At 42.0% G+C, this 140,425-nt stretch overlaps 12 protein-coding genes, 1 long non-coding RNA gene and 1 other non-coding gene across 29 annotated transcripts in view; 7 read left to right on the top strand and 7 right to left on the bottom strand.

The window, feature by feature from the left end:
* Positions 1–2,518: 2,518 nt before the first annotated feature.
* On the bottom strand, positions 2,519–10,130 carry LOC147800549 (uncharacterized). Its single transcript, XR_015428180.1, has 2 exons — positions 10,000–10,130; positions 2,519–4,039 (listed from the first exon to the last, which is right to left on the bottom strand). It is a non-coding gene; the product is annotated as an uncharacterized LOC147800549 (long non-coding RNA).
* Positions 10,131–10,981: 851 nt separating this feature from the next.
* LOC110978403 (GRB2-associated-binding protein 4-like) lies at positions 10,982–17,284 on the top strand. 3 transcript variants are annotated; one of them, XM_022233385.2, is made up of 2 exons: positions 10,982–11,253; positions 12,530–17,284. In XM_022233385.2, the coding sequence occupies exons 1-2, from the start codon at positions 11,017–11,019 to the stop codon at positions 12,746–12,748; spliced, it is 456 nt and encodes a 151-aa protein (XP_022089077.2). In that variant the 5' UTR covers positions 10,982–11,016; the 3' UTR covers positions 12,749–17,284. The 3 variants fall into 3 exon arrangements, with proteins under 3 accessions (XP_022089077.2, XP_022089078.2, XP_086999062.1); XM_022233386.2 differs by having other exon boundaries at positions 11,003–11,134; XM_087142936.1 differs by lacking the exon at positions 10,982–11,253 and adding an exon at positions 11,267–12,042.
* mocs3 (molybdenum cofactor synthesis 3) lies at positions 16,274–28,959 on the bottom strand. Of its 3 annotated transcripts, none has more exons than XM_087142911.1 (13): positions 28,806–28,959; positions 27,689–27,808; positions 27,065–27,206; positions 26,374–26,466; positions 25,283–25,403; positions 22,916–22,994; positions 22,459–22,572; positions 21,724–21,832; positions 21,093–21,155; positions 20,565–20,728; positions 20,010–20,163; positions 18,748–18,840; positions 16,274–18,186 (listed from the first exon to the last, which is right to left on the bottom strand). In XM_087142911.1, exons 2-13 carry the CDS (start codon positions 27,794–27,796, stop codon positions 18,035–18,037), a joined length of 1,392 nt encoding a protein of 463 aa, XP_086999037.1. In that variant the 5' UTR covers positions 27,797–27,808; positions 28,806–28,959; the 3' UTR covers positions 16,274–18,034. The 3 variants fall into 3 exon arrangements, with proteins under 3 accessions (XP_086999037.1, XP_086999043.1, XP_086999040.1); XM_087142917.1 differs by having other exon boundaries at positions 28,814–28,948; XM_087142914.1 differs by having other exon boundaries at positions 27,689–27,811; positions 28,806–28,944.
* Positions 28,960–29,014: 55 nt separating this feature from the next.
* LOC110978377 (large ribosomal subunit protein mL48-like) lies at positions 29,015–35,810 on the top strand. Its single transcript, XM_022233327.2, has 6 exons — positions 29,015–29,201; positions 31,385–31,478; positions 32,488–32,654; positions 33,680–33,791; positions 34,457–34,546; positions 35,146–35,810. The coding sequence occupies exons 1-6, from the start codon at positions 29,143–29,145 to the stop codon at positions 35,206–35,208; spliced, it is 585 nt and encodes a 194-aa protein (XP_022089019.1). The 5' UTR covers positions 29,015–29,142; the 3' UTR covers positions 35,209–35,810.
* Positions 35,811–35,812: 2 nt separating this feature from the next.
* LOC110978374 (tubulinyl-Tyr carboxypeptidase 2-like) lies at positions 35,813–45,678 on the bottom strand. Of its 3 annotated transcripts, XM_022233325.2 has the most exons (9): positions 45,089–45,669; positions 44,440–44,528; positions 43,848–43,904; positions 43,229–43,303; positions 41,428–41,599; positions 40,962–41,007; positions 40,382–40,461; positions 39,169–39,252; positions 35,813–38,499 (listed from the first exon to the last, which is right to left on the bottom strand). In XM_022233325.2, exons 1-9 carry the CDS (start codon positions 45,323–45,325, stop codon positions 38,215–38,217), a joined length of 1,125 nt encoding a protein of 374 aa, XP_022089017.2. In that variant the 5' UTR covers positions 45,326–45,669; the 3' UTR covers positions 35,813–38,214. The 3 variants fall into 3 exon arrangements, with proteins under 3 accessions (XP_022089017.2, XP_086999056.1, XP_086999057.1); XM_087142930.1 differs by lacking the exon at positions 43,229–43,303 and having other exon boundaries at positions 45,089–45,676; XM_087142931.1 differs by lacking the exons at positions 43,229–43,303; positions 43,848–43,904 and having other exon boundaries at positions 45,089–45,678.
* Positions 45,679–45,744: 66 nt separating this feature from the next.
* LOC110978373 (dynein axonemal heavy chain 12-like) lies at positions 45,745–52,356 on the top strand. 5 transcript variants are annotated; one of them, XM_022233320.2, is made up of 7 exons: positions 45,745–46,045; positions 47,483–47,751; positions 47,860–48,003; positions 48,481–48,726; positions 49,038–49,215; positions 50,356–51,029; positions 51,767–52,356. In XM_022233320.2, the coding sequence occupies exons 2-7, from the start codon at positions 47,544–47,546 to the stop codon at positions 51,916–51,918; spliced, it is 1,602 nt and encodes a 533-aa protein (XP_022089012.2). In that variant the 5' UTR covers positions 45,745–46,045; positions 47,483–47,543; the 3' UTR covers positions 51,919–52,356. The 5 variants fall into 5 exon arrangements, with proteins under 5 accessions (XP_022089012.2, XP_022089014.2, XP_022089013.2 ...); XM_022233322.2 differs by having other exon boundaries at positions 45,745–45,944; XM_022233321.2 differs by having other exon boundaries at positions 45,745–45,883.
* On the bottom strand, positions 52,246–54,780 carry LOC110978375 (testis-specific serine/threonine-protein kinase 3-like). Its single transcript, XM_022233326.2, has 2 exons — positions 53,929–54,780; positions 52,246–53,639 (listed from the first exon to the last, which is right to left on the bottom strand). Exons 1-2 carry the CDS (start codon positions 54,539–54,541, stop codon positions 53,176–53,178), a joined length of 1,077 nt encoding a protein of 358 aa, XP_022089018.2. The 5' UTR covers positions 54,542–54,780; the 3' UTR covers positions 52,246–53,175.
* Positions 54,781–55,177: 397 nt separating this feature from the next.
* On the top strand, positions 55,178–57,281 carry LOC110978408 (testis-specific serine/threonine-protein kinase 3-like). The gene is made up of 2 exons (XM_022233390.2): positions 55,178–55,409; positions 55,721–57,281. Exons 1-2 carry the CDS (start codon positions 55,296–55,298, stop codon positions 56,597–56,599), a joined length of 993 nt encoding a protein of 330 aa, XP_022089082.2. The 5' UTR covers positions 55,178–55,295; the 3' UTR covers positions 56,600–57,281.
* A 263-nt stretch (positions 57,282–57,544) lies between these two features.
* On the bottom strand, positions 57,545–81,158 carry wdr64 (WD repeat domain 64). Its single transcript, XM_022233393.2, has 26 exons — positions 80,148–81,158; positions 79,026–79,156; positions 78,124–78,229; positions 77,103–77,209; positions 76,481–76,513; positions 76,106–76,216; positions 74,591–74,802; positions 73,713–73,755; positions 73,056–73,153; positions 72,437–72,656; positions 71,756–71,882; positions 70,811–70,959; positions 69,566–69,689; positions 68,341–68,513; positions 67,464–67,649; positions 66,722–66,846; positions 66,039–66,167; positions 65,245–65,441; positions 64,646–64,863; positions 64,229–64,334; positions 63,519–63,580; positions 62,734–62,846; positions 61,759–61,974; positions 60,236–60,413; positions 59,079–59,213; positions 57,545–58,749 (listed from the first exon to the last, which is right to left on the bottom strand). Exons 1-26 carry the CDS (start codon positions 80,335–80,337, stop codon positions 58,663–58,665), a joined length of 3,576 nt encoding a protein of 1,191 aa, XP_022089085.2. The 5' UTR covers positions 80,338–81,158; the 3' UTR covers positions 57,545–58,662.
* An 8,142-nt stretch (positions 81,159–89,300) lies between these two features.
* Positions 89,301–89,408, top strand: LOC147800550 (U6 spliceosomal RNA). Its single transcript, XR_015428191.1, has one exon. It is a non-coding gene; the product is annotated as a U6 spliceosomal RNA (small nuclear RNA).
* A 1,539-nt stretch (positions 89,409–90,947) lies between these two features.
* On the bottom strand, positions 90,948–110,313 carry psen1 (presenilin 1). Of its 4 annotated transcripts, none has more exons than XM_087138145.1 (13): positions 110,157–110,313; positions 106,359–106,619; positions 102,792–102,830; positions 101,389–101,493; positions 99,570–99,811; positions 98,491–98,632; positions 97,714–97,781; positions 96,853–97,073; positions 96,336–96,434; positions 95,589–95,681; positions 94,494–94,697; positions 94,026–94,138; positions 90,948–93,498 (listed from the first exon to the last, which is right to left on the bottom strand). In XM_087138145.1, exons 2-13 carry the CDS (start codon positions 106,473–106,475, stop codon positions 93,343–93,345), a joined length of 1,599 nt encoding a protein of 532 aa, XP_086994271.1. In that variant the 5' UTR covers positions 106,476–106,619; positions 110,157–110,313; the 3' UTR covers positions 90,948–93,342. The 4 variants fall into 4 exon arrangements, with proteins under 4 accessions (XP_086994271.1, XP_086994269.1, XP_022089064.1 ...); XM_087138143.1 differs by having other exon boundaries at positions 94,494–94,703; XM_022233372.2 differs by lacking the exon at positions 101,389–101,493 and having other exon boundaries at positions 94,494–94,703.
* Positions 110,314–114,238: 3,925 nt separating this feature from the next.
* Positions 114,239–127,150, top strand: LOC110978421 (uncharacterized). Its single transcript, XM_022233414.2, has 14 exons — positions 114,239–114,414; positions 115,374–115,436; positions 116,079–116,241; positions 116,364–116,690; positions 117,610–118,669; positions 119,374–119,572; positions 120,229–120,381; positions 120,969–121,130; positions 121,744–121,894; positions 122,514–122,673; positions 123,390–123,497; positions 124,013–124,205; positions 125,112–125,324; positions 125,849–127,150. The coding sequence occupies exons 1-14, from the start codon at positions 114,350–114,352 to the stop codon at positions 126,000–126,002; spliced, it is 3,171 nt and encodes a 1,056-aa protein (XP_022089106.2). The 5' UTR covers positions 114,239–114,349; the 3' UTR covers positions 126,003–127,150.
* Positions 127,151–127,230: 80 nt separating this feature from the next.
* Positions 127,231–133,876, bottom strand: mbip (MAP3K12 binding inhibitory protein 1). Of its 2 annotated transcripts, none has more exons than XM_022233459.2 (7): positions 133,685–133,876; positions 132,264–132,371; positions 131,343–131,492; positions 130,487–130,664; positions 129,764–129,940; positions 129,397–129,497; positions 127,231–128,708 (listed from the first exon to the last, which is right to left on the bottom strand). In XM_022233459.2, the coding sequence occupies exons 1-7, from the start codon at positions 133,856–133,858 to the stop codon at positions 128,535–128,537; spliced, it is 1,062 nt and encodes a 353-aa protein (XP_022089151.2). In that variant the 5' UTR covers positions 133,859–133,876; the 3' UTR covers positions 127,231–128,534. The 2 variants fall into 2 exon arrangements, with proteins under 2 accessions (XP_022089151.2, XP_086990986.1); XM_087134860.1 differs by lacking the exon at positions 133,685–133,876 and adding an exon at positions 133,207–133,662.
* Positions 133,877–134,071: 195 nt separating this feature from the next.
* The window catches only part of LOC110978349 (thyroid receptor-interacting protein 11-like), a 27,034-nt gene continuing 20,680 nt past the window's right edge, over positions 134,072–140,425 (top strand). The window contains exons 1-7 of one of the 2 annotated variants that reach the window (XM_022233286.2): positions 134,072–134,350; positions 135,215–135,291; positions 136,173–136,283; positions 137,367–137,645; positions 138,142–138,225; positions 139,138–139,389; positions 139,887–140,039. In XM_022233286.2, coding sequence (XP_022088978.2) covers positions 134,227–134,350; positions 135,215–135,291; positions 136,173–136,283; positions 137,367–137,645; positions 138,142–138,225; positions 139,138–139,389; positions 139,887–140,039 — 1,080 coding nt within the window. In that variant the 5' untranslated portion in view covers positions 134,072–134,226. The remainder of the gene's footprint in view (positions 134,351–135,214; positions 135,292–136,172; positions 136,284–137,366; positions 137,646–138,141; positions 138,226–139,137; positions 139,390–139,886; positions 140,040–140,425) is intronic. The other variant, XM_022233287.2, reaches the window with a different exon arrangement.

Here is a 140,425-nt window from a genome sequence, read left to right on the forward strand (position 1 = left end):
ACCCGCTGCGCTTTTATTATTTTTAAACCTTTCGCAAAGTAAGTTAAAATCATCGGGGGAACAATTTTTAACCAACCGATCTAGCGAAGCCGCCATAAAATGAAAGGAGTCCAAAAATCTGAGTTGGCCAAAAGAAAACGAAATGTAATTTTCAGTATTTTTAGCGATCAACTTGATTGATTTTCCGTAAAATTCGTGAGCGCCTTGCATAATCAAGTGTGCGTCGTATTTCTCCAGGTTATGTAAGATCACCGGAATAGGTGTTTGATCGACCACTATTCTTAACTTGAGATTACAACTAGCGTGCGCTGGGCCTCGGTACCTCCCCGTCACGTGACAATGATCTCTAACCTTTCTAAAATTGTTGATGGGCTTTTTGCAATCTAAACATTTCCACTCTTTGAACTATTTATCTTTGCCTTCGACTTTAACTATACGACAAAACTTGATTTTTTCTTCTTTTGTCTCTGGTGGTTTTGGAATATCACATTGGCAGTGAGATTCACCCGCTTTCGCCCGATCTATCAACTTTTCGCAGATTCAACATCTATTACATTTTTCGTAAATTTTTTGTAACTCGGGTGACCAGATCAACTTCGCTTTGTTTTTAAACGTTTCGTTGATATTCTCTGTTTCCTGAGAAAGTGACCCTACAAAATCAACAGCCGCGTCTTGACCTCTATATGTTTTTCGGCTAGTACAAACTCCATCGCATCTAACGACAGCGTATGAGTATCCACAGGGCTTGTGAATCTGTGTTTTAACCGTATTTGTGTCTGCTGGCGGTAATTTTTCTAAAACAGACTCAAAATCGGCGTAAATGACAAAAGGCGCGTTTTGCTTATTTTTGTAATTTTTGAACTTGAGTATATTTTCACCCTCGGCTGACATTTCAACTTTACATGTAGGAACGTTTAAGCCTTGGCAATCTTCTTTGTGTCTGATTAACTTTTCTTCCGTTTGGAAATGCGACATGCACTTGAAACACCAGTGTTTCTTATGCTCGTGATGATCGATATCACTCGTCAACCGAGAAAAGTTTTTAATCCAACAGTAGTAATTCTCTTCATCTCGGGTAAAATAAAGTAAATTGATCGGTTCTTCTTGACGCTTGCTTTTGTGGAGAATGTAAATACCGTCTTTTTTGGTGTAACCAAACACATTGATCGCCAAGTTATTTTGCGACTCGATACGAGGGATTTGTGAAATCGGTGTTGGAAATCTTATGTTTGTAAAATTTAAACCATCTGATTCTGACCGGTAAGTCGAAGGCCGCTCCTTATTTATTTTATATTTTGGATTTGTTTCTAGCTGACTTTTGACTCCGTCTGAATACAGCTTTAAAGCTGCTCTCAACGTCCATCGGATACATTCTTGATCTTTATTTTGGACGTTTATGATTGCTTTTTTGTCTAACAGTTCCTTAGGCAACGGAATGTAAGAAGAACCCACTGGATTATATTTAACCACGTTGATGTAAAAAGCGACAACTTTGTCAAAGATCCAACCCGAGCCTTTTTGTGTATGGGCCTCCACCTGTTCGATTTGTTCTTCGCGTTGCTTAGCGAGTGCATTTTTAACGCTTGGTTTATTTGTTACTACGTCTTGATCACTCTGAAATGGAAAAGTGCCGTAGTCAATCGTTCCGTCAAGTTTTTCCAATCTAAACTGCACTTTAAGATGTGTTTGTAATTTGTAACTCCCGATTTCTTTGAGTTCGGCTAACGCTGTTTTCTCTATCAACTGCTTGTAAAAATAAAAAAAAATGTATTAGGTCATCTTCATAGAAGCGAGGAATCAATTCCCAATTACGAAAATTATCTTTAAAACGCCTTATACGTTTAATGTCTACTTCCTCGAGTTCTTTAGGTTGTGTATAAGCTTTAATCGCATTGATAAAGTCCTGTTTGCCGTATCTGTCTTTGTTTGCATAAGGAATATTATATTTTTGTACCGTTTTCAACAGCTGCCGATATGACTGACGCCGGAGATATCTAAATTGTTTTTGATCCTCTTTGATAGCGTTTATTAGTTCAAATCGTGTATGGTGTTTATTTTTAGGTGACGGTAATGGGATGTTATACCGCTTGACAAAATCTTCTAAAAACGCCTTCTTAAATCGAGTAAAATGTTTTAGTATTGGTCTGTGTAGAAGGTTGCTCATGTCTCTATTTATATGTAGATCTCTAAAATTTTTATCATTTTTTCTATCGACTTGACTTGACATGTTTTTTATATATAGGTCATTTATTTAAGGCGGTTTGTTTTGCTTTGAACAGAGCCAAGGTCACTAGTTTAGACCGGAAAAGCAAGGGAAAATCCCTTTTTGTTTGTGAGTGAGTGCTGGTGCAGGCCGGTGCCAGTCACGAGTTGTTTAGACAGCCGGGGTCAAAAGTTCAAGGTCAGTGAAGTGGAAATCCCCAGCGCTAGTCACGGGTTGTTTAGCCAGCGAGAGGGGTCAAAAGGGCGTGTGGAAATCCCCGGTTAGTGTGATGGGTAAAAGGGGGTGAAAAGGGCGTGTGATCCAGAACCGGCTCTTTTATACTACTAAGTGCAATTACGCTTACGTCAGTAAATACATACATGAACGTACTTGTACATGTGACATCTTTGATAAGCAAATTGAATGCCAAGAAAATCACACTAGTTCATAAATGTACAACGTAGAGGCACATGAAAGTCTGGAATACAATACAGGGTGTCCTAGAAAACTGAACCCTGAGGAAAGGGGTTAATATGCCCAAACTATGAGATATGATTATAATGTATAAGGATCTCCGAAAAGTAGAAACAGTATTCTTTATAATGATACCTTGATGGTATCCCTCCTGTCATGCATGACTGAACACCATTGTCTTGAAAATGGGACATCCGAACTCAGTTGTAACACTTTGTGTAAACCAGTGAATGAGATTGTTGACCATCTGGGAAAATGTGCGCAAATACCAAGAACATGGGACAAGCCTTAATTTGAATAAGGGTTATTGTTGTTCGGGAAGGAGACGCACAGTGCGAACTCCTGAAAACGCTAATGCAGTTCGACAGCAACTTGTCGAACAGCCAAGGGGAACTTGTTGCAGCAGGAATGGACTTGGACACGCGGAAGGTGTCTGTGCATAATTAACTGTGAATTCGTAACGTGTAAATAATCGATGTGCCCCTGCTATCTTATCCAGGACAAACATGACAGAGTAGTTCCTGGCAGTCCAGTGGCAATGGTATGAGTAGTTCCTAGTAGTCCAATGGCCATTGTATGGGTAGTTCCTAGTAGTCCAATTGCAATGGTATGGGTAGTTCCTAGTAGTCCAATAACTGCTTGACAGGAGTTTTCATTGACAGACTATACTCACAGATGAATTATGCAAGGTAACGTTGTCGCAATTAGGGTGTACCGGTAACGGAAGTATAATTAAAAAGGTAGATTCCTCGAGCACAGCTGTAAAAGTTCCAAAAGGTCCCGACAGAAGCCTTTAATACATATTGTTAATTTTGTTGGCTCCGTGAAGATAGTGATGATGCAGATCAGCATAGACCTAAGTGTAAGCCGTTGGAACATTGTGTGTTCAGTGATTACACTATTAAACCACCAACTAGATTTACCAAATTTAAAATACAAGAAAATGTTTCATCCTTTAATGAACTTTAACAATAACAACCTTGACAATTAATCAAAGGATATGGCCAGTAGTTTTTTTTGAGATCTCAAATAAAAAAAATACAAGTATGCGCGCAGAAGAAAAAACCTCTTAACCGGTTTAGCTGCTGTTCTGACTCTGATAATAGTCAGTGTCCAAACACTAGGGAGGCTTGAGAATCCACCGTTCAGTTAAGTTCAGTGCTGCTGGTGCACAAGTCCCACTTCAAGGATCCCTGCAATCTGCCTGGTGGTTCGTCGTCTGAACTCAGGTACAGGAATCTAGATCTGGTCCACACTAATGGAACTGCACAGCCTTGTGGGAACTCCACACTATACCATAATATTGTTCTACACCAACGATGTAGGTCAACAACCCTTGCAAACACAATCTGAGGGTGTAAACTGAGAGAAGAAACAGAGCACAATAAACAAAAGCACCCTCCAAACTAGTCAGCACTATATCACTCTGCTGAATCAAATGTATTTCTGTGGAGACATAATACTGCATGACTACACACTTATGATATTAGCCGTGTCTGCATATCATTAATGTAACCCTGGTACCCCCATGCACGTATATATGTAAGTCATAGGTGCAGAGTTCTTACCACCACAGGTTGCTATTCTTTTTGCCGTTTGAGGGCGCTATTATAACCAGCCGCGCTAACCCGGAAGTAACAGCGTTATAAGTTGTATTTTGGCCATCTAAGTTTTACGCCAGTTTATATGATTCGTAAGTTCTAACTTTGATAGTGTTACTGTTACATTGTACCCTATATCATTATTGTTCAATGCTAGGGCCTGTTCACACCTTTATGGCATTGTTTACCTGTTGTTTTGCCCTAAGACTCTATCATCGTTGTTGTAGCAATAAACCTATCAACAAACGAGGAGTCAGTTTCTTCATGATAGAGTCGAAATGGTGATCGTCAAGTGCACGGTGCTAGCCTGCACCTTCAAGACCTCCGATGTGTCAGAGCAACTGGCTATTGCACTGCTATTAAACCATGCACTAGCCCACACCCATCCTGCACCCACACTAAAAGGCCCAAAACTGGAGCGGCCCAAGATTGATGTTTGCGTGTCAGTGGGCGGTGGGAGGTCTTCCGTGCTGGTTCAGGAATAGGTGGCGCATCGGCCGCATCGCATTTATTCCAGTGCGCAGGGACTGTGTTGGGTGACGCCATACTGAAAGCGAACCCCAATGCGGCATCCGACACCCTGCCACAACTCCTTGCCACGATGCGTTCCCTTGCAATCATTTCAGTAGCCACCTGTGTCCTACGTACCGACCTGCTCCAGTTACGCCAGGAACGAGATGAAGCATCCCGGGCCTTCTTGGCCAGAGTGCGTGGAAAAGCCGAGCCTTGCGCTATTGCTGCACAGTGTGAATGTGGCAAGAGCGTTGACTACATGGATTACATAGTCCACGATGTCCTTCTTCACGGATAGTACGATCCCGACATCCGCCGTGAAGTACTTGGGGTATCAGATATCCTCAAGAAACCGGTCAATGATGTGATCGCCCTCGTTGAAACCAAAGAAATGGCCCGCAACGCCCTCCCTTCATCTGCCTTGTCCGCTGTATCGTCATTCCGGCGCCAAAAGACTCCGCCCACAACCACTGCGGCAGCGCCATCCCAAGCCGACCGGAACAAGGAGGCGACATGCCCAGGCTGCAAGGGGGTATTTAAGGTCTTCACTGAGGGGCCACGGGGATGGAATTCCAAGCCCCATCGGGTCTGCATCACCTGCTTCAGGGCTAACTGCCGGAGAAAAAGCAAGCCCCGCCCCCACCAGGACCCACCACCCAATTTCCAGGCCTTTGAATCTGGCCCAATATCCCAGATTGCAGCTTTTCAGAACGGTGGCCCTTAACCCCAGAACAAGAGAGTGCGCCAACACCGCAGACGTACTTCACCCACACACAACACCGTCAACAACCCCCACCCACGAGGCGAGACCATCACATCTTTACCAAGGGCGAGTGGAAGCGAGTCCACCTCCGAGACCTCCCCTGAGTCGCGATAACGGTTTAAGTCGACGGGTCAGCCCTGAATGGACAGACCAGCCCGTGCAGAGCTGCAAACACCCAAGCAGAGGTATCCGCGATCGCAGACAAAGGTGCACAATCGGACTTATGGTCACTGGCAAACTTCTTGGCTTGCGGATTCTCCCGCGACGATTTGAACCCTGTTAGCCTCAGCCTTTCAGCTCCCAATCGCTCCCCAATTCCGATTGAAGAGGCATTCTTCGCCAAGCTCGCAACGCACCCTCACAGTGGTGGGACGGCGACATGCCGCTCTGTCGTCTACGTGAGTAGCTCTGCAGAAGCCATGTATCTGTCGGACGAAACGCTACTCAACCTTGGCCTCCTCTCGAATGACTTCCCGTCAATCGATAACGTTCCCAGTGTCAGTGAGCGAGGCCAGGCCCGTGATCCTAGTGACTCGGGCACATCTTGGGATCCTCCACCCACGAACGCCTTGCAATCTATCAACGACAGATGCCGGGCACCTTATATCCTACCGGTCGCCATGTGCTCCTGCCCCCACGCAAACCTTCCCATCACGCCCAACCGAGCTGCCGTTCCCGTGTACGGTGGAAAACAACATACGAATGAAAGCTTGGCTACTCGAGAGATATGGCTCGTCCACATTCAATACCTGCCCCCACCAAGCATTACCATGTATGGACGGACCCCTGGTAGAGATACACATTGATCCCGCAGCCACACCAAAGGTCTGCCACACCCCGGCTAACATCCCTCTGCACTGGCAACAGCAGGTACTCGATGACCTCCGCCACGAGGAAGCCCTTGGTGTCATAGAACGTGTGCCATACGGAGAACCTGTCACATGGTACCATCGCACGGCGCCCCCCAGTTGGTCTTTCTCCGTTGAACAAGTTCTGTAAATGGGAGACATTCGCCACAGAGTCACCCTTCCAGCTCGCTCGTCGTATCCCGAAGGACACATGGAAGTCCGTCACGGATGCCTGGAACGGCTACCATAGTGTCCCCCTGCGGGAATCCGACCGTCACTTGACTACCGTTATCACACCTTTCGGTCGCTGGCGCTACACGAGGGCACCCCAGGGTTTCTTGTCATCAGGAGACAGGTACAATCGCCGCTTTGACACCATACTATCGACCTTCGAACGCAAGGAACGCTGTGTTGACGACACCATCCACTTCGACACCAAACTGGAACAGCACTGGTGGCGGACCATCGACTTGCTCACACGTGTAGGCCAGGCAAGCATCATGCTAAACCCACACAAGTTCCAGTTCGCCGAAACAAGTGTAGATTTTGCCGGATTTAGGGTGTCCGACTCTACTATCGAACCCCTCCCCAAGTACCTTGACGCCATCCGAGACTTCCCTTCCCCATGTTCCACGACGGATCTCAGAAGTTGGTTTGGTCTCGTCAACCAGGTGGCCAACTGTACCCAGCTTCGCGACACGATGGCCCTATTTAAGCCATTCCTCAGCCCACACTGCAAATTCTCATGGACCCCCGAGTTGGAAGAGACTTTCCTGGCGTCCAAGGTAGTCATTGTGGAAGCCATTCGCCAGGGCGTGGAGATTTTCGACATAAGGAGGCGGAACGTGCCTCCGCCCCGACTAGTCGAAGCGTGGCATCGGATACTTCCTCCGCCAGCAACATTGCAGCTGCACATCCGGCATGCCAGACTGCTGCCCAGGGGGGTGGAGGATCACCCTGGCTGGCCCCCGTTTCTTATCCTCGGCGGAGCAACGCTACGCAGCCATTGAGGGGGAAGCTCTGGCCGTTGCCTGGGGTCTCGAACAGTCGCAGTACTTCACCCAAGGGTGCAACAACCTCATCGTGGTCACCGACCACAAGCCACTTGTGAAGATCTTTGGAAACCGCACGCTGGTTGAGATATCCAATTCGCGACTCTTCCGTCTCAAGCAAGGCATCCTCCCATGGCGCTTCGATATCAAGCATATGTCCGGTAAGAGCAACCATACCGCCGACGCAGCATCAAGGCGCCCCTCCCCGTCCAACTTGGCGACCGACTGCCCATTGGAAATGTCAGGCCGTCCCGACGTTGTAGAGTCAGCCTTGATGGCCTCCATCTGCAATGAAGTCCAAGAGCTCGGCTTGGACTCATGGCCCCTCATCGCATAAGAAACAGCAACAGATGCATCCTTTGGCGCCCAACCCCGATGACCCTAATATTGCCAACCCCGGGCCTATTGCCGAGTCTATCTGCGCACACGAGGGCGTCCTGTTATACCAAGATCGCGTTGTGGTCCCGCCGTCCCTTCGCCGTCGTGTCTTACAGACGCTCCACGCAGCCCACCAGGGTACATCCACAATGGAGCAGCGTGCCCGCGCCACTGTCTATTGGCCGGGGATGTCGAGAGACACTCGCGAAACCCGCGAGCGATGTACTGATTGTAACTGGAACGCCCCCAAAAGCCGCCACACCTCCACTACCATCGCCACCACCGGCGTCACCATTTGAGGCGATATTTGCAGACTTCTTTTATCACGGAGGTGGCCACTACCTCATTGTATGTGATCGTCTGTCAGGTTCAGTGGAAGTATACAGCTCAAAGGCAAGCACCAGCCTTGGTGGATTCGCTGGCCTAGTCCACCCCCTTCGGTCATTCTTCACCACATTCGGTGTACCAGAAGAGATCTCGAGCGATGGCGGCCCGGAGTTTACGGCTAACCATACAGAAGACTACCTCCGTCTATGGAGAGTCAGACACCGCTTGTCCTCAGTCGGCTCTCCTCAATCGAACGGCACAGCAGAGGTCGCGGTGAAGACAGCCAAATGTCTGCTGAGGTCCAACACGGGCCCGACCGGTAGCCTCGATCACAACCGCTTCATGCGTGCAATTTTACAGCTACGTAATACACCTGATCCTGACTGCAACCTCTCACCAGCGGAGATAATATTCGGCCGTCCGTTACGAGACACACTCTCCTTCGTCAACCGACTGGACAAATTCTCCAATCCCCACATCCGCCCCCTGTGGCACCAGGCGTGAGAGGCGAAGGAACAAACTCTGCAAACACGGCTCGCTCGTACCACAGAGTCTCTTAAGGCCCACTCACGTCCCCTCCGGCCGTTGGCAATCGATGAGAAAGTCTTCATCCAGAATCAGCAGGGCACCCACCCGAACAAGTGGGACAGATCAGAGTGGTGGTGGAGTCGCCAGGCCACGATCAGTACCAGGTGAAGGTGCATGGATCTGGACGGCTAACACTCCGCAATCGCCGCTTCTTCCGTGCCTATACACCAGCAACTCTATCCATCCCTTGGAACCTGGCGCCATCACCACAGCTTGCAGGCAGTGCCGAGCGATGCCCCTCGCCGTGCCATCAGTCCCCTGTGGATCCCCAATCCCACCTCTGGGAGCTTTCGCAACCAATGAAAGTTTGGCCTAGGAGCGTACCTACCGATGTGCCACCATCACCAGAAGCGATGAGCCCAACCGCAGCCAATGGGAGCCCCCACGGCCAGGACGTCCAAGATGACCCACCAGTTGCTGTCCCTGCGTCCGGACCGCCAGCTCACTCACCACGGCCTTGCCGCGTACGCCGGCCACCCAAACGCTACGAACCAGAGACAGGCCAGTGGATCGAATAACTATAGTCCGTTGACATATGTTCCTTAGCTCCCCAGACTGGGGGGTGCAGAGTTCTTACCACCACAGGTCGCTATTCTCTTTGCCGCTTGAGGGCGCTATTAATAACCAGCCGTGTTAACCCGGAAGTAACAGCGTTATAAGTTGTATTTTGGCCATCTATAGGTTTTACGCCAGTTTTACATGATTTGCAAGTTCTAACTTTGATAGTGTTACTGTTGCATTGTACCCTACATCATTATTGTTCAGTGCTAGGGCATGTTCACACCTTTATGGCATTGTTTATCTGTTGTTTTGCCCAAGGACTCTATCATCGTTGTTGTAGCAATAAACCTATCAACAAACGAGGAGTCAGCTTCTTCAATAGGGACCGAGCACAAAACTCCATGTCAGGTAATACATGTACATAATAATATAACCCAATTTTAGCCGAAAAATTATGGAGAAATCTTAACATGGAAACCCTTAAATCCCCCGCTATGTCAAACAAATTAAGCATTTAGTTACCCTCAATTCTGTTTATAGTAAATATGGCACAATCAACAATAATACTGATTTATGGAGTGTTACATGAAAAGTACATACATGTAAATGCAACTGGTACGTGAAATACATGTAAACGGTCTGCAACTGCACACGTGACTATAACCTCATTGAAATGCACGGTGAATTATTTTCTATTCCCAAATATGATACGCACGTTTACCCTTATTACTGGGTATGCTTTTAAGCTTACCTGAGAGCCACAGGCTTAATCGGATCCAGAATAATTAGCTTTATATTGGCAAAACTTTGGCGTAACTTAAAAAGATGAAATCACACGAAGAACATGGCATCAAGCAAGTGAATGACCGAACAGGCGCGCTGTCCCACTCATCACAAGAGGGCGCTATATCATTTTGCAGCGGGCTACATCTATATCCATTATGGTATGACATAACGCTACGTGGATAAAAAAAATGATTCGTGCATGTAATTATGTGAGAATTGAAATATCTAAGAGTGGGGCAAATACAATATATGTGATACAAATATCCCTACATTTATCCAAACCCATAAAATAATCTCAGTATACCAAAGACGGACACATTATTTATTACGTCCTTGCATCCTCTACAGCTCTACAGTGCCATTCTCGGTTACGTGTGTGTCAAAAATATTAGAAATCCCATTACTTACATTCTTTTTGGGCCGCTGAAAATGACCCAGGGGTATGTTTCTTTCCATTACGCCATTAATAGCAATCTACTCTTGCGGTAACAGGTCAAATAAAGGTCGGTTACGTGTGTGACATCAGACAGGAACATTTTTTACACTAAACGTTATTTTCTAAAAGGTTCAGTAAAGATTAATATTATTGGCATATTAATGGAAATATATGGGCCATTTTCAGATACATTTCTCCATTTAGGCCTACCTTTGACATGTTTTAATGGTTATTGCTTAAGTTACTCCATGGGGCTTGCGCTAAAAATAAACTCCAAAAGGACAGATGGATGCAATTGCCTCACTGTCGGTTGCCTTGAATCTGGTAGAAACGTCACTTTGTGCGTATCACAAAAATAATACATGTGTATAATATGGAGGTAGGGAAATTCCTAAATAAGCGGCATCATATCAAGGGCTGGCCGCTTGTCCAACCATGGTCCAACACAACCACCTCCTTTTTTTTTAAATTTTCCCGCAAGTTCTGTTAATTCGCGACCGTTGGAAGATTGAGGGCGCTGTTCTTTGAAGATATGGGGCAATCAAAATGGCTACTGACAGGGTAGAGGAAGGTGATGATGGACAAACGAAGGTTGCGTGTATCACCACTGCAGATTCAACTCTAAATACTTTGGAAAGAACAACCCTCAATGGGCCTGAAGCAGGTGTGACAGAGAACTTGAAGTGTGGTTGGTTGACTAAGAGATCAAAGCTGTCTCATAAATGGGAGAAGCGCTGGTTTCTGCTGAAGAGCAGCATGCTGTACTACGGGAATGATGCAGAAGTATGAAACGTGTTGTTGGGTTGTTTTCCAACATGGTCGAGGCCTAAATCCTTATTACGCCTATGTCTTGCAGCAGATTATATCAAGTTTTATTCATCTATCAGAATCCCAAGCGAATTTATTTCCAAGGTATAAAGTCACCATTCACTGCCTGACTAACAGCAGCATTCACACCAAGACCAAACAATTTCATTAGGCCTATATCTGTTATGGTTAGGCCCCTATGCCCCAACGGGAACCTCCCCAAGTTAGCCTAGCCTCTATAGAAAACCTCTCAACCATATCCAAGTTTATTTGACACAGTTCATCTAAGACAAGATATTGTAAACAATATGACTTTGGCACATGCTGGGCTTAAGCAGGTAAGTACATGTACGTATGCACACTGGACCACTGTAGTCGGGAAGGTCCGAACTATACTGTAGTGGGGAATGATGGTATAGTTGGGGGTGTAACAGGCCTAACAGAGGCACAAGCAGGACAAACAGAGACTTATGTGTAATGTACATGTAGGCCTAGGCCCTAATCACATACTGGGCCTAGATTTACCAGGCCTTATTTTTTACATGTGTGCTGTTGCTTTTCATGCAGTGAATGTTTTGGGGGCACTTAAAAATTACCATAAAAATGTGTGATGATGCTTTCAGAATGTCAGATTGTTGACTGGATATCGCTGTGAGGCATCATCATCCAGTGTGACTACGTGCTGGTGCTATGCACTTGAGAAGTTAGTTAGGATGAGAAATATTTTCTTAGCAATGTAACATCTGCAGGAGGTACATGTACAAGGTGAGCTTTCCCTATCCTTAGACATGCACATGTACCTGCAGTCGGAATCTGTGTACAACTGTCGCCCCCCCTCTCCCCACACACACACACAACAGCTTCTGTACAGCATCAGTCCCAAGTATAGTGCTGCAGTTGGGCTAACCCAACTGTAGTGAGCAAATTTCTGTAGAGTTCTCAACCTTCTCCAGGTTTGAGTGACTTGCACCTGACAGAATTAATGGAAAACATGCCAACCTGACCTTGAGCCAAGAAAAAGAATTAGATTCTGCTAGTATGTGTAGCAGATGTGTACATAATGTCCGCACATTGTGGCACACGTGCACAGTGTTGGCTAGCTGCAGCATTATAGTTGGGACCTTTGCGATGGACAGATGTTATACTTGGGGTGTAACACAACTACATGTATTAGACTTCGTCTGTGCTAAAAGAATGCGAAGCTGCTCAGCCGTTCTTTAAGTAAACACTGCCTTTTGCAAATCCTCAACAGAATCTGTACAAGAACATTCCACTGAATGGCACCGAAATAGCCGAGGCCGACGTCGATCGCAAGCAGTTTGTGTTCCGACTGAAGCCCAGTGAGAGCCGGAGGACGTACTACCTGCAGGCGGCTTGTCAGGAGGAACTGCAGGAGTGGATGCAGGCCATCTGCTTTGCCAAAGCAGCCAGTCGTCAAGGTGGTGCCTCCCAAGCCTGCTCCATACAGTGACTCTTTGACCTTGGAGTTAAGGCAACCAAGAATTCAGTACAGTGATGGCACAGCAAAGAAGACTGCAGCATCTCCTTTTTTTCCCGAGTTTCATCTTTGAGCTCTGCCTCATATAGATGCAGGAATTTAACAACTTGGATAGCGGCAGATCACTCTACAAACCTACCCCCAAATGATCTAACGCAGACCTACAGCTGATGATGAATTCCACAAGATGATTTTTTTATTTTTTTTTGCATTTCTACTGTTAAAGTGCTGTCACTTTGGAACCTGTACATACACGTCACTACAACTATCTCAAGGGGGATGCGAGGAGGAAGGTCTGGTTGTCGGACTCAACTGATACGTACATACATGTACATATAGGTCATTCTATGAGTTAGGGGTCCAATATTTTCATATGATGCAAGATATGGGGCAGAGAGCACCCCCCACACACAAACACAAACCACCTTTGTGTTGGTCATTGTTTGATTGGAATCTCAGGAATTCTTTACAGACATCTAGGAGGATGTGTCAGGTAACAGTAGTCTAGAGTGTGTTTAGGGATTGGACATGTGGGGGGGGTAGCCATCGGCCCCATATCGTACACAGTATCAATATTTTAGTTGTCCCTGTCTCATCTGACATGGTTTTGTAAACTCAGAGCACATTCTCTAATTTTCAAGTGTGAAGAACTACTGCAGCTTACCGGCCAAACAAACAGAAGTAGTTTGAATTCAATTTCAGTGATATTTCCATGTCAAATTACACAGGCCAGGTGTAAGGGACACAAAAATGTCACACTTTTGGATCCTGAATTTATATAGGTTTTTCAGGTCAAATATCCACCCTTGTACAGTAATCATCAACATAGATCATGTGTCAAGAATATGACGTGGTGTCCAAATGGGTCATTCAGATTTTCACTAGGTACCACCATAGACAAATAGGTAAATCAAATATCCACTGAATGGGTAAAATATCTACATAGAAAAAACAGATGTCCACTAGGGAAACCAAATCTTACATAGCGATTTCAAATTAGTGGATGTTTGAAATGATCATGATTTGAGAGAATACTTTCACCCAAAAATCATCGTGGATATTTTTAAAACCAATTGTTGCTATTAAAGGCCTATTTTATTTCTTTACATTAGTCTTTGAAATGCCTTCCAGGTGAGGTAATTAATGCCCATTTCAAAACTTATTCCAGAACTTTTTTAAGAGAAATTTTATAAAGACATGTTCGCTTCAAGTTAAGGTTTTGACATGGACAAAGATGCCACTTCAATATAGGCCTCACCATAGTTATAGGCATCGTAAAGTTGCTGCTTGTCAGCGTCGGGAATCTTCTGGTACGGCATATTGTGCTTAATTTCTAGACTCTTCAACACGATAGCTAAATAACATTTCCTTGGGACATTTGAATGACCAATGCTGTATTTGATGTACCCGTCAGTGAAATTATGCACCAGTGGTCACTTGGTAATACTACAATTTTCTTCATATGGGTATTTGATTTCCCTATTGACATTTGAATTATCTACACGTATTGTGATGACATAGCTCGGTAGACTTTTGCTCTTGCTTTAGCCTATTGTGTGGACATTTAGTTGGCCTTTTGACATTTGAAATACATGTACCTAATTTGGCAATCAGCCCAATACTGTGGATATTTGACCTAAAACCCCTAATGGCACGTGTACATGTTGGACCACAGCTGCCGCACAACTGGGCCAACGCTGATTATGGTAGTACTAGAGAGCAGCTAATGGTGTGGTTTTTGTATGCATATTGACATTTTTTGGCATTGCCGACTTACATTTTTCAGCTAGGGGTATGGATCAGATATTTGACTTCCTTTGCTGAATTCAGAACTACCAGGCTTCTTTTAATATCAAGATGTAATCATGGTTGCGAAACATAGCATTGTGCATTTTCAGTGCACACTGTCATTTTTCTGTACAGTAATTCAATGAAGCAGGCTCCCTGTACACACAAGTCAAGGTCGCAAAGCTTTTACTTAATTGGCTGATTATGAGTATGAATATTAATGAGGTTGGTTAGGAATGACTCAAATACATGGAATTTGGCTCCCGACTTTGTCATGCACACGCACCGCTGATCGCAAGCTTCCATTGGATGAGCACTCAAGTTGTGCATTACCTTCTGGTTCCATGTTTCCATGTAACTCTGTGCAGTGGGCGTGATTTGAACTAAAGTGACATCACACTTATGAACCAGAAAGTGTCATTCCATTACCAATCTCATCAACCCTAACCCTCCAGGCTATTTTGGCTAGAAACTTTGTGGCAGACACATCAGTTGTCTAAGTGGCTTGTGTCACATCTGAGCCCATTTTATTGTTTAAAATGACAACTTTTATTTTTCTTGCATGTAGAGTTTTATTGAGTACAAAAAAGATTAACAGGTCAACTATCCCAAAGGTCGAATGGCTGTGGAGTCTGTGGTTGCCAGCTCCCACAGGATCTAAGAGTGGCATTGTTTGATGGGGCCAGCTCCAACCTTCTCATCATGGGCACCTGTTTGGTAGCTATTGGTTGCCCAATGCCACAAAGTGCACCAGCCTCAATAAACTATACTTCATCTGGCAGAATCAGGGTCAACATTCACAATACGGGCGTTTCACAATAGTGTGCCACCAAGAGTTTGCAACGTGTTGACCAATCACAATGCGCATTTGGAAAGGGTCGACAAATTTCCTGCGTTATGATTAGCCAACGTGTTGCAAACTCTTGGTGGCGCACTATTGTAAAACAGCTGTATTAGCCGAGTAAAGGAATTTTTTTATGTAAAATGCAACTTGGAGTTGGTGTCAGAAGTACTGTAGTGCATATACAGCAATGCCTCTTTTTCTGTTTACTTGTTAAAATCTCACACACCCTTTCTGACGTGTCAAAATGCATCAAATCGTCGTGTTGTTACCATGAAATTACATGTACATGTAATTGCCCAAAAGCCCATCCAAATTAAGTACCACCATTCTTATGATAATTCTACATTCCAGAAGCCAACCATGACGCCCATGGGGAAAAGCCATGCCTACAAACTACACCATTTGGAGGGTTTTGTTTGAAGTTTAGGTTTTAAGTTTCTACTGTTTTGTCTAAGGTTGGCCTTCTCATTACTAATATTACTTTGTGATTTCCAGGAAAAAAAATTATACCCACGTACAGTGAGGTTTGATAAGCTCACTCCACTTCTGAAGTGTCTGGAGTATTCAGGTGAATAATTGGGGGCAACAATCACTTTTTCTAGAGGAAATATCAACTCAAAGAGAAGCTGCGTGTAGGTGTGCATTGAACATGTCTACATGTAGACATACATGCATGACATTATACAATTTTGTTTTTAAAATTCTTACACATTGAAGTGTTTTTAAAACACATACACATTGAAGTGGCCTTGTAACATATTGTTGAACAAAATGCCTTTTGAAGACATGTATCAGATATTTGAAACATGTAATGTTTAAAATGCATACAAGCTTGCATTTCTTTCTGGGAGGGGGAGTGTTTTTACTAGAAACAAAGAGCTCTGTCGAAAACACCGCTGTGGAAAACGAACTTGTAGATTTGGTGCCAAGTCAGTTCATGTAATTGGGTTGGTGTTTGTTCTCGGCTGCAATCCACAGGGTGTAGAGGGATTTCAACATTTACATGTACAATCTGTTGGCTGTGTCTTAGCCTTGTCCCCAACTTGCAGATGATTGACCATCCAATTTGAGAAGGCGCGACTCCGCCAATGACCTGACATACATGTACGTTATATTAGAGCTGTACTGATGCATTTCAACAGAATTTCGTGGGCAAAACATGCCCACCTAACAATTGGTCGAGTCTGTTGATAATGCACCTGTTTTGTAATCCAATATTCAGCCTGCCTTCAAGTTGAATTGGAAAGAATGTACTGGTAACTCCCTGCTCTGTACCATTTAACTTTACTTAGTACTTGAAATGGACACAGCGAGACAACGTTGCCCACTGTGTTTTCTATTCAGACAACCTGTGTGCTGTCTGGACATTTTATTCACATACTTCAACCTTCCAACTCTTACATTGAACTGTCATTGGAGAGTTACAAATGTCCAGCTTTTAACTACATACGCATGTAAATGTAGTAAACCCAAGTCTCCACTTAATAACTTTATGACGTGTGTGGCTTACGTAGAGCGTGTCACAAAGCAAACCAACCACAGATGGTGTGTAAGATGTTGATAAATGACCACAGAATGTCACCATGTACAAGTAAGTGCAAGGCAGATATGATGCTGCAGATAACTGACATTGCTTCAAGCTACGACAGTAAAGAAACGATCTTAAATGAAGCTTCACTTTTTTCCCAAACAGAAATGGTACTTAAAATAAGTGTGAAATGAAATAGTGATGTTTGATTTTCATTGTGTATTGATATGCATTTTACACAAGTAAAACACCAACTCAACTACTGTAGGTGATATTATAAAGTGTATTTTATGTGTACGTGCCTCAAAGACGAATATTGAAATAAATTATTACAGTGTGCAATTTTCAAGTACTGTGTGGATATCAGATGAGTGCAGTATTTCCTGGCGTTTTTGTATCTGATTGAAATGAATCCTAACACTGGCACTGTGGTCTGCTCTTCAGTATTTAATGTAATGTTGTATCAAGTCGATCACAAGTCATCCAGTCTCGGGCCAAATCGCAAGTCATTCAAATGAATTGTGATCAAAGCATTCCTTTGTTACTGTTCACCCTGTTACTTGTGACTGGTCTTGTGACAGATCCAGTGACAGGATTCGTAAAGGGACTTCCGATGGACTAGACAGTGATTTAGGTGCTTTACCATTTGTGGTTGGCATGGTCGGAGAGAAATTCTGCTTGAGGTGGCCTGGACTGGACTCGAACCCAGGACTCCCTGTTTATTACTGCAGGCATCTCACTGAATGTCCTCCCAAACAACCAGCATTCATAGCAAGCATGCAAACTGAGAAAAAAGGATTCTGTAGGAGGGTCACTGTATAAAGGACATTCCAACAACAAAATGAATTTCGGTTTTAACATCAAATACCAATGTGGAGCTAAACTAGTGTACTGCCAATATGACTCAAACTATGTGCAGAGTGCAGTTTGGGGTGAAATGGCTTGCTCAAGGACTCAGTACAGTCATGTACTTGGTCAGAAGCAGTGACTTGATGAGCCTCTAACCCCCCTTCCATCCTCAGAGGATGGGGTGCGCTTGATGGCACGGTCCACCTCAATAGATGTCGTCGCGACCATGGCTGTTTGGAATCCTGCCTTCTCAGTACCTGGGGAAGTTGGGATCAATGTGGCAAGTCCATGCAACCAGTCCCCCTACAATGTCCCGGATTACTGCTGAAGAGGAGCCCAGCTTCTCTTGTAATATCTTCACGGCAATCTGCGAGTCGTTGCCCTGCCGGCAAACCACCAACACTACGAAAGAGAAGCATGGGAAGGAAAGATTTCAAAATGATCATCAGGCACAAGCCATTTGCACAGAAATCATAACATGTATGTCACACTTAAGGTCAGATCATACATGGTGCAAAAGCAAACGCCAATGCAAAATTGTGACACAGATCAAATATCTGTGCTGCAAATTCACGAAAGCTGAACACATTTCACATTTCGCTGCAATGTTTGCAATATCAAATTTGCTTCGCTTATGCATTTTCCTAAAATCTACACTGGCCTTTACTCCGAGTATCTTTGATATCAAGCTGTGTCTTAAATGGACACTGCTGTCTATGGCTGTGGCTACTCATCCTGGTTTGCTTATGGCAAAACAGAAGCTGTAGCCCCAAAGAACCACTTTCAGACATGGCCTGAGATCAAGGTGGTAGACTGCACACTGAAAATGCAAATAAAATAATCTGTAACCATTGTTTCAAGACCGCAAGTGAGAAGTTAGCACTTAAAAGCAACGTTCCAACAACATGTATTTCTGATTTACCAAAATAATCAGTTAAGTTTGCTGAAAGGATGCAATCTTACCTTGAGATTTGCTCCCACTATTTGTTCTCTTAGCCACCTCTCTTCTGATGAGAGCTAGAGGCTCCGACTTGCCCACTTCATCAATAGGAATATCTGGGATGAGCTACATTAAGAATTATAAGAAACTTGAGAAAAATTGAAGGACAAAACTTGTGTCGTCACATCATTTGGGCTATCTTGTCCATCCTGAAGTTTGCAATGATAATATACAGGTAACCACAACAATGTGAAACATTAAGAAAGTAGACTCCAACAACATTAATTTCTGGTTTGGGCTTTGAACCGCATCCTTGTTAGAGAGATTTTCCTTCATAACCCTCACAAAGAAATAGTAAACAGGCACCTGTGAGGGTCTCTGTGTTTGTCTGTCCATGCTTGCCCATCTAGAGATCCCAATTTGAGCAATGCCATGCATGCAATTCAGGGTTAGGCCATGCCAAATATTTATTCTCTGACAAAATGCTTGTGGATAGTTTTATTTCTGACAATATTCTAAAATATGTGACCAGCTCCACAAAAATGGGTATTTTTTCCAAAATGAGTTACATACACATCTGAATCGGTTACATTATAAGCTTTAATTTGGTGTAGGTTTGACCCTGTGGCATTTTGCAATTCAGAGATATGCTGATTTTTGCATAATCATATTCAGAAGTGCTTTCAGAGATAGAGCCCTTTAAACACAGGAATTGGAAAAAAGAAATCAGCCAAGAAGAAAGTCTCTTGAATATCCATAGCAACAGTTAGGTTTCTGGTATGAAATGTGAAAGCATTGATATAATATAGAAGTAAAACCAAAAAGTCAAAATCACCCTCTCCACATAGAAAAGCCCTTAGCGTGAAATCGCACGGCGTCCCTTAATACCCTTTTTCACAGAACGGGTCACATATGCAGTCTATCAACTCCAAAAGGATTAACTGTTTCACACAAGCCACTATTTACATTATACTGGTTTTGTTAAGTCATTACATGTTTCTGGCAGAGCAACCAGAACCAGAAGACACTGCTGAGATAAAAAATGTGCAGTTTTGCACATTACTGCAACTACTGGTATTTTTGTTTCTTATTTCCTCCATCATAAATAGTCAATTAGTTGACTGTTCATGAAACTGAAATTCTTATTATCAAAAATTGACTTCTTAGTTGTCCTGGCTTGTCGGTTATAGTACCTAGAACTAAACGTTTTCTAGCCCCAGTCTTTTGAAAAAAAATGTTTGGATAGACAGCTTTCTTGCAACCAATTGTGCACAGTAAAGGATACTGGTGAAATGAGGCAGATGGCAGATCTCGAATTCCACTGCTGGTCTGACGTCGAGGAAGACAGAAGACTTGACTGGCTCGTCCTCTTGGAGTATTGAGGACAGGCTGTGGACACCGATTCTGTCGTCAGGAGGCAGAAGATGGAGACTCATACACTGCCAAACAAGATTGGAAGAACGAAACAACTGAAACAAGCTAGCACCCGGGAGCCCAGGCGAAACAAGCCTGATGTATGCATCATTAGCAAAGTCATCCATTTTTGACAGCTCAAGGCAAGTTTGAGCACAAACTAAACATTGAGGCTGGCGTTTACTTCCTTTACATGTACTCCCCTACAGGTGAAAAACCTGAGGGCCAGTGGACGAGTGTCACCTATCCCCCTAACCAATCCAAAAGATTTTGAAATGAAACAACCTACACTGTATAGACAAGCTACAGGCTGTTGCTTTTAGAGCCCCTTGGAAAATGTGTGCATCCCCAGGCTAGCTTACACGCCACTGGGTCTTCAAGGAAGCGATTCACAAAAATTTCAAATCATTCTGAGTTTTTTTTTTACCTTGTCTGTAGCACTTGCTCCACAGAATGCTTCATAATCAACAAGTCTTGTGACCGAAGGCTGTGTGCCACAAATGTTGCAGCTGGGCTGTCTGGGACGCAACTTGATGGTGCGGAGGCTACCATCCAATGCATCAACGAGGAGAAGCTTCTGGCTGAAGGAAGCTGATGACGAGGGAAACAAGTTAGACAGGTCAATACTTGACAAAATGTCCCAAATCTACATGGAGTATTGAAGAGTGACGTCATTCTGAACCAGGAAGTGAAGTGCAAAGTAACAGAATACATGTAGGCATGCGTGTTGGTTCAAGCACTGGTTCTCATGTTGATGCCTTTTGCATGCATACTTGTGCGGATGGCGTTTCATTTCGGTATACTAGAGGAGTTGATCTTTCCTTGAGAATGCTAAATTACCAAATATCTTGTGCTCTCACCAGGGATGCTTCACCAACTCAAAATTTGGTCTTGAGCTCAGCAGCAATAATTACAGGGAGTGCCCTGTTGGATGAATAACATTGCCATAATATACCTTTTAAACCTACTGCAATTTTCAATGCCTCCAGTGCCTGAAAGCAGCCAATAATCCCAGGAACTGTGTGAAAACAAAAACGAGCATACAGTTGGAGTTAAATTATTACAAGTTTCTAAAAATCATTCTGATCAAACAAGAACTTGACCTCTAACTCCAATAAAACACCACAAACCTAAGAGCTCCGCGTATCAGTGTTCACAAAAATGTGATCACACTTTCAAAAGGATGCAAGATTGAGTGATGTAGATCAAACTTCGAAGCTGAACATTCTTAAAACTTTATCAGTAGCAGGCAAACCACCAGCACACATCCGGAAGACTTTCTTATGGAAAACTCAATCTTATGTTTATTATTTAATTGGGGTTCGAGGTAGGAATCGCTCAATCATTTTAGATCTGTTTGCACAATTCAATGGGGACTTGAACAAGAATATACAGAACAACCACTGTGTCTGAAATTTCAATTAAAACAAAAATCATCTGAATAACTGTCTCAAGGATTTGAAAGCAGGGTGAAGGGAAGGAGGAAATATCAGGCTTGTGGTCTTTTAAACTGCTTTTGAGGACTTAAAGGATCTGGGACTTTTCCAGATTTTGACCACTGAGAACCTGTGAATTATTTTATTTACCGACGCCCAGAACACCTCCAGAGGAGCAGTTTGTGACCGTCTCAGGGGGCGGCGGTTTGGGATACAGACACCTGTAGCACGGCCCACCTTCATAGTTGTACACAGTGAGCTGAAAAAAAAATGACAAATTTTCTGAAGTATCAGTACTTCATTTTCTCCTTTCTACTTTTCTTGCTTACATATTTACACTGTCACAAAATATGACAATAAATCAAAATGCTGTAATGGTAGGGAAAACCTCAATAAACTTTCACTCTAATCTCGTAAGTACCAGACTGTGAGAAGCTACGTGTACATGTACCATTTAATGACAATGAACGATTGCATTTTCACTGTCAGCTGCATTCACTTCTTTGCTTGGGGGAGGGCAGTGAGCCCACCTTAATTACAGAAAACAAGTCCATGAAGTGCCCCTCATTCCCCCCAAGAAATTGGCCAATCCACTTGAGCTTATGACCAAAACAGTTTCAATATTGCTGGAAAAAAATGAATCTGGCATCAAGTTAAAAACAAAAATTGTAAGGCTCAGGTTCAAAAGACATTTCAATTTTCCCAAAGTACTGAACACAGGAAAACTTACCACACTTCCAAGGCAATTACTAGAAACTAGATTCTTTCCATTTAACAAGTCATCAAATATCTTCAAACTCCCTTTAACTCCCAGCCCCCCAAAAAACTAAAAAACTTAGGCTCCCCCCAAATAAACATTCTGGTCCAAACTTCTGTGCACCTTACCTGTCCTTCAAACCTGAGAGCACTACCAGAAACCAGTGGTTTCCCTCCCAAGATGCAGGCATCATTGAGGAGGTATCGAGTTGCAACGTTATCAGTGCAGTCCAGCACTATGTCATATGTGACCACAAAGTATTAAGGATAAACATGTTTTGAATGGCCCTTGCTCTGCGTAAACGTAGCAAAGCATCGGTTCTGTACAAAAAACTAGAACTGGACCAAAAAGCTGAACAGAGAAGTGACTAACTGTCCAAATATTTGAGCTCTAAAAAGCCTGACCAACCTACTAACAAAATAAACCAACCAAACCTATGAAGAAATCCAGCCAGCCGACCCACCAGTCATATCAATCAACCAACCTCTTATAGCACAGCCACACTCCCAATCATGATCAGATAGTACCTAAAAGGTCCAAGGTTTTGCTTTATAAATACATTTATATACTTGCAATCTATAAAGGATATTTGTTAATGACATCCATGGCATTTCTACTGTCCAACTGCATGTGGTAAGGCACACACCAAACCGAGGAATTTAATCTGAAACACAAACACCTTGCTTCAAATGGAAACGAACAAACAAAAATGCACTGGCCTGTATAGATTAAGCAACAAAACAAAATCAAATCCACTTAGAGCAATTTTTGAATGATCATCTACATCAACTGCAATTACAAGTCTGTGTAAACATCTGGTACAACATACATTAATCTATTGCATTATTTCCATGCATAGTTGTAGACTTGAGTCACTTGACTTGGACTGGTGTTACTATTTTTGTGACTCGTGACTTGACTTGTAACTTTCAGTTTTTGACTTGTGACTTAACTTGGACTTGCAAAAAAGACTTGTGACTTGACTTGGACTTGCACATTATGACTTGTTACCAATGCAAGTCAGAAAACAATTCAATCGAACCATTACAATTACATTATGTGACTATGTCTGAATTACTTGGCTGTTGTGATCTAGCACATTCGTTCTTGAGTTCTTACGTTTTTCATTGTTTTTTTCTAACTTTCCAGGACAGCCAATCAAGAGCTTTGTTTGAGCCTTAAATTGAATTATTCATATCAGTTCATGACATCACTCAACCTAGAACTGAAAATATAATGGCGTCCTGATATCTAAAGCCGATGATTTCTATGCTGGTACTTGGCAAAGTCCTCACACTGGGATATCACGCCAAGGACACGCATACACGTAAGACCGATGAATATCTAGTATGTACTGAGGGTGGTATTGAACTGAGAGATTGAAGCAGAGGTGACTGATGCATGAAGGTTATTCAAAGAAGGAATTGTTCTCAGAAACAAGGAGTGTTTGTAAACATTGGTACAAAAAAATATTAGGCGATACTCGAACTCATTATGGCCATGTACTGTTCCAAGGACAGCTGGGGTTAGGATATTATGAGATATTAAGAGATGGTAACTGGCTGTGGGGGGATAGGATAACATACAGTAAAAGTTCCACGTAAAATGCCGCACTTATGTGGTTGTAAGATACCTTCAAGATTCATTAACCCTAACACCCCTCAGTCCTCCAACAGGTGAAGGATTGAGGAGTGTTAGGGTTAATAGATTAATTTATAACAACTACCCATATTAAGATATTTGTTGAGCATTCATCCGGTAAATTTCTAGTCTGGGAGAAATGGGCTAAATTCCCGATATCAAAGCAAACAGAGACATCATACTTCGTGACCATATGTGAAGGCGACAATGTGCAACTCAGAAAAATTAAAAATGGTTAGGTTTTTTTGTGTATCGCAAGTTTTTGGCTACTGCTCTAAACTATAGGAGGATTTTTGTGAGTGCTCAACTCAAAACATCTTTTAAAAAATGTTAAACAATGATCTTGGAGGATGTTTGAATTTGAAATCGTCTTGAAAGTGAAGCATGTTGACAGTTATTTGCATAACTTCCACCAATCGTCACTCAAGTGATATGAATAATGCATATCCTACAATTATTACCATAGTCTGTTGCCGCCCCTCATCAAACAAAATATCCAAAATCTTCCTGTGTGGTTCATGTCACGTATCGTGGAATAACTATTGCAGGTCTTGGAACCAATACTAAGCTGTGGCTTGAAATCACACATCATGCGACTTGACTTGTACTTAGACAAAAAGACCTGTGACTTGCTTGTGCTTGGACCGAATCGACTTGTGACTTGACGTGACCTGTCATCAAGGGACTTGTGACTTGACTTGTGATTTGACTTATGACTGGAGCAAATGACTTGTGACTTGGCTTAGACTTACAAAAGTTGACTTGTTACCAGCTCTGTTTCTATGTGACCCAGAAACCTGTATCTGCAGAAATTTCCTGGATAAAGCCAATCCAGGCTAGTTGACACATGATGTAAGAATGACTGGATTTAACTGCAACTACCCAGCCCTACTGAATTTCTTGTACATCAGTCCAGGCAATATATGTCCACTTCACAAGTCAACTTTGCCCCATTGAACTTGAATGCCTTTTTTTTCAAACGGTTTAAAACCGCCCAATTAGAGTTTGCTGCATCATTAAATACCAAGTCCAAATATTTCAAATAAACAATAAAGCTCATGTTTGTAAATGTAAGTGTACTTCCTTGTTTTAATGTCCAAGTAAATTACCCATAGGGAGAGGAAGGCAAACTACACGTACATGTACAAAGTGTTCCCCAATGACTTTCTATAGGACTTCAGCCTTCTGACATTCTTTGGTATTACAAAGGCAAAAGAAGTGGCCAACGTAACAGCTCAGCTGTGTCATATGTTACCGCTACACACAACAGCAACCAAACACCAGTCATCTGGGAACCTTTCAATCCTTTACCTTGAAACACTGGACGAGACTGAGGCTGACTTGGGTTGTCCTACTCCGGCCTCTGTGTGTAGCACCTGCCGATGAAGATTATTAAGCTCCACTGCATCGTAGTCAACAATGCCTAGCTGGCCTGAAGAAAACAGAGGCAAGAAGACTGATGAACAGGTCTGAAAACTTCTGTGAGTCATGAAAGCTTACCTTCTATAACTTTGATCCCAGATGTGGGGGGGGTAAACAGCATCAAATATAGGGACCTTTAACCTAACTGTATCGAGACTCTGTTGATTTTAACTCTTTGTTGGTACATTAAACCATTCCAACATAACTGAGAATGTAATGTAAATCCTCACATCTATTCCTTTCCTATTTGGGTTGTAATCTTTTTGGGGGGATGGGGGACATGGAGCATTTCAGATTGGTGTCTAATTTCACTGGCACTCTGACTCCTATCAGGTGTTGCTGCAATCCAGACGCCTACTGTGGACATCTCATTTGTAACTAAGCATTGACTTCCACTGTCGTGAGGGAATCAGATTCGTCCATGCCTAAAATGTCAGTGTCCAATATCTTGGGATATATACATTTTCAAAAGTGTACCTGACATCGATGAGAGGGCAGGTTTTACATGTATGTATTGCAAGTGCTCTGTTTGAAAGCAGCCTGGAAATGAGGCTTTTATGGCTTTTACGAAGCACAAACAAAACCAAGGTTTGTCCCGAATTGATGACACCAAATTTATCCAGATTTGTACTGAAGTACCTGTGGGCAATCAATGTAACTGCAGTAATGGTGCCTTCATCAAACTGCCACTAGAAGACTGAAGCATATGCATATTTAGGCGAGTTTTCCCTTCCCTACCCAGTAACCTTCAAAGCTTTGAAAGAGACCCTGTACATTCCATTTAGTTTTAAGGAGCATCAAGTAGTAAAGTAACTTAACAGAGGCTGAGATCTACACACCGGTACCTCCCCAAATCCTGTTAAAAAAATACCTCTCCAAACCTCCTCATAACTTTGAAACATCTGGGAGGCTTGGGATTACGGAGAGCAAAACTGGCTTTTACACTTTGCAGAGAACTTACACCAGGTCTGCATTCCTACCTATCCCTGCAGCTGCTAGATAAATAGCAGCAGGGCATCCGAGTCCACCAGCACCAACTATCAATGCAGAGCTATTGCACAGCCTGAGTTGACCTGCCAAGACAAAGAAACAGTTCCTCTTAAATTTTGTCCCACATGTACAATGTACATGGGGTTTTGTTGTGGTGGGCATCTACACATGTTCATGTAGCTCACATTAAGTTAACATTTTTAGTTCAACTGTCTGGAAAAAAATTGGTTTTTCATCATGTTCATGAGAACTGTAAATTCAATTTTCGTAAGATTATTGTAAAAAGGATTGTAAGGCATTACTGGCAAAACTCCTTTAGCATGTGAATCAAAATAATGCTGCAGGGGTTTCAAATTCCCCCCCCCTCAGCTCTTTTAGGGTGAAAACAGCACTGGGCAGCATCTTACTACTTCTATACATATTCAAGGCAGATTATCTTGCAGGCTGGTTATGTTCATCAAGAAGACGAAAATAAATAGTTGCAGTCCATTGGGTAATTCTCTGCACAAAAAGGCTTCAACCATTTAAAACAGCCTGCAGCACTGTGACTAGAAACTCTCCCCCAACCAGCAAAGAAGATTGAGATAGGCTGCTCTGCCCAGCTGCCCTCTTCTGACAGGGTCATACACATACAATACACACATATATGTCCCAATATCTTAAATGACAAGAAATCTTTACCTTTGACTCCAATTTCGGGTAGAATAAGTTGCCTGCCGTAACGCTCGATGCTTGCATTGTCCAATTTCGTTTTTTTCCTTAATGGAGCAGAGTCCTCACAGCATTCTTTCTTTGAAGAAAATTCATCAATGAGCTTCTCTTCCTGTCAATAAATGAAAAAAATGAAATTGCAAAATTTACATAAATAAGAAGTAGTGATATTTACAATTTAATAAGTCTAAAACATACATGTACATCTAGAGATTTTTCTAAACACAAAATGGGAACATACATGTACAATCACGTCAGTTGATGATGCCCATCAGACATACATATCAAGCATTTGAAAATCACCAAAAATGGCAAGTTTCAAAATTTCAAGAATAACTGCCGTCAGATTTTGCTTGCATTCAAACTGCTCCATTGCCACAACATTCAAAGATACAGTCAGCCTACATGAAGGTTCAAGAATACAGCTATGCAAAGTTCAAACTTGACCATGGTACTGCTGTTCAAAAACTCTGAAAAAATAAAACCATTGCATCAAGACTTACCTGTTTATACCAACATTTACCAGAAACCAATACTTCAAATCTAACCATCCACCTTCTACCTTGGGCTAAAGTTTTATCGGTGAATGCTCACCTTGTCCAAGCGTCTCGTAGCACTGTTGTTTTCTACCAACCTCTTCTTCAAGACCTCAATCTCCTTCCTTGCCTCTTCCAGCTGGGCTTGCAACTTTTCCACATCCATTTAGGCAAAAATCTGCTGAGACAACCAACCACACAGTTAAATTAACATACATGTAGCAAGGAATTGATGGGGAAAACATTATTAGGCAAACTTTTTGGCCTTATATTTCAATCATTATATATACATGTACATGTAGGTAATACACAGTGTACTTCGGAAGCCAACATGGCGAAAAAAGTCACTCACTTAGATCATCTTTCTTTCTGTTGTATTTCTAAAACATCAGAATTTTGAGCGCTATTGTATTAATGTTAAACCAAGTTTTCTTCCTACACATACAATGACAATGACAATGTGAACAAAGCCAGTGAGTGTGTAGTGCAATCAGTTAGGCAGCCAGTCATGAAGGCGTGCGATCGTGATTTAAATTGTAGGTCATATCTGTGCCCCCAGCAGATACCCATGCCCCCCACGTCAGCCCCACGTCAGCGTTCTGGCGATGACATCATCTAATATCAGCCTGGGAGCGCAGACAGCCAAAAGGGGATTTCTTGTGGGTGGGGAAACGCAGGATCTTTTTATTCATTTTGGGGTCACAATTTATCAGTTAATGGGGTAAACATTCAATTTATGATGTTTTTGAAATAGTTACACATTTATTATTTTAAAATACTTCACGTGAACTAAATGTTTTCTATTTCTGTTATAACTTACGGTTTGTGTAAATCTTACAGTTCTGGAAGTACGGGCAATGTAAATTTTTGCGTTTCATGTAATGTGCACTGAATGCACTGCCATCCAACGAATCGCCCATTGTTTGCCCATACTTTTCAAAATCATGGCTATACACACAAGACTAGCATGATTAGTGGTCTATGTGTTCAGGATATGGACTGTGGTCAGGTGGTCGAACCCCACACAATTCTAGGGACTGAGTTCTCTGCGTGACCAGGGGGACACTCTGGCGATGGCATGTCTGGGCCGGTAGGCCAACTTTACTAGTACTTGTTTGTAGGACTAATGATAAAACAGAGAACATTGTCACAAGTGTCAGAGTACTGAGCCCTACCACTGTACCACAGTGTTGATCTGCTCCAGGACACTAATTTCCTCTGATGTCGATTCCTTTAGGCATTGTCAGGTGCGCAAGTCACGCACGCCCCAATGGGAAGCGCCATTTGCAATAGCGCCCTCTTTGTATTTCTCAACTTTGTAACCGTGCCTAAATTACTTGGCTACGGCTTGCGGTATCGCGTAGTTCAATTTAATTAGCCACAACCGCAGTCGTTTCCCATAGGCCAGTTGTTGAGTCGGATGTTAGTAAAACCATGGTAAAACGGTGAATTTGTCACTCAATTTCAGTGTTCAATTTTCCACTTTCCCAGTCTGCTGGTTTGACAGAAATCATGATTAAGCATACAGTATTAAAGAGTCTTTTTTGTAGGAGAGTGAGCAGTAAAATTAGGTAAGCATTTCATCACAAATAGGCCCTACTCTTTACTGTCTTCGTGCATGGCGTCATTGTGTATGGTCGTTGGGTCGTGTCATGTCAATCATGTGTCAATAAACCCTTGGAGTAATTACAGAATACCCCGCCACTCTAAAAAAAAAAAAAAAAAAACTAGGCCTACACCTGGAATGACTGGTTACGTGGGTACAAGATAAAAATCCCTGACGAAGAGTGTGACACTTTGACCTGTACCTTGCTATGAGTAAGGTTGATCATGCGGGGTGGCGGGGTATTCTGCGGGGTGTTCAATCCATATTATGCATAACCCAATGGGAGAAGTGTACCCACAAAACGTTAATTCGCTTCCATTTTATTACATGTTCCAATGCCACCCTCTTCTCACACTGGGTGCTGCATAGATTTGGGATGAACATGGGATGAAGACACATGTATAAACTTCGAAGTTTAAGATCATGAATATTAACGCCTAGTAGTAGGGCCTACATGTAGTACTACTACTAAGCCAATCAAAATCACGACTTGTAGCTCATTCATCCCACATTGACCAATCACATTCTTTTCAGCATACAGGTAGAATGACTAGTGCCCTTAAAAAAAGACAATTAAAGGTGATTTTTCTTTTTACAAACATTTGAAACATTTAAAATCTTCTTTGTATTACTATGCGTGCATCTGTGAGGGGATGAGCAGATACTTGAAAAATATTCTGAATTAAACTGTAAAATTCATTTCTTACTGGGTCACTTCCCTGTAGGTTTATGCATGGCCTGTTTGTCATCCAAGCCCCAAAATGCATTGCGAGCAGCAAAAAGGGTTATGTACATATGTAGCTTACCCTTACAACATACTGTACCTGGCTTTGTATGGTGCTGTGCTGACCAAGCGGGACGGAGGGGATGAACTTAACGTCAAGTCAGTTCGTCATAAGCCTTATCGCTTACACTGCATGGTTGATTTTTCACAATGATAGAAAGGCATCGTGGGAAGGAAAAAGGGGCAAAATCACCCATGCGGTATTTGTAATAAGTCTTAGACCTATGCTCATGGAAGCTAGGATTACATGGGAAAGTTGTATATATATATACGGAAAGCACTAATTTTCCCTTAAAATATTATAACAGCCTTCAGAAAATGATAACATGTCCTAAAAAGTGAAATTTAGCTAAGAAAATTCCAAATTATTTATATAGAAAACACTTTTCAGACAAGTCTCATAGGTTTGTGCACAGGGGCATCAAGTAATGTCCGCATAGAACTATGGAACTCTTTCTGCGACATGAGGTAATCAAATTCACCCACCTAGTCATAGTACATATATATGGGCTTACATGAAACAGTGAGCGGGTGTGTGCGCTGCGCTATCTTTGTTTAACTTTATAACTTATGGATAAATGCCACGTTACTTGTCAGCATATAAAGTCTGTGCCAGATGTAACCAAGCCCCAAAAGCCTAGACTACCAGGTTTGTCATCACACTATGCTCGATTGCAATCCCGTGGTTCTAGGGGTTGAAACTTGAATTTTTTTCTTCAATGGTAGACATGCTGAAGTCAGCTTGGGCCAGCAGTTGGCACCGTCCCAAGTATGTAAGGCTATTTGGGACTGATGCTATAGTTTGGGTGTAACAAGCATGTAAGTGTTGGGTGGGATAAGTCAATCGCGTTGCACCACCACTGCCAGTGTTCTCATACACAATAAACATTGATTGCCCTCCGACCCAAATTGACTAATCAATGGAATTGGGGGTAAGTGGTAAGAGGGACCTCCCCCCCACCACGTCACCTCCCCCACCACGTCCTTTACATCTTTTGCCCCTCCCCTAACTTGCAGATCTCCCGTGATGGATATGTGACCCCTTGCCCCTTTCAGAATTGTCATTGTCACTTGATTAACGAGTGATCAAAGTGTGAAGCCTGAGACTAGAATAACATGAATAAAGCAAGCCAACTCTCTGGAGTCTGAAGGACATTTCCACTTTTCTGCATTCCTCATGGGGAAACTTCTAGAAACAGAGACTTGGTATTAGAAATTCCTTAATCCCGTAACGTCACTTTACTCCAAAATAGCCAAAAGAGCATTGAACTAGTTACTCATTGTCATAATTTTTGATGTGAGTTTAAAAAGAATGGCTGTGAGAATCAATACTGTAGTTAATGCATTTTCTTTACAAATTCTAGTTCTAGATCTGGAGCATCTGAATATGATACCGTCAGAACAGCGGTGGTAAACGTTGCACGGCAGTTTAGTTCCTTTGAAGATGAAATTGAGGAAGTGAGTACATCTGAAGAGTTCTTAATGTCATCTGTCATTTTATTTTTGTGTCATTTCTGAAGGTTGTGGCTCATAAACAGTCTCCCATTATTAATTATAAATCCATGCATGTCTTTTTAGTATTGAAAAGAGTTCAGAACATGGACGCTATCTTTACCCTTCAGCAAGCATAGAACCTGGTTCAGCGTATAACTCTGTTTCTAGTGAAGTGCTAAAAAAGAAATGGCTTAACAATGCACAGTTGTTGCTGCAAAAGATAAGCTTTAGGGGGATGTAGAAGGTACAGAATAAATGAACTCATGGGGATTGGCATATGGTGCCAAAGCTTTCCTGAGGGTATTTTGAAAAGTGAAACTCAGATCAGCAAAATACCCGTAGGACTGAAACTTCATGTACTTTGTTTAAAGTTTATTGCAAGAAGAAAAGACTACTTCATTGGAACAGATGCACCCTTCAGCTCACCCCTCCACAAATTTCCTTACGATATGTACATGGGCTGCCGATGTGCTTCATGTACGGTGCATCTGTACATCCAGCAAAATTGGCTCTTCAGCAAACACATACATGTACAGGGACTGAATACTGCATACCACCATCGGTACATGTGCATGTGTACTTCTGGCATCTTGAGGGAAGTGTACAAACATTCCACTTTCCTTACATGTACTTTTGCATGTTGAAACATGTTTTTATCATGCATACGCTTGCTTCAAGTTTAAGTATCTGTATGATGCAAACTGCACATGTGCCATTACCACAGATATTATGGTTTGCAGAGACCTAGATCTACATTCACATAGAGCTATAACAAAATTTTGGTTTTGCCACCTTGGATCCCTCTGTTTTATGCCAGTGATCACTTTCGGTTCATTTCAGTTCAGCTGGGCTGGGCTGGACAAGGCTAGGCTGTTTGGTTGGGTTGGTTGGATTGGATTGGGGTCCATAATGTTGGGCATGTAGTGGCTTTTCTCCTTTGTCAATCAGCTGTCTTGTTCCTTTTTCTTGCCAGTTGAAAGTGCAGCAGATTCCAGATCAAGACATCCCCGTGCCAAGCGACTCCACAGTTCATGAGGTCATGAGTTTTTTCATCCAGGGCTATGATTGTACAGCCGTAGAGCATTTTGCACAATATGCCCATAACCTGGCAAAAAATATGGATCTAAGGATCTTTGACAGGTAATTAGACCAATTGCCTGGGAACAAAGTTGAATCGATACTTTTCATTGGTTAGTCCAGAGCAGGAACTGTGTAACATAAAGCATTACTGCTAGCCAGAGCCAGTTTGAACCCAGACTCGTCATTGGTTGTACCGGAGGAACTAGCCAGAGCACAATATCCCACTGCACATTACTTCATACATGTCTTTCTCTGTTTTTACATCGTCGGTTTCACCACAAAATGACGTGTAGGATAGTTTTGGCCCACCACAAAGTGACGTACTGTCCATAGACTTTGTGCACACAGTATGTGAGTGCATGGTGCGGCAACTATCCATGATACGTCACTTCGTTGTGCATCCGACATGTGTGTGTGCTTTGAAGTCTTAAATTTAACCATCAAAGAGCTAGGAATCCCCTTCTCAACATATCACTGCACTGTATTTTTTTATGCACCAAACTTTTAGGAGGAGTTTTTTGAGTAACTTCTCGTGGTAGTTTTGACACCAATTTTATGAAAATCAGACATACATGGACCATTCTCGTTCAGTGCCTGTTTTTTCCCTGAAAGGTCAGCCAAAATTCTTCTTCACTGACATGCTGGATGCATGCAGGCTAGCACACCTATGGCCTTGAATTTCAAATAACATTAAAAAACACATGTCAGACTGTGTTGAAAACTCGTTTGTTCTGATGAGAGTCTTTACATGTTTTTGGGGGGCGGGAACTGAACTCCCCCCCCCCCGTGAGATGGTCAAAACTAGCCCAGCTCATATACATGTAGGATTAAGTCCGGTATTTCTCATAATTGCTGCACAGCCTACTAGCTACATACAAAGTGCAGTATTATTACACCTCCACATTCTGTTGTGTTGTGTATCCCTGAGATTCACAAGAGCCCCTGATGAAATAAAATGCATAAACCAATGCTTTTTCATACCATTTTTGGTAGCGTTTTCAAGGTTGTGGTTGTATGGATGAACTCAAAAGGTAAACAGCACTGTTAAACGGACGCATTTGTTGGTGTCTTGGACCTGTTCTTAGTTTTGCAATGCCTACCAAGCAAACGCTGGTGCACACCATCCAAACCCCGGGCACATCCGAGAAGCTCAAGCCAAGGGACTTCACGTTACCCTCACATAGGCGAGTCATACAGGTGAGTGAAATGGTTACTGTTGATGGCAGATGTTTGCATTAGAAGTAAGTGTACAAGGCAAGGTGCTTGTACTCCCCCCGTGGTTTTGCTTCTTATAGCCATCAACGTGTTGAGGGGATATCAAGTTCACACCTTTAACAAGAAATGATTTTGAGTGGCCTTGTTCATAGACTTTGTGAGTAAACGCATTGGACTGGATGGTAAACAGAACTCTTGAAATTCTACATTGACATGATTATAGTTTGTCCCGGTAATTTTCGCAAACGCATAAACTCATGATTATGTGTGACGAGGTGCACAGACATAGCTTATGTGTGTAACTTACATAATCTGTGTGTACTCGCAAGTTGTGTTTGTGGTTAATAGCATCGTAATTTGTGCATGCTCATTCCAAACGTACTGGTGTTCTAAAGCCCATTTACTGAGAGAAATGACAGAGAGGAGATTGATTCATTCTGCCCCAAGTACATCTTTGAACAGTCTCAGTTAAGTGAGAGGAGGTTATTTGAGTATGGGTTTGGTACGACAGTGGCTTGATAGTGTCTGTCATTTACATGTACGTTTAGTATTTTAAATAATCAGTGTTGGGGACATTGCTCTGCATTAGATTCATGATTTTTAGGTCGTTAATCGTAAGATTACTGTGCCATTTTCAACTTGTACAGCTACAAGAATTGCAAGGAACCATGGCCCCAATCTTCTTGGAAATGCTTCAAGTAAATCTACCAGAAGGAGTCTCACTGAATGTTGAACCGGTAACTGAGACATCTTTATAAATAGTGATTTCATGTTGTCTGGTTTGTACAAATACCTGTGTTAAACTGTCTCGAAATAGGCTGTTTGGTTGTTATGTTGAAAAAAATAAGTTTAGGATCAAATATGATTTTTAATGTGGGAGTATTTTGTAGCAACTTTGGTCTTGTGTCCTGATGCTGCTAGTGCTCATGATAAACAGTCACAAACCTCCACGCCGTACCACATATTTTTAATTCTCAGAGGGCATCAGGATATTTTTTTAAGATTGTTAATGGTGAACCTTCACTGGCAGTAACCAAAGATACAGTGTATCAGATTTGAACAAGTAGATAATTTTTGGATTATAAAATATGTAAATATGTCATTTTAAAAAGTTCTCTCGTTCTTCCAGGCATCCACTGTTGCCTTCAACCATGTCAGCATATTAAAATACAGATTTACTGGTAAAAGATGATGAAGTCAGGAAACATGAAAGAGTGTCAGCTGAGATTTACTTCTGTTCGCTTACCTAATCTGTGTACATGAACCCATACAGCCTTTCTGGTCGCAAAGAATGAAAACTTTGGGGTGTTGACAGATTTTTTCTTCTTTTTGACAGCATTCACAGTACCACCACAAAGAGAGATTCATCCAAAAGGAGATTCCCAAGGATCTGCTTTGACGAGATCTCAGCAGCCTTCAGTCTGCGACTTGAGGGAAGCCTCCAGATACTCCCAGTATGAACGTTAATATATTATGATGTTAAGATGTGTCATCATTGAATCCAGTATGCATTTGCAGCACCTGGAACATGTGGAATGAACATAAATCTGCTCAGTAGATAGAGGCACTAAGCAAAAGCAGCCGAGAACAGATTGCGAGAAGTACACAAGGCATGGCATTCTGGCTGGTAACTGACTTCTACAAAGCCAATGCTTAGCAGATTTTTGAACTTAGGAAGCTCTACGAAATCGGCCTGGAATCAGTGGAAAAGTTAAAATGCCAAGTCATGTCCTATTGAAGGACAAACTGCTGGAATGGGTATGATGCAGTTTGTGTTCAGGTTATTTACTGTGGGCAGTGTACTGAGCATCAACATTCTCCCTGCAACCCGTCCCCCCCAAAAAAGCTTTCATACATGTAGATACTGCCAACATCCATAAACTTTCAGGATAGGCTTTGGCCCCTCTGCCCCTTTCCATCAATGACAGTGTCCTTACTTTGAAAGTTCGTACAAGCAAGAATACAGCAAATGTCTCAATAAAACCATAAATTCACACAGTATGTAACTGAGAACTGCTTCAATTTATTTGGAAAGTTCTTAAATATCACACACAGAACTTAATATCACACACAAAACTTATTGCTCAATTAACCCACTGCATTCAGCAAGCCAATACAGCAGGTCAGACACAAGGCACTTTATGGAGGAGACACCACAATGGGTTCAACTTTGAATAGTATTTAGAAGACTTCATGTACCTTCAAATTTAGTCAAGAACCTTTCAATTAAGCACAGGAAGCTCTGTTTAATTTGGTAAAGTGTTTAGCAATCTATCACACACTCTCTAAAAAAGTTTCTTTCATAAAAAAGTAAAACACATCCTGTGCTTTTGTCATGCATAAGAGAGGTACTGAGCAAAATCTTTGCTGGGCACATTGGGCAGCATATAAACATTTTGAAGTGGCAAATGTTAAGCCTAACAAACTACAATTATTATGGTCAAGATCGCGGAAACACGCAAGTGAGCGAGTCAGTGAAAAATACCACACAGCCTCTAAAGCTGATCATCAAGTTCCTGAATGTCTGCTCAGACTCCCTTCAACAGACCATAGCTTTTGCCCCTATGAAATGTTATTCTAAGGGGTAACTATATCCAATAACACACCCCATCCATTATTAAAACAATGCCCATTTAATTTTTTTAACAGTCATTGAATATTTTGGTTTATATCATTACGGCCTGTTTCATCCATGTATGTTCCTCTTTTAAATGGGCAAAAATTGAAAATTATACTTTGTTTCGTCTGTAAATATGAGATACATGTAAGTTCATTTTACTGTACATTTAAACAATAAAAAAGCAGTCCACACAAACATGCAGATGAAAATCAGCAAGTACTCAAGCACATAAGGAAAGATTTTGCCTTTTTTACCTGTGTAACCACCACATTTAAAACTTCTCGAAAATAAATAATGAATATATTTTGCTCCAAGTACATGTATAATTCTAGGTAACACAAACATAAAACTAAAATCTGAATGTACATGATGGTTCACTAATCCTAAAAAAGTTTTCATTTACTATCACGCAAAAGAAAGACTTTCTTTTAAGCATTCTGTTTTCAAACATGGGAATGAATTTGATATCTTGAGTATCAATCCTCTTTCTCTGGCCTGCGACAAAAATAACACTTAATTCCTGCTCCACTTCTCATACAAGTCATCTCCGGATTATAAGCTACATGTAACGAACACGCCAGATCCAGGTGATATTTGAAGTGCATGAATTATTGGGTTTTTCTATCACATTAACTTGTGACAGTTTGCACAGCATTCCCTCCGGTCAAGAAACGGCAAGAGCATTCCATCTTCAGGATGAATGATTTACGCCCAAGTTGTCACTGCAAGAGTTGTGCCTGTTTACTTCTCTTAAATGAGTGTCAGTTACAATGCAAATGTACGTCAGCAGCCCTGGGACGTTACATGTACTGTAGTTAGTTTGGAAGGAAACGAACTCCTGTAGAAGTGTTACTGCCTATACACTCTATGCGTCCTTTGCCTTTACATGATGACAGAGAGAAATCAAGTATTAGAGAATGCAGTTGTTGCTGCAAGTCGGCACCCATGTAAAGACACAGTTATTGTGCATTTTAATAAAGATCAGTCATGCAACTCTACGCAGTGCACTTTATATGCTTTTCAACCAACATGCATAGATACTAGTGTGCCCTACACAGATCTAGCAAACATGGTTAAACAGCACAAGTGACCATTCCATACCAAAACTATCCTTGAGCCTTCTCCTAAATCTCAGTCAGTTTCAAACATTCATTTGCTGCAACCAAATGAAAATACTCCCAGCTTTGGCTTCAAATTCTGTGGCTGCACTGAGCTGGTTGGCCTTTGAGGAAGGTTCATACTTTATGTGAGTGCAAAAGCGAAGGAAATTTCATGTCACGAAAGGCTTGCGATGAAATCCGCTTCAGTAGAAATGTGTTCAACCTGTACAAATTCCCAACAAGAATATTCAATCTGGCATCACAACATTATGTGTGTGTTCACTTATGCACTAAGAACTAACCAGCCTTTACTCCGGGACAATCTGCACAAAATTGAAGCTAAAGGTGAATACACAGACAAAAGGCCAGATATGAAAACCACTTTGGGTTGTTGTTGAGCACTTTTTTGAATGGGCATCAGTTTGTACTTGGACACTAATTAAATGGGGCCGTTTATTACTCGCTTACAGTTCACAGTAAGGTGAACCTATTAATGCCACTGGCTTATGGCTGCAGGTGTTCCTTAAAGGTGTGCATGTCTTAAATGTCTGCCATAGCCAAGTGATCCGAACATAGCCAGATACAGTCAAATCCTTTCCATCAATCCAGAGCAAAACACCAAGTGGCCTTCCATGTTTTTCTTTCCTGTCGCAGAAACACACATAGCCACAAATTACCAGCCCTTTCACACCCTGATCTGGTACGCCCCAGTAGTTCCTCCTTTCTTGGAGGCAGTCTTAGAGGCAGGACTGCACTCCTCAGCTTCCTCGTCGCTACTGTCATAGGCCATCACGGCCCGTGGGGACAGGCTGGCCTCAGTGCTACCTGAGGTCTGCTGGCGGCAATCCCTCTGTTGGGTCCTGGCTGCAACAGACAGCCCCATAGACTTCCTTGGCGAGGTGGACTCGTAGCTGGGCCTGGTGTTTTCCTTGACGAACTGATAGCTGGAGTAGTTTGATGACCACTTGAACTACATAGAATTGAAAGACACACGACACAGTATGTAAGCAATTCCTGAACTTCACACAAGTCACAATGTAAACCTAAAGCACTGGCAAATCAAGTTCATTGAAAATCAAGCATCTTGAAACCAAAATACTGGTAAGCATTTTTATTTTGATCCGATCCCTCAAGAAATGTGAGATGACATGCTTCAACAATGGTCCTTTGGCGGAAACTCATGATGTTTACCCAGGTTTATGCATATTTGGTGAGCAAAACACCAAATTTAGCAGAAATGTTCACTTCTCTCATCTGCATCTTGCACCCAATTCAAACAATTCCTGTCAAGTTGTCTCTTCCAAAGTTTGCTGGTGTGGGTTTCCAGCTCAGGTAGATACAGCCTATTCAAATGATTCTAGGAATTTGCAATTTTGCAAGAGTCATTTTCATTGTTAATGCTTTCATAGTTCTTGGTCGTGCAATGCAGGGATGACTTGAACAGAGCAGTCAGTTTGTCCAAATATTAAAGGACATTTTGCTTCAACTATTAATCTTCTCTCAACGATTTCAAAAATGTTCTCCCCTGCAAACAGTTTTAAAAAGTTTCCCCTTCCTAAAACTATCACCTTTTTCCAGAAAGATTTAAGTGTAAAGTTCACATCCATTTTTTTCAGTTCAGAGGACCTGGAGTACTCACCCTGCTTTTCAAATCTTTTGTGAATTTCTCTATTTCTCGTTGCATTTCAAGCCTCGACTGCTTGCCTGGACTGAGGGACATGGTCTGTATACGCACATTTTCACAGCAAAGAAAAGAAACTGACTTTAAACAAAGACATCAACCAGAAAGGTATTATTTTCATGTTCATCAGCCTCTTCAAGCACCCTAGCTCAATTCTACCCTTGATGAGCTGTCCAATGCTTAAGTGTATTTTCAATGCCCTTAATACATGTATTATGTATGTATTTCATTATATGATAATGATAATATGAAAGATAGAGTTCCTATATACATGTTTCTGTCACAAAGGTTTCTGAGGAAAATTAAAGAAAACAAGTGTTAAAGTCACTGCAAAGAGCCAAGAAAAATTCCCAAACCCCTTGCTTTCTGTTTTAATTCGATCCTCAAATTTCTTGGATAGCCTAACGTTGCAAGCCATTTCTAGAGGCTGAAATATTACAGTTTGGCTATCAGATTTAAAACAATTCACCTTGCTTGACAAAACAAAAAACCAACTCCTCTAAACCGTTCAAAGGACAAAAGAATGATGACATCAAAAATTAAAGAGAGGGCTTGCAGTAACACCATGTGGACAGATCTCTTTTTGGAAGATGTACATGTATGGTTCTGTAGAAAACCATTGAGTGTGAACTAAAAAATCATATCTAATAACCATTCCCGCTTTGTAAATGAAATGCTAGATGTTTAATTCTAATAAGCCATTTGCAAGTTAAATTTGAATAAATTCACGTGAACAGATTAAATTCTCCATACTAAAAACCACTGTTGCTATACCTCATGATTCGGGGCAACCTTTTGCTTAGTTACATAAGAGATGCCTTACAACATTACAGTGTTCTCAATGGATAAGAACGGCACAAAGGAACCAGTCCATTCCAGAGATGGTGGTCGCTATGCAACAGCTTGCCCCGAATCATGACATATAGCAAAAGTGTCTTTAGTCTGGGGAATTCAAATTGTTACGTTTCTGTGCAATCAGATAACACAGTGTACCAGATTTTATTCACATTTAACTCACAAGTGGCTTATTGTGTGGAGCAGAATCATACTCTTACTGCAGCAATTGACACCATCTACTGCTGGCCACATCTCAATATCATGTTATGGCAGTTAAAAAGCTGACGGTGCTAAGCTGTTTTCTGAATTTGAATTCTGAACACAAGCGACTCACCCGCCACTGTATCTGCTCAAAGCTGTGTGGGTCATGTGACACGGGCAGACCAATCTTGACCTTCTTTACCGTGTGGAAATCTGGGAAATTCATAAAAAGGGACCTTGAATGTTCATAAGATACATCGAACAAACGTATACACCATCTCAACTCCTATGCATACTCACCAATTTCCAACTGTGCAGGAGATAACTGTGAACATTTGCAGCATTCGCTGCAGTTTATTAAAAGGAGAAGTATGGAATTCAAATATTTCCAAAGCCGTAAACAAATGTTTTCGTTGATTTCAACCATGCTAAATTACTGATTTTCACAACTTAAAGTTTATAGGAAATACCACACCATAGAGACCCCTGAAAGACAAGTTTTGGGGTTGAATATTGTACCAGTCCATCCCTTTAAGCAAAGGGTGATTGGGCTAATTGGTGCAAATTTCTACAAATGTGGTCATGCAGAAGTTATGCCATCACAGGTATTATTTTCCCATAATTCTTGAGCATGACAATGTCAACAAGACATTTTTTTCCAAAAAGAAATCTCCAGTAGTCTCTTAATTTAAGAGGTTCAAAGCCTTACTTACATTTCTTGTATGCATCTTCAAAGTCAAATATTAGCTCCCAGAGATTCTGAAAGGGAGAAAGTACAAAATACTTCATCGGTGACAGTAAGAATGCACACTGCCTATATTGCTATTTTCAAATTGTGTCTTAATCTGCATACTGGTCTTATTTGGCGTCATTTGTAACTCATGACATATTCTCATCAAACAAGCTCCTTTCTTCCAAGTGAGATAAGTTTCCTTCATTCATCGTTTCGGAATTGGCACTTTGATGAAAGTCGCACTGTCATTTTTGGAGCACTTTCACGTTTAACCTTTAAAATACATATTAAGTAATCTCAGTAAATGTTGTTATCAACATATTTCAGGGCACAAACAAGACAGAACAGTGACTGAAAACAATCACAGAAGACGGGTAGAAAATGTCAAAAGTAAATGAAAAACCAATGGGAAAGAGACTGACTGAGATACATGTAGGTCAACCAACCCTGAACTCCAAGGGTTTGTACATAAGGTCCTCCCTCCGACTCATTCCCAGGGCTCCGTATCGGCCTGAGTAGTACACCCCGAGCACAACGTGTCGGTGGACTGTTCCTGAGAATAAGGTCTTAAAGCTGACAGGAAACCGTTCTAGGCCTGGTGCTCCATTTGTAAGGTATCTTCAGAAGGAGAATGGTTAAGGTTCCCCAGGAAATGACAGTTGGGATCACGGAGTACATTTTTATAGGTCTTGTAAAAAATACATATCCTGTAACAATTTGAGTGCGACACAGCATTACAGCATTACATCTACGTGTACATGTACATGTACACAAGTAAATTTATCAGTGACAAATGTAAAGACAAACTAGGAGTTTGTGGCCATACTCCATACATGCAATTTCTTGCTACATGTTACAGCATTTCTTGCACTCTAAAACTTATACATGTAAGTGATACCATAAGTGATACCATGGTGAATTTAACGAAACAAAATGTACACAGCAACATTTGGCTGGTTTTACAGTAAAATGCAGTGAATGCAGTTGTTTTTCTTCTGAGAGTTGGGCCGTTGTAGCGGCAGCTCAGCAATGTGGCTAAAACTCAGAGTAAGTAGACAAAATTGTACTGTTTTAGCAGATGCAAAGTTTGTCCTATTGGTTTTGCTCTGATGAAGGATATGCATGTAGGTCTCAACATGCGGTGTGGAGGGATTTCTAGTTTAACTATAGAATGCATGTATATGAGCATCTGACATGTAAGTCAGAGAGTATAGGTACCATGTATAGCCTGATTTTAAAAGGGACAGGTGCCTTAAGTGAAACTCAGGTTCAAAACGTGCCACAATGTGAGAATAAACTTTTGTGGTGAATTATGATTAATGAAGAGCTAGAACAGGAATGCTAAACTCCCCTTTACCTGCTGCTATGTTTGTGCTAGCCTTACATAGATACACGTAATGGTGACCTCTGAATAAATGAAGTCCACGTACATGGAAGTTAGGTTTAGATGAAGTGCTCGACTTACAAACCCAGTTTGGGCCTCTTAACAAGACATTCATGTAATGCCAGATCAGTGGACTTGCATAAGTCAACAAAGTCTTTCCCTTGTCCAGAAAGTTTCAAAGACATATTACAGTGGTCAGGGGAATCCATGGCAAAATAGATTAACAGTCTAGGAAATCATCATCAAATCTTCAGCTCAAATGAGTAATCGTAGTGGGAGGAAAATAGCATTTTCCCCAAAGGAATGTGAATACTATATGTACTAGGTATGTGAAATGAGCATGTATGAGTTCTACGGTACTAATACGGTCGCATGTGAAACAATGTTTTCAAAATGCTCCCATTTTAAAATGAATCACTCTCCTGGACTGAAGTTTTGATTGAATGTCCCTTATATGAAACACTTCAATTTGTGAGGGTTTCTTACACATTAAAAATTTCTCTTTCTTGAGCGATTTCCAAATATCAGTTCAGTGAAATCCTTGTGGAGATCTACATGTGTGCACCTTAAGAAATTCCTTGTGGAGACCTATTCAGCCCATTGTCCTGGGTCTCTAACAAGGCACCATATTTCCAAACACACGAACAAATATCTCTCCACAAGGATACAAATTTTAGTATTAATGCATGGGTGTGTGTGGAGGGCGGAAGGGGGGTGCCTATTACTCACAATGACATGCAGCATGCAGGAACTTTGACAGGGAAAAAAGCGATTCACGGTGTTGCCACCACAGTAAGCTTTGAACCTGCCACCGAGCCGTGCATGTGCCATTCGGTACAAGTTTATTTGAATAACAAGGATACAGAGCAAGAATAACAGCCTCTAAACACTTGATAGGAAGGGATTCCCTGATCATCTCTTTGGCAGTATCCATCAACCTGTGAAGATACAGCCAACCAAATAAAGGGGGGGGGGAATAAGCATCCAGTGAAAAGTTCAATCTAGCCACAGAACAACACTTTGCCACAAAAAAAACGAAAACAAAAGAGAACAAATCCTCAAAAATCCACCATTGGGGAGGTAGTGGTACATGGCAATCCAACTAAAACGCACCAATTAGCTCTCCTTAATCCCTCAAACATCCGGTAACAATTTTGAGGAATCTGGAAATCTGGAAGGGGTTTCATAGGACTGAGGGAGGTGAAAAGTGTTAAATGCATAAAAAGTTGTATGGTAGTTTAACCCATAAAAAAATGTAAAACTTTTGCATTGCCATTAACCTTCCAGACCTAGAAAAAATGAAAACTACAAATTTTCTCCTTTAAGGAAAAGACAATTTTTTTTTATTTGAAATGTTTCAAATCTTGATAAGTCATTCACTGTGTCCTCAGAAATAATGGTTTGAGCAAATACATATACATGTACCTTGCAAATTTGCTTGCACCATTTTTTCTGGGACACTAAAAGTTACAAATCTCTCACCCTGATATTGGCCTGTTTTTCTTGATCTCGTAGAATTGAGTCCCTGTGTGGTTGTATCTGTGGTCACCGTTAAGTATCATTCAACGTGCTGCATTTTAGAACATTCAATAAAAAATGAAAATTTATGGACTATTCATGTACCATAAAAATGATTTAATTATCTTGAATTCTGTTTTCATAGTCAGAGTTTTAAATATCTTAAGTACACTTTAATGACACCGTGTTGGAATTTGAAAAAAAATAGAGAAAGTATAATATAACAGACTCTCTCACTAATAAAGGTTTATTTTTCATGTTGGTTTCATTGACATCGACATTTAATTTCAAAAATACCGTACATGTAGCTGACAAATGACAGCAACACAGTATATGCAACTTTACAGTCTTTCAGGAACTGTACTTTCTCTGTGCACCTAAGCAAAACAAATTTCCCAGTTCACTGATATTTTCAACCAGGGAGGGAGTTTCTTATCATGAATGCAAGAGCAAAGAAACAACACCACAAGAATGCTTGAAGCAGTCAAGGACATAACATTGTTCAAGTTTCCTTCCTAAACTGGTATTTGAATAGGCAACAAGCCCTCAAGGATACTGCAGTTCCTTCATGTAATCCTGAACTGCCTCAAGTCTACATGGTACAGCAGTGGTAGGCTGGAATGTTGGAGCTGGTGGAATGTTAACCTGTTTGTGAAAAAGAGAAATAAAGTAATTTTCTCAACCCAAAATCTCATTAGATAGTCAAAGCATGGAAATAGATAAATGAGGGCAAGGAGGAAACTAACTGGAGGACTGATGGCAAATTCTACTAAAATAATATAATACTAGGTTTGAATTCCATCTCCTGAATATGACAATGTCAATGTAAGAACCAGTAAGCATGAAACCACAGAATGATTTGCTACGGTAACATTTCTAAGCAGGCTTACATTATAATGTATATAAAATAAATATTTGAAAAAATAAAAAACACTCATTCACTGTGCCAACAAGAGCAAAAATGGGCCCAGGCGAGGCCTATAACCTATCCAGTATGTGACCTGGGTGGATTCGCTGGGGCATAACGTTATCAGGAATTTTTAGGCTAGCCTGCTCCCTCTCATTCAGAAAGTAGGCCTAGGCTTGGAGCAATGTCAATGCCCTTTTTGGCTGTGCAATCGGCATGAGACGGGGCTGTAGTTAATGCTTTTTCAACCACCAAATTCATCCCAAAAACTCAGTGTTTCGTGACAATTAAAACGAACCTTTGGTAAATCTTTCTGTTCCCTTATTTCAGCCATGGGAACACTCCCCTCAGGATGAACTTTGGCAGCGTGGCTCCACATTCGTTCCCATGTACTCTTTGACACTGGGAAACCATTCTTGTTGACGTAAAACAGTACACCGTTTTCCTCATCGTTACTGTCATCATCGGCGCCACTTTTTGTTGGATTATCCGCTTTGGCTTTTGTAAGTGAAACCTCCAAAGACTTTCCAGTCATTTTTACGTGAACAAACTGGCACTCTCACATTACTGTAATTATCGAATTATATTGTCAATCTTCTTCCGTCATGTCCGTGCCGGCATTCGCTATGTTCGCCATGTTGTTTACTGTCGTTTCCCTGGGTCTAAGTTGTTCTCAGGGCAAGTTGTTCATTTTCTATGATAGCGGTACCTTGCTCAACGTCAAAGTTTGGTTAGAGTGACAAACGAGGTTGCGTAGGAAAATAGTATGGAGCCTTGTCGTAATGCAATGCATTACTAGGTTTCAGTGATTCTCGATGGTGCACCTGCTGGCATACGGTGCATGCACGGTGCATACATGTACACTGTACAGTAGCCTACATGTACACTGTACATCGTTTGTAGCTCTATGATGTACATGTACATCTACATGTACAACTACATGTACCTGTACGTACGTGTACAGTACATGTAAATTATATGCGTGATGATGAGTGCTCACTCCCGGCCCTCGCGATAGAGTGTTTTGCACTGCACTCAGATCGCTTAATGCTTGCGTGGTGGTAACTTTCAGAGGCCTCCCCCACTATTAACGGTAGATCGTGGAGGGAGGAATAGATTGTGTGACCCTGGTTTCTACATACATGTACATACATGTATGTAATCGTTGTCATCGCTGAGTGAAAGCCTCGCCTGCCAGATGCCAGGCCTAAACCTAGTCCGACGCACAGCGAAGCATTGAAACCTTTGGCTCATGGTTGCAGTTTCTCAATACTCCTTAAAGTCCAGACTAGTGGAGTTTTAACTGGAAGTGGTGGAGGGTGGACTTACGACGAATTTTTTTGACAAAGTGCTGTCTTAAATTTAACTAGGGCCTGTGTCTGCAAACTATCAAATTTTATTGCGAAAAGAAGTTACGTAAAACATTTACAATCATAAACAGCATATCATTAATACGTTTACTTTACTGGCCCATTTGCCCCCGGGCCGGTCGTACAGTACTATCGCAAACTGTACTACAAAGTTTGTAATAGAACAGTACAGCTGGAGGCGCTTGGGCTATAATTTTACCAATTCACGAAGAAAAGAAGTCACTGAAATTATTGCATGCCAAAAGCTGCAATTTCAGTTGTGTTTGTTTCCATTTTCTTCATGCTTATACTGCACACTTATATTCAAATTTGTTTTCCATCAACGCTTTCCCGCAACGCTCAACGTCTGCTGCATAGCCCGCTCTGATGTATAGTGTGACAATTGGCATCAAGCCTTCACAGGATCATCTCTAAAAAAAAGAGAAAAACATGGGGACAGCAGTAACAATTCAACAAATGATATTTTTTCATATTCATTATCTTAATTTACTATTCCCAACAATACAAGTCAACAGAGCAGAGAATATGGGAATGCGCCGTCATTCCTCTTTCGTCATTCGCAACCAATAAAAATGCTTCCATTAGTCAGATTCAATGTGGAAATTCATAGGGTACGAGTTAACTTGGGTACGACTTGACTCGGGTATAAGTTAACCTGGGTGCGACTTGACGCAGTATGACTTGACTCGGGTACGACTTAACTTGGGTGTAAATTTTGGGGTACAAGTTGACTCGGGTACGAGTTGACCCGTTACCTATGTCTATTTGTGTAACTAGTGTATCATGAAACTTACATGTATGATGGAGACTAGACCTACTATATTCCTTGCTTTGAATTGTACGGGAAAGAATGAATTGTACTCTTCTAAGTTCTTTTCCTACCTCCATGAGTTGAGTGACCTCATCTGCTCCTAGTCCTAATGGGTTTTGGCCTGGTGTGGGCTTGATATATTGAGTTTTTCGTGTAGCATTTTAGCAAGTCAAGCGATGTGTTTCAGATCTGTCCATTCAAGTGAACTTAGGAGTTTGGTAACATTCACTTCCCTTTTGTTGGTGTTGGTCACAAATGAGGCAGCCTGTCTCTGAACTCTCTCAATGGAATCAATATGTTTAACTGTATGGATCCCATGCAGCAGTGGCGTAATCTAAATGTGGCCTAATGAGGGTGGGATGTTATACAATGCCTCACCTGGATCCCTCTTCCTGGTGACATGCTTGGTTTCACACTTGGAAGGAACAAACAAGGCACATGTTGGGCGGGACTGATGGATGTGCACAAAACTTAGGATTTCCATAGTGTATTTTTTGTTCTTTTTTTCCAGGGTCTTTCTGCTCCTGAGTTCAGAGATCAGACAGGACGATAAAGTCACTGGGAAGTAGCAAATGGATTTCACAGAGGCCTACCCTGACCGCTGCTCGACAGTCGGGGCTGCCGTCCGGATGGGAAATGCAGAGGTGCTGCAAGAGCTGATAGCCAGGGGGGCTAGCATCAACGTCCATGATAACCGTGGCTGGTCCCCACTGCATGAGGCTGCCAGTACCAGAAAGTATGACTGTGTTAGAATCTTGCTGACTAAACTGAGTAAAGAAGGTAGGAATACTCAATGAAAACCTTCTCAAACACCAGTCACAAGTCAATTAACCCCAGGTGAATAAAATATGTATGTTTCTGTGTATGTTTTTTTTTTTTCATCTGTAGATGTGAATGCTAGGACGTGGGAGGGTGAGACGGCCACCTTTTTTGCAGCCAAGACTGGCCACTTGAAGATTTTGAGGCTGCTCGTCAAACATGGCGGTGATCCTAACATCTCCAACAACGAGGACGGGTCACCGATTTTACAAGGTGGGCATACATCCTGCTGCATTTTGCAGGTTCGAATCCGGCCTGGGGTCATGGTGCATGTGCCCTTGGGCAAGGCACTTTGTCACTCCTTGCCTCTCTCCACCCAGGAGTAATTGGGTACCCTGTGAGGGCAGAGATGGTCATTGTGGTTGATTTAGCTGTTGTGCCGAAATGGCAGCATCGAGCTTTATATTCCCGAGGGAGCCGAGATGGTATTAGGAAGGTTTCATGGGCCCAGTGAGCAGGGGTAACAATGGAAAGTGCTTTAATCTAAGTTATAGTTAACTATATAAAAACTGTTATTATTATTATTATTATTACCTTGAAATTTGAGTACAAAGCATTTTTTTATCAGGGACTACATTGCCTAAGGCTCTGCTTCTTGCTTCGTGCCTGTGACAAAAGCATAAGAAATCTTGTGCAATTTGACTCAAGAAATTCCTGTATATATTTCTCCTGCCTTTGTTTACTACTCAGCCGTGTCGGGCAACCACAAGGATTGCGTTGCTTTCCTGCTGAGGCAAGGGGCTAATGTCAACAGCCATCTGTTTGGGGGCTGGTCCCTTCTCCATGAAGCCGCTTGCTGTGGCTTCCCTGACATCCTGAGTCTGCTTCTTCGTGCGGGAGCCAAGATTGATGTGAGGGATGACTTTGGCATCATGCCCGTGTTCACGGCCGCTCAATATGGAAAGCTTGACTGCCTGAAGCTCCTCATTGAACATGGTGAGAGAACGAATTGGGGCCAAAATGATCCATAGTAACAGCAGTTTGGCATAAACAAACGTTGGTTTGTCTTCCCGTTTAAAAAGTTTTCCTAGATGTTGAACTTTGCTGAACTTGTGAAATCAGTATTCTTCGTTCTTCCTTTGGCATTACCAATTGCTGTGTAATTTTGTTATTTTGGTGCCCCTGAGAAACAGAGAGAATTAAACATTTCAAAGATGTAGATGGTCCCTGATGAGTTAATGAACTTTGGTTATATTTGAAATTAACTTAAATTTTTTTGCCACCGCTTGGGCCTTCCCTCACACCAGGAGCTGATCCCAATGCCAGGGCAGAGGACAATGCCACCCCATTGTATCTAGCAGCACAGGAAGGGTATTCACAGTGTGTGGAGTACCTATTGATTCACGGTGCGGTGGTAGATATACCGACAAATACTGCTCAAGGATTCCGGCCCATACACGTCGCAGCTTTCAGAGGCCACTTGAAGTGAGTTTCACTGAACTATCCTCTGTGGAAAATGAGTCTATTGTGACCAAATGGACTCCTTGACTGAACTTGTACAATTTAGATGAACTAATGTTTCATCTGGTGCAGTATGTTCTGTTGCATTGTGAGGCAGGCTTTATTCTGTCCATTTCTAATTAAGGTTGAGGAAGTCTTTTTAGTGCACTCTAATACATCTTATGGCAAGAAAAGTGAGAATCTATCAACTGAGTCATCTTTAACCACTTCTTGCTGGGCGACCCGTTTTCGAGTACATAGGCTTTTTATGCAGAGCCGGGAAGCCCGGAACTGGGACAAAAGAGTTGGGCCTTATAACAAAAGACCGTGCTCAGCACAAAAGACAGAGCTGCTGGGCATTACCGACATTTTTCGCTCTCAATAGTGGAGATAATCCAACCTTGTTTTGAAACAGTATACCATGGTTTGAGGCATTTAGAGCGAGCGGATTACCATCGGGGACAAAAGCGCTCCACCACCGCAGCGATAAGCCACACAGCACCGCTGCACGCTAATCTGGCCCCTATTGAAAAGATGTCAGCAGTGCACTGTGCCGGTTACGGGAACAAAAGAACCGCACAATCTGGGCTCTTTTTCCAAAGCTGCAGGCCTGGCTGAAATGTTCAGGAGTCAATGAATTTTACCTGTCAGCTTTAGAGTAGTACCCAAAGAGTCCTTCATGTGGGTATAAACGGCCATTAAATGAAATGATGAATTTTTGAAGAAATTTGAAAACTGAAAATCTTGAAAAGGACCCAGCATCTTGTCTTGCTCAAGAAAATCCACCCGGCAGCAAGTGGTTAATTAAACAGCATTTATATTTGTGTTTAACTTTTAACTTGAAGTACAATGTAGTAGGTCAGAAATTTATTCCATCTGAAGACTGAATGCTTTTTCAAGGTTTGTAGGGTTGACATAGGTGAGATGAAGCTTTGCAGGAGCACTGCATGAATCCTTTTATGAGTGTGCTCACAGATTCTTTTCAGCTCCTCACTCATTCAGAAAAGAGATTCACATGGTGCTAATAAACCTTTATCGTATGAGTGAATGCCTTATTTAGGAAGTTCTGCAACTACTTTTTGCTATAAACTATTAGCTTGTGTGTTTTTTTTTTACTTTATCTAGGAGTTTAAAGTTGCTGATACCGCCAAGTCTCTCTGTGCTAGAGCAAGTCAAGATTCCAGGGGAGTGGGAAGAGTTACTCACCCCTCTGCAGCTGGCTGCCCGGGGAGGCCACGACGAGGCCATCAAGATGCTGCTGGACGCAGGCTGTGACCCTGACTGCGGGGTCAGGAACCCAACTGAGAACACCAAGGGGAAGCTGCTGCAAATGGCGCAGACACTGGACATCGACCCCCCGCCTTTCTACTGCGCCACCCATATGGGGCACTACACCACAGCAGCACTGCTGCTGGAGTCCGGGGCCAGCGTCTGCCGACCGTCCGACCAGTACTGCTTGCTGACGATGTTCAGGGACGACACCAGGGCCACGGAGCTGCTCCTAGATCATTGCGGGAAGATTGACTGCAAGCACATCCTCTCAGATTTGTTTCACATGCTCTTTCCACTGGATGCCCTCAGGCTTCTTATGGACAGAGGATTGCGGATCCGTTTCAACTGTCAAGCAGCGCACGGTTTATGCCCTAGGATCAATGCTAACATATTAACACTGCATGCCTCAGAAGTTACCTGCGTGATGAAACTGATTTATGGCTATGTTGACAGGCTGTGCCTTTGTGAACACAACATCAAGCGTCTTCAGGAGTTAGGCTGCTACGACAAAGTTGTCTCTCTGACAAGTAAGTTTTTTCAGCAACATCATATACTCTTCTCACATTTGATAGCGGGTTCCTCTTTACCGCCGTCAAAGTGAGGTATCACACTCATCAATATCCGCCCACTCTCATCACATCACTGAATTACCTGGAATATATTCCTAATGAAGTGTGTAATCAGTGTTGTCTTTAGCATGCCAGTTACAGACACAAACAAGAAGGATTTGTTAGTCATACATGCATGTCTGGAGGTTTGGAGCTGAGTGCACACCATGCTAACAAATCTGACACTGCAAATCTTGCTTCACTGTCTGTGCACCATGGGAAATATTAGATACATTTGTATCTACTTGTAGATGTTATTCATTTCGGGTCACAATAACTCAGCAGTCTAGGGTGATGTTAGAAAATTTGCAAATGTTTAGTTTTGCACGATATTGCGAATCCATACTGTTTGGTTTCGGGCACAAGCGTGTCATATTTCTTCGGTATTGTGACTCTTTCATCAACCTGTCAACCAGTGTTGTATTCAAGTCCATCACAAGTCCTGGGTGTCCCCGTAAGTCCATCTCAAGTCATTCAGTCTTAAGCCAATTCACAAGGTATTCAAATGAGCCACTGTGTATTGACCTTGTGAAGGGACTTTTGGCTGGCATTGTGAATAGATTTGTGAAAGGACTTGTGATAGACTCAAAAGAACACTGCTTTCAACCAAATTGGGATCTTATTCAATTCGTTTACTTTCCTCTCATTTCTTCCAGGCAAACCTCACTCTCTCTTGCACCTGTGTCGGGTGGCCATCACGGAGCACCTGGGCACAACACGTGCACCAAAGATCATCCCAACAATAGACTTCCTTCCAGTCCTAATCAAGGACTTTCTTCTTTATAAGGATATGAGACCTGGTTCATGAAATTCCATCAAAAGCCTAGTGGGGGATTTGTTTTCAGTGTGGTCATCTGTATATTGAAAGCAGGTTATAAAAAGTCCTTTAAAGGATTATGAAATTAAAGACGTTTGGGCAGCGGCCAGGTAACAGTATCAAATGGGAGTGCATGAGAATTTCTTGCAAACAACAGAAGCATCACCCTCCTGGTTTTTAAATTACAGAACCAGCCTCCTCTTAGGAAAACAAAGTGAAAGCTCAAAGAAATTGTGTGTATCTTCCATCTCCCCCCCCCTAGAAAATGTATATGGAATTCAAGAGTTCAAATACAAGAAATTAAAAACTAAAGCAGGCTTTTTTGAGTTCTCATGGACTATTTATTTATGCATTTTGTACATCTTCGCTGCAACTTGGATTGTTGTGATATTATTCAATAAAATGGCAGTGTTGAAACTCTTCTCAGTAGTTATATTTTTGTATTTTCTGTTTCATATTTGAGTGAAAAAACTTACTATGTGTATTCCTTTGTGTATTCAAACACAGGTATTTGTCATGAAGGAAATGTCGGGAAGCTTTTTTCACGACCTATTTGTTTGACTGCCTTTGATGAAATAAGTGTTAACAGGGAGAGGTCATTTTAATCATTGTGTGGACATGTTCTTGTAGTTTCGTCAGAGTTCCAATTAGGGACAAAACCCAAGCAGAATCCAAATATTCTTGCAGTTCGTCATCGCTTAGAGTCGGAACTTCATTATGATGCATAAACACAATTGCACGAATTTTTTTTTATCACGATTACAGGAGATCGCGATTACAGGTGATGCATGGCAAGTGCTTGCTTTTATAAACCAGTAAAAACTGGTCATTTTCGCCATTACTGTTTTGTTGGGATCCTGCCTCATGATTATGATGTATAACTTTAAATAAATATGATTGTAGAAACGGAGCTTCGCCTCAAAGGAATATGACTTTTTTTCTTTGAAGAGTTCCTTTGAATACCAAATCCTGTGCCTGTATTTACTGAAACGTGAAATCTTGTGAAGAGTGTGTCTTATTGTTTAACGAACGGGTTTATTGGTCTCTATTAAGTCTCTATATTGGGTCTTGTAAGTTCTTGGGCTTCTACGCTAAATGTGAATGCCTGACAGACGTTTGATCTGTTTTTGAATTTTATTTTTAAAATCTTGTGAAAATGATTTATTTCTCAACTAATGGTGAAATATATTTTCCATGCTCGAAAGTGGGTACAAAAGAAGTTATGGGAAGGTTGGTTGAGCAGGCACTTTAAATAGGGACAAATTTTGGATTGAACGGCATACGCTCCGTACGTGGTGGCTCTTCGTGGTTTGTTGTCTGGATGACTTGCTCGTTGCATCCCGAAGAGGTGTGCCCCGGATCATCAGCTGTGGGTACCGGCGACTGCTTGGGTCTGTTAGGCTGAAGAGGCCCTTCCATGTCATCCTTTGGCACGCAAGGGGAAAGCCCACCAGGTTCCTGCATCCAGGCATGGTGGTGGATGTCGTAGAGGGTGGCTCGCCGTGCCGGTTCCGGGGTCAGCATCCTCAAGACGAGGTCCTTGCAGTCGAGAGTGAGCTGCTTGGAGCGGGAGAAGCCCAACTTCTTTTCCGTCTGATCTCGGACCATGCGCTTTACGTTGGAGTCGTCGTAGGGCATGGAACCGCACACCATGATGTACAAAATCACCCCCATGCTCCAGACGTCGTACAGAAAACCTTGGTATGGTCTCCCTGTAGCACAAACATTTCTCACAGTTAGATTTTTGTAGCATTATCTGTGTCACAAGTATTTTTTTCTCTAAAATAACAAGCTTCCATTAACTTAACAAGAAAGGATTCTACACGTATACGAGATGAAGCATCACGTTTGATAAACGGTTAACTCCACTACAAATGATTGGTACGAAGAATTTTGGAAGTAGGCCTAGGTGAAACATTTCTGCCCGACAAGTTTATTGGTTTGGTCCAAGTTGAAATAAGCCCCCTGACTGCTTTAATTACTGTTACGCGTCCTTATTACCTAGAAGGATTTCTGGCGCTGCGTAGGCAGCACTCCCGCAGAAGGTCTTACTGAGGTCACTCTTGGTGATCCTACGAGAGAAGCCAAAATCAGTGATCTTGATATTGTTGTGGCCGTCTAGGAGAAGATTTTCGCACTTGAGATCCCGGTGCACGATGTTCTTGTTGTGGAGGTACGAGACTCCATCGAGGAGCTGCCGGAAGAAGTTCCTGGCCTTCGCCTCGGGAAGAGCTCCGCGGAGCTTGATGTACTCCAAGAGATCCCCGTGTCCGGCCAACTCCATGGATATGTACACCTTGGTCCCAATCTCCACAATCTCATAGCACCGGATGATATTTGGATGCTTGATGGTCTTCAAAATCTCCAGCTCCCGCGGCAGGAACCTCTGCAGGAAGTCCTTGGGCGCCTTGCGTTTGTTGATGACTTTGATGGCGCATTTCATCCTCTCTTTCTCGAGGAAGCCAGAGTAGACGCAGGCATAGGATCCCTCACCAAGAAGGTCTCCAACGACGATGCCTCGCTTGAGGAGAATGTGTTCCTCGTTGATGGCCTTACGAAGTGAAGTCGGCTGGGTTGGGTTGCCGAAGGTTTGGGCAAGGAAGCCGGTGGCCATGTCATTAAGATCACGCCCCGGTATAGAGACCGGAGCCTAATTGTTCTGTCTCTTCTAGCTGTCTCACTTTGTCAGACGAAACCAAGTAGCCAAATTTCGTTTTTTTTTAAAGCATAGGGCCTATGTTTTCGTAGAGTGTATGAAGGTTGTACAGAGCGCATAGGTTTTGTAGACTCAATGCGCTCACAAATCTCTGTATGAAAGTGACATTCGCAGATTCTTAGCAACGCCACGACCAAGAGCTTTGTGCTTCTATTGGCTGAATGGACAATAGCATGGACGTCATCGAAGATTCCAAGGAGGGCGCGAATGGCGCGCATTTCTCTACTGAACAAATTGCAAATAAATGGATCAATTGCTGTTCCCAGTTATTACATTATTTTAGCATTTTAATCATAAGATAATTTTTGTTCAATAGTACTTTTCATATTAACTGATGTGGACCATTAAGCTCTTTTCCGTTGGACTGTTTTCAGATTATTTTCGGAACAATGACATTGCGCGCGTGAAAAGTTTTCCGCGCGTCTTTCTTCCGGTCCAAATGACGTCATAATGTGATTAGGCGATAACTGCGTGAAATTGATTCTTTCTCATTGTTTGCGCAAGCACAGTGTCTAAATGTATGGTTACTGTAACTAAAAATAACTAACGTCACAACATTATTAAAAAACCTCGCCTAACATTAAAAATCTTCAGTGTCTGAAGGACTGACTCAAAGATTATGTCTTACAAGTTTTGAATTAAGGAGTAAACCATGGCCTCTTCGCATTCAAACAAACCAACTGAATCAAGCAAATCCAAGAGCGACACAGCCATTGGACATGTGCAGAAGGAATCTCCTATAAAGAATGTTCCCTCTGATAAGGAGGTATGTCAATTTCACAAATGCTGATTAAAGAAATTTCACTTCAAGACATTATTCGCTCAAGAAAGATCCACCTACACCGTTTGCAGAAAGTTCGGAATTCTAGCCAACTCAAAACAAAGTTTCACGCCGATCCGGAGCCGCATGTAATGGAAGGCAATCAGGTTATTATTTTCTGAGAATTAATAAACTGCCGTTCAGTGTTCTGGGAAAGCAATTGGAATTGTTTGCTTAATTCATTGCTCCTTGTACTGCGCTGAACGTCTTTTTTACATCGTTTCTGAAGTGAGGTTTTCCAAATGCCCACAATGTAGGTTATGTTGGAGCACGGGTTCTACTTGGGAAGGAAACTTGGCTCAGGCAGCTACTCCAAGGTTCGATTTGCTGTTACCAAAGATACTTTCGACAAATTAGCAGTCAAGATCATTGATCGCCGGCGGGCACCGATGGATTACCAGCAGTGTTTCCTACCGAGGGAACTGAGTGTAGTCAAGTTCCTGAAATGCACCAACATCATCCGCACGTACGACTGGTTCGAGGAAAACCAAAAGATCTACCAGATAATGGAATTTGCCGAGAATGGAGACGTATTGGAGTACGTGAGAACTGTATCCAAGGGTGCGGTTGAGGAGTCTCTGGCGCAGAAGTGGGTCCTGCAGACTGCCCGAGCGATTGCCTTCATGCACACCCGAGCCATCGCCCATCGTGACGTCAAGTGCGAGAACTTGCTCCTCAGTGCCGGCTACCACATCAAGCTGTGCGACTTTGGCTTCGCTCGAATGACGAGTTACAGGGAGCTTAGCCAGACCTTCTGCGGCTCGGCGGCCTACGCAGCGCCGGAGATCATCCGCTCGCAGCCCTATTGCCCCTTCGCTGGCGACGTCTGGGCCCTGGGCGTGGTGGCCTACATCCTAGCCACCGGCTACATGCCATTTGGGGACGATGTCCGGAACGTGGCCAAGATCCTGGAGGCACAGCAACGGGGGGTGCACTTCCCTTCCTCGGCACCGGCGATCAGCGAAGACTGCAAAGACCTGATCCGCAGCATGCTCAACATCGACGCCCGGACCAGGATAGACATCCAGATGGTACTGGCCCACCCTTGGTTCCGTTCGGATGAGTGTTTGAAGAGAGCTACCACACCCCGCCTGCGCAAAATTGCAATCGATGATGATGAAGGCATCAGCTGGTAAACATGTTGCACTTGGGATGGGGACGTCTTGCAGAGTAATAAAGAAGCACTTGGTTATTAATACAACCCAATCTGCCTTTTTCATTTCATGGAATTTTCTGGACTGTTTTCTAGGGGACTGAACTATTGGCAAAAGAATCGAATTACATAATGTCAATTTCAAATTGAGATCTATTTGTGGTATTCTCATTCCAATGTGAACTATGATATCTTAGAAATTAATCCTGTCATTTCTGACAAGGTACATTCAATAATGGGCCTACTTGTACTTAAAATCATGGTCTTATGCAGGAAATGCTATTACGAAGTACCTTTAAATTTCGAAAATCAAGTGCCTAAAAATCAACCAGGATAAAATTCAATGTATGAACTTCGATTATAGAATATCAAACTTTACGGGATTGTCATTTTCAATTTTTTTTCCGCAGAGAAATAGGAACTACTTATTCCCCGCTACTCAACAGCGAAACTCAGAGTAATTTTAAAAAGCCACTGTGCTGAGCAAAACCAATTCAACTTTGCCAGTTCTGGGTTATTTGAAAATAGAGATCATCAAAAACAAGTGTATCTACCGATAAAATTTATGTCTAGTAACCTTATGATTATATTTAAGCACTTCCTGTGTGAATGTTTGATTGGAAAGCACATATATACGCTTCATAAAAAAAACTGGACGTTGCGAATGCTTGTGTACCCGAGTACGCATTTGTATATGGACAGAACACACGTGAACTTACATTTCTTGTCCAGTGATAAAGAAATGTCAGCAGTCAAGTGGGTTACGACTGAAATCGGGATGAGCATATTTTCACAAGAATATAACCTCGAGAAAAGTACATCATCATCCCAAAATCTGTAAAATCAAGAGCACTGCTTGGTTGCACCAACCCTAACACAGATCTCTGTATGTCAAAACAGGACAAAATAACAAGTCAGTGAAAGGATGTCGATTATGTGGCAACTTCTTATTGTTACGCACATTTTATTACATAAAAAGGTTATTTTTACAAGCGCTGAAGGTATGATTGTCTTAGAAAGCTCAAAACAGTAACACCCACCGACAAAAAAGTGTCCAAATCTTTTCTTTATAAAATTGAAAACCTGATCAAGCAAAATGTGCACATATTTGACTTGGTGGTAATATGAATACAAAACAAGTAGAAACTTGGCAGCATAATACAAACCAACAGGTGTAAATCTTATTCTATCTCAAACACTGATCTAACAGACTTCAGCCAAAGGCCAAAATACTTTAGTTTGCATAAATCTCGAGTTGTGTTAATTGTATAAAAATACTATTTACAAATACCTGTACTAGAAATTCACACATTTGTATTAAAAATTCAAGAAAAATGTATAATTGTTTTGTATTCAAAATGTCATCACTCGACACAAACAAAAATGTGTCCGGTAAAAGGAAATATCCACCTGTCTGAATTGGTCACAAATTTTTCACTGACCATTTTTTCTCTCTCTGAACTTCAACTTGTTCTGTTTCTTCAATAATACATGATAGAACAGAGCATAACAAACGCTGAATGGCATGCTCTTGTGGGGTCTGCCTCTTCCTAATACATAGCACTATGGTGTACCTCCTCCTTTGACATGACACAGGGTCTACCCCACCCTTGGAGGTGTCATAGGAACTACCCACTGGGTGGAGATGACATGGGGTCAACCACTTCTTTGGAAGTGGCATGGGCCTTCCTCTTCCTTGGAGGAGGCATTGGGCATGGGGGCTTCTTCTTCCCTGGAGGTGGTGTGGGGGGTCTATCGTCCTTTGAGCAAGCAATGGAGACTATCCTTCCTCAGAGGTGACATGGGTTTATTGTACCTCTTCTTTGGATGTGGCAAGGGCGCAACTGTTCCTTGAGGCTACCATGGGGGCTACCCTTCCTTGGAGGTGGCATGGGAGTCTATCTCATTCTTGGAACTTGCATAGAGAAGAGCTTTCCTTGGAGGTGACATGGGTGAACGTGTACGTCATCTTTAAAATGGCACTTCTTTGAAGATGCAGTCTCCTCGGAGATGATATAACTACCTACTCTTGGAGCTGGCATTGGTCTACCTCTTCCTTGGGGATGGCATGGGGCTACCACTGGGCAGAGTCACGCTGGAATCTTTGGCACTCCTCTTGTTCTGAGATTTCATCTAAACACAACAAAACAAACCTGATAATCTGGCACTGCTTTACAACATACATCCTGCCTGTATCACTGCACCTCAGGAACCGAGAGCTACCTTGCGAGGAGAGATTTGATGCAGCAACAGGGCAGAGGTATCTGTGGGCCCGTGAGGAGGGGTCCTGTGATGCCATGGGAGGTTGTCATAACCACGTGGACTGCACTTCAGCTGTGTAAGGGATGGCAAGCTTTTAGGGGTGGAAGATGGAACTGCTCCTGACTTTAAGTCAAAGTCGTGCCTTTGGTTGTGTCGCCACTACTAAAATAAAGTAAGATTAAGAACTTGAATTGTGATACCTTTCCTGTTTCCTTGGTGGGCGAGGTTGACTTGAGAGGTTTGGAAGGAGGCGGGGCAAAGAGGAAGGAGTCTGTGGTCCAGGAGGCATTACCGTACTCCATGGCTGGTGTCTTCACACGATCTGGAGTACTCACCTACAAGAATCAAAACAGGCTCTCATACTTTAGGGAAACTCTAAAAAAAAATGGAACATAACCACTTGAGATTAGGAGGTCTACCTAAGACAGCTGAGCATGAGGCTTGCATTGGCCTGATGTGTCCCAGTCAAGGTCTGTCCTTGGATGGTGCACATTGCACTCGAACCAAATATCTAACTGAAGTTGCACAAGCTTCTGGGGTCTCCCATAGAAGGAAAACACTTCAATGTTGGCTAAAAACAAAACTACGGACCCACAATGTACCAGTAAGTCTTACATAAGGGCAGCAGTGTTTCCTAATTCAGCAATGATAAAGCTTTCTCTTCTATATACATTTCAAGATCTGTTCAATAGATGACAAGAACAGTTGAGGCTGGCATACGACAAGACGATGTTTGAACCCGGTATGACCCAGAAATGTCTATATCTACTTCTAGAACCAGTGTTTGATCACATGATGCTGTCTGGCAGAAGCACATTCTACTTTTGTTGCGTGTGCAAAGGTTATGCAAGGCTGCAGGCCTAGGTTACAATATTAAAGTGTTCCAGGTCAATATTCCAACAAGGCATGCTTTAAATGAAGAAAACCCAAGGTCCTTTGAGAATACATACACAAGGTCTGCCCTATCAGTGCCCCCATATGCTGCCTCACACTCATGCTTTGTTCTTGCAGAATAACCTTGCCTTTTTTGAAAAACCATACTGGTTAAGTCTTGTACAATCACCAACATGAGTGCAAAGATGAAGCCAAACTGCGACTGTTGGACTTTGAAGGGGCCAATGTAGTGTTGCTAAGGACAGAAATCAGCTCAGCACAGGAAATTTATAATTAACAAGAACAGGTTACCGGCTAAAATGCCATTACAATGTATAATTCTTGCGACTGGTTCTCCGCAAGTTGTTGCTCACTACATAAATTTGTTAAGGAATATATTTTCTGTTTAGCCATTGCACAAAATTGGGCCCAGCTGGGGTAGAGCGACAATGAGCGAGGGGGTGTAACCTGAAGCTAGACGCACCGTGTAGACGGGCAAGGCCCTGAAGACTGCCCCCAAGCTCATCTCCCCTGTCTTGCGACTCTTGAGGTGGTCGTTGTAGAACTGCGGCTTCTGCAGGGCCTCAAAGAACTTCATGTCCTCTGGCTCCTTAGGTCTGAGTCTACTCTGGGCATAGGCTGACCGTCGAAACGGCTTCCACCTGCCAGGGATTGACAGAGAAAAATAGGGGCAAGTTCAATCCAGGACTACTAGTTTACAAGTGGTTAGTTCATCATGTACCTAACACATGTGCAGTAAAGTTGAAGTGTGAATGACCCTAGTCCACCGGCCACTGGAAGGGTAAATAGCAAACATAAAAGTGGAAATGGTGGTTGCTAGTGACACACTGTTTTTCTGACATATCTCTTATAACTGGTTCTCTCTGCACTGTGCTATCAAAAACGTTTAATGGCAACCAACGATGCGACCAACCTCTATAGGCTGGTTGCGAATAGTTGACTAGACTAGTCTAACCATCATTGACTGGTGAGCGTTCGATCAAAGTTAGTCAAACTATGGTTAAGACCTTGATGGAACTTGCCCCAGCATTGCTGACAATAATGAAAATAGATCAAACATTGCACTCAGTGGTTCTCTTCAGAACATCACTCATGAAAGAGATTCACATGGTACCACTGGGGACATTAGTCATTCTGTTAAGTCCACTTGGTAAACCTTCAAATCATGAAATGCAGTCAGAATATCCTGGAAAACCATGGATGCTGCACAATAAAATTAAAGAACTTCTTTGTTTTGGAAGAACACCAGTCACTCAGGATGGTCTCTAGTAAAAACTGTTGGAATATTGATTGAGAGGTTGTGGACTGTATGGTCCAATCATCAAGTAAAGGTCTTTTTCAACCCTAGCTTAGTATTCAGTGTTTTCAAAGAAAGGTTTCTTTCTCACTGAATTGTGAACAATGCCTAGAAAGATATGTCAAGTTGAGCTTCAGAGTGATAAAGACGATTAAAATTAGTCATATCCACCATAACTTGCAATATTATATAAGCTGCACAGGTATTCTGCCAAGACGTTCTGTATTTGTGTTTTGTTTATAATTTCAAACAACGGGACTGATGTCGACCTGATAGACCCAAACTTGTGCTAACCATGTAAAAGCACTTGCCAGAAAAGAGCTCAACAGCTCAAATGTCATGTCATGTACATTGCTAGAGACTGATTCTCTGTAGATTATTGCCAATAGTTGCAATTTTTCTGCTTAACGTGAATACACTTTTTCCTATCAATTTCACAAGTGCATGAAGCGTCATTTTTTTTCTTTTCGGACTCAGTAGTTCCTGCTGGAGCAAATAAAAAGGAAAAGAAAAATGGCATCTGTTGTGGGTGCTACCATCATTTTCAATAATTTTTAGAAGAGCATAACGTAAGGCAACCACCCCCCCTCCCGGCATGACACTTTCTGCACTTGTGAAAATGATGGGGAAGAAGCAACAGATGATCCATTGGCAAATTGGGGGCCTTGGGGCTCACTGCACACTCTTACCTATCGTCGGCAAACACCAACGGGTACTCGTAGCTCTGCTGAGCTGTCTTATTCTTCCTCTCGTTGGTGCTCCTCATGGGCTTGAGGGGCCCCTCCGTGATGTCATAGGGCAGCACAGGGGTGTTGCTCCTCTCCAGACTTGGGAAGTTCCAGGGGCGGTGCTGGCTGAAGAAGCCCATGAAGTGACCCCTGGCTGGGTCCTCCCCGTACCACATCCTGAGAGGGGGTGGGAGGGGACAAGGAAGAAAGAGGAGGGGGGATGCAGGGGTATAGTAGGAGACGACAGAAACAAAAGACTTTATCTTGACCACTGACGAACTCAAATGCCTGGAAAAGTCCAACAGAAATGCCTGGAATGGGGTAGCACATTACAGCGGGAATAACACATGGTGTTCATTAATACTTGTTACTCGGTTGTGGGGACTGCATGTGTTGAAACATAGATGTTATGGGGACCAAGAACAATACAGGAACAAGCTTTTGTCCCCACAAATCAGTCCTAACATTCATAACAAAGAAACTGTCCCCCTAATGCCAGGAAGGCCTACCCAAATTAGGAAGTGCGTATGTTCTTCGTTGGACTCAGCATCTGACACTGTTATAAATGAACAGTCATCTGTTTCCCTGAGATGTACAATTTTTAATTTTTCCAGCTTTTTTAGAATGCCTAGGCCAAGATTAGGCTGGTAACACTCTCATATACAGAGGTGAAGACCAGGGGCCACCATTATTGAGCTTGCTATGAGGTGCGATGTACATCTCTTCACTAAAATCGTGAAGGTGTTGCTTGGCCACATCTGACGGATTCTAACTGAGAATAGCAGATGGCAAAAAGGTTGGACACAGATTTTGCTACTGCATGTAATTTCATGCGCAAGCGTGTAGCATCTTTGAGTAGCACCGCTGAGTGCAAACAGAATGCTGATGCACTTCTTAACATCCGGCGTGACGACTGGTGAAAATGGTGTGCCTTACCTGACTGACCCATCCATGGAGCCAGAGATGATGGACTTCATATGATTGGCATAGACCAAGGTGACAATTCTGCTTAGATGGCCTCTCCAGCTAATCAGCTGTTTGATTAATTCCTATCAGAATAAATCCAAGCAAATTCAAATTAAAATCACAGTAATGTCACAGCAAAGTCGAACTTGACCCAAGACAGCTGTAGTGGCTGGTCCACGGCTGGGCACCTCCTCACCAATATAACCTTGGTTAAACATATCTTTAGAACACCTTCAAGTAGGTCTGGCTGCTGATGTTACTCATGGCTATAAAGACAACCAGCAATGTGATTACTCTTGGCAAAGTTGTAATATAGCCGGTCATGAGTCAATCATACATGCATGTCAGGTTGAAGTGTTCAGTAAAGGAACAGATTGAACAGCGACAATAAAATGCTTTTGCCATAATTGACTTGAACAGCCTGTGCTTGTCTCGAGACCGCGTAACACTGGATGGGTGTGAGATAAACTCATGATGACAACTCTAAACCTTGGTCAGCTGGGACAGTTAAGTGGTAGTCTAGTCCTCCAGCCACTGTTGAAGACTCCACTGTATGATGGCAATGAAACACTCCTTCTGCTGCAGTTAATTTACAGTCCTTGACAGAACTTGCCAAGAGCCAAATGGCGGTAAGTAAAATGAATCAAAGTAAATGAAATCAATCCGCATTTAATTGGCTTGTCAATCAGTATGCCACATGGAACATGTTTAGATGTGTATTTCAATACACCAGGTGGAGGGTCAAAGCTACTCACATTGTCATCTGACTGAGGATTTTCTAGAAACAAGCCCACACTCCACATGGTAATGTAGCCCTCTGTACAAGGAACAAAATGAAGTGGAATCAACCATTCTTTGCAAAAATGGGTAATTCCAGAAATTAGGGGTCCAAAAGAGTGACATTCAAATGTCATTTTAAATAACATTTTCAATTCTGATTGCAGAAATTCAAAAATGGAAAGCCTCAAATACAGTATCGAGTACGTGTGATTAAAATGAACTCTGAACAAGGATGAATTCTTCAGGTAAAGTATTGAGAAATGAATGAAAACACAGCTGTTTAATCCTGTCATTTAAACCATTCAGACTTTACATTTCTACAATGTTACAGTTTAAAAATGTTCAAATGCTCCAAAGCTGGATTACAAAGTAAATGCTTGACTTTGGTCAGAAGAACTTTTCTTAAAACTTTTAAGCAGTAAGTAAAGGAGCAGTGTTCAACCTTTCCGTGCTTGTCCATACCCATGGCGTAAGAATAACATTGAGCAGTGTGTGTGACCACAGGTAGATTCCCAGTGTATAAAAAGTCATCACAGGGTCAAAGCTTGAACTTTATAGAGTCGTGGTTTCTCACAACCTTCAAAGAATTATTTTCCTGTTGCTTGGCAACAGTGAGCAGAGGGTACGCAATGTTATCTTCACAGAGAGCTACTTTTCTCAGGAATAAGGGATAATGTAACCGTACTGTTGTCTCCTGTGACGAGTACATTACAGTCTTCATCTGAGCATGCAGCAGTCACAGGTGAACCTTGTCTCCTTGTCATGGCAGAGATCTCACGAACCATCTCACCCTAAAATGCACACACACATAAAAAAGGGACAAGTCACTTGAGAACTGTATTTTTTGAAATAGTTCCCATCTCGTTTTATCCCGTAAAAGAATTGTAAAACAGAATTGAGGCTGTGATCAACTTTCACGTTATCAAATTACAGCCATGTTTTTGATCGCCATTATTGGCAAATTATGCCAATAAGGAAACTGATTTTCACAACCCATTTTACATATTATATTTAAGAACCACTCTACATACTCCAAAGAGAAACATCATTCCTCAAAAAGCAATTTTCATATGGTTGATTTTCTTTCCTGCAAGGCACACACCTTCATGTCCCAGAAGCGTATGAAGGCGTCCGAATGGCACGACACCAGGACAGGGTCGTAGGTCGTGACAATCATCCTGGCGGTGGGGTCTATGTTATCCAGCTCTTCATCTGTGTCATCAGGATGTACAGCGCCCTCTGGGGTTGGCTGCCTCTCCAGCTCCTCATCTTTCCCGGCCTCGTCTTCCATTGGCTCCTCTGCCTCAATCTCTTCTTCCTCTGCAGAAAAGTGACAGCCAAGACACAGAAGTTACAAAGATGCATGAAGGTGGGCAAAGACTCAAGAGTGACGCACAGTACCAAAACCATCTGTATTTGTGCACATACCAAAGGAAACACTAGTGTTTACAACTCTTAGGCTTAGACTCACAAGGGATGCTCAGGTGTCAAAATTTCACCTGAATATTCATTAAAATGTTGTCTTTTTGTAGGGATAATGCCCTTGACATGGATGCAAGGCAGAAATGGAGCCAAAAATATAATCACATATTTGTTTGCATTTTAATCTCCGAGGACGAGCATGAATGAGAAGACAGTTCCAAAGAACACACGAACATAAAGCCAATCAAAAACAATCTCATGTTTATATCGATGCCGCACCTGGTGCGACCTGCTTGTCTTGGCTGGTGTCCATCTCTTCGGCCACAGGGTCCAGCATCACCGGGGCCAGCCCGGTGCCCATCCTTGATGGGCTAGTCGCAGTTTGGGACCTAGTGTCAGCCACGGAGTCTCCGTCTGTGTCCTTCTCGCCACTGGACGGGGTGAGGAAAGTGGGTGAGACGTGCCCCGTCAACTTCCTGTGAAGGGAAAGGGGAGGGGCAGAGATTAGGAGGCGGAATTGTGATACTAGAAACATGGCTAGTGTGTCACTTATACAGCCAATTGACACAAAGTGTGATAAAAGATATTCCGTGTGGTACAAATCAAACTCAGTCGCTTCTTTCGGACTGTTTACCCAGAGAGCGAACAAATAAATGATAGGCAATGAATCAGAGTATCTACATAAGTGAGCAAATTTTAAAAGATATCATGCAAGGATGGTGCATTCTGGCCAATCAGCGGTCCTCTTAGGTCTGACAAGAAGGACTGACTGGCATAGCTGAGCTCATCCTTTTCATCCTTTCACTTCTTCCTATGGCACTCTTGTTTGTAATCATCACACCGAGTAGTTCTCCACCTTATAAGATTAAATACTGCACAGTATTTGATATTCTGTTACCACATCCAGTCACAACTGAACTGATGAAGGAACTTGATACATGACAGTAAAGGAGACATTTTGTACCCACATTATGTGCTATTTACCTTGGCCCTTGGTAGAGCTGCATTCAATGAGCTTTAATTCTTGGAGCAATGAGAATTAGTCAACTTCCTTTCCGATTATGAAAACTCACTTGATATAAGCCGGGTCTGGTTTCCTTGTCCTGTGTACCATCAGCAGCAGTGAGTTGACTCGTCGTGGGTGTGCCGTCTTCTCGCCGTGTTCATTCCTGCTGTTTGGTAGCATCTCGTACAGTCGGAAACTATGTTTTGGAACGTGTGGACACAAAGGGGTCAGATTTGATTGGAAAACACATTGAAAAACAAATTTACGTTTCGAGCTAGGCTATGAAACTACAGTGCGACGTGGACACTTATTTGAGGAATTTTTTGTGTCATCACCAAATGTGACTGTGACCTATAAAGTATAAATAAATAACTAAATCAAACAATGATGCAGTGCACAACCAGTACCAATCACAGATTTCAAAAGTCCTTTGCAGTGCTAAATTTGTCTGTTTTCCGAAGAAAGTCTATAAAACTGAAGCATTTGATGAGAAACGGAACCAAAAAAGGGAACAAGAGCTTAAAAAACACTTCTTGTACAAATATTTTGGCCAATTTCCTGTTCCATGTTAGAACCTACTGTATGGATCAAGAAACCTTGAACATGTAAGAATACATGTTTGCATTTTTCCCTTGAAAACAAGTCCTAACAAAACTGAGATACGTGCTCGTTCAGTGAAGTTACCAATACGGTTTTCCCTACTGCTCTGAGTCCAACAGTCCCCTCCCATATCATGGACTGATCACTCACACTTGCTGTACTGCTGCTGTGATGGTGTCCCACACAATGATGTTGCCATTACTACAGCCAGTTGCTAGGGAATCGGGTGGGAGGGCGACCATGCACGTCACCTCATGACTCTCCAAGACGTTATCCTGCAGAAAAGAACCAACCAGTTACAGTTGTTAATTGGGATGCAAAGAGGCTGGCCGATGTGCTTGGGCAAAGTCTTGTGACCAAGCTTAAATGTCCAGTGAGATGAGAGCACTTTCCCTCCTCCTTTTTATTTATAATTATTATTATCATTTCTTCCTCTTAAATAAAAGTCAAACACAAAATGTATGCTGAACATGAGAGGAGGTTATCAAAAGGCTAGGTAACTTTAAAAAGTTACATCATTTGCATCACAAATTCTGGGTTACCACTAGTTCAGTAAGATGGTGCTATGAAATGCACCAATGAAAGCCAGTTCAGCAAACATAGCGTTCACAGAGGTGTGAAGGGGATTGAGTGTATGTGACTTATTTTCAACAGAAATGAAAAGACTGTCATGGTTTCCAGTCCCCTTGCAAGTACACCAAGGTTAATTCTACAACTTATGCCTGCACCCACTTATAACCCTGGATGGAGAGGCAAATTGGAGTGAAGTAGTTTGCTTAAGGACACAGAATGTATAGCCAACAGGAGGGTTTGAAACCCTGACTCTCTGATCATAAGTCACAAACCATCAGGCCACATACACTCCCACCACAACATCGGCATTAGTCCTTACTTTTCTGGTGATGTTTGTGACCTGTGCCGAGATGTGGCCGATGCTCGGTAACGGCCGTGTCCGGCTGAAGGGACTCGAGCTGCGACTGCTCATGCTCAGTGGGTGATTGGATGGCGTGTTCAATGGCAGGCAAAACAGGTCCGAGAACTCAGCATAGGGAGTCAAATCACCTGCGTCAAGCGAGTCCTGAAAGGGTTGCAAAAGAGAATGATTACAAAGAATTATAACAGGATTTTGTAACATCCTTTAAAGATCCACTTCTTTAATTGTCAGAAACGTATCTTGACACAGTCAAGTCCTTTGTAGGAACTGCATGCCTGAATTCCGTTTTAGGTTAAAACTGTGGCTTGCATATTAACATGCATAAGGATAATAAAGACACATGCATACAACAGATTTGTTATTAAATTAATCAAGAGGAAGAATGGGCTTAAATCGTCTACGAGGTATTTCCAGAAATACAAAATTCTTGTCAAGTGTGAACCCTATAATGGAGTCAGTTTTTTTCACTGACATGACTCAATAAACTTCTTCCGTTGTGAATTGTTCATGATAAATTTTTGTTTCTCACTGACAAAATTAATGTATTATAACTTGGACCTGGATCTACATGTAAATGATACACTACAGCAAAAAGTTTATTAGAGTACTTCAGTTGTACTTCATGATGTAACTTAACCTTGCTGGCGTGTCTCATTCTGAATGAGTTTTGGTTAAATAAGAAGTTTAGCAAACGACAATTCGGATCAAACTGTAAAAATGCTCCAGACAACAAGGTGATGCCAACCAGTGACCATTTCTGGAAAAAGAAGGGGTGTGGAAAAAAGAGGGGGGGTGTGGAAAAAAGAGGGGGGTTGGTGAGAAGCTTAGCCTTTACCTCAAGCAGTCTCAGCTTGTTGTTCCATCCCGATACCACAATGTAGCGTTTCTCGTTCACCTCGATGTACAGCACGCTGGTGACACCAACGTCTTCATCTTTCTCTGATTCCTGGCTCGGCGTCCAGGACCTGATCTCCTGGCCGCTGCCAAAGTCCCAGACCTTCAGAGACCCTTTGGGCAATGTCGGGATTGAAAGTCATGAGTTAGATCAAGGAGGAATTTATTCCTCCATACATTCAGCAGACATGTAATTTCCACGGGAAGTCTTTGCACAAGTAACTCTAGGTCCCTCACAACTCACACAGAAAGAAATTGGGCCTACACTTAACAACATGCCCTTGTGCCCATGCAAAGAAGGTTAGCCCTCATTAAGATTATGTATGCTTCCTGCTACATGTAAATGAGTTCAAACATGTAGTCGTGTTTTACCATGCCATAGAGAACCAGACATGTGTTTGTTATTGTTCCTACAACATACAGGGGTGTGAGAGGCCAAATAAAAAAAGGCTGAAAACAGCCAGCAAAAAGCTGACTTTTTAAAAAGTCCCATAGTATAGTACAGAGCAGGTGTAAACAAAAAACTTCAGAGCAAAAATTTCACAAAAAAGCTGAATTGATACACCCCTGGACACTCCAGGGGTCTGTCTATAGTCTATGGACTATAAATGCACAGGCACTTAACACTAAGGACAGGAAGGGGTTAAGGTCCGACCACTCGCCTGTGGATAGGACAAATCTTTTTTTTTTCACTTTGAGCATCTCTCCTCTCTCGGTTGTTTTTCTCACACTGGATTAGTGATGGGAGCAGTGTTAAGGTCATGGCTGATTTTTTGAGATTAATCTATGCCTACAAATTTCTGCACAGGAACAGCTTCTCTCCACTGATGACTTTGGGATTTGGCCCTCTGTACAATCTCTTCTCTAAGCCCAACTTGCAAAATGTCCACCCCTGGATGGAGAGATACAATTGCAGTGATGTGTCTTGCCCAAGAACACAAGCAGCAGGACCCAATCGGGGTTTGAACCTATCACCACAGAATCTAGATGGAGAGGCAACTGGACAATGGGCACAATACCTCATGGTTAATGACAGCATGCATGGTCAACAGGGTTCTAAGAAACCTTCATGAAAATGCCTGCCCACAAAGATCAGTGCGAAATCACTACACCACGCGCACATAAAAACAACTCAGTCACTTCAAAGCCAGCTGTTACACCCTTACCATCCAGTGCCCCTGAGGCCAGCCTGTACCCTGTCCTGTCTACGGCAATGGCCGTGACCTCCACATTGGGACCATGTGAGTTGGTCACATGGTAGACCTGCTTGCCAGACTCCAGTTCCCACACCTGCATTGAAATAAAAGGAGAGAAGAAAGCAATTTTACACTTGAAAATGCAGTACACATCAATAGCCTTATAAAATACCTGATCTACTTGCCTTAGCCAATAAGCCCTCTAACCCAGGTGGATCAGAATGGATACTCCAAACTACATGTACCTACAATCTTACGCAGGAAGCAGGGCTGTGCGAGACACTCCATGTGAGCAACAGCGTTGTGATTGAGACCTCGTAAGACCATTACACGACCACACAAGAGCATCACAAGTCCAACGCAAGGCCTCCAGACCAAATTCAAGTCACAAGCTATTCAAATAAACTGCAACAAAAGTATTGCCTTGTCATTGCTCACTTTATTACTTGTGACTGGTCTTGTGACTGGTTTTGCAAATGGTCTTGTGATGGTCTCAACTTCAACACTGGCAAGCAATATCATCCGTCAACAGCTTACATGTAACTCTTCTTGATAAGCAGATAAATGAAGTTCATTTTAACCGATGATCACTGGCACAAATATTATTGGTAGAAATGTTTTTACAAACCATCAGCTTATACCTGCTCATACAAGTATCACCTACCTTTTTTTTTAAGAAGTTTAATTGTGAATCCTCCAGAATTTTTTTCTGATTTAACCTTATTCGTTTTCTTTATTAACCCTATGCTGAAGTCACTCTTTGGGTCATTTGGTAAACACCTCAAAGAAGCACAGCTGTGTTGTGTTGTGCACTGCACTAACTGTCCCTCACAGGAATATCAGATTGCACTTTTGTGCTGCCCAACAACTGTGCTTCACTGTTTCATGTGCATAATTGTGCAGTAAACCAAATGCAGTGAAGAGGACTGCACAAAAGACCCTGGGTCATTTTGTGCTGACAACCTACTGTGTACACACTGAACCTGTGCATCTTTGAGTTCCATATAGAAACTACATGCTCACCAGTGACAGTGGGCACTCGCGCACATTTGTGCTGTAAAACCATAGGAGGATTAAGACATCCTATGAGTGTGACCAACTGCGACAATGAAATTGACCAAACACAGACACAGGTGATGTTAAGGACGGGCACTAATACAATTCCATTGTAAGTCAAGTCTCCAGTTTTGTCCATTTAAACCCCTTGTTCCTCACCTTGATGATAGATTCGGTGCAGACGGTGACCACCTGGTTCAGTTCTTGATTGAAGAGCACCTGGGCCACTGGTCGGTCATGGGTGTGGGGAACTTGCATGGTGTCCTGCACCGTCCTGGTCAGCGGCCACAGATCAAGCACACTGGAGCCTAAGTCCAAATAAGTTAAATTTTAGATGAAAGGTGTGGTCGGCTAGCACAAATTCTTTCAGAACAGTCTCCCACTGGACGTGCATGACAAGATTGCCAGCGTTGGCAGTATTTCTGCCTGGTGGAACCAACTTCTGACAAGACATGCAACATAAACCCACGAGACATAAATATATAGAATCTTGTAACACTTTTTCTTACACGACGCACAAGGGAAGCGTGGCAAACTGGTCCAGGTAGTGGATACCACCACAGAAATACAGACAGCACATTTTACTATCAACAATGAGACTCATTTTCCCTAGTGTCAGGCAAGCATAGGTCTACTGGTTTGTATTTGAAATTGGGCGGTGTTGCAATCGCATTTCTTTGTTGCATGTATGTACGTCATACGTGGATATCCTATATATCTTTGTTATATTTTTATCTATGTGTTTAATCAATAGTTTTTGCTTAATTTTTTAACCTTTTAATATTATAAATTCATATACAGTTTGGCCTTCTGCCAATTGAGAATAATAAAACAATCTAATCTAACATTATCAGACATCATCACAAGTCACAACAAATCAGTCACGACCCATTCATTCAGTGTTGTCATAAGCTCATCAAATGACCTTTTAACCCCTCCAAATTGAATTTACTTAAGACCAAATAAGAGACCCGGTGACTCGTAATTTGAATGGTGACTGAACCCTGTAAACGAGGGGACGTACATGTACAAAATGTCGGAAATTTGCCAAAAAAATTAGACTAAAGGTATTATCTTGGGGTACAAATGGTAGTGGATAATCACCTGTAATAAGTCTTTCATGTCTCTCATCATACACCATACAATGAATTCTCTTTTCCCCGGGTCTCTCTTCATTATCAGTGAAGACCTGTAAGCTGGTCAATGTGTGGATGTCCCACACACGGAATACCTTCAAGCCACAAATAAATAAAAAAAAGGGATGTCAGGTTGATGAAATGGTTCTTTCCTGGCCTTTCACCTCTGTGGCCCGAGTTCAATTCCCAGCTCGTCTAGATGTAAATTGGGTTTCCAGTCCCTACCTGATTCTGTATGTTTTACCCGCAATATTCTTCTGGTGTTTCCCTCCCACCTCTAGAACTGTACATGTTTTTCAATGTCTCCTTTTTACAGGTTTCTTCGGGCTGAAGAGATAAAGTGCCAGGGGCACTTTCGAGGAATCCTTGGTCTCATTACCAGCAGTGCTCAATAATAATAATAACAATCAAACAATCTTCACATTTCAATGCATGCTGTCAGTTCAAGAATGCCGTGGAATCGAATGCCAACTTCGAATCAGAGTCTTGACTCAACTTGTTTGAAAAGTCCAATGTCAGTAGAAGTAAACTCTAGTTTGTCATCTTTTCTGGCACGATCCACAGATGTGAACATGTTCCACATACAGCAAATTTTCTGTACAGCATTGTTTCCACAAATTCAGTCTCTCTGGTGTGGATGTCAACTGACCCGAGCTGTGGATAAGCTGATCACATGTTGATCTTTCTCGTTGACAGCTATATCAATAATTGTGAACAAGTGTCCAATCATTTTCCCAGTAGGACGGGAGAAAATGTGCGGGTGCCAGATGCGGATGATCTTGTCATTGCCACCCGTTGCTATGACGTTGGCATGGGAACAGAAGGCAAAACAGTTGACCCCCTTGGGAATGCTGAGTGACTTGCAAGGTCTAAGAAAGGACAAACAGGGAAGATTTCCGTAAACTACATCGGATTTCAATTTTTTGGCAAAAAAAATTTGTTCTTGTGTCCTTCAGCCGAATACTTTGAAACAAAGATGCCCCTTTGTCAACAGGGAAAAATAAATCAGTTCACATTACCTTTTTTGGACCAGGTAAAAACATTAGAACAGCAGCATTCTGGGCAGATATTAGATACATGAAACTTTCTATAAAAAACTTAAAATTGCTATTTTTAATATAGGTGTTAAAATACATTTATTCGAAACAACGTATTACAATTCCCTCTTCCTTTTGAAACTTAGAACATCTCCTTTCAGGCTGACCCAACATGTGTACATAAAGTACACAGTCAAATGTGGAAATTCTTTTGATCCCATGCAAACTCACATGGTGTCTGTTAATCTGTCCACAGATTCTAAGACAAAGGATGTGGTGCTGCTGGGTGAGCATGAGGCAAAACATCGAAGGTCTGCAAGATACTTGACCTGGTGGGAGGAAAAGAAAGTAATCCACTCCTACTGATTGGGCCCTTCTGCATGGGTTGTAGAGCTTATTGAACTGTAATAAAAGTGTTGCAAATTGTAGCAGAGGAGCAGACATTCATGAACATAGTCAAAGAACTTAAGATGGGTAAGAAAGACTGAGAGGCGCAGGTATCAACCACATCAGAATCTTGATCAGGTGAGGTGAATTACTGGAGGATGCGTGTTACGAACTTTTACATTAAGGGATTAGATATAATCAGGCTGGTCTTTGTTGTTTGTTGAAGACTGGATCAGGAGAACGGATACTGATAATACCTGAGCCAAAAACGAGGGAAAATATGTCCACTCTACGGAGACAGTCTTTCATGAATCAAACAAGTTTTAATACTTATAAATTTCCAATAAGTTTATACATCACTCTCTTTTTGTCAACACCCCTCTAGCCATGTTATGATATGTTCCCCTCATGAGCAGTCATTAACAATCTCCTTAAATGGACATTGGCTCATGAATAGTGATTACATAGAAGTTCATAAAAAATCAAAAGTGAAATTCTTACTTTCAAAACCCAATCATCGTGAAGTTTCCTCTTCTGAATTGGACTGCATGCAAAAAAAGTGTTATTCAAAGTTACGGTTGTTGTGGCTAAAAATCCATTACTGAAACAAACCAATTAACCACATCTTGTCACTATCTGTAAAATGGAACCAGGAGACACAAGCAGATTCCATAGGAAAATTTGTATTGATGGAACGCCATTTATAAGGACAAAATTCTGGTAAAGAAATTGTGACTCTATACAATATACACACTACATGTAGGACTGACAGACAAAGCTAACAGATCATGTCATTGAGCAAATTCACCAGTTTTAAATCATCTTAAAATGTCAAATTAATTTAAAATGTTTGTTTTTTAGCACTAGCAATTTGTATTATTAATCCACTGACACGGAACCTGTCAAACCTAGTTTTTCTGAAGTGATTTTTAAAAAATCTGGAGAGCACATGTGCAACTCTTCAAACCCTCTCAAAAGTGCAACTCCAATCATTCTTATTCACACAAATATGTTATGACATCCTCGAACAGACAGATGTTGTTGTCTCACTGAACTACGCTTTAATAAGACGTATACAGATGCAAGACTGCGAGTGACAGTTCCAACCTTGGTTTCACTTCTATGTGTACCACTTGTGCTGACACACATAAGTGGCTCTGGGTTAAAGGTTGCCTCACAATGCTATCAATCATACGGGAGCTACCAATCTACACACTGAAATATGTAGGCCATGTTCGACAACTGGGCCAATGCACACAAATCTGTAGTCAACAGAAAGATTCATGACGCAAAAAAATGCCTGGAACTAATTTAATGTGCAGAGTTTATCAGCCAATTAAATACTAAAGTAACATGTGCAGTGTGTTTGCGTGACTTACTAGGTAAGGGTGGTAGGCTCGATTACCAAGTTGCCGTTGCGCTTGTCAATTTTAGCATGCTTGGTGTTCAGGTCTTTGGCTGCAATGCGCAGCAGGTTGACGTATCCGAGGTCATCCCCAAACAGGATACAGTCCTCATGGATTGTGGTGTTATAAGGCACGTACGTCATGCACTGTACAGAGTTGTCCATTGGCTTGATGCAAAATATGCTCTAAAAATAGATACATGTAATTCAAGTCCTTTTCAATACTCTGACCACGCAGTCTCAGCTAAAGAAAGTGCAGTCTTAGTAAGGTCATCTCAAGAAAGAAAAATCACCAGGAAGCTAAAACGATCTTACCACTGCTGTTATTGTTATTTTACTGTTATTTATTTCTGACAATGTCAAGGGGTGTGGTAGAGACTGTACAGTCCATCTTAACCCACTTTCCCGGATAAAATAAACAGACCGAATAAATGTTAAAAATATATTTTTAAAAATATACAAAAAAGGATTACTATATTAGAGACAAATCAGAAAGGAACTCAAATTAATGAAGGAAAGAAATGAAACAAGAGTTATAATAAAAATGTGTTAAATTCAGAAGTTAAAATGAAAAACAAAATCAGTAAAACCTACAGTTAGTAAAAACGGGGAAAAGTATTTAAGATATGTCATATTCAAGGATAAACTGTAAAAAAATGAGAAGTTTGCCTCAGAAAAAGGAAAAATATCAAACAACGATAAGATTTTAAGGTAAAAAGCAAGGTAAAAACAAATAAAAATCAATTAACGAATCAAAAATTCAAGGAGAGAGCTTTTGAACATATTCAAGTACGTACAATGGATCACATGTTCAAGTAGACTATTCCACTCATTAATTCACGCCCAATTTTCAGAAAACAACAACAGAATGATCTATTTAACCCTGTCTACTGCATACATGGGCAACATCCTATCAAGACATATACTCCAGCTGAATGCATCAAACATCAGTGTCTAGATGTCAGACTTTTGTCACTGAGATGTCTGGTTGTGCTGCGTGTGGTCAAAGCCACACAGGAGAAAAGCTAAAAGAGTTATCCTACTGGAGATCAATAAGGTGTTACAAGTTGTGAAGTTTCTTGAGACTTTTGCAGCATGGTGTTCATTTTCCCCCAGAGAGTGCAAAGATTTGTTTGCAGAGTTCCCACAGAATTACAGAATTCCCCTGCAAGCTTGACCCTGTTTGTTTCACACAGATCTTGATCTCAATCAGTGATCCCCAAGCTCATTTGCGCTATCCATTGGGCGGGTTCTGGCATCAGTGAATTAATGCCAGATCACTGATCCGTGTCTGCATGAAACATACAGCCCCTATGTTTCACCACACTGAAGAGACTGACACTTTGTAAAACACAGACCAAAGGACCCACATACCTGTAATTGCAATGTCTGATATGAGTAATATGAGAGTGCTACTGCTATGCGGTACAATCGGTTTGTAACCTATTCTACACAACACCTTTTCTTCCAGCAGGATAATGTTACTAACCTGGTTCTTTCCTTTGGCCCGATGATCCCATATGCATATGCTACGTTCAGTGGCAGCCGACACTCTTCTCAGGCTGGGCAAATAGTCAATACCAGTCACCCATGATGTTTCCTACACAGAGAAAAATAAAAAGGCAACTGAAAAGAGACAGCGAACATAGTTTAAAAAAATGGAAAATGTAACCAAAAAATGATAGAATAGTAGGCCTATACTTTAGAAAGAATAACACTATCTAAAAGTGCCAAAAAAGTTTTGGTATAAACACAACTTCACTCTGTGAGAAACACACCAGCTCAGGTTTATGGAATAAAGGAAAATGTGACATTTGACCATTGTTTGGCTTACAATTGTATTAAACACAATAAAGATACTCACATTCAGATCGCAGCATGCTTGAAGCCTCAAACTCTGGGTGAACAGAATAAAATCAAAGATAACAAAAACACCCACTACTACTGTACACACAAAGGCAGAATGCCATACTAAAAGGAAGTTTGATTTGGATTTAAATTTGCAGACTTCCTTCTTGTGTTCTTGAGTAAAAGACTTGTTCAGATGTACTGTTCCAATTATAACATGACAGGTTTTCAGAAGTCTCAAAAATATACAACTGTTTTCTCCAAAGCAGTTTCTTGAAACATTTTTGTTCATGGCCTATTTAAGGACTTTGGAATTCTCTTTTCTTCCCTTTCCAGCCCAGAGTTTGTTTTGGCAGACATTCCAAAATAAGTTCCATTATTTCTTGCTAGTGAATTCCTTTGAGAATTCTACATGGGCAAGAATTATGTGCAATGACAAAAATCCTGAAAAAAATAACCAATTTTGGGTTACGGCTGCCAAAACGCAGCTTAAATACAACCTCACTTCTAAGTGAATGTTTGGGCCACGTCCAAATTAGTGAAAGTTGGATGTGGCTTAAAATTTTGTATGAGAAGTGGTTGCATCCACAGCCATAAACCTTTACAAAATTTCAAGCCAAATTCAGACACAGCCTTACTTTGCTATTCCAGACAGATATGGCCCCTTTCTGTGAGGCAGAGGTGTAGATATCCACATTGGGATTGTAGGTAACAGCGCTGATCACATCACGACGTTTCTTATCCCCTGCAAAGACAAAAATCAGCATTAAGTGGCGCCAGTCTAATCCGTTCAGGTTGTTTCCAATCAAATTCTGGCACAGCATGGTAGAATGTTTATTGCATCCAAAAAGAAAAAAAGAATGGTTCGTTGAAGAATTAGGTCCGAGTCCATAATAATTAGTCAAGATCTGGTCATAAAGTACATTTAACAGGAGAAACACTAAGAACAGTATACCCCCCCCCAAAAAAAGCAGTGGCAAATTATGTAGCATGTGGTCAGGCAGCATGTGAAAATGAAATAAATAAAAAATGTGCACATATTTAATTTTTACGCTGGTCTCAGTTTACGCCGCCATTGATATCTGACTGTCTAGTACCTGTTGAATATTTTCAACATTCAACTCATGGGATTGGGTTGCATTTTTTTAAATGTGGTGAGGATCTGACGGTTCTTTTAAAATAGCCCTAGTCAAATTCAAATTTGTTTCTCCCTCGGTAAACTCAACTCAAGCTGTCCAAGCATGTCAATAGACTGCGAGATACATCACAAATTAAATGCTTGTGACTGGCTCAGTGCTGACAGGTCCTTATGGCAGTCATGCAATTTTGAAAATATTCTTAGGCCCTTATTTTGAGCATGAAAGAAACATTTTATTGAAACAACTTTTTGTTCCAAACTAAATTTATTTTGTTTAGAATACTAGTTTCTTTGGGTAAAAATGTAACCCATTTCATGTTTAAAGCACTTTCTTCAATGACATTTTAGTGCAATTTCTTCACTGAAGACCTTTCAGACCACAGCATTATGTATAAATTTAGAGTCCTTAGTAGAGTTGGTAACTTCTACCTGTTAACTTTGTGTCAAGTTAAAGCACAGGAAGAAAGATCAATTTGGGTCATGTTGGGAGAGAGTTGGGCATGGCCACTTGTGAGAGTTACCTGCCGCCTCGCCAATGCGGTGCTTCTTGGAGACTGTGAAGACGCTGATGTCTTCACTTAGAACCTGGTCTGGTTCCTCATCTTCTGATTGGAAATAGCCAAAGAGCTGCAATGAAAAAATAACACTTAGACATTAAACAGACACTTGACAGTCTAACACGGATATCCTTGCACAAAGGTGAAATAGAAATTTAAGTTTGCACAAGGCTTATTTTAATACAAGGAAAATCTTTCACAGCAAATTTAAACAGTAGAAAAAAAATTCAACAGGTTACTGTTCGGAACAATCTGACCAACTGTAAAAAACAATATCTGCACTATTTAAAACAGACAGTTTGTCATTTTTCTTTATCAATGGAAAAATCTGAGAAGAGACCAAATGCCTAATATAAACATGTTGAAATGAGTACATTCAAGTAACTTTGTAAATTCACGCACTGCATGCATCTGCAGCAGAGAATAAACTTTTTCCAAAGTCCCTACTGACTGACGTGTTCATCGTTTGCTTACACCGTAGTTTCAGAATGCACTCAGTGACAACACTTAGTTGTCTGGGCCAAGAGAAAACATCTTTGCTATTTTCACACACAACAGTATGAACACCAAAACTACATACGGAGGAGAAAAGGCTCACTCCAATGCATTTACTCCAAAGCAATCTTCTTTCTTGGTTGTGGACAATTCAATTTGATGGACTCTCCAGTCCAAGTCAGTATGGCACTTTGGCCAATAGAGCATTCCTCCAAGCCTAGACATTGCCAGCATGTCCACTGTGGTTGCCATGCATCTAAATGTTGACTCTGCCGTTGCAGTGTACAGCTAACTGATCAAACAAAATCTTGTTTGACAACCCTCTGACCCTTTGCGGTGCATGTTATCATGTTGGTGTTTTTTTATCATACCTCACTCCAGTCCACCTTAGCATCTGGGTTAGTGCTGATCTTTCTGAAGATTGCCTTCAAATCTTGGCTGCGTATGTCCGGGCCAAACAGAGAGCGGATGGCCTCACAGAACACGTCAAACCGAAGATTTTCTGTGGTTGGAACCAACAAACTCAATGATGCAAAGCAGATCAGAATATTCATGGCAAGGGATTACATTTGATTTCTGAACACAGAAACTAAGTCTTCTGAAGAAGCACCAGGGGGTGAACACGTTTTTCCAGCATGCACTGAAGGAAATTAATTGTGGCTTGTACATCTGGTAGGGGCCAACTTATCGTAGCTGGTTTTTACTAGGTTGTGTTCAGGCCTTTGGGGTTGGCAAATTTTTTAAATTTTTTTTCAAATTACAAAATACAACCTCTTTAAAGGCCCAAATATGTCTAAATGGCCCAAAAATAAAAACTTGCAGTATAAATTCAAGCTTTGAATCATTTATTTCAACAAACTCTCTAGTTTACAGGTCATAAAATTTTCTAATAGCAGAGTACAGTATATTACCAGCCAGCAACCACAGCTGGGAAAAATACATGTATTTCCAAACTGCGGTGTAATTAGCTTTTGCAATTGGGATGGTCCCTGCTATACGTGCAGTTGGGCCCTGTACTCAATTTTTTTTTTAAATGATTTTTTACTTTGTCAGAGCCACAAATGTTGTACCCATGTTTGGGGTGTAACAATAAAAGATAAAATTGTGCCATCCTCAGAACTACGGGGCTCTTGGTTCCACCTGTCCAGGCTCAGAAAGAAGGAAATGAGGAAACCTATGCATGTGGCTCTAGGGGTACCTTCCTCCATGGGTACAGTTATCTAACTGGTAGGTAATATGCACCCAACATGCTAGCCCCACTAATGTGGCGCGGACTGTCACTCAGGATCCATACTTGAGGATGGATCAGGAGTGAGAGTCCGCGCCACATTAGTGGGGCTAACGACATACATGTATGCAAATTGATTAATAGTTTGCTCATCTTCGATATCCATTCTTTATTTGAGCTACTGCCACTGCCAAAGTATCCTACAAGTATGGCAGTTTTCAGCACCAGCAAACCCAAAGGGCTGTCACAAATCCTACGTGCATACCATTCAGTATCTGGCGTCTCTCCTCAGCACTCGCCTCACTGTCTTGCTGCGTCAGCTCCGCAATGTACGACTCAAACTTCCTCAACTTCAGAGTGAAGGTTTGGGATGTGTAGGGCCGTCCCAGTCCACCAAAATCCTTCTCCACTGATGCCATCTCCGCAGATTTATTATGTTGCTGCTTTAGTTTCATTCATGTCGTGAAATTGGAATTATTCAAGGAGTCACAAAAAACTGAACTTATCAAAATCAAGTTCATGCAGACATCTAATAAAGGTGCTCAATATCCAGATTTTACCAGACAGAATTAATTTCACTTATTCAGTTTGCATCTAATCATGGAGGAATAAGAACATATCAAGGCCATTTAGTAGTTAGGGGCTAGGCCTCACAGAGTCATATGCAGCTCCTGAAGAACTCCCGCAAAGTTGACGTTAAGGCTTTTTGAACACAGTACCAAGATAAACAGATCTTTGGATTGGCAGCCCTATCACCGTGGCGAGCTGGAATAGGAGTGGTATCACTGAATTGTTACGTGCAGTCATATATGTAGGTCATACCAGCACTGCGTGGTTGAGAGCTGTAGCCTGTAGGCCCACGATGGCAGGCTCTACTGCCAAACAAAAATTACCGATCCAACCGATGACGCAGGTGAATAGAGATCGACAAAATGGGCGAACTAGTGCCTACATGGTCAATAATTAGTGAATATACTTCCATGGATCCACAATCTGGACATTCCCTTTGCACTGCGGTGGCACATGGAAACAGTACGAAATGCTCGACACCGCACTTCGCACTCAGCTGCCGTCCGCCGCCTCATCAGTGCATGCATGCGGCGTGGGAGATATGTAGGTCGCATGACACGGTCCAGTGACCCCACAGGTTGGCGTACCCATGGAGACAGACGCTAAGCACGAGTGGGTGTGATTGCAGCAAGTGCGGCGGGAAATTTATGCAAGATTCACTGTTGAAACATTAAAACTTTGACACACGAAACCTGGCAACTTGCAAGGAAACAGGTTCTTTGTATCGATGTCATGAGAAACAGCCGTAGGCCAAGTTAGGTCAGAACGGGGAAGGATTTGTGCATGAGTTGTGAGGGAAAGTGGAGTTTGAAGATTGAATGATTGTGCATATGCATTCATTTGTAAAGTGTTCAACCTCAAACAATAGTGATATATCGACCTGCGGTCTAAAACGTGACAAAAAACAGCAGGGTACTGAAAAGGTTAAACTGGAAAGAGCTAAAAATCGAATATATCGACAGCGACCGGCTCAAGTATTGTCCAAAAGAGATTAGACGACATAAGCACCGAAAGAACATCCTGAGGCAAAACACTTCGATCGAGTGCCGGCTATTGTCATTCCTGGTGTATATCCGTTTAAATAAATGAAAAGGTAAATTAAGTAAATAAAAGATGATGAAATACAATAGGACAAGCTCTCACATGGTCCCTTGGTAACCCAACTCTTTTGTAATATGTGCAGAAAGTTGGCATTGCAAAACACAATTTTCAGAGTTCTGTTTGATCCAGACTTAAAATTAGCAACTAAGTAAAATATTAGCAGCCGCGGATCCGGACAGGAGTTGGGGGCCGACCCCCCCGGGCTCTGAGATCAAAAAAGAAGGTAAAAAGGGGGGGGGGTTTAAAAATTAGGTGCATCAATACCTAAACAATTTGTCATGTATTATGTTTCATTATCGTTTCCACTTGTCCGCAAAATGAGACGTTAACAAAAATCCACTCCCTAACCCCCCAAAAAACAAATTCTGGATCCGCCCCCGAACAGTCTATGAATTTAGGAACACTATTCAAGGATCTATCTCCAGGCAATGTAATTTTTAAAGCAGCCCTTGTCAATCTTCTTTTGTGTCCCATATAACATGATTTTGAAATTTTCGTTACAGCATTCTGGTTCCTTTAAAATTTTCATGCTTAAGTTTGCACATTTCGGTCTAATAACGAGCAAAAGTCTCAGGTCGTTCTGGGCAGAAACCTTAGCGCAGCGTTGCAACTTCTATAATTTTCCTGAATTTCTGACATTTTGCTGCCGTAACTCTTGTTTGCTTTGATGGTTCGTTGTTTCAGTACCAGTGAAGGCCAAGGAGCAAATCCGCACAATGGGCAAGTTCTGGGTCTAACATTTGATCAGACTGAGACCCAACGGTGGCTGTGTTCTTTTCTCAATGGCACCTCACCATGCAACAGCTCCCTCACTTGTCAGGAAACTATTCAGAAAAGTGAGACCAGGTAGTTTTCTTCCATTTAAAAGGGGGCCTTTACACGCATTCACCTAGTGATAATTCAAATCACGAACTTCGACTCATTGCAATGCCCACGTTTGCTTCTGGCAGGTTTTGTGTCAGTGTCCTCATTTTTGAAAATCTGTTGCTATTCGCATTGTGCTACTCTGCACATAGTCCCGGTATCCCAAGCTAGACAGCGCTGGACAGACCCAAGGCCCGTTCCCTAACCCGAGAGTGAAGGGGGGGGGGCGTTCGTGAAACTTCTAACTTCTTGCATGTGGAAGATAATACATGTACATGTATAACGTAACTCGCTATCTCCTTCTGATGAAAATGTTTAACTATATCCTGCTTTTAAAAATTGATTCCAACGATATATTTTAGGCAACAAATAACTACTTTACAATCAGATTTTATATATTACTCTAACCACAGAGCGCCGCCAGTTGATTGACATGTTTGCTGTAAACCACTTAAAGGATAAGTGCATATTTTTTATTTTTTGGCACATTGCCACTGAGGGCAGTCTGTTCGCTAAGACGAAGTCATTTCTTCATGAAAATGTCTCAGCATTGATCCCAACACTGATTTTTGACAGTCTACTATTGGTGGGAAAATTAAGGTACCGGGATGCCCTCGGCGACGCCCACTATCCGTTATTGGAAGTTTTAAGTTTGGCCGAAAACCGCAACTGGCTGAACGGAAATGCTTACATTAAAAAAAAGATATCGCTTATACCCAAGGCTAAAAAGAGTACTCAAGGTTCATGCTAGCTACAATATACAAGAAAAGACAAGTCACATTTCACTTAAACTGTGAATTTTTATTTATAACGCAAAATGTATATCTATTCTGCAGGTAGGGAGTTCATGCGAGAGGCCGTACGAGTATAGTATCTCCGACTATACAGTACATGTACTAACCTTCACACGGACCAGTAAAGGATGCAAGACCAGGAACGCGTTCCAAGATCAGCCGTTCCGAATATTCGCAAAATTATTGACTTTACTGAGGAATTGTTTTCCTCAGAATCATCAACATTCAACCAATTGCAGGGAATAGAGACATTTTAATTAACCTCGGCAGAAGCATCCTAACTTGGCTGCGGTATGTACATGTACGTGTAACCATACAGCTACAACCCAACCAAGTGGTCCCAATTCACTTGATTTTGATACTTTGTGTCTTGAATTACATGTATTCACAAGCCAACATGACGCCATGCGCATTATCATTATGCCATTTTTACACCGATCCAGAGCTGGACACGGCAATTGATGCAACAAAAATACGAAAAGAGACTTGTGCACTATATATCTTGTCAAATTTTGCTTGTCAGCATTCTGCAGAATTGGATGAGGCATTTAAAAACAAAGCTTTTAAAAATATTACATGCCTTTTAGGTTTTTAGTACATTATATTGAAGGAAAGTGTTTCAAGATAAAAATTTATAAATGTTAAAACTGCTCCATGTACATATTTTGTGTTTAAAATCAAGTACAATGCGTCATTTTCTCCTGAAACAAAAATATGCAATAATAATTTGCAAGTATTGTGGAAAATAATCGATAAAATATTAAAGACTATATTACAATTTTTTTAAAGAGTCATGTTCAGCCGACTTCATGTAGCAAAATATATTTCAGACTGAAACAGTAATTAGTAAACACATTACACACAACACATTACACACTACTGTACACTTTTACATGTATTATGCCACGGGGATTAGGAGAGGGGGCTGCATTTTTCAACAGTAATTATGCATGCATGATTCAAATTGTGTCCTAATTCTGTCCAGGAAGGGGCCAGTTAAACATGGTTGCTTTCGATTGTTGAAATATGAAGTACACGAATAGCTGAATGCGTTTATCCATTTTTATTAAGTTTTCATTTATTAATGAAAATATCTGCCCAGGTGGCAGGTCGTCCAAATGACTTTCGCTACCGGCCTGCAGCAGTCCATGAACTTCAAGAAACCACAAATTAAAATTGCCAAACTTATGAGCTATATATGCAATCACACCTATGAAACCAAAGCACGGTTCACAACCACGCACAATGCATGACATTTAGATGCTCAACCAACCATTAAAACTTCACGTGTGAAATTAGGCTCCTATAACATTCGGGCTTTATTTTCCTTTTTTTAAAAAAAACCTCCCTGCCCACAATTTTGACCCGGGATTCAAACCCACACCTCATGCATCACAAACCATTATGCCTAACCGCTTGACTACCGCAATTCACACAAATTGATGGTGTTTTACTATTGATATAACGACTAACGGTTGCAACGCAAGTCTAATACACATTGGGCAGGCGCAATACAAACACAACCACCGTGGTTTGGCTTCATACGTATGGTTGCAAATATATCTCAAACTTATGGTTGGTCTATGTTGGAGGAGGGCCCGTATGACGGAGGTCCAAGTACGGATTGACTTGATTCCTGATGAGATCCACATCCGAGTACAGGAAGGCAGGCCCAATACCCAGACCGTGATTTCGAGAGAACAGGAGGAAGATGGTGAGGAACAAGGACAGCAAGAATGAAATGAAGAGCACCACGACAAGCCAGTAGATTATAAGCAGCAGGCATGCACAGCAGGACGGACTCTCGTGCTCCACTTGGACTGGATCAGCTGTAGTTTGCTGACGAGGAAGCCCTTCGCTCTCGAATTCTTCGTTGTGGCGGTTTCGAAAGCCACTTTTCTGTTTGTGAGCTTCTTTTGGGAAGGAGACCTGGACCTTTTGGTTCTTGCAACTTCTAGGCCAAACCCTCGGTCTCTCCCTTTTCAAGCTTCCCTGCTGCACCACTCGGACATCGTCAGTCCAATTCTCCCTTGCGTCTTTGTATTCCCCATCATCAGACTCGGAGGAGAAATTCTCGGTGTGAAGTGATGTTTCCATCTCGTATTCCGGATAGACCCCTTCCCACTGAAGCGTCGCCACTCTATTTTGTGTTTCACCTTCACCATCTACGGGTGTGGTTTGGGTGCCGACGCTGTATCTGTTAATGCGTAAACAATATTTCGGGAAATAAGGTGTACTCCTAGTGACATCTTTCTCGAGTTTCATCACTCGAGACGTTGATACAGTTTCGCCGATGCCGTCATAGCTCTCAGTCCTGTCAACTGAGGGCGCCCCAGCAGAAGCGCGGCATCCGCTTCCATATCGATTTGGGTCTTCGATGGCGTCAAAGAAGATTTCATCCTCCCCGAAATTCGATCTTTTCTCGGTAGGATTTCCATCGCTTTCCATTTGCGCTTGGCGCGAGTCAACAGATGGGTGCCCAAGGCACCCCAGATGTTTGGCACCGCCTTTCTTTGCTTCGCTCTTCCTTTTGCCTCTCGGCATTTTCATGTCCTTTGCGGAACAGCTTCAGAGCGACGCAGTTCTAGTTGTCTCCGTCTGTTCCTTGCTCTACTGCCTATGGTCCCTCGTAGCCTTCAAGTTTACACGTGGTTGCACCATAGAGTGTCCTTCAATTCCTCATCATGACATCAATGAAATCTCCTTTGTCCTGACACAATACGTCTTCAGCACGAAGCAGTCAGCATTATGGGCCACTAACAGTGGCCGGGGAGCTATAAAGCAAAGAATGAGCATCCATGGATGTGATTGCCGAGTGAAATAAAATGCATCTTTCCTCGTCTGGTTGGTCACAAGGTCTCATGCTCACTCACTTATATCCTTCCCAAGCAATACGGCTGACCCAGTCCTCAGACGTGGCTTCAACCATAGCACAATATGCTTCAACGAGCAGCCGCCAAGTCTTCAGGAAGCACAAGTTGTACATGTACACAGAAATGTGAAGTTAAAAGGAAAACCTCGTCCAAGCACTTCACAACTGCCATTCCCTTTCACTCTCCATGAAAGCGGTTTAGGGATACATTACCCGCCGCTATGGAGGTGCACAGATTATTGCGTGTGCTCTTCAGCTCCCTGCGTCCTGGGAATGTTCACCCTCTGGCTGTGCATGCACGACGTGATCACTGAACACTCCAGACCTCACGCCAACGCCTGGGAATGTTTTTGATTCCTGCATGGACCCAGACTGCTAGGTCACTGGCTGACCTTGCACCATGCATACAATAACATGCAATGTAATAAATAATACTTTCTGCACACGCTGCGATGACAGATATAATGAGATGTAAATGATTTAACTTGAATTCCAGAAGTGCGTGTTCATGGATATGACCGTAAATGACAGTCGATGGGTGTAGTGTACATGTACTTTTACTACTATAGACAATACATATATATGCATTACATGTACATGTCATGGCTTCAACTCGGTAAATAAGTAGCAGGCCAATCAGAGCACGTCTACCTGCCTCTTCACACTGCCTGCTGCATCGCACAATGAGTCGTATTGGTGCGGCTGGGCTGAACTGGAATACATTGCTTTCGATCAGTGCTCAAGAATTAGGCTGTGTTCGCTTCCAAGCGTTGTGCAAAATCCGTGAAACTGTTGCTGAAGCATTCATATAATTGTTAGCCACGCAATGTTGCTCAGTCGCGAGCAAGATCCGTTACGTTTCCTTCATCATTTGTTTCTCGATCTGAAAACAAAATGTGAAAAAAGTTTTTTTTGCTTTTCAATTTTAAAAAGGCAAACTGCAATCGAAAAAAGTCGTTTCTCGTTTTCTATTTGGAAACGAAAAATTTTTAATAAGGAAAGAAATGTATTTGTCGTTCTGAATCCTCAAAAATTTCATTTTAATCTGAATTTTGCTTTTCTGGATCTAAGAGGCGTAGTTGTAAGTAGCTAGGCTCCTGGTGTCCTACCATATTCTAATTTATCCGTAAAAAAACGCTCCTATAATATAATTACGGCAATTTTTGTCCTTGAAAAAGGAACGCATGCACGCATCGTGTACGCAACGCACCAGAAAAACGTTCAAATGAAAAGGCACCTTTATGAAGGAAAACTGAGTAACTGTTTTAGAATTATTGTGATGCATGAGGGAACTCAGCAAAACGAAGCAAGTTATACCCGCTTATATTATTTTGTGGATAGCATCACCAGCGCACTTCCTCGGACATTGTTTGTCAAAAATTCGGGGGCTTTGCTCGTCCTTTTACTTTATTAACGACGAATTCATCTTCTCATTGTTTCAACCATGTTTAATTCATCTACTTCAGCGACCTGCAAGATTGCCTAAAGACGTACCTTACATTACAAATGAAAAACGGACATGTTTTATATTTTTTCTCTGTATCGATATATTTATTTTGTTATTCGTTCTCACACTGAACGGGAACACAAACTGATTCTTGTTTTTTGTTTTTTAAATATAGTAAGACTGAGAAACTTTCTGGGTTATTTTAATTTAGTTTGCGTTTCAAATGGAAAAACGAGGAACGACTCATTTTTCAGTTTTTCTTTTTCTCGTTGACAAACGAAAAACGACTTGTTTTCAGTTATCCATTTTTGTTTCTAAATCGAAAAAAAAGAAAAGAATGCGGTAGAGAACAAAACATATCACTGTTTGGCGCGCCAGACTATGGAATTCCATATCTGCCGTCGCCCGTCGTCCGTCGCCTTTTGTGTCCGAATTCTGCCATTTACCAGTTCCAAACATGCCATTTTCCGTCGCCCGTGTTTTTTTTGTCACGATTGCGCAGTGGTATTGTTAACTTTGACTCTTGATCGTTTCACATGTACTTAATCGATCGATCCATCGTGTCTGACTCACATTTTAGCAGTAGAACCAGAAGATGTATTCGTTTTTGCAGTTGCGCCGAACTCCACTTGAAAGAAGAAGTAATATCCTTTCATTTTTTAAAACTGACATCGGTAAAGTGACGTGTATATGAAATAATACCATTTTTGTTGCATAAATAAATTAACAAAATAGACTTTTGTTAGGTAGATTGTTTTCCTTGATAACTTAATTACTCTAGACGTAACTTTACTCGTTAACGGCCTGACGTTAGGCCTATAGCCTATGTAATATTTCTGTCTGTCCCTGCACGATGTCCCACAGAACTGATTGTTAATAATATATTATTTACAATGTTTGATTCCTTAATATTTTTCATAAGAGACGAACTGATTCAACGTTATTTTGAGGGCGGGTATACCTATGATGAAATCTGCTGTATACTCCAAATTAGACGGGCAATGCGCGACGGGCCGCGACGGCAGATATGGAATGGCCACGGGATGTAGTTTGTGTGGTTTCGTATCATAATAACACGCAGGTCACTATCCGCTAAACGTAAACACGGTACGGATGAGGGTATCTCTACAAATTTCGCGTAGTAAAAATTCAAATGTCCAGTTAATCTGTGTTACATTCTCCATGTATTCATGATCGGAGAGAAAGTTAAATGAATAGCTAACATATACCGGACGGGTTTGTGAGTTTCAGTATCTTTCGAATACGAAAGTGTTAGTGTACATGTACAAAAAGTCGGTTTCTGCGGTGTTTACCGTTGTCGGAAATCATGAATTCGCGAAACGGGTAGATTGTTAACGGATACAGATAGTTAAAGGTACGTGTACGCGCATCTGTACCGTTACCGTGCGAAACATTCATACATCCCGAATGACTGCAGCTGGTGGCACACGTTGTACACAATCTTTGATGTTGACGTCGGATATTGCGGAAAGGCGAGCGGCCGGCCAAGCGCGACGACCGTGTATTGTATGTGTACAGTGAGCAACGTAAGTCCGACTTGATTCACGTCTAATCATAGGCTGGTTATACGTGCACTCGACACGGGTCGACCTTCGGCACACAGGAGGCGGGGGCTGAGCATTGAAACGTTTTACAAACGTTTGTCATGCATATGCAATGTCCGTGTCTAGCCGGTGGGCTGTACCAACCGTGATAGAGAAATTTTTTTAAAAGTTGCATATAATAGCGAGGTATGTTCAAACAAGAAATGTGCCAGCGAAAGCTGCACATATAATAAAATTGGAACGATACAGAGAAGATTAGCATGGCCCCTGGCGCAAGGATGACACGCAAACTCGTGAAGCGTTCCAAATTTTTTCTCCAGAGTGCCTCGCCCCCACAGCCAAAAGCCAGGCTGAACCATGGAGGTAGAAATAAGGCTTCGGTCCCAGACGTTAGTGTGAACTGGATGATTTCCGCGGTGCGCATACATCATCCTTAATTTTTCTCGCTGTGGGTTGGCCCTGGATATGAGCCCAGCTAGAACCTCAAAGGGAAAGCTTTAACTTAACTGTGGCCTTCTTATCAGTCTTATGATTAGTCTGGTTCCCTGCCGACTATTGATAAAAAAAATCTTTGGTCAGGCATGCGCCCACGGATATAAATAGATATGACAGTCAGCCTAGGTGACAAGTTGAGAGCCCGGATGTTTTCTCAAATGTAATCTCAAAAATTAGGCTTTTCCCATATCCAGTGGGCAATACTGCAAGTGGATACACTGAGAGCATGTTTCATGTTATATTCTCCATAGCCTGGCATTTCGGTCAAGGCGACCTTCGATTTCAGTGTGAAGTCAGATACGGGAGTTAGCGTTCAACACTAGCCCATCTACCTCTGTATGTTTATAATTATGTCTGTGGAACCATAGAGGAAGGACACAGGAGTTTGAACTGCCCGGGTTGTAACATCTGGCCAATTACCACTTACTGGCAAGCCTGGTATGTCCATAGCCAGAGCGCAGCGAACGCTTGCTACGCTCCACCTGTTTCACAGCCGTGAAACCCCATCGCCGCCGCAATTTGTCGATGGTAATCTGCATCCTTAAAACTTCGTGTACTGAAGTGTAGGAAATTGAATATTCCTACCTTTGTTGATGCTGGGTATAAATTATAATCCCACAACATCCAATTTAATGCTTGCTCTGTTGCTTGCATTACGCTGTGTGCCCTCAATCTATATGTGCAGTCATTGAGCTCTTTCTTCTGGAGTTATTTTGGGAATAAATAGCCCGGTTGTTTACAAGATTTTGTGTTTTGCTTGAATCATTTTATTATTTAAAGCATTTGCACAAAAGCACATTTTATGAGATTTCACGATCACTCCCTGTGATGAAATAGCGCATTTTGTTCCTACTGAACTAAGCTTTCCTGTAGTAGTGAACATTTTGTTGGCCAGTCTTAGCCAAATTCGTACAAAGTCTTTGAACACTGATGTATCGGACGAAGGAATACAATTACAAACTTTGCTTGGATAATGGAACAGTGTATCAAAATTTTAAAAGTTTATTTACGTTGGCAAACGTAGGTCTTGTATCAGGGATTTCTCACTCTCTATTTCCTGGTCACAGCGATAATTTGTATTTAATTGCAAGCAACAAAAAAACTACATGTATTACCAGGATATTACTGGCCCCGCTTGTCCGGCTAAGATACAGGAAGTAATCAGGCATTTTGGGAATGCTTTCTATTATTCGTCTGACTCGACAGCGACCATCATTGCAGCTCGTTCTGTGTCCTTCCTCTATGGTTCCGGAATGTATGGTCTTTGCGTCCACGCCGCATGCGTGCAAGAACCCAACAAGAGAACTTCGCGTACCAGTCTCTCTTTCGCCGGTGAGGGTGCACGTCAACTCAGGGCTAATTATAACATTCGTCTGTTTTAATCATCCACTTAAAAAGCGGCCACAATGTGAACAAAAACTGAAAAACAAAATCTATAATGTAATGGACTATACATGTATATAGCGAGGCTAATGGCATTAACAAAATACAAAAGTTTTTTTTACAATGTCCATATACACAAAAGCATGACTCCGTGTACTTCAATTTTCATGAACGTCAAATTTTATCACTTTTTACGTGTACATATGAACATGATGGCCTTTTCCCTGCATACACACAATCACCCCAAAATTCTGCTGGTACCAGGACAGCAGAAATCGACTGTAAATTAGCTCCAGAAATGTGTCAGCTCAGTATTGTTAAACAGGAAATTTTCTTTAATACTTCAAAGAGTTCTCAGGATGTTTGAAATCAACAAAACAATCAGATTTCAAAGAGAAAAAATAGGTAGCTATTCTTTCTTTTCAAAGTTTAAATGTGCTCAAGTCAAATGTCTACAAAAAATGGCATCTGAGATAATATTATTCACTATATCAAGTGAAAAAAAAATCAATTACTGAATAGGATTCAAAATTTAACCCAACCAAGTCCACTGCAACAGGTCACTGCGTAGTTTGCAATTGGACCGGGGTTTAACAATTCGTTTACGACAATAATTTCAAATTCAAATTATGAAACCTCTTGGTTCACCTCTTGGTTCAACACCAGGTGCCCCATGCTACCCACGGTAATAGGATTCTGTGTGCACCAGTGATGGTATTTGAGGCACTGACAACACTTAACAGATTGCCTAAGAGATGGAAAATGAACCATAGAAGTAGCCACTGAAACAGAGATGCAGTCTCGAAAAAATATCTTTAACTTCCTGGAATCTAATAAAATTTCTTACAGAAAAACCTTAATTTTGACGAGTCAGACTTTTCTTGGACATTTTGTTGCTGTAGCTCCTGTTCATTTTCCCTGAAACAGGCTGTGTCCCGGAGATGTGGCTACGGCTGGAAAGAAGACATGCACCTATAGCAGCTGCCATCTAACGGCTACATGCATTTCCTATAGACACGTGGTATTCCAGCCGCAGCCTAGTAATTTCAACACGGCCAGATTGACGAAGGTTGTGCACTAATTGTCTCCATCACAGTGTTGTATACATGTAGTCAAGATCATCACAAGGCCCTTCCAAAGACCAGACACAAGATGATGCACAAGACCAGTCCCAAGTAACAGGGCGAACAAGTAATCAAGGAATGCTAGCGTTGCAGTTCATGTGAATAGCCGGTGACGGGAATTCAGACTGGAGGTCTTGTGTTGGTCTTGTGATGTAAGACCATCAGGTCTCAACTACGACACTGCTCTACTATACTACAGTATTGTAACAGAAACAGACCAAACGACAATATACACTGGCTTTTTTGGGCACGTCAAGTAAGGACAACAGCAAATAAAATCCAATCTTATATTCTTGGTTTTTGCATCTGCTTTGCCGAGGTGCTCAGATTTCTCTCCAATTAATTTTACTAAATGGCTTAAAAAACATTTTGAGTTTAGTTTTACTTCACTTTCTAAAGAGAGGCAACAGACTTAGTTGCCTGAAATCTCGACACGTTTCCATTCACAAGCAGAATCAAGTTCATCTGTCATTACTCCATAAACACACACATTACATTAGCTCTCAAATGTCTATTTTGATAAATTAGTGATTCCAAAACAATGCGTGTGACTCGAGGCAATCACAAAGCAAAAAATCTGTTGTCAGAAAATCAACTGCAGTTTCAGAATTGAGTTAGGTATATCTAGGCTGCAAGTCAACAGCGAAATTTTACAGTCGACTACTAATCCTAACCGTGCATAATCCAAGAAGATACTACATAATTTTAGTGGTCCCGAGAGGTTGGAGTTGAACAGTCTTATAGTCAAGTCACAAGCCAAACAGAATGAACACTGACACAGGAATGCTCTTGTGTCACTTCACTAGAGTGAGTTTCAGGTTACATCAGGACTGGATGACTTGTGAAAGAAAGCCTATTTCACTCTTTGTATCAGTACACCCGGGGGCTTGGAAAGAGTCTCACAGACATGTTTCCAAGGCAAAATTAAACGGGTAAATGAACTGTCATCTTCTAAGGTGTAAATTGTATGGGGAAATTTCAGTTCTGCTTGATTTGGACACAACATACCAGAACTATCCACCCACAAGTACATAAATTGTACAAACTATTATATACCCTCACAGTTGGGCACCAATGTCAATTAAAAATATGGGGATATAAAAAACGAAACTGCAGCTGAGATAACATATTTGAAAGAATTAGTATCTTGAGATGTAAAAAAACGCACACAGCGAGATGAGACACTTCGTGCAGAAAAAGGCTCAATGTATGACTTGTGACTTCAAGAGAGAGACAGAGATGGTACTATACAAAGACTTGACTGCTAGCCAAGGAGTCTGTAAATGGGAACACTATCAGGCTGGTGCAGAAGTAGAAGACCAGGCCAAAGCAGATGGAGATAGGCAGAGCAGGGAGGGCTTTTTTGAAGATGGCCAGTAGGATCAGGGTCAGACAGAGTCCCTGTATGGAGCAACAAAAAGAACAAGAATATCACAATATTGTAATTGACACTGGGGGAAAAATGGACCTAAACTATGGAATACAGACCTAACCTATGGAATAATGACCTTAACTATGGAATAGCTTTCCAATCCCTCTTAAATGTTTAAGGTCGTATAATACGTTTCAACAGAAACTCTAATTTTATCCAGTGTAAATATACGTGTCCCAGTCTCTCCACCTTTGTTTTGTTATCCTGCTCGTAGCCTGCTTATTCATAATTTTATTTAATGCCTACAGCCGGTTGTTAAAGTTAACTGGCCCCTGACAAATCTGTTTAAAACTTGGCATGGACATAATGGCATCCATTATGTGCAATCAAAGTTTCAATTCAATCCAAGATAGGGTTTGGTTTTCATGTTCACCTCCAGTTCAAGCTCTCGTGTGTTTTGCTCTTTTAGGGTTATTGATCAGTATTGCCCGGTGAATTTTAACAATCAACCAAAGGCCGCGATTCCATCCCCCTGACCCAATGTACGTGTACTTACGATAAGTATAGATACAAAGCAAGCGATGGTGGTGGTCCAGTCCCCCTGAGCTGAGGCCTTGCCGACTAAGACACTGTAGAAAATAAAATCCCCTAGACCCAGCTTCACACCACCTGAACAAAAATAAATACAAAAGACACAAACGTGATCAAGGCATCTTTTTTTTTTTAAATTCCCTTGCTTTTATTTCCCTTTTCCTCTCTTGAAGGCAGAGTAAAAATTCTGGCGAAAAATGTGCTCTTTTTATCAGGAGGAAAAGCAGAATGGCCATCTTGAGTCCCCCTCCCCATCAAAAACTTGTAGGAGGGTAGCAATGATCAATGCAGTTACTACTTTTCCCGTTTTATTAAATGTTGATTATTATTAGATGTTGAGAATAGCCCCCCTTTGCTACCGTTCAGAGCCACATAATTAGGCCACAGACTGGTCCATGCGATCAATGCTGTTCATAACAAGGAGTGGGCGTACGTTCTTCATCGTCGTCCTCATCCTCCGCAGGCTGTCTCCTCGGACTCCTCTCGGGGACCTGACGCAGGGCGTTGGCAGCCGCCCGAGCCTCGTCAGAGTTGCAGCTCAGCTCCCTGTGCAGGGCCTGGTCCTGCCGCTGGCGGAACTGAACATCAAACCCTGCCGCTGCTGCGTCCTCTTCGTCTGGGTCTGTGTTGGCAGCCCCTGATTCTTCAAAATGAAAAAATGGTGACATTACAACTGAACATGTAACAGTTCCTGGACTATAAATGTCACTAACCACTACAAAAATTGATTTGCAGAAGCACAAATGAATATGAAGTACCAAATTGAATTTTACCGAAACACTGGGGGGAGGGGCCTACACAGTGCCCCGAGTTGCCCAGGAAAGCATGGATTATTTCAATCATTTTAAAAAGTGCACTTTTCAATGCATTTAACCAACTAGGAATGTGAAACACTTTTTATACATTGAAGAAGAGTACAAAGTTGAAGAAACACTGCGTCCCAGAAAAATTTCACTGCAGCTACACTTTAAAGTTGTAGCTCCATAGAAACACCTGAACATCAAACTATATGCAGCACAGCCAAATATTGAAGTACTTCTGTTTAATTTGAATACTGAAGGTCTATGATTCCCGTATCGATTTCAGAGATGAAGCCTGAGATGGATAACTGTGCCTTTATAGCAATACTGACAGTGCAATACCAACAGTGTAATGAAAAACACAATAGATTATTCTGGAAAATAAAATGAAAAAGGCCGATACTATTCACGTGACAGCACTCAGGGGCCATACACTTTTTCCATTTTTTCTGATGCACACAAAGAGTATACCCGGAGGGTGCGAACTGAAAACGAAAATCATGGTTTCTGCTGAAGGTCTTTCCACCAGTTGTAACATGATTGATAAGTGTGTATGTCAACTGATCCTAATTCCACAAAAACTGTTCATAACCTAGAGATAAGGCAGACTAAAAAACCTGGCGGCCTAGGACTCTTCACGTCATGTGGACCTCTAGAAAATGGACTGTGTCATTGATGCTGAGCTCAGACAGTACTTAAAATCCTCGTTGCAAGATGTGCCTTTTTACCTGTCGATGATTCCAGTGCTGGATTTTCACATCCATCTGACCTGGGCTTATTGGGGTCGTTGTTCGCCATTCCCACCATCCACGCCATGGTAGCTGCAAAACAAAAACAAAGAGCTGAATAACCTGATGACACTGAGGTGCTCTGCCTTAATCCCTCAAAATCCTGTGAGAAATTTCTGTTAAAGCAGTGCCGTGTCCTGGAGCTGTATGCATGATTTCACATATCCCTAACCCTACATAATACTACAAATTACTACTTGTAGTAAAATGTAGTAATCAGTGCTGCCACTTGTAAGAGGACATGACCGCATTGTTCTCTGAAGCCATAAAATACAATAGAAAAGACAACGTACTATACAGCGCTGTGGCACTATGAATGCATGGCTTTATTGTTCTCTGTACGAGTAACGATGGAAGTAACCTAGCCAAAAGTAGTAATATGTAGCACGAGGTCCTTCAGGCTCAGACTATTGCTTAGTATTTTGTAGTACTGAGTACTGTAAGCCAAACAATATGTTTGGTGGTTAGGGATATAATAAAAAAAATGAATGTACATGTCGGAGTATAAACAATGCAAGGCCTAATCCAAGACTTTGACACAATGCATCTGTTGTATTCAGCCACACTTCTTGGCCACTCAGTCTCAGCCATCCAAAATCCTCCAAAGCTGCCCTGAAGATTTTGAAGGATAGAGGAAACTTAGGCTAAAATATTCCACTGGGCCGTAGCTATAAATACATTACTTACATGAGTATATGAGAGCAGGAAATATGGGCTCATTTCTTTCTTGAGCTGTCTCCACGAGAACCCTCAATGGCCCCTTGGGTGATAGAACAGCAAACAAGTCTGGAAACAAGGCAGAAGGAAAATCACTGACAAGTTGAAACTTTGGGATCTTTATGCTATAAGGCCAAGAAACTATCAATTAACCTTTAACCTTTAAGTTAACAATGTAAACCTCTATCTCCAAACGATTTTCACTTAGGAGGGTGGGGACATGACAGGGTAACCTTTGCACTTTGCAGGTCTACCAGATTTGCTAAGATACTTGACTGTTTCTGGTCTCTCCCATGTCATTTTAACTTTCAATATTCCTGAAGGCCAGAACCACACAGTTGGCCCAGTCTTTTTCTAGTTCACAGATGAGGGCATCTTGTGCACAGTCCATGAACACGTAGGCAGTTATGTGCAACAAACCAACCAAGGGCTGACCGCCAGTCCTCGGCCAAACAGGCCAATCTGTTCCATGCGTAAAGAAACTCACCGTATATGGCAATGGCCGCCAGTATAGTCCACAGCGTCCACTCGGGGAGGTACTTGATGAAGGTTAAGGCAAGCAGGGCCGAGATGACGATGAGATAGATCTGCTGGAGCCGCAGAGGACCCTTCCAGTGGATGCAGATCATGCCCACCACGCCAAAGTTCCACATGATGATGCAGGCCGTGAAGTAATCCAGGGGGATGTTGTAAGTGAGCATCAGCTCTCTGGTGAAGGAGGTGGCGATAGAGGTGAAAAAAAGGTCACATGCAAGAATACTGGAACAGGACGTACAGCTGAGCAGTTGATACCGAACTGGTTGAGGATGCCTTTGTACATGGCTGCTTTACACACATATAAAGGGGGGATTCTGGGTGCTGAAAATGATTGCAATTTTCAATTCAAAAGGCATTAATTATTTAACAACTGGGTGTGGCTTTTCCCCTCAATCTTGTCCATAATACAACTTGTAATATTTAGTGTTTAAGGATTCTGCTTGACGGAATTCCCAAGAAAAACATAGTCAAACAGAGATAAAAAGAGCACTGTTAGTAAGTCACGTTTATAACAAGGACAATATTAGGTCTTTTAGTCTTTGTTTTTCTGTTTTCCATCACTGAAAATACGAAGGTAAATTATTACAAGGTTATTTGTAACATCCCAAGGACTTTGTTATAAGTGTTCCAGTGTAATTAAACGATAAATATCACACAATCCTGTGTAATGGAAAACTCTGGCTGAGAACCAAATCAACGCCACAGACGGAAGGTGATGCAGGTAAAGGTACATGTAAATGACTCTAACCGGACTCACCAACAATGATAAAATTAAGAAGAGAAAAAAGTCATTTCTGAAGAAGAAACTTACTGGAGATACAATAATGCAAAGAAGAACAGCAGCAGCAATGACGACAGAATGAGCCAGCCGTGGATTATCTGCAAAGAGAGAGCAGTGAGAATAACTTGATTTTCGGTGAATCACAAACTTTGAAGTTACGGTAGCTTTGAAGGCTTTCCCTGGAGAAGCAAGGTTAGTTTCTAATTTCTAACAATATTTTCAAACCGGGAAAATGTGGGCTCAAGGTTAGTACGGCCATAACCATGCTTGAACAGGCATTATATCTAGTGCTTTGTTCTTGAGTGGCCGTGCCATCCCTACATGTTTAAACTGTTTGAACAGGCCCTCAAACTTGATGGAGATGGAGAGAGTCACATGTGCTCGGCCAGGCTTAAACGTGCATTTAAGACCGGCTGGGTTCGGGCATCATCAGATTTCGTTCTCCTGAGCAAGGTCTTAAGGCTAGCCAAGCACATATTTATTCCCATTCATAACTACGTAATTATTCAGAGGGTCAAAAGAGGTCTACATGATGGATTTCCAACAATTTTGTTCTAAAATTTTACTTTCATTTTCCCGATCACCCCTGTCCATTTTATGGTATATTCCTTTTGAAAGTTGTCCAACAGAATCCCCTTTACTGAACTTGGCGCATGCGTTGCGTGCACACACTCCTGACCAATCGGACCCAATTAAACTGCCTCACAACCATGTGCCAATACGTGATTTATGCAGCAGTTAATACGAGGTCACGTAATGGGTTTGACCAATAGGAATAGAAAAACTGTCTGAGGTAATGTAGTATACCTTGTAGCATCTATACTTGTAGAGCATCACTAACACAACAGTAAGCGCCAAGACAATGGCGATAATGATGAGGGCGTTCACTACAGCATTCCAGGCCTTAGTGCCAGCGCCACCCTGGTCCTCATGGAAAGGTGTGTAGACACTGTATAAATCAACCACACAAGGGAAGAATGGACCAATGATTTACATGTATTTTTCATTACTTCTAGGCTGAGGTGTGGGATACAACTGAGAAAGCCTCATCTGTATGGGATGCACTCACGCTCAATGAATCTGGCCGATGCCAATTCACTAACATTTCAGAGATCCTTGAAATTCACCAAGGGGATTTGGAAGATTTTGCAGGACTGAGGAAGGCACACATATGGACAATCCCTATAATTTAACACAGGGCTCAATACTTACATGTACATGTACCTACATGTACTAGTACACTGTACAAGAAAGTGGCATACAGTGTATGGTACATGTACATGTATGTGCACAAAGAGCAAGCTAATCCTGCATTGAGGACAGTGTGGCAGAAATGAGGGACCGTAGAAAGACCAAGAATCCACAAATAATCGAGAATATTGATAATACGCAAGTGTTTTGGCATCAAGGTTAATTTGTAGCCATTTGTCAGGCAGTAACCCTCACAGTTCTGCATAAAATTTGACTTGCAGTACTCAATACTACAAAATACTAAGCAGTAGTCTGAGCTTGAAGGACCTACATGTAGCGCTACAATTTTACAAATGACTACTTCTGGCTAGGGCACCCTCTATTGTTACTCGTACAGAAAACAATAAAGTCGGGCATTCATAGTGCCAGAGCACTGTATGGTACGTTGTCTCATCTATTATATTTTATGGCTTCAGAGAACAATAAGGTCATGTCCTCTTACAAGCATCAGCACTGAAAACTACATTTTACTACTTAGCAGTACTTTGTGGTATTTGGGGCTGTTAGGGGTAATGCTTACAGCCCAGTATACCCGATACGTGTACATGTACCGGTAGCATAACATTTAGAAAATATTCCCAAAGACCCAAGGTAAAAAAGTCAAGGAAAAGGGGAAGTGCCAAGGATCAACTCACAGGTAACCCCCTCCTGCCTCTGTGTAGAAGGTCACAGTGGATATGGTGGTCACCACCACAATCATGCAGAGCGAGACAGGCACAAACAGCATGATGACGTGCTTGGCTCCGTACTTGAGGATCTCCTCCTCATCCTCTGCCTCCTCGCTGGCGTTGCGCTGCCGCTGGGAGCGGTTCCTGGCACTGTTCTGCTCCCCTGGGGCTGCATTCCGGCCACGCCTTACTTCGGTTGCCTCTTCATCCTGTGCAACATTGACAGAATTTTTATCTATTAGGTTGGATCATCACAGACATTGTCCCGTTTGTTTGGACACACCAAAGACTTTTTAAATGAATAACTATGCCTGTCCACTGGAAATCATACATGTACACATGTACAGGTACATGTACATGTAACAACCTGTAGCCGAACTGATAAAAAAATCCAATACAAACTGAGAGAAAGTTGCCAATTAGCCCCCAAATTACCTGATCATGTACATGTAATAATCAAGCTTTTCAGAAATGTCAGCCTTCACTGCAAGAGCTACATTCAAAGGAAAAACATACTGAATACCACATGCCACTTGTACCTTGTGTGTACGGTACTCATGCATGGTGCACGAATTGTACCAGACATGTACCAGTACATGAGTCAGAACAAAGCAATGACTCTGGGCCATTAGACTAACCCTGACACTCCTCAATCCTTCACCTGTTGGAGGACTGAGGAGTGTTAGGGTTAAAAATGAAGCATTATGCCAGAAGTCTAAAAGAAATTCCAGTGAGTCTAGGATATTCATGGACATGATATATACATACAAAAGCACAATCACGGATACTACAATTACAAGCCAGAAGAGTAGGGAAAGAGAGCTGAGAGGACACGGTGAGGAGATTAAAAATTACTGCACATTATCTCACACTCTAACCAGTAACCAATACTTTAACACTCGGACCCAACTATCCTCTTTGGGGTGAAAAGAAAAAGGACAAAACACCAGAGGTGACCTCTGAACTCTACGTAAGGTTCTGTACTCAATATAGAAGGCACTCCACCTACATGTACGGGAAACCTGCCAAGATCTAACCCCTGGTTTTACAGGATTACATGTACATGTATGTTGAAATCAGTGGGTATCAGCTGTCAACAGTCACAAATCACTACTACATGTACATGTACCGGTATACCTGTATGATGTACATGTACCAGTATTTAGCCCAGCCTGCATGTGGAAATTTAAGACAGGTTATTTCACCGGGGACACCTGTTTTACACGTACCACTTGAAGTGTGCATGGTTTTTTGCACTGAATGTTTGGTAGGAATGCCATATTTCACACCACAGTGATGGTCAGTGACTTCGCAGTGTACCATACACTGTACACGTACATGTACATGCACCAGTATGTGACATGCAGAACGTGTACATTAATATGGCCCGGGAAACCTCAAGATACAATGTAACATTCAGCCCCCCTCCCCCATCCCTTTGCATTTCTGTAATTTCAATAAACCCTTTATAGATCCATCGCTGCACCTGTGTGTGGTATCAAAGTTTCGTGTTTATTCAAGAAATGCATACAGGGTACCGGTACATGTGCCCAGTACATATGTGTTTGTAGCAAATTACCGAGTGGAAGAGGAAACCTTCCAACTGTCCAATTAACAATGTACATGTGCAGATACATGTATGTGTTACATGCATGTGTATTGATCATTGTCGACTGGGCTAGTAATTACATGTACATGTACATGAAGTTGTTGAGCAAAACACGGAAGCATGCATACACAGATGACTTTCACTGAGAATACGACGAGTGGGGTTGTGGGCACAAACCTTTCTCATGGGTTCCAATCCATTCCTAGCAAAGGCTACATCTCCACGGTCTGCATCAAGCAACAGCACAGCACACTCTCCACACCCACGTTCCATTGCATCAGGCTTTTATTAAAGTAATAATTATTCACTCAACACATGTACGTGTTCCTACAAGTACATGTACATATATGTAAGCAGCAATTCAACTTTTTTAGTGCTCAATACACACACTGCAATTGCAAACAGCTAAGAGCAATGACAAATGTAAAAATGATAAAGGACACATGCAATACAACATGTTAACACTGTACCCACAAATACACTGTAGATCACGGAACAGTACATGTAGACATGTACACATGCACTTAAACAAATAATATCTCATTTCAAAATCAATGTATTGACAGGGGAAGGCATCATGTGTGTATCTCTCAGCAAAATGGACAATGAATTCAAACACAAATTAATAATCAACTTGACAACATGCAGCACATGACCCCAGAGGAATTGCATGCACATGCACCCTACTCTAATGCTCCATACTGTACATGTAAATGAAAAGTAACTGATGGCTTCAAGGGGCAGACAAAAGTACACATACATGTACATGTACACCTGTAATGCAACAAGATGATCTGTCATAAGTACATGTAGGACAATCTACTCCCACATGATGGACATGTACAAAGGCTTACACGTACATGTACATGTACAAATACATCAATAAGCATATGAAGCTACGGGTACATGTACATGTATTTAAGTGTATAAAAGCAAGGTACACTGTACATGTACATACATGTACATGTACCATGGAGGAAGGACATACACCTGTACTACATGTTAGGTACACTGCCCATGTACACATACATGTACATGTACATACGGGTAGATGTACATGTAAAGTAGCCATCAGGCATACAATGGGAATACACAGATACATGTACTTGCAAGCTGGGCGGGATGCAAATATTTTTGTTACACAACACACTGGGAGACCGACTTGAAAAGGTTAAAATAATGACCCTGGAGTATGTTTTTCAGAGAGACCTTTCTACAGTTCTAAGGCCAACAATTCAAATGGGGAAGCTTAATTCCGCTACGGAGGTACCTCTACAAGTAAAGAAAAGACCATGAGGCGAGAAGACTACATGTACATGTACCTGTAGTCTCCTCTCAAGACTGGCAGTAAACCAGTTTCCCGTAGGAAAGTACATGTACATGTACATGGTGCATTCCCTGATTACTGTGCAATAAAAAATACTGTAAGCAGGATGGGCTATGGATGGAGACACACTGAACAGTGGCAAAGACAGGGAGCTTGAAGTGGTCATGAACTCAGGCTGAGTCACCCACTGCAGAGAGTGGTTTCAACGATGAGCAACACCCACAAGTACCACGGTGCACTGTTTATCATTTACCTGTATCTCTGTGACAACTGCACCTGTCGATCGAGTGGGCTGTGTTGTAAAATGATAACCAGAGTACGGTCATTAGATCATATGCAACAATGTACAGGACAATACAGGTCAGGGTTGAGGTACAGCGGAGCTGTGAGGATGACTGCAATCATAACAAATGCTCAACTGCATGATAAACATTGTCAACTGCATGGCCAATCAACTGCAAACATGAGCACATTTTACTCTCCGATTAAAAGTACCAATGGAGTACCGAAGTGTGATGTCATTTTGAACCATGAAGGATAGTGCTAAGTGCTACCGAATACATGTGTATTCTGTATGTATGGTACATGTACGTGTCTAATTTTCATAGATCTTGTTGAATGCAGCCTTTACACCTGTGTAAACATTTTGCATGCTACCGTACATGTGTAGCTCAATCTAATTTCTTTGTGGTGAAGTTGCCCATTGCACTCTTTCTTGATACTGAAAGCCTGAGAAGGAATTTAATACCACTTAAAAAAGCATGCATGTAACGATGGCTCATGTGGGGGATATGAGAATTTAGCTCATATTTTTAAAAAAATGAATCCCCCTTTCCTATTGGACTGGGGACCAACTAAAAATAAAGCAACCAGGCAGGTAAACAACTGTACTTCAATGTTACAAGTATTCCTGGTTGACAGTGCATTCAACAAATGAACATGACATGTACATGTACAGTACTTGATCCATAAAGCAGATTTTGGAATTTAACGAGTCGAACTGCAATTAGCAGTGCACTGTACACATACATGTACATGCAACACTGTCAGCTATTTATCCCCCCCCCAATATTTTTCAGCCATGCAGTTTCCACCCATCCCCCTGATTTGCTGTTGAGAAACAATCATTTGAGGTGCTACAGAATTTCTGTTTGCCACATCTTATCTACAATGTACAGTACACATCTGTGATCTACATGTACATGTAGTACATTGTACACGTCTGCACACTGAGGCACATCCTCCTGGTCTAAGAAGCATTAGAAACCTCAAATGTCAGCGGATGTGCAGCAGGAAGATTGTGTTACACAGTACTTAAGTTTGTAAAAGGTTATTTAAATACAGAGCAGACTGTGACATTCACACAAGTGGTACTGTACCAGGACACTGATCCCTACTATGCATGAGCAGTACATGTACACAAACTGCAGATATCGTCAGTGTTTTCAGTGACAAAAATCCCAAATCATGCAAAGGAGACATTCCAAGATTTCCCTTTTGAAAATACTCCTGAATTCATGACACATTTCCGCTTACTAGTATGAATTCAGGAATGCTGCAAACAGTTATGATATGTAAGGGTATTAAAATGCTAATCTACACTCAGCTGCACCGATATTTAAGTTAAACGTTACTGGTCTTTCATTAAAAATAATTTTTTCCTTTCTTGAAAAACGCAAAACCAGGAGGCCTACATTATTTTTCCTATCATATTGTACACACTTCATGAAAACATACATAGATGAAAGAACTTGTTGGATTGTTACATTTCAATTCAAGACTTGTGTTCATTTTTATGTTTAACATACATACACTCACATCCGATTCAGACAGAAAACTGTATTGTCTCTATTTTGCCCTGCTAACAAGGTGACTTTTTGTCACTTTGAGAAAATAGAGAAACACAGACACAAAGCTTTTTGTGAAACATTTGTTTACTTGGAAAGTAAAAACCATTGTGCTTTGAAATTAAGCCGAATTGTTCTTTGCATGAAATGCACTTACATGTATGGCAGGAAAAATTAGATGTAAACTGTACACGTAGGAACAGGTTACAAAAAATAGCTTGCTATTTTTGTTCAAGAATATGAAATTCGAAAAGCATTGAAAAATGTGCGATACTGCATGTGAAAAATCATATTTAATTGATTTCTGATGAAGTGGATTCAACGAAGATATGCTCTGAAGTCTGAACTTTATCTCAGTGGTAACGGTAGCACAAAATATGCAGTACATGTACATGTTCAATGTTTGACTTTAAGTTGTCTGATTTATGTCTCATTTGGGTAAACTGGACATTGTATAAGATTAAATTCTGGGTTTTTTTCTTTTTATTGTTTAAGATCAAATACAGAACTGCATATAGTGAAGAGTGTATTGTTGAAAAGAAACACATTCTATTTACTGCACTAGTAGCACATGTACACGAAAAACCTTCACAGTTCACTTACACATGTTTGTACACATACATCTCTTAAAGAATTTGATAGCATTTATCAGATTGTCTTACCCTAACCCTCCTCAATCCTGCAATATCCTCTGGGTGGTTTTGGAGCCATACAAGAAGGATTTTAGAGGATTGAGGAAGAATCGCAAAAAAGTGCAGCTGTTTGATGCATTGTTCCATGGCTGTGCATGTAGGTTAGATCTTGTGTTGTTTATGCTCACCATGTGTAAATTCATGCCTACCATACATGTACTGTACATACCTACATGAACTGGGGGTAATACAGCTCCTGGATACCTGTTGCATTGACTCAACTTACGTACATTGTACATGTACATGTACATGTGCATGTAATGACAGGAATTACCAGAGAATTTTGAAGGATTGAGGCAGTGGGCACCCCTCAAAGGAGCATACTAGTACATGACTATTCAAAAAAAGTCAATAGGAGGATTTTGGAAGATTGAGGAAGATTGCAATTTGGATAATAGGAGGATTTTGAAGGATTTAGGATGGTACCCAACGAAAAGGCCCGGGGTTAGGGTTAATGATACAACACATGGCATAATACCAAGGTCGTAATTTTGTGACAAGGATCACAATATGAGCCATGAACTTGAGATAGTGGTGCATGAAATCATGACATTTCTCTTGCATAGCGGTACATTGTACATTATAGATGTATAGACAGTACAGTACATGTGCATAAAAAGAATTTCATGAGTACACACACGTATATACAATATGTGTGATGGCAAAAATAATTTCATGATGTGAAAGATGGAATGTTCCACTCCCTAAGGCCCAAAGTTCACCTGTCTTTATTCTTGTTTGAATGGAACATTCGAAACGTCACTTCATGAAATGAATCTTTCCCTAAGTGAATACGGAACACTATTTTTATACAACGACTGGATAATAAAAAACCTGACAAAACTCCCTGAATAAAATTCTGAATAAATCCATAATGCATAAGGACAGAGAGTACAGTGGACCATTCCATTTAGATGCGGTTGTACTATGCAATTCATGACACATTGTAAACAATCCATCAATCAGATGACAGGGCTTTATTTAGGTGTCATATAATTTTGAACATTTATTGTTCTTAAGCCTAAATACACGTGTACTGTACATGTCTATATTTTATGTCACAAAACAGACTTCCGTATCGACAAATCCTACACAACAAAGCTTTCTCTTTCCTTGATTAATATGCCTCATGAAATATATCTGCACAGCCCTTTGGAAAGGAACATCACAAACATTATCAGGGCTCCGACAAGACACAACAAGCTGATATCAAGGAACAGCCATGCTGAAATGTGCTGAATTTCTTTGCACACAAGAAGAGAAAAATGTCTCCAATTTTACCTCTGTGGTCGGTCTGCCTGCGGACAAGGACCGGGTGGTGTTGCGAGCCTCTGCATGCGAATCCATTAGGCTTGTTCTTTCTGACAGAGAGTCGCTGTCTGAGCAAAGATTAGCCATAAGCCGTTGTCACACCATGCAGGAAACGTGCAAAGGGTGCGCTTAGGAGGCCACTGTCTAGTTCCTCGTGTTTCTGATGCTGCTGCTGGATGCACTGATGACACGATTACCTGTCTACAGCTTATGGTACACACACAAGTAGTACTGCAATGTAGAAAATATTCGAAAGAGGATATTGTTAATTAGAGGTTTGATGCAGAGTGCACATTCACCCATTGCTCCATGAATAGCATACCTGCAGATGCCAAATAAAATGCGAACTACGGAATAGTTTCAGTTACACTATACATGATTGCATGAATTGTAGTGACTTGAGCACCAGTCCTTGTGGATACTTTCATGCTATACGCTTTACCATTACACTTATTTGAAAATTCCATTATGCAAATGTACATGAACACGTAACAAACATGTAAAACTCCCATGCATGCCAACAGCCCATCATCCTCCTGGTCAGCAGGAGGCCATTTGGTTGGTCTTGTTTCTTGTCTCTAATTACATGTAGTCAGTGGTGGCATAAGGACCTATGTCATGAATGTACTGGTAGCTATTGAATCCTCTGGACTCAAAGGGGAATGAACAGTATTCTGGAAAAAGGGGGGACAAATCTAAACTATTGTCATAACACACACCCACACACCTTTTCATTTAACAATGACTGGAAAGAATTTGACACTGTTTATCACACTTACAGTAACACCCTGAGTACAAACTCGACGAGATTGGTATGAAAAATTCTGAGCATTTTATGAGTGAATGTGCCTCAAATACACTCGTACATATATTTTCACGGTTAAATTTGACTTTTTTAGGGCATTTTATTGCTACCAGATGCCTACATGTAATAGATGACAAGGCAAAATTAGTGGCATCCTTTAATGGATTTTTTTTACATTTCACTGTTTTATACAGTAAAATATCACATCATACCCCAAAAAACTGTCACAAATTTACCAGCTGAATGGACATGATGCTGACAGAAGGCTTCCCCTTTGCCCGATACAGTACATTGGACGACCTCTGATAACAAGAATGTTGTAGATCTTTGTAAAAAATCATACCAACGCCTAGGGAAATGGCCTAGGGCTTAATGCTGTTGAAGGTTACCGAGCTGGCATGGCTAGCTACAATGTAAGCTCTATCAAGTATCATTGTCATGAGTGTCATTCAGTACCTCTAGACCTGTAAGGTTTTTACAAACCTCAGAGAACCTTACGGTTCTGGAAGTAACCTCTTATTTGAAAACCTTGAAACTCATTAGATTAAAAATTGGTACTATTACCTTCACAATACATCATGGTGTTGAACCTTTGTGAACAATTTCAGTGTCATGAAATTTCGTTTGAAATCCAAAACTGTTAGCGTCCGGATATTGGGCTCAAATTCAGCTGAGTGTTCCCTAAGGCTAATGTGGCGCGCTTGACAAAAATCTAAACAAAACCCACATAAACATTTGCAAAAATCCTTTGAAGTTGATAAATTCTTGTAAAGCATCATTACTTCCACTCAAATACCCATCCACAAATTTGTCAGAAAATTCTTTTCCTTCTTTGGGCACATTTTGAAAGTGTTCATTTCAAACGTCCGAAAAAACAATTGCAAAATTGGGCAAAAATGAAGTTTCATCTGCACTTTGTAGCATGTACGTAAACTCTAGATTTACGAATCCGAGTATTAGGAGTGTACACTGTAACTAAGTTTCGCTAATTGTGAAATTTCAGCTTAAAATATTGCTCTGTTAGGACACAAGAAGTGAAAAATAAAAGTGCCCCACGTTGGTTAGGGACTGTGCCACATTAAGGTACATGTACATTAACAATACTAAGCACTCAGCAGAAACAGAATCACGGTCAACAGGGTCAAGTATCCACTTTGTAGCCTACATGTGCAGAGTAACTGCTGTGACAATGTTGACCCTAAGGCACGTCTACAACCACACGTACATGTACATGATGCATGAAAATTGAGAGCATGATGATCATGACTCAACATCGACGACCTGAGGTAGGGCATTCTATTAGGGACATGCAAAAATGAGTGACGGCACTGTTTTTTCTTAAATAGGAAATTTTGATTAAAAATTGTCTTTTTCTGCATGCTGTAGCTCCTCCATTTAATTTCAAATTTTAAAAGTTTTGAAATTTCAAGTGAAGCCAGCATTTAATTAATTGAAATAAGACACAAATACGAGCAAAAGGTTTATGGAAATGTGAAGTTTAAGCTTTTCAATCAATTCAACACTCATGTTCGTTGGCCTAGGCCTACATGTATATAAAAAAAAATCCCAGTTGGGTCTCATGCTTACCACTTACCGGTATCTAGCCCAGGTTGGATGTAATCTTCATTTCATTACGACTGACCGTAACGTAGTACGGTCAGGGAGTCCACCTGGGCTAACCACTCATCACGGTCATACTGATTAGGCCGTGGCTGTTGTTACGGCAGCCGTAACGCATCTCCCATTTTCTATCGTTACGGCACTGCAACTGCGCAAGCGCGTACGGCACTGCAACTCAGTGCCATAACGATAGAAAATGAGAAATGCGTTACGACTGCCGTAACGAAAGCCACTTCGTACTAATTACCGTAAACACAGCGTCAACACGCAATGGTCTGTAAACACAGTGTCAACACCCTGAAAACATGTTAAAAATCAAAAGAAGCGGTACTCGACCGTAACATATTTGCCGAAGGGATATTTTGCCTAAACTTCAATAGGTTAGACTCAGGAAAATTGCCATTTTAACTTGGCAAAATCGCCTCCTTCGAACAGCTCAGAAATCAGCCGCCATGTTGCCTCTGGGACAACTGGGACCATATCATTACGCTCGAGGGTTGGTGATATTATATGATAAAGATACAACGCTTTTTCCTTTAAAGTTACTATATTTGTATTTTTTCTTAACATTGAATAATTGTCCTTTTTCGTATTATGACAATAACTGTGTTAAATAAAATCTATGATGTTGTTTCTGCTACATTGATTTTTACTCTCTTAAAAACTATTTCATTTATAGTGCAGCATATCCATACCTAAACGGTACAGACCAAACTCCACGAGGAGGCAAGATGGCAGCGAACAGCTACACTGCTAGACATTTTTTTTCGTGTGAAAAAATCCATTTTGCAAATTGATTTGTGCCCTCCAAATACTGGAAAGTCTCTTTAAGCCCAAGTATTACACTTCTATGCTTCTTTTGTGGATTAAAGTTGTATTTTCGGGAAGTTGACATTACTTTCGTTTGTTGACGGTAATTAGTAATAGCATGGAGGTAGAATGGTAATAGTAAGACCCACTCATTATGCTCAGCCTTATCACTGCTTATGTATGTACATGTACAAAACATATCTCAAAGTATCCCTGCTTTAAAAAAGTATTTCTTTGCCTCGCAGAGTCTGATGGAATCCACACTTAGGCCTATACCAAAATATTTTTAATGACATCCTCTCCAAGATCACTTCAAAAAGAAAACAGAAAAAAATCGAACAATATCATTTGTGAGCTACATTTGTGAGCTACATTATACATAGTACGCTATGCCCAGGCTGAGGCTCACCACACACGTCGGTTCTCAGACTCAACACTGACATGACTGACGACTACAACAGACGGGCCCTAAATGACGAAAATAATGTCCATTCTACTTTACATCAGTTTTTTACCTTTGCAAAACCACTTACCAAATTCTTCCAACGGAAATTATTAAACTAGTAACAACGTATATGTAGTGCGTGCCAACTTTACACGTAGGATTATAATGTAAGGTAGGGCCTACATGCAATTTGATGCATCTGTACGGGAAAAGGGGAAGTACTGTATGTTCACTCAACGTTAAATGGGATCGATCAAGTGCGACGGCGAGGCGCACACTAGGCTGCCTCAACTGCTCTCTTCTGGGAATGAGGTTTAGAAAAATGATTTCCTGCTTAGCTAGACTGGCTGCTTGTCTTTGACCTTAAAGAGCATTTTAATACACGTATGTGTGCATGTACAGTACATGTACTGTACTGTACACTTTTTGTACACAGCAGTGTATTGCATACTTCTGTGCAGAGTTGTATGCATCTCTGCCACGCACTAATCATGATTACAGTGTCAGACCCCCGCCTTCCCTCCGGCTTTTAAATTTCCAAGGGCCGATAAAGTCACCAACCCCTAAATCCTCCACCCCCAGTTAATTCTCGACACAAATTTACTCCACTGCTCAAAACGTTCCTCATCTGCTCATCTGAGCAACATTTTGGCAGGGCGAATCAGGTTGACGCCGAGACACGGATTAGGGGGCCCGGTATACTGAGTTGTGTGGAATCTATAGACATTTTGGTATAAGTTCACAAGCGATTGAGTCCTTACCCAAATTGAGTCGATAATACAAAATACCTTTGCCACCAGAGCGCAAATCAGCACTTCCTTGTAACTAGTATGTAAAATCCCGAATAATGCCTCGTTTACTTCAGCTTAGTAGGCCTCCCCAGCCAATTTCACCAAAGGCCGATAGGCCCATTTAAATTCGTTTTAATGAAAGATTGATCCTTCACACGAGCTTTCAAAATAAAAAGTATTTAGCATTCTTTCGGGAAATAAATTCCTTTCTAAATTTCAAAAGTGGTTTCGTTGATTCACATTCGTTTAGAAAGGTTGATTAGGCATTCAATTTCGTCAACACGCAATCTTATTTCAGTTGTTGGAATTCAAATTCGTTCTAGCGAGAAGCACTTTCTGAATCGTAGGGCCTATATAAAATCTCATTGTCTAAGAAAAAAAGTAAAAAAAGTTTAACAGTGGATCTTTAGACGTCTTTCCGTCGACGTGACTATGTAAAAAAATTGTGGCGGACGTCACGGTTATTACAAAAAAAAATTCAAAAGTGGGTTTGTCACGGTTCATTCATATCAGCCTGCATTCGAGTTAGTAAAACTGTTTTTCTTTTTTTTTTTCATATTTTAAATTTAACTCCGAATTCGTTTCCTTGAACTTTTAGTAACATTTATATGTAGCCTACATTATATTGTAACGCGAATGTCTGGTGACCTTTTAAACTCTAGAGGAATGGCAGTGGGGTTGACCGGTGATGCGCTTAATTAGGTTTCGGGTTAGGTCCGGGAGTTTGGAAACCGGGGGCCGTCAAGTGTGTCAAGGCAGGGGATATGGAACAAAGGGGGTATTGGTGTAACTGTCGGGGGATTTGACAACGTGTTTTCAGTGAGTGAATTGTGTTGTGGAAAGTGGGAAACTGAACTAATAAGACTGCCATGATGGAAAAAGGGGGGAGAGTTTGACAATATCCGGAGTATGATAAAAATTAGTAAATGGAAGAAAGGTTGAAATGGGTATTGTGGACCATTGTTTTGCATCTTTGTGCTGAGATGGTGTTTTCAAGACTGTGGAAAACAGGGGAGGAATTAAATAATGTCAGAAAGGGGAAAATTAGTCAGTCTAAGCCGAGCTGCTGAGGAGCTCAGATTGGATCGACTGACACAACTTTGGCACCGGGATTTAGTTAATGTGTGGACGATTGTGACCGAACTGGTAGTTCATCTTGGATTGTGCATAAGGATTGGGTACTGACGGGACGTTGGTAATTAATTCATGTGAGTACATGAACCGGTACTGTACCTTTACTTAATTTTGTGACAGTCCATCTCGGCAGGGCAAGGGGGTGTGCGATGGGTCCTCATGACCCGTCCTTGCCGTTTGTAAATGTTTAACATTAGTTTGTTAGGGTACCTCACGCATTGAGGAAGTGAGTGGAAGTGAATAAACCCGCTTGAAGTAGACGGTATCACACACTTTGCCAAGCGTGCCATTTCGTTCAGAGTCCCTTGTCCTTGGTGTAACGGGCGGTATATTTCGACCCAAAAGATTCCGCCCCTGGCCAAATCACGCGCGAGCGGCGCCGCCGCGACCGGGCTGGATGAGTGGCCTGGCGAGCCAAGGGTTCGCGGACTGCGGAGGGGAAACCGCCACAATATGTTGAAATGGTTCCAATAATCAGATATGAAACATACTGAACAGCATCAGTACACACAACAAAGAGCAAAACAAAAACTTTCTAATTTGACTCAAGATATAGGCGTAGGCCTATTTTTACAAAAAAATTAAAAGACACAAAGGAATTATTCACATTCATGAAAACAATTATTATGGACCACGAATATCATGCAGGATGAGTTACTATAAAACATCCACGGTATTAACTTCTCCATACACTCCTAAATAATATTGAACATTCCAAATAGGTTTACTTTAAACGGAAAAGAAAATCGCTTTCAGGTAAAACTTCCTTATGTCTGGCAATATTTAGGGTCTTTCCATAAAATCCCGTTATGACAATGCTCATAGGTGTTCCATTATTGAACCCCTTTCTAGTATCAGTGTCCATTATGTACAAGTACATTGTTGGGCGGATAACCGCTGATTATTGGCGCACGCCGTTTGCTGCTTTGTGATTTTTCCCTTATGGCCCATGAAATGTACGTCTCAGCCCGCCGCTCCTGCATTAAACATGTCAATGGAAAAGATTTTTGATCTGGTGAACCAATATGCAGATCTTTTCATAACTAGCATTGCTTCCCTCATGTATTCTTAACTCTCAAGAATTCTAATACATGTAATAAATTAAAAATTATTCTGTAATAGCGTTTATTGATGACTCCGTCTGTGATTGACTGGGATTATATAACGATTTCGTGCAATAAAACATAAAAAAATTTGTATGATGATTTCATGTTACAAGTCCAACAATTCTATGACAAAACGATGCTAGATGTCAAATACAGATACATGATGAAGTAAATCTCCCGGAGATCTGATGGTGTACCTCTTCGAGACGTAAAATTCGCAGAAACGTTTTGTACAGAAACTTCCTGGAAAGCATCACTCTGAATAATTAATCTTTACATGTACTTCATAATTATAAATGATGCAAAAACATCAACGATGTAAAAGGTAACATCAAGTGTACTGAAAGTGATATTCAGATACGCATAGTTTACACCCCTGTTGCACTTATCGGGACTTTATAAAAATCATGAACACATTGAGAAAACTCGGATGCATAACAGTTATACATGAATACAATGTGAAGGCAAAATACCAGCTCAACTTTTTGTAACAAGTGTTCCAGTTAAGGGCCTACTCTTTCAGTCTCACCTGCGCAGAAGAGTACGTGTATGTCTCCACAAAAGCTGTCCTTAGTCTCGTGGCTTCGCCGACTTTGGTTACTCAAACAACTCAACAAGGTCATCAGCAAATCATCTTCTGGCTAACATTTTCAGTTTAAGAGGCCTTTGATGGAGTATTCACCGATGGCCTAAAATGGTTCGGGCATTTTTGATAACGAGGGTATAGGTTGTTAACACGAAATTACCATTACTGTGTGGCCCTATGACATTAGACCCATTAAGCTATTATAGGACACTGTTTTGGCAATCTTGATAACAGCTTTATACAAATGACCGATCAGTAATGCGAACGGGCCGGGTGGACACTGTTTGGTACCGGTGATGAGTTGTGACGGGACACCACGAGGGGGAAGCTGAAATGGTTCTGCGCTTTGCCAGGAGTTGTGTTTTGAGGGGTTTTTTAGCTGGCGAAGAACTTAAAAAGACTCATGCCTTGGGGCAGACCAACAAAAAAATCATCAGGTTACAGCTAAAGATACGCGGAAAAATAGGTGTGTACATGTACACGCGTAGTACTATCTATTGTTTCATAAGGGCGCCCTCATCAGGTTGAATCTTGTGACACTGTACTCTGTCCTGGGGTACCGGGTACGGGTACGCCGCGGTGACGTACGTACGTATGTGTGGTGACAGATTTGAACCCACGCTGGTCCAGTATCAATGATTTTCTTCAACACCGTGAGAGAGAAATGGCAACAGATAATGTGGAGTTTTATGAACGCATGCAGAAACTGCAAGCAGTTCAACAACAGAGGTTTGTTACTCATCAAAAGGAGAATATTTATAACATATGCAGACCAAAATAATGGCTTGTGAAGTTGTGAGGCACTGTCCAAGTAACGTTAGCTTAGGCCTATGTAAGATTTGAAGCTTTGCATGGTGGAAATGTTATGCCTTGTATGAAAAATGGGTTTGCGGGTACACCATAGAGTCAACCGCACCCTGGTCTGCAAAGCGAGATCTGCGACCAGAACAACCTACGCCAAGAATTCCACCACATCAAGTCCACCCTTAAGATGAACGGCTACCGCAACCAACCTATCAACCGTTCCAAGCCCTCCCCAAGCCCCAGGACGTTAGGGTCTCCTATGCCTGAAGTCCCCCCATCCCCCATGGCATTAGGGTCCCCTATACCCGCAGCCCCCCAAACCCCCACCGCCACAGTATGCCTACTATTCTTAGGCCCCACCTCCCACCAACTCCGGAGTATCCTGTAGTCGGCCAACATCAAAGTAGGCTGACATCATTCAGCACCCAACAAGCTGCAGGCTGCTCTTCACACCCACAAGGACAAGCACCCACCCAACAGTCGCCCCGGTGTATATCGCATTCCATGTGAATGCGGCCAAGTATACATTGGGGAAACCGGAAGGAACCTCCCCAGCATATACTGGGGGGTCCCCAAATATACAATCCCAATTAATTTGAATAATATTTGCAGTGGAGATGGTGGAGAACTTCACTTTATACATTAATTTTGTAAAGTTGGGCCTGCACAATTAGGCCAGGTAGCCAGAAGGCCTGGTGTAAAGTTCACATGAATGTTAAATGGTGACATCAGTCAGCTCAAACATGTCAGATCAACGCTCATACAGTGTAGGGCCTAGTGCAAATTTGGGTTTGTCATCCACTTGGCTTTGTTCCAGCATCGTGATCAAGCTGTAGGCCTAAATGTTGTAAACTTGTACATTCCAAATTTTGGTCTCTTCTCAGAGAAAAGCAGAGACTGAGCCTTGAGCAAGAGTTCAATTCATACCTCAAGTCAGACCGGAGATTGTAAGTAATCCAATGCATCCTCCTCTTCAGCAACTGTGATATACTTGACACTTATACATGTACATAGATGCGTCCAAAATATGGGACCAGCTAGCACTGATGAGGCGCATACACAGACATGTCTGTACCGTAGGCCTATACAAAGGTACATTACATGTAACTATCAAGTTCTGTAGCTGTGACTGTCTTAAGTCATTGTGTTTGCTAGGGGTCCATTTGAGGAGCTCACTAGATTGACTGGGTTAAAGAAAGAGAGGCTAGTCACTACTGTCAGGCTTATCAAATGCCCAAAACACCATCTTGCATCACATAAATGTGGGGCAATGTCCAAGGTCACTCGTCCGTGGGCATTGAGGATAGAGCTATCTTTCACGATGACAAAGCCAAGCTATGGCCGGCTCTATTATGCAAGACAACATTGGCACATTCTGTTTACATTTTCTTCATCCTTTGCAAGTGGAATCAAGCCCCATGAAGATTGAATGAGCTCTTAATATTCCTCATTGCACCAAAAACCTCTAAAACCTTTTGGACTTGATGGATCTTGGAGGGGTTGGTGTCATCGTGTTCATAGCATGTCACTGGATGTTAGAATGAAATCAAGTTAACTGCTCTGAATCTGTCAACTCCTTCAAATTACAGGAACAATGTGCGTGCCAGCAAGCTGCAGAGTTACTGGGCCAAGGTCTGCGAGGATGAACGCCGCAGCCGTGCTCGCAATGAGCAGCTGCTACGGGAGTACGAGCGTGTGGAAGCGCACGTGGCTGCCCTATCCGCTAGGACTGACAGGCTGAGATTAATCAAGGTAGATCATTCTGTGCAGGTCTTCAATACTTCAAGTGTTGTTGATGTGACTTTGGGAGATTAAGCACCAAATTGGTCATTCATGAAAGTAATTTGAGGAGGGATTGATGTTTGTCACTGAAGGATCAGTACGAGAAGCAGATTGAGATGATGTACCCTCGATGGCAAGAGCAGGTGGAACTCAAGCGACGGCAACAACTGCTGCAACAGCAGCACGACCAACAGCAGCTGGCACAGCGACTGCAGGAGCTGCACCAGCGGCAATCCCAACAAGGGCAGCCACAACAGCATCAAGCTCAAGCACAGCGGCAGAGCGCGCAACACTATCCAGCCCAACAGCAGCTGTCAGCACAGCAGCAACAGCTGCATGTGCAATCTGAACCCCAACAGCAGCCACTTGCCGAGCAGCAGCAGTTGTGGCATTCACAGAGTCAGCACCCTTCCTCACAGGTTAAAAAAAAAACAATTAGCATTATTAAACTTGCTAATAAACTTTATAGCTGTGACAGTGTGGATTTTCAACCCCCAAAATATCGGTACACTAAGTAAATTGTCACTGCACAGGAACAGAAAACTTACTAGGGTCTAATGCAGTTACTACATCGAAAAAGCTTCCCAGTAATGAAGCAAAATGAACTGAAAACCAAATCACAAGCAAAAAATGATGATAAGGAAGGCATCCAAACACATGTGGGTGCATTTGAACCTTTCTTTTTTTACAGTACCGTATATGAAGAAAGTCTGGTTGATTGGAACTGAAAGACTTCATGTAAAAAGCAAACAATCTGTAGAAATATTGAATGATGAGCTTTGAAACTTTTCATGGTGAAGGAACAAGTACATGTAGGTATGGAGGTTTGCGGTAGCACCGTGAAAGGATATCTCTTTCTGAGCAGGTGTGGCGGTAGCACCATGCAAGGATATCTCTTTCTGAGCAGGTGTGGCGGTAGCACCATGCAAGGATATCTCTTTCTGAGTATTTGTGGTCTCAGAACCACACCTACTCACCTACTCAGAGATATCCTTGCATGGTGCTACCACAAACCTCTATACTTATATTGAATGATATAACCATATGATGTGTCGTAGTTGAGTCTAGCAGAAGTCCCTGCAAGTCTATCGCAAGGCCTCCAGTCTCAAGCCAGGTCACAAGCATTCATTACTTTTGACACTGTTGACTGGGCTGGAAGAAAGACTTTTGACTGGCCTTGTGAAGGAACTTGGGGAAGGACTAGTCTTGTGATGGCCTCTACTGCAACACTGGCTATGTGCTAGTTCTCAAATTGCTGTTGCTGAGGCAGAAAATTGCTGTTGCTGAGGCAGAAGGTGGCCAAAGTTTACACTGAAATGATACATCTCCTTTTCTCAGCTCATCCAGCCAGTGGACCTAAATGATTACCATCACCTCAGGCGGACAAGCCCACTGCTAGCCAACCTCCACACCCAGGTAAACATGCCACCGGGCAGGACACCAGAAGACCCTTGCTATGCAAGCATCCAGTTTGGCACTCAGCCGCTTGGGCTGGCAGATAAGGTCCCCTCGCTGGGGCACGTCCAGCCAGCAAGCCCTCAAATAGTCGGCAGTTCTGACAGCTATGAAGTGCCAAGCGCATTTAGTGACAGTCACCTCAAAATGCAAAATGGATTGCCAGGTTATGGCCGGGAACAGGCCAGTGGTGTGACAGCAGGACAGGTTGGTATTGTGGGGATGGGTTCTGGTTTGCAAGCACCACCGATGAGCAGCGATGGCGGATACATGAAGCTCCATGGACAAACTGGAGGTCTTGAGGCCAGCCCTTCAGCTGTACAGCCAAGGAGCTCGTCTGTGTATGCAGAAGTCCAGGACGGAAGAATCTCTGGATCGACCCTGCAGGTTCGAGCAACCCCCAAGCTTCAACCTCACAGTGTCACAGATGCTGCCGAGGCCCAAGGCACTAAAGCTGCATCTGTAGTGGTACCAAGAGGAAAGATGAGATTGGAGCCTGCAGCAGCGGTTCAAGGCGGTGCTGACCCACGGGGCAGGCCAACACCACAAGAGCCGCCAGAGGATGACAATGACAGCATTGTCACTCCGCTAGATGATGATGACTCTTATTTGGAGCCGTCTGCTGCCAGGCAGAGTGGTGGAAAGACCCAACCGACATCCAGGGAAGGGCTGAAACTGGCAGAGCGTGCAAGCTCCGCTGTGAGTGCCAAGGCGGCATCGACAGCCCGGACTGATCCTTTCACCTCTGAAGAAGACGAGGAAGACAGCACAGAGAAGGAGGCCTTGCGAGATGTCCTGCAGCGACAGCTCAATCTGCAGGAGGATGCTGAAGGGGATAAAAGATCGACACAGGTTGCCACAGCTGCTGGTGTAGCACAGAGCAGGAGAAAGCTACAGCAGGAAGGTATCGAGCAGCAAGGGGACTTGACGGGAAAACCAAATGGTAAGAAATCCTTGCATTTAACAGTTATAGTTACAAGGAGCAACCCGTTTGTGTTTATGAGCTTACACGTATACATGTATCTCTTGAATTATTAATTGGAAACATTACTTTCTCAAAGAGTATTATGAATTCTCCTAAGGAACTGTGATTTGTTTGTTGAAACCACTAATTCTGGGAGTTTCGGTTATTTTTGTATGATGCTTTTTCATATAGATAAAAGTCCGTCCCTGGTTCTACACAAACTATTGATTTTGACAATGACTTGATGCCTTGAGACGTGCACAGCAGTGTCTGAAGATTTGTGCATAATATACACAATCATATTGGAATAACAAACTGAAACTTGAAATTGCTTCAGAGCATACGGTACACCTTAACTTATCTTGGGAAATACCATTTCTGTGGCGCATCACACTCATGTGGGTGTCATTCACAAATTTTAATTGAAACATACATGTGACATGTTGTTGTCACCTTTGGTCAAAGAGGCATTTATTACATGTATTTAATCTGGGTACAAGGACGGACCTACCACAGTTAGGGCATGAATGGCTTCTAATGCTTGTCGCAGTATTGGTTTTGAATCAATATGTGTCACCTTTGGTCACCTGTGGTCACCTAGAGTGGATTGCTAACTGGATGAAATACCTACATTTCTCACAGTCATTCCTACATTGACAGTTTGGCTCCTCTGTCCCTTTCAGGTGCTGAACAACCAAAACAGCTCCAGGAAACGGGTGTGCAAGATGAGCAAGACGACAAGGAATACTCTGGGACTGACAGCGAGATTGGGAGCGACGTGAGCTTACCCCTGAGCGACACTGCTGAGGGACCTGGCCCAGGCAGGAGTGAGAAACCCTCAGGCAAGGCGCCAACTGCAAGCATGGCAGCTCAAGATAGCAGGTCAGTGTTATGTTCCAAAAGAAGACTACGTGAAAATGCCCTACTTGATGAAATAATTGCAATCTGTTTTGTTCTCAGTTGCTCGCCCTACTCAGAGAGAATTTCTTACTGAAATCGTCTGTCAACATTGTTTCCAGTAAGACTCATGAAGAGTTGTTGAGTAATAGTTGGAAAATGGTGGCTGTCAAGATCCTCCAATTTGTGTGTAAAAAATTCGACTAGGGATTGAAAAGTTTTTGAACTTCTCAGAGCATTTTCCGTGAGCAGTGAAAATCAAATGTTAGCCATGTAAGCAGAGAAATGAGCAGTATGGATTTCTTTTTAGGTGAAACGGTTACTAATCACAGCCAAACAATGTTGCATGCTTTAGGTTGTAAAAACTGGGTCATAAACAAAGGCAGTCAGGTCTAATTATCCTAACTAACACTTTTCATCACAGTTCTTGATTTGTTTATCTGTCAGAGATTGTACTTGCTCAGGAATGTTGTTAGTTTTCACATTGATGCTGCTTTCAGATGGTTAGCCTTCATTTTTTGTGACTTCTGCACTAACATTGCTCATCTAATTTCACTCACTGTTCAATTTCTTCAATTGTGACAAAAAATGTAAGCCCTGACAAGGTTTCTTACATTTGTTTGAACAACATTTCTTCTCAGGTTACAACCCAAGGTTACCACGGTAACGATGACACAGCATGGCTTCTGGCGTCTGGTATCGGCCGTGGAACAAGAAATTGAAGATTCAGACAACATTGAGAAGATCTACAACTACCCAGAATGTACCACGGCTATCAAAATGGAGATTGTCAAGTGAGGCGTTCTCTGTCTTTATTTGTGTTGGCTGACGGTTTGCCAGGTTAATTTGAAAATATTACATCAGCATTTACCTATGCTGGTACTTGTCAGACCCACCCCCTTACAGGTTTGAGTTTTTGTAGTCTACAGTTGGTCTCAAGCCAAAGTGACAAAGGACAGAACTAACGTCCTATCAAGATTTTACATTACTTTCCTTTTATTTTGGACTCAAAGAAAGGCTGGAGGTAGAGGCGTGTCAAATGGCATGAATTAATTGATTGTTACAGAACCACTCTTAGTTTGACATGACACAGGGTCCAGCAGGTTGCTCTCTGCTAGTGCCAGTGTTCAGTCTCTTCAAGATCTTGCAGTTGATTCGGCCAAGAATTTCTCATCAACAGTGTGAGACATAGGCACTAGTGGTAGCACTTCACATAAGCGTGGGCTGGAACATTTGAATGATTCAGTTGTGAATTTGATAGTCATAAGCCAGTGCTGATTTTGAGCCTTTCTTACTGTAAAGGTTCCTTTAGTATACATCTAAAAGAAGTAAGTGGTCTGAAGTGCAATGAAGTTCAATACACCAGTCTGTTGTATAACAGGACAGCCGATGGTAACGGTAACCTGGATCGTCTAGATCCCAACGCCATCAGCATGGTGGTCCTGGACCAGCTGGAGCAGATCGTGCACTCCATGGCCGGAGGATGCCTGCTGTCTGATAAACTCCTGGACACCAAGCGGACCATTACTGAGGCTACCATCCGGTATGAATGTGGGGGTGCGGGGCGGGGCGGGGCGGGTGGGGTAATGTGTCAAAGAGCACTCATTTGGAATCAAGGCCTGCCTGAGAATGCTCAATTGGGATTACAGCCCTTTTTCTGTGAGCAATGTAATGTAATGTGCCCATATGCCCCGTGTGCTCAAAGAAGCCACATGTAGTCTTATGATGAGGACATTGATTCTGATTTTTTCTTTGTCTTGTTAAAAATGTTTGATTTCTCAGAGTGTTCAGTGGGAACATTGCCTGTTCTAAATCATGCCCGTTTGCGAACTTCTTGGTTTGTCTGTCAGAAAGGCATGAAGCCCTTAGCTGGCAGATGGGGATGTGTGCAGTTCCAGCCGTAGTCAAGTAATTTTGACAGGCTTGAGTTCCCACATGGGAATGTTTTCTCAGATGGGAACAATTGCCTCAGAGCATGCATGTGTACAAAGAACAAATCTTATTCTAGCTTGGGATTGTAATGAGGTCTTGGAGAGAAGAGATGGAGAGAATACAGTCCCATACATAGGCTAGTGCCCTTGCTGAGTTTGTTGACCCCCTAGTGTCCTCATTCATTGAGCCATCAATCCCAAGAAATTGCCCATCGCATCTTCCAGGTCCTTCCTGTACTCCTCGGCCCTGAGTTTCTGGGATAAGCTTCTTCAGCACCTGGTCCTGCTCATCAGGAAGGGCGTGATGGATGCAGAGGAGGTTGCCAGCCTCGTCGCCCCTCGCCTCATCGCCAAAGGTTCGACCTTGGCTAACAAGGTGGGGGTTATTACTAGATGGAGGCATTCTTACTTGGAGCACGTTGATTCTCTCCTGGCATTTTTTTTTATAAGGAATCATCTTAAATCCTACCCAAACCTGCCTCGTTGGGTAACCCCACAGAGCATTTTTTTGCTAAAGGCGTTGTCCAGCCCTGTGTGGAATGATAGTGCCTTAGCTCTTTGTGAATCCCTCAAAACCCACCAAAAGTTTCTTTCTGTAGATTTTGAAGGGTCTGGGAAGGAATATGCATCACTGGCATTTTTGGCTAGTAACCGTTTTTGGTGAGGAAATGGCTTTTGGGGTCTCATCTTGATGAAAGTGGCTCGTACATTGTCTTAGTTCTGCAACTGAACTGTATCAAACTTGTTGTCGCTGCTCTACATCACTTAACACCACAGGTTCTGGATACCATCATAAAATGTGGTTGTTCTGTTCTCATCTTTCTGCCCATCCTCTGTCTCCTTTGAGAAGGCAGTCCACACAGTACTTCAGACAAAGTTTACCTCCTGACGGAGGTGTGTGACAATTCCCTCAGTGAAGTCCCAGATGCAGAACTGTTATCTAGGAGACCAACAACCAGTGACATTGACAATTGAACCATCTCGTGCCCTCACAGGCATTTGATGTGCTGGCCACCATCTTGCAGAACCTTGAAGAGGAGGAGAGTCAGTTGGATGATACGTACTCCACCCTGCCCTCTGCCTCAGCCACGCCCTCTCACCTGGACACACCCCATCATAATGAGATAGGGGATCGTCCCCGGGCACCTCCCGAAGGTCAGTAATGAGGTTGTCAGCCTCTTGCTTCTGGCACATTGACCTGAACCACTGATTTTAGCTTTTGAGGACACCATTTCAGGCCCTGGCTCTCATTGGATAAAATTACACACTGGTGCCCTGTGGATTTACACAGGCAGAGCGAAACAGGTTGCCGGTGAAAGTGCTAGGTATGAATATGCATTTGTCAGGTTCATTTCTCACTGGTTACTGCGTAATTATAGGAACAATAACATGTGTCTTGATGAGGCCACTTCAGCAAAGAGCAAAGTTTGATCAACAATGAACAGTCAACCAATGCTTCATTTAACTGGTAACCTATGCATGAAATATACACCGGGCATCAGGCAAAATCAACCAGTGGTTAACAACTGGTTGAGTAGTGGTTAACAGTGGTTGACTTTTTACATTTGTTATCATGCAGTTTCTGTCCTTTATCGCTTACTTATGCCACTAAAGAAATACAGAGTGTACTTGGAAACCTTGAAAGTAGATTAAGTGGCCCCCAAAAATTGGAAACCAAGTGTCTGTCATGTCTGCCAAGATGTAGACTTGTTACAGAAGTATGACTGGTGGTACAGGTTTGTGCCTGCATTGACAATTGCCCCCATCGTGAATTTCTGGACAGAATCTGTGGTGCACAAAATACGATATAGATAAAAAGAGCCTTTCAAAAACATTTTCAAGGCTTTCAAATTGTTTTTGTTATTTCAAAGTGCCGCCTCTGGACCTGGGTGAATCCAGTCATCTCGAAACCCCAGACTTGGAGACCAATCGTGTCAGCCATGACAGCTTCTTTGATGAACCTGCAGTTCTGCTCACAGGTATGCAGAAATCTTCTCATGTCGTCAGCCACTTAGCCTCTCTGTAAAGTTCAAAATGGTTCACTTGCCACGAACAAATTTGATTGACATTTGAATTAACCCTTTAGTGCAGAATAGAGCGGATATCGGCAATTAGCACTCTTTGGCTCTTGAGTTTCTTTTTACAGGTCCTTTCATTTCTTTGAGTCTTCATCAGTAGTGCTTTTTATTAAGGACATTAGAAGCTCACTAAAAGCCAAAATGTCTCGCATCTATTTTTTCTTGAACAAATTGTATCTGAAATTTTTGCAGAGGTTTTCATTTTAGAATTTAGATCAACAAATTTATAACGCACTAATGTGTGAATTTCAGACATTCTGTTATAAATGGATTCCATTTATACGTCTTGGGGTTATGGTCGTAAATGCCCTCACGTATATTGAGCAGTTTCTGTACTTATTCACGTGTCTGCCTGATGGTGCATGCATAAGATGCCTTCAGAATGAACTAAATATGGAATATCTTGGTCATGACAGAGACCAAGGCTTACCAGCAATTGACACAGAGCTCCCAGTGTCTCACGACGGCCGGCCAAGACAGTGGCAAGGGAGACGGCGAGATTGAGGAGGGGGATAAGGAGTTGTCAGGTGGTGATGGAGATGATGAAGATGATGAAATTGAGAGAGCAACCAGACTGACACCCGAGACACCACCGTCCTCGAGAAACAAGTAAGATGGATGGATGGAGAAAACGTTGGAATGCTTTCCTGGCTGATTGCAAGTTTAATTATGAACCTTTGCAGTTTGTTGACACACTTTGTCGTCATGACCAATGTACATGCAGTGCTTAGGGCTTTGAAAAAATTTATGCCCCTGCTTCATATATTTTTCTGAGATATTTCCATCTTCACGTTTGAATTTGTGTCAGTTATTTTTGGAGGGGAGTTCAGAGTTTGTGATCAGATCCCACAATGCCATTTTATTCAGAAATGTGGTTTTACTTTCTATATAAGAGAGAGCAAACTGAGCTCTGTTTTCACATATAGACCACTCTCATTTTGCTTTCAACTTGCATGGGCGGCCAAAGTTGGCAGAGATATCACCTTTTGATTTTCGCCTCCATTTCATTCAATACGGAGATGTGTCTCATTGATTTTAAATAAGGTTGTATTTTCATTTAACCCTCCGTTAGTTTTACAGCACAAATATGCACATTTTCCCAAGGTCACTCTCTTGCATGTTGGTGCAGTGCACAACACGACACAGCTGTGCTTCTTTGAGGTGTTTACCAAGTGACCCAAAGAGTGACTTCAGCATTGGAGGTGTAATGTGTAGTAGTACATGTATTATTAACTGGTGTTCTGATAGCTGCGTGGGATTTTGAACACTTTGTGATTTCTTCTTTTACTTTTGTACCAATGGCCATCCATAGTTTTAGCAGCCACTTGAAGGAAAAACTCAACTGTGACGTCAAAAGAGCAGACTCTATTACTCAGTTTGGCATGCTGGTGAAAATGGACTGTGCATGAAGGGTTCCTGTTCATTTACAGCGTGCAACATTTTTTTAAGGCTTGTGACTCATTTCGATAGGTCGGGTTCAATTTGTGATCTGCTTCCCTACTGATTACTGTGCAGGAAAAGGAGGAATGTCCTGTCTTCTTTTGGAGGCAGCGGCAGCTTAGGCTTGAGCTATGGTGATGATGGTGATGATAAGGACACCGGGGGCGGTGCTGGGAATGAGGGAGGAGAGACCGGCCGGTCAGAGCAGGTGTCCGATCTCATCAGCTCCCCGTCACCCTCGCCAAGCCCGAAAGGCTCAGGTTACGTCCCTTCTGGCATGGAGCAAAGGTAGGGTCCGGGGTCAGTTCAGACAAGTCAAAGGCAGCGCCTGAATTAGTTGACTGCTGCTGGACACAACACAGGTGCCAATGGAAGCAACTAGCCAGCATGTGGCCAGCGGCTACAGACATGCATTCCCTATAGACTTGTCTGTTTTTTCCCTTCAGCCGTAGCCAAGTAATTCGGTTTAATTTTCAGTGCTAATTTTGAAGCCGTCCATGTGATTGTCCATTGGCAGTATGATTATCAATTATCCACCTTGCTGTCATAGGTAGTGTACATGTGTCTGCAATATACTCTCGGCTGCAGTGAAGCAAGTATGACACGCAGATCTTTGATCAGACACTGTCATGCCTGAGCCACAGTCAATCCTGCATTCTTGAATACCCTGCCATTAAACCACAACTTGTGGGTCGGTCATGCCGTTACTGTTAGGCTTTCACATTGTGGCGGAGATTATGTGAATGCATCTGAATTCCTTGTAGGTGCTATTCAAGTGGCAATTGTGTATTTCATTTATGCCTGCTCTGCAGCCTGAAGTCCACCGGTCGCAGTGACCCCATGCAGCGGTCGGCAGCATTCTGGGGCGAGGAGTCGGACATGGAGGAATCCGAGATGAGTGTTCCCATGGGAACGGGGACCCTGAAATCTGACGACCTCAAGGACGACTTTGACTTCTACGACTGATTGGGTGCAGGCAAACAGAGACAAAAACTATGAAATCTCAAGAGGTGTGTTACAAACTTGACTCATTCTGGGGTGCGAGGAAAAGAATTGAAGCAGTTCTGTCAGCAACTGTGATTTGTAAGTGTAAAAGCTTTGCACGGTGGCAAAAAAGTCAGTTGGAACTTGTTTATATTCTCCATGTTTTGTTTTTGACATCTCACCACATTAGTAACTCACCGAGTCTGTCACATGGGTGTCCATTGTCGTTCTGTTTTTGGCTCCATGCTAGTCGTGGTGGCATTCCGCTTCATTTAAAAACTGATTTTACTACCTCCTAGCTATTACCAAATATATCAGTGTCTTAATGGAAATATTGTTGGGTGGCCAAGTCTATGTAACTATGTGCTCTGAGTAGGAACGAGAGACGGCATGCTTTTACTAAGCTACAGTGGTTCTTTGGTGAGAACTCTCGTCTACACAGGTTTATGAACCCTAACTGTCCTGAATCCTCCAATTTCAATATAATAACCCCAGGGTTAGGGTTATATAAGTGTCATGAATAAATTGAACCTAGTTTAAGCCTTGAGCTAGTTGAATTAAGAGCTGTAACCATAGTTTGTCTGACCTCTGTCAAACACACTGACCAATGATAGTGAGGCCGACTACTTGGTATTGGCTTTGACACTTCAGTTTGTTCACATGCGTAAGGTATGCCACAGACTAACCACTGGCCGGCCAGAGGTCCTCAATTGAAAATGAATGTGGTTAAAACTCGGAGCTTTTTGAAACTTGAGTCTTCACTGCAAGTACAAACTTGTACATCTGTGAGAGTATCCACTAAGCTGTGTTTTTAATAATAGCAAAAACCAGCCTATTGCTGAGAATCTGCTGCTGAAACAGCTACGTGTAAGATTGCTTAACTGCAGATTTGGCTGTGGCTAATGAAATTTTCATATTATGTAAAAAAACTGGCTAAGCAAGTATTTTACACCATGTAAATTTTTGTGTGCACCTTGTAATCTTAAATGTGATCAAGCTAAGAATAAATTGTGATCTTTGTCGAGACTTGTAAATTTTTGCTTCAAAACAGATAGCGTTTTTTATACCTTATTTATGTAAATTAGTGTTGCCACAAAATAAATGAACACTGAAACGGGACAGAAAGGTTAGTAGGACTGATGCCTCCATTGCTTTCATGTATGAACTTAACAACCACTGTTTAACAGAGTCAGGCAGTTCACAATTCAGCTTCAGCTGAGGAATTTATTTGAACGGCGAGACACAATTTTGTGCAGATATAGCAGTAGGAATGAAGAGTTGTTGCTTGCTGTGGCAAATGCAGCAATACTGACATGTCCTCTTTTAGCACGACTTTAAAACATCCCCAACTGGGTATTTCACCCAGGCACTGAAAAACTGCTTTGAACCATATCTAACCCTGCAACTTTAATCAGGGGTCATCTATTTTGTTCATTTTCACAACTACATTTATAGGCACTCTTTCCGTGGACATCCCCCCTTAAAGAATATGAATGAAAAAAAAAACACTAAAAGGAACTTTTTGTACTTGGCATTGTCGTTCTGCAACCCAAAGCATACGGTATTTGTGCTTCCTAAATGAATATAGATGATCCTTAACCTCTTGACAACGGGAACTTTTTTCTGAAAGCTGACTCCGAGAATTCCAGCCTCACTTGGCCAAGAAGGCCACCTGCCAAACCACAAATTCTTGGTTTGTAGCCCTGCGTGCTCTGCAGCGAATTGAATTACACAGCGAAAAGGCTCATTGTTCGGTGGCATGCGGCTCTACTCATGCTTCCACATTCCTGTTGCCTCTTTTCAAAGTGGGGACTATTGTGAAGCTGGTGATTATGATGCAAATTCGGTCTATTCATTTCTGGGCTACACACAAAGGCCAATGACCATATATACAAGAGCCAGGGTCTGCCTTCTTTCACTATGTGCGCTTGAGCGTGGGCCGAGAATAATAGCTGAAAAGCGGGCTGAGGATCTCAATTTTTACGGTGGCTCTTACCGTCATCCGTCACAAAGGGATTAATATACGGAGCAATCTGAAATCTTTACTCCCTGAAACTCACATATATTATACAAGTTATGACAGTACATGCACACAAATTTTGCAACAATACAGCATTTCTTAAGCAAAACAAAACACTGTAATGGAAATACACGCATTCCTGTCTTGCCTCATATTTAGAATCAAACATCATTTGAATCGCACATTAGCTGCACATGGCAAGAATACCAGTATTGTAGTTGGGTCCATAAGTTGTTGGAAGCCATCACAAGTCATCTAGTCTTGACCCAAGTCGCAATAGCTATTCATGTTCGGCAAAAACATTCCTTTGTCATTGTCTCCCTTTGACAAATGATTGGTTTTGTGAAAGGACTGGTTTCTGGGCTTGTGAAAAATGCCTTGTGCTGGATGTGACAACACTGGAAAGTACCATGTGAACCACTCGCTGACAGGATTGCAGATCCTTGCCTAACATCTAGGACATGTCTGACTACTATAAGCTGCCCGCAAAGTTTTTAGGTTTTCTGCGAGGCAGGTGCACCGCTGTTACTCTGCAAGTGACTGGCTTGCGAACTCTTCCTCCGCAGCGACTCCTGCAGCTGTTTGATGCGACTGTCTATCTCGTGGATGGACAAGTCCGAGGAATCTGAGCCGAGACTCTCTGATTGCTGTTGCTTCAGCAAAGATTGCTGGTACAAAGAAAAGCAGAGAAGCAATGAATTTGTTTCCTTTCTATTCATTCTTAGATGTAGGTTTAGCTATGTGTAGTCATTCAGAGTGTTTGTGCTGAAGAAACGTAGACCTGAACCTAGGTTGAAGCATTAGTTACATGTACTTTGGTAAGCTTGTGGTGGCACCATGGAGGAATATCTCCCTTGAGAGTTAAAGACGTTCTGGAAAGAGCTCAAAGTTTCAGGCAGTATGCTCTGTCCATCATTAGGAGAAGGGGGAGGATTTTAAATGAGCCAGTTGACTCAATGTTTTGGGTAGTCTATCTGTCACTGTCGGAAATTGGAGGAAACAGGTAGACCACGATGCTACAGTGAGTCCACTGGTTCATCTTAGATCCAGGATGTGTGGAATCAACAATTGAGGCGGTTTCCTGGTCCTTTTCACAAGGCTCCTGCCAATGGGCAGAGCATACTGCCCAAATTGTTGAAGCCCATGTTACTTTTCTGACCCTTGCCATTTCACAAAGGAGATATTTCAATAGAGATCTGCAGTGACCCCATCAGCACTGCTTCCTCAACCATGCAAAGCTTAAATCTCATCTTAAGAATGGCTACAACGGTGTTCCTGTTCACAGCCTACATTTACAATCAAGTGCACTTCATGAGTGCAAAGTGATCTTCGGACTGATCTGTTCACGATACGTACTGTTGCGGCATCAAAGTATTCTGGTGACAGCCCTTCCAGGTGCAGTATTCGGCTCTCCAACTCCTTCAGTCTCTGGTACACATCTGACCGGGGGACCTCACCTGGCAAAATGGCAAGGGTCAGCCACAAATCATTTTTGCCATCAAAATGAAATACGGAGGACTTCAACTTGGATGCAGTAACAGACAAACATGAAAGCAATTTTGTTTTTATCTAAAAAAAATCTGACAAAATTACACATCTGAGAGAAAAATTTATGGTGTATGGCATTTCATGTCGCTTACAATGAAATGTGAATTGTTAACTTGAAACCAGAAAACCTATTTAGCAGAGGTTAGATGAAAAGGGACTAACGGGATCACCATACCCGTTCTGATCTTGAGGTGGGATTCCATATTGTGAAGCCTCTCTTCGATACCCTGCTGGGAGCTCAGGCGGGACAGGCAGCGTCTGGCTTTGGAGACTGGTGACCGCCCAGACATTGGACGGTAGGAGACCATGGTGGGTCTGGTCTGCGGCCCGTGCACATTCACCACCCTGGAGACTGTCAAGAGGTTAAACGAATGAGGTTATATGAGGGGAAACCAAAATAGTAACTTATCTGCAAAATGGGTAAAGACTGGGAAATGATGATTAATGAATGGTAAGAATAATATTAATAATAGACCTTTCTTACAAAGTGCATCTTACAAAGCGCCTCAATGCACTGTCATCTCTTTTTCCCTGCTTAATAAAGCCAGTAACAGTTTTAAAACCATCTCAGCTCCCTGAGGGGTGTATTCACACAAACATACAGCTCAAATGTAGCCATTTCAGGTACAATGGGCTCATCAAATAGAATAACTATCTCTGCCCTCATGTAAACCCGTTTTATACTCTTGGATGGAGAGAGGCAGGTAAGAGTAAAGTGACTTGCCCAAGGTCACAGCATGCAACCAGCAGTTGGATTCGAACCCCTGACCCTATCATCATGAGTTATTAACACTAAACTACTACACCACATACTCTCTTATGCAAGAGATCATTCAGATCCTATCCTGCTTTGAGTTCACAGAAAGTTTCTTGAAATTTGTCTTGGCCAGACATTTACCCTTAACATGGCTCTTGCAGCCCGCCCTTGGTCTAAAGACAGCATCTGTGCGAGCACAGCTGTTGAGATGATGCTGGTTGTGTCTGGAAACGATGGGGACAGTGTAGAACTCTCTCCTGTTGATATCGTCCACCTCCATTTGTTTCTTTTCCATAAAGGCTCGGATTCGTCTCTCGATCTTGCAACAAAAACAAAAGTATTTTGCAATGTTTTCAAACCCGCAAAGCCACATTGAGGAGTTTGAGTCATTTTAAGGAGTTAGCTGCCCTGGTACCTTTTGCATTATTAACCAAAAAGGGCAGCGCATTGTATCTATCCTATTTGAACAAAATATCAACATCGAACCCCCTGTAAAGAATAGCTCCAAGGCTCTCCAGTCTTCCTGAAGAAAGGAGCACACTCTAAAAGAGCAGGCCTGTAAGGTTATCCAACCATCTCATTGCAGGCTTCAGATTAAGCACCTTAGAAATAATGGGCTTTTCGGATGCACTTGTGTAATATAAAAAGTGCAACGGACACACATGTATAATGCAAGATATGCAAGGCCATGTCAAAATCATCTGGCTGTGGCCAAGAGAGGAACATCTCTACAAAAAGTGGTGGCAGCTGCCAGCTGGAATAGTTACTTCAAGTAGCAGCCACAACTTCCCAACACAGCCTGTAATCATCAACTGTTCAGTGACAATCTTTACCACACTGTTGCTCGCTATTTGTATGGAGTTGTCATACTGGGACAAGAACTAAATGATCCATCTGAGGGGTCAATGAAGCTTGCTAGCACAGCCACTCTCTCAACCCAACTGTACCAAGTGCTCACAGCATATTGCAAGCTTCAGGCACATCCAGTTTATCATACCTCTGCATTTGACGCACTGATCTGGACCATGGACAGATCTGATGGTACGGTTGGCTTCTGATCTTCGTCCTTGATGTGAGATGCCGTAGACTCCATCGGCCCTGGGATGGCTTCATCTTCATCCTCGGTCATATGATCATGGACCAAGGTCTGCACAGCATGGGAAGTAACAATGTATTGAGCCATTTCAGGACAATCAAAAATAAGGACTGGTTTTACTCTTCTGAATCAATATGACTCTGGGTATGAAGAGTCCAATAAGTGCTACTATTCTTTCTTGATTTACAAGGAGCATGTTTTTTGTTTCATATCTTATTCTTGTCATTATTTGGAACTGATTAAGATAGCGTCATTTTCAAGTGGAATTACTTGGCCCATGCTTCTCAAAAATAAAGCTGCTTCAGTACTCATCCAAACCAGAATGAGGTTCTGCCGGTCCAATAGACGGGTGAATAAGCACATGTACAATGGGTCCACAGAACCGCAGAAAAGTCCTTGGTTGGGTTTACCTCAGAAATAAAGGTTGGAAATCAGAGAATCTAGGGTTCTGATCACTGCAGGAATCTGTTTATCCAAATTTGAGCAAGTTATAATTAGTTCTACTCATTCATCCAAAGAACGTGTACTCAGTCAATGCAGCCTCTTTGCCCAGGCTGGGTTCATTCTTAAAAACACCAAGTTGCATTTCAGTAAACATGGGAACTTGGACAGAGGAACGATGACTTCAATATTAAAGGGGATTTGTAAAGGTCAATTCCCTTAATAATTTCCATTTACAGGTATGTACATGTATCTCACCAATCTTACAATTGACTCAGCTAAATCAGCTTCCATTTGGTATCCTGAGCTACTATACATTCATGTGTGCCCTTACATTTGTATTTTCTCTGATTTACTAATTTAACGCACTGAATTTCGGACCTGCAGTGAAGTTACAAGTTTCTTCAGGTGTGTGTTGAGCTGTTGTGCGTTGATGCTGCATATGGCAGAGGGGTCCACAGTCAGTGACACACTGCAGGAAAGGTTGGTCTGAATGAAGTAAACAATTCCAAATCAATCACATTTACGTACAGTTACAGCCTGCTTCAGTAGAAGCTAAACTCGTGAGTTTTAATTAAGTAATTTATTTTCAATTCCAATACTTGACTCTGTCATTCAATGTGAAAATTAATGTCCATGCAGAACCGTAAAGTCACCAGGTCCCTAATTCCGCCACCTTTGGCCAAGTTTAAGTGGCAAAATAAGGGACCTGGCAACTATGCATCATGGACGTTATGTGTACTCATGTTTTCCATGAAGACTGATCAAAACCCGGCCCAAGTTGCACTTGATAAGCTAAGCTCAGACCCAGTTGAACTTAGACGGACTGAACTGAATTCAGAGTGCTGCCTGTTGGGGCTAATCACTGTTGAAAGAGACATTGCACCAAAAATACCAACAGAAGACACCAAATTTGAAATGTTTGAGGGTTGCTAATAGTTCTCCAGTCAACTTCAGAGAGAGTATTCACTCCGAGGATTGTTCAGCCTTTTCCTCCACAGCTCCAATCCATTTCAAGTTTGACAGAATTGTACGGACACATTAACTGAATGATTTAAATTATGTAAAGACTAGGCCTATGGCATAATCCCCCTTTGGAAGATGGGATAAATATACATGTAGCCAGCCAAAAAAAGACTCGCAAGTTGCATGATGACTTTTCAAAATACTTGGAAGCCCATACCTAAGACTGTCATACCAAACAGTGGGCACTAATTGAGTATTAGTGATCATGCTTATTACTAGGTTTATTTAGGCACAGGCTTAGATGTAACCTGCTGTAACATTAGTAAACAATGGGCTACACCTATGACTCTATTCTCACAGTTGGGATGACATCACCGAGTCTTGATTCTTCTCTCTGATTGGTCAATTGGTGGCTATATTCCATATTTCACACTCAAACTCCAAGGGGCAAAAATAGTGTTGCAGTCTATGGGGAAAATCTGAATTAGGCCTCGGCACTATTGACTAAACTCGTTAACCATGTTAACCATGGCTTTGCATCAAATGTGCCTGAAATTTCACTTTCTATCATATGCGCTGTGAATATCTCCCAAACAGTACTGAAAAGGTTTCAGTTATTTTTATCATACTGCAGCAAAAAAGGAGGAAAACATGCAAAACCCCCTACAAAGCGAATGGAGAGTTGCCCCTTTGCCCACACGTGAGTGCAATAGGAAGGGAACAACCTCCAACCCATGCTCCAACATGTCCAACCGCGAGAATCGCACCCATACTCAATCAGGCCCATAGGCCTAGCTAACACTTAACCATGGAGGTACATATGTACACACACTCACGTCTGATAGGAAATTTTGTAAACATGTTAAAATGCTTCTAACATTATCATCGAGGTCCATATTTGATGGACAAATGTTTATTGACAGAGGTAGACGGATCTTTACAGCTAGCACTGCACAGACGTACTGTACGTCGTCGCGATCGGCTGCTTCTACTAGCGAATGCTCGTACATGTACTGTACATGGGGATATGTACAGTACATGTACATATGCAGCTGTGTATGGAACGCCAAATATAATTGCATTTACAGAGGCCTATATACATACGTGTGTGGTGTACACGCGAAAAACAGACTAAAGTAAAGATGACCTTGTGTGACCCTAATTCCTAGTCAGGTAGACCTGATTATTCTTCATTTTGATCGTACATGTCGTCGAGGAACCATTTTGGTTTCGTGTTGGCAGTGCGCGAGAAAAAAATCGTGGGAAGTCTACGTGGAGGAGGATTACGTGTCAATTTGATGTCACTTTTCAGCGTAAATCATGCTGAAAACTGTAACATTCATTCTTAATATTTGATGTTAAAGTGTGTAGCTAAAAGATGGCCTGGTTTGGAGAAATAAAGAATCTGACTGGGAATTTGACCGGGCAATTGTCGAACGTTGCAAACACAGCTGCCAGCTTCACTCGCGATGTGCTGGCAGAGGGAACCGAGGAAGTCAGCGGTGAGTAGACACCTGACTGGTACATGTAGATTACGGCCACCCGGGCATGCCGGAGGGGAGTGAATTCTTACATCCCCCTTCAGAGTGTGACTATATTTTGAATATATGTATAGTCATGTACATGTTCATAAAATGAACATGTACATATAGCGCAGTTACATATCATAAGGTCTGACTGTAGTTGCACACCTCAAGATTGAAGTTCCATTTATGTATTGTATTCTTTACCAAAAAGTCACATTATTATCCTTGAAAGATTTTTAAATCAAATCTTAAGCATGTTAAGTCAAACTGCAGGATATTTCTCCTGTATTTTCATGATCGGTGGTACAGGGTGATTCTTAACGAAGTGCATGTTTTGCCCCAGTCTGGTTGCATTGTTTTACCACTTTGCATTTCTTAACCCCCAAATCTCAAAATTATTAGAAACTGAAATTTGCAGTAGATTTTACTGGCTATTTTATTTTCTGTCCATGATTCATGGCTCCTTTCAAGTTCAGTAAATTCTGAATTGCATGAGGCCAGAGTTCCATCTTGTGCATTATGATGTGTAGTTTAAACATGGAACCAGAGATTTGTCTCAGTAAATCCCCCAAACCACTCACTGCATGTGCAGTTGTTGCATTGGTAAAAAAAAAACGACCTGGGCCCGTTTCACATTTTGCAATCCGCTGGACTGAGGAAGGTTCTTAGTTAAGCTGCACAGTGAGGTGAAAGTAAAGCTTTTCATCTCTACTACATGTACCTTATGATACAAACCTTATCACTGTCCAAGTACATGTAGCCACCTAAGAAAAATACACCTTACAAGTACATGTACAGTCTCAAAAGTAATATTTAAATTTGAATTTGTTTTTCTTCCAGATCAGAGCACAGAACTAAAGATTGCACAGGACAAAATAAGGGAACTGCAAGGACTTGTCACTGCACAACGATCAGAGGTACATGTATATACATCAGTGTGGCTGGGTAATTCGAGAGATTAGGGCTCCAAAAGTGTAACATTTTGGTGTCTGACCTTTGTTATTTGATATGGAATTATCACCGGAATTGATTTCAAACTATTACTATTTGTTGGGCAGGTTTGCATTAATTCATCATTCATTAATTTGCATTGATTCATCACTCTTGGAAATTAGAAAATGTATTCAGAATTTACAAAATCATATGTCAGATGTGACATGGATACAAAAAAATGGACCCCTGATTTCAGGAATCAACCAGCTTGTCTTAGTTATGTATGGAATGTACGTGCATGCTGTTGTATGGTTTACATGGTTTACAATCACTCGCTCATGAGCCGGTTATAAAACTGCATATGAATAAACTGTAACTACACGTCTATTTTATTTCTGTTCATGTTCATGCAAATGAGGGACATAAAGTACATAAAAAATAATGGCAAAAAACATACATGAAAGTACACTGTATGAATAAGATTTGCCATCCAGGGAAGGTCTAGCCTGCTGTATTCGATGAACCGAAAACTACTTTTTGTAGATAGTGCCCAAGAAGGGTCTTACATGTATTCCCAACTATTTCATCCATCCTTCAAGAACGTCATTTGAAGGAACATTAACAACAGGTACATGTACTGGTACATTGTAATTAAAATCGTCACGAAAGAAACTTTAAGGAGTCATTTACATGTATTAACCATTCCAGTGTGTCCTGTAAGCAATATGATACTGCTGTTGAATGGAGGCGTGGAATTGGAAGTCAGTTGTTTTGCCTTTGTGCATTGAAATGGCATATCTTTTGAAAGTCACAAAAAATGTAAAGTAGAGTCGTACATGTACGTTTTCCCTCGCATTTGGATCAGAATGAGCGCCTGAAGGACCTAAACCATGAGTTAGCCGACAAGGCAGAGGCATCGGAGCTGCAAATCAACACCATCTCCCAGCAGTATCGGAGAGTGCTACAAGAAAAACATGTAAGAGTTGATGAAGCAGTCATTTGCTTGCTCTAATAAAGGGATTCCCTTTTACCATTGCCTTGAGGTGTAAATTATGAATACAAGGCCAAACAGGTACATGTATGATTTAATGGCAAGTGGAGCTTGTGTGAAAAGATCACACAAGTATAAAAGGAGTTGAATGGACTTTTCTGTTTAGTAGTTTCTCATGTATGCAGTACTCTTTATCCTCCCACATTCAATAAAATCCACCAGTAGATGCAGATTATTTTTAAGGTTAACCCTTCTTTGGTTTCACAGCACAAATATGCACAAGTGCCCACAGTCACTCTCTTGCATTTGTTTTCTATATGGAAAACAAACATGCAAAGGTTCTGTGTATACACAGTTGGTTGCCAGCACAAAGTGACCCAGGGTCTTTTGTGCAGTCCTCTTCACTGCATTTGGTTTACTGCACAATTATGCACATGAAACAGTGAAGCACAGTTGTTGGGCAGCACAAAAGTGCAATCTGATATTCCTGTGAGGGACTGTTGGTGCAGTTCACAACACAACACAGCTGTGCTTCTTTGAGGTACTTACCGAGTGACCCAAAGAGTGACTTCAGCATAGGAGGGTTAATTAATGCTTTGGACAGCATTTTGGTAAGGATAGATTATACATGTACTGGTACATGTTAGTCATTGGTCTAAACTACATGTAAATTGTGTGCATTCATGTTGGGGGAAAAAGTTGAAATATGGAAAAGAGATGGACACGGTATGACATTTTATTCAAGATGAACATTTTTGTCAACCAGACTTTTTAAACAAGCCTTCTCTTATTTTCCATGCTCTTTTATCTTCTGAACTTCCCAATCCGTCTCCCCTGCCCAATTTCTACAATATCTAGGCGTGACAGCTCATCCTGTTTCAACGTTTTCACAATAGTGATCATTTTTTTATCTTATTTCAATGTTTGGATATGAGCATGCATAAAGGTGCCGTTCTAACACACAAGTGGAATATTTGGGGCTAAGTTACACGTGCATGCAGTGTATGTGCTCTTATGACCACGTGCACGTGATTAATACATTCAAACGTTGTTCTTGTTGCACTGTAGGACGAGCTGTCGATGCTGAAGCAGCAGCAACAAGCACTGCAGGATGTGCAGCAGAGCATGCTAGCGGCCAGCACCACAGCGGCGGCCTCTATCACCCACAGCACCTCCACGTCCTCGCTCTCTGGCTCCCTGGTGTCCTCGGACGAGCACGACTTTGGCGACGTCATCTCGTCCCAGCATGAGATCAACAGGCTGTCCAATGAGGTGTCCCGCCTACGGTCGGAGTGCGAGCACTGGAGACAGATGGCCAGTGTCACCACCCAGGGGGACAAGACAGGGGTGAGTCAGCAAGAAAATCTCAGAATACAGTCTAGATATTCCCATTAATTAGGCGTTATTGCACAGCTTGTGAACAGTGTACTTAAGATTTTTTTCTCTAACAGTTAGATATGTAGGTTTAAATTACAGACAATAGCCAGTGGTTTCCATTAGCCCCAACCTTCCCCAACCACACAGAATTAAACAGTAGTAATGTGTTTAATTCTGTGGGTTGGGTCTGGTAGGCCCATAACAGCTGGCTTTTGCATTGGGTTTGGCATACCTCAGAAAAACAAAGTCCAACAGCCTCTGTGTACAACAATGGGAAGGTTAGGGCCAGTAACCCTTGGAGGGTTAGGGTTAGTGTGTGTGGTGTTTCTGGCCCCAGCCATAACATTTGACATGGCCTTAAACTGCCACAAGGTTGTCTGTACCATAACCTTTTTATTCAAGCCAGAGATCTTTTGTTCTGCTTATTTTGTCATATAAAATTATGTAATGTGTTTTAATCTTGTAGCCGATGTTTGAGATCGGTCTTGATAAAGATGGTGCCAGCCCCTCAAGTGCCGAAGAAATCCTCCAGCTGAAGACAAGAATAAAGGTACAGCCACCTGAAGATGGTGTTAATTAATAGTTGAGAAAGTCGTCATTTTCAGGTTCCTAATGTCAACAAAAATTGTTAGTGTTGGAGTGAGTAACTGCTTGCTCTTTGCATTTGGTAAATTGTCACAAACCAAGCATATTCATTGGTCGATCGTAAGTACTTGTAATCTTAGCCATTGAAATAATGAACAGCCCATCAGCTTTCATGCTGTTGCTGAACCTGCGATGTTTGTGCACGGTTGTTCACATGGAAGAGAGGGGCAGTGCATTCCCTTTGTTGACTGTGAAGTCCTGATGAGGCAGTGTATTTAAGAGAAGAGTTCAACCTATAAGTTTGCACTCAGAAATGACACGATACCAATACAATTTGATGTTTGTCGCTGTCATCGTGAGCTCAGTTTTTCTACATTCATGCACGTATATTATGAACTGAGTTGAAAGTAACTCCAAACCCTTGTCACATTTCTGTGCGGGATGCATGTACATTAAAATATGGCTGTCACGTAGCACGTTTCTGATACAAGTGATGCATGTGCACATGTCATGTGGTATTATTTGTACAGAGCCCAATTGTTTGTGCCAAAGGCCAATCTCATACAGCAGCTTGGCACAGGAATTTGCTAAGTAGCAAAAATATTTGCTCAGCAAAAGCGGGCTACTGGCCAAGGTGCCGTACACTTAGTATTACTTACGACTTGTTCTCAGCTAATTTTCTGCATAGCAGGTCCATGGGGTTGGGTATTGTTCTTGTTGCTTCTCAGAGGACAGTAATCACAAGACTGATGAGACTACGGGACCTTGATAGTTACGGCCTTACACATCTGAAGTCATTTCTTTCTGATGCTAAAAGTTCAGGATGTCCACACGTCAGGCTTAAAGGTTTTCTTTTATTTCGTTCTCCTGTCCACAGGAACTGGAGCGTGACCTCAGCCGGGAGATTGATGAGTCCCAGCGGGAGCTGTCAGCCCTCCAAGATGCCCACTCCCAGAAGCTGGCCACCCTCGGCCGCCGTCACAAGCAGGAGGTAGAAGACTACACCCAGCGCATTGAGCAGTTGGAGCAGTTGCTGCAGCAGCCAGGCGATTCGTCCCCGACATCACCGCCCACCACCCCGGTGCACACCCCTGGGTCGCCACCCTCTAAAGAGGCAGGAGACCTCCAGGTGATTACAGTGACTTAAATCTAACTTGGAATATGGGGATAGGTACTGGGCAGAATATCAACAAGTCCCAGAACAAAATCCCCAGTTATTATCTGAAAATTTTGCAACTTGCCTTGGCAGAAGGCTTTTGCTGCGTCATTTGCAGACAATGAAATCACTCTGTACATGTTGGGTTTAAGATAATATGTCGAGTTATGGTAGTGTCAAGAAAAGAAGTGAAATTGCTGTGGGTGTTTGTTGTTTTGGTTGTGGGAGATAGTGGCTCAGCAGTGCCATGTTTCAAAAAGTATTCTACCCCCTTCCACGTTTTAAATAAGTACGTGTATTTCACGTCCTTGAGAATTCTTCTCAAACAGGTGTAACTTTTTGGTGAGGTTTACTGAAATATAACAACCTTATGTTGTTTTGGAACAGACCACTGTACATGTATGACTCTCTGGCTTAGGTTAGAAGTCAGCATTGCATATACATGAATGAATGGTTTTGTGCTACCACAGAATAAGGTGAAAGAGCTGCAAGAGGCCCTGAAGAAGTCCCAGCGCAATTTCAACCACCTGGATGAATCCTGCAAGCGGCTGAGAGTGGAGCTGGAGCAAGTCAAGCAGGTGGAGAAAGAGAAGAGCAAAACAGCCGAGATTCTCAAGAAACAGGTGGGCTGAGACCAAGTTCATTAGGAACAAGGGCATTTTCTCGTGGAGTGTTTGCTCTACCTGTGTCTCACTGCAGTAGTTTCTAAATGAGTCAGCCCAGTGCTTGAGTATTTGCCACAGACTGACAGGTTGAACCGCCACGCTACAGATCTTCCAAAAGTGCCCATTCGGACCCCTTGCATTTGGAATTGCTGCACCATTATGGACTCTTTACAGTGAGGAGAAAATTACAGTCGAACGTCATTTGTTGTGCCTAGCCACCAGGCCAAAACAAGGCGGAATTGTACAAATTCAACTAAAAATTAATTCTTCATTCTTCACCGTGTGTGCTCTGCCAACTTTTACTTAGTCTGGGAGGACATAGACATTGCATTTCCGTTGGTTTT

Source organism: Acanthaster planci, linkage group LG01 (assembly GCF_054643075.1).
Source record: "Acanthaster planci isolate LZ-2023a linkage group LG01, COTS_SCS, whole genome shotgun sequence".
NCBI lineage: Eukaryota > Metazoa > Echinodermata > Asteroidea > Valvatida > Acanthasteridae > Acanthaster > Acanthaster planci.

Excerpts from the sequence above, each read along its gene's own strand:
- LOC110978403 (XM_022233385.2), top strand. The coding sequence starts at position 11,017 with ATGGCTACTGACAGGGTAGAGGAAGGTGATGATGGACAAACGAAGGTT. Across the intron at positions 11,254-12,529 it reads ACTACGGGAATGATGCAGAA|AATCTGTACAAGAACATTCC; the intron begins GTATGAAACGTG and ends AATCCTCAACAG.
- mocs3 (XM_087142911.1), bottom strand. The coding sequence starts at position 27,796 with ATGGATGTGGAAAAGTTGCAAGCCCAGCTGGAAGAGGCAAGGAAGGAG. Across the intron at positions 27,207-27,688 it reads CTACGAGACGCTTGGACAAG|GAAGAGAAGCTCATTGATGA; the intron begins GTGAGCATTCAC and ends ATTTATTGACAG. Across the intron at positions 21,156-21,723 it reads TGGAGGTGTTCTGGGCGTCG|TTCCTGGGATTATTGGCTGC; the intron begins GTAAATAAAATA and ends GTTTTCACACAG.
- LOC110978377 (XM_022233327.2), top strand. The coding sequence starts at position 29,143 with ATGATTAAGCATACAGTATTAAAGAGTCTTTTTTGTAGGAGAGTGAGC. Across the intron at positions 29,202-31,384 it reads AGAGTGAGCAGTAAAATTAG|TTCTAGATCTGGAGCATCTG; the intron begins GTAAGCATTTCA and ends TACAAATTCTAG. Across the intron at positions 31,479-32,487 it reads TTGAAGATGAAATTGAGGAA|TTGAAAGTGCAGCAGATTCC; the intron begins GTGAGTACATCT and ends TTTTCTTGCCAG.
- LOC110978374 (XM_022233325.2), bottom strand. The coding sequence starts at position 45,325 with ATGACTGGAAAGTCTTTGGAGGTTTCACTTACAAAAGCCAAAGCGGAT. Across the intron at positions 44,529-45,088 it reads AACAGAAAGATTTACCAAAG|GTTAACATTCCACCAGCTCC; the intron begins GTTCGTTTTAAT and ends TTTCACAAACAG. Across the intron at positions 38,500-39,168 it reads CAAAAGATTTGAAAAGCAGG|TTCAAGTGGTCATCAAACTA; the intron begins GTGAGTACTCCA and ends AATTCTATGTAG.
- LOC110978373 (XM_087142886.1), top strand. The coding sequence starts at position 47,544 with ATGGATTTCACAGAGGCCTACCCTGACCGCTGCTCGACAGTCGGGGCT. Across the intron at positions 47,752-47,859 it reads GACTAAACTGAGTAAAGAAG|ATGTGAATGCTAGGACGTGG; the intron begins GTAGGAATACTC and ends TTTCATCTGTAG. Across the intron at positions 51,030-51,766 it reads CAAAGTTGTCTCTCTGACAA|GCAAACCTCACTCTCTCTTG; the intron begins GTAAGTTTTTTC and ends CATTTCTTCCAG.
- LOC110978375 (XM_022233326.2), bottom strand. The coding sequence starts at position 54,541 with ATGGCCACCGGCTTCCTTGCCCAAACCTTCGGCAACCCAACCCAGCCG. Across the intron at positions 53,640-53,928 it reads AGCGCCAGAAATCCTTCTAG|GGAGACCATACCAAGGTTTT; the intron begins GTAATAAGGACG and ends TTTGTGCTACAG.
- LOC110978408 (XM_022233390.2), top strand. The coding sequence starts at position 55,296 with ATGGCCTCTTCGCATTCAAACAAACCAACTGAATCAAGCAAATCCAAG. Across the intron at positions 55,410-55,720 it reads ATGTTCCCTCTGATAAGGAG|GTTATGTTGGAGCACGGGTT; the intron begins GTATGTCAATTT and ends CCCACAATGTAG.
- wdr64 (XM_022233393.2), bottom strand. The coding sequence starts at position 80,337 with ATGAAACTAAAGCAGCAACATAATAAATCTGCGGAGATGGCATCAGTG. Across the intron at positions 73,154-73,712 it reads ACGATGATTGGGTTTTGAAA|GTCAAGTATCTTGCAGACCT; the intron begins GTAAGAATTTCA and ends TCCTCCCACCAG. Across the intron at positions 64,864-65,244 it reads AGACAAGCAGGTCGCACCAG|AGGAAGAAGAGATTGAGGCA; the intron begins GTGCGGCATCGA and ends ACTTTTCTGCAG.
- psen1 (XM_087138143.1), bottom strand. The coding sequence starts at position 106,475 with ATGGCTAATCTTTGCTCAGACAGCGACTCTCTGTCAGAAAGAACAAGC. Across the intron at positions 101,494-102,791 it reads CAGTTGTCACAGAGATACAG|CCTGATGCAATGGAACGTGG; the intron begins GTAAATGATAAA and ends CTTTAATAAAAG. Across the intron at positions 99,812-101,388 it reads GATTGGAACCCATGAGAAAG|GATGAAGAGGCAACCGAAGT; the intron begins GTTTGTGCCCAC and ends AATGTTGCACAG.
- LOC110978421 (XM_022233414.2), top strand. The coding sequence starts at position 114,350 with ATGGCAACAGATAATGTGGAGTTTTATGAACGCATGCAGAAACTGCAA. Across the intron at positions 116,691-117,609 it reads GTCAGCACCCTTCCTCACAG|CTCATCCAGCCAGTGGACCT; the intron begins GTTAAAAAAAAA and ends TCCTTTTCTCAG. Across the intron at positions 118,670-119,373 it reads CTTGACGGGAAAACCAAATG|GTGCTGAACAACCAAAACAG; the intron begins GTAAGAAATCCT and ends TGTCCCTTTCAG.
- mbip (XM_022233459.2), bottom strand. The coding sequence starts at position 133,858 with ATGTACGAGCATTCGCTAGTAGAAGCAGCCGATCGCGACGACGTACAG. Across the intron at positions 131,493-132,263 it reads AACTTGTAACTTCACTGCAG|ACCTTGGTCCATGATCATAT; the intron begins GTCCGAAATTCA and ends CATGCTGTGCAG. Across the intron at positions 129,941-130,486 it reads CTGCAAGAGCCATGTTAAGG|TCTCCAGGGTGGTGAATGTG; the intron begins GTAAATGTCTGG and ends ACCTCTTGACAG.